The following is a 113681-nucleotide window of genomic DNA, read 5'->3' as shown; positions in this document are numbered from 1 at the left end:
TCGAATCGACTCGGTACTTTTGACAGGGGCAGACTCAGTCCGAAATAGTCTAGGCCAGACCGAACTCAGATTGGTTAAAGCATGCTGGAGTCGATACCGAGTTGAGTCAAGTTCAATTTAGGCCTATTTCAAAATCGAATCGAGTCGGGTCGGCCCTAACTCGGTCCAACTCAACTCAATGCCCAACTCTAATGGTTGGTACCATTTACTTATCCGGTAACCAACATGTGACGTTGCTATATCATCAAAAGCTGGAAAATGCACAGCCCACACCCACCGTGTGTCGACCTTTCACCAATTTTATCTTTTACCGTCCATTTGAAGGCCACCAAAAGGATGTGTAGCATAACCTAACTCAAGTTAATTTTTAAACATGGGCCATCAACGGTGAATCCCACTAGATGGACGGTCCTGATCCACCTTGTCCGCTGCCACATGCACCGTGGAGGTGTGTCTCCCTATAGGGGAAAGATACTATACACAGCCTTTTACTTGGACCGTTCATTCACTGGCTTCACAAATCGATTGACCATTGGCCAAAGCTCTCGGATTTGACGATTCAGATCTTTTTCCATTCAGACAGATGGTTGAAAAGAGAAACAGGACTCTCCATGTCCAATAGGCAAAAGACTTCCAGTCGCCTGGTTTATATAATCAAAAGTACAATTCTCAGCCAAGAGCTTTAATAGGCCCAGACGTCCAACACCGCAGCTCATGTACAGACCACCACTTGTGCCAGCGTGGCAGATCGGTGTAAAATCCAAGCCATCCATCAGGTGGATCCCACCTGTTTAGATGTTTTATCAAAAAATAAGAGGATGGCTAAGAAAACCTCTGCCAGTTTTTTTAGAGCCGTACATTCTTTTTGTAAGTTCAGTCCCACCTGGCTAGTGGACAGAACTGATTCTTGGGCCAGGGCATCTACGTAGTGGTGACACTCTGATGGATGGATTGGATCTGGCACCTAAGTTCCATCGCGGCACGTTTGTGGGCTTATCAAGGCTCTTCAGAGCATATCCGTTTTTCAGGGCCCCCACCAATGAACGGTTGGATCATTTCGTTAGGTATGATCTAGACCGTTCACCCAACAGGTCCTTTGCCACGGGGTGGTTGATAGTCATCGCCAGCTAATAAGTGATCTAGACCGTTCACCCAACAGGTCCTTAGCCACGGGGTTGACGGTCATCGCCATCTAATAAGTGGTGGTCCACATCATGGCATCACCGCAAGATAGAAACGAGTATGTTAATCTAGACTGTCCAAATTATGAGGCCCCTGGATGGTGCTGGAGTACTTGTCACCTTGAAAATCAATATGAACCTTGTCCGTTGATAATACTAATATAACATGATTCCTTACCAACATAAATCATGACTGCCGTGGGTTCTACGTGGGTCACGTGGTCACGCCATGATTAATGCGTTAGAGTCTTAGTCGTTAAAAAAGATGCGTTTAATCTTCACTCCGCTGGGCTCCATTCAACTAGTCGAAGGATGTTCGACTCAAAGTCTAGCAACGAGATATTTGAGACTTCTAGGACGCTTGACCAGTCAAGGGACGGGTCCAAAGTTACATAGATAGTGGGTGGATTCCACGCGGACTACATAAATTTGAAACAGTTTTTAAGGAAGTGTGTAAGTGAGATTTCCCTATTTATAAATAGGAGTTCTTAGGGCCATTCTAATTTATTTTAAGGCTTTTTAAAGATATTCCAAAGGTTTCTAAAAGAGTTCTACCGTTAACAAAGGGTGTAGCAAGGGTGAGATTAAAAGTTGTTCGAATCAGATAAGTCTTCTTTCTTTGTAATTTATATTTTCAAAGTGGATTTTTATCGTTTTGTGCCCTAACATTTTTCTAAAAAGATTTTATGCGTTAAATCTGTGTTCTCTTGTAATTGCTTGGAGCTCTTGAATTGCCATCATAAATCCATATCTGTGTGATTCAGCAACACAAATCCCAACAGTATTTTAAACACATATAAGCATGATTAAAATAGGGGATTCATTCTGTCTTTTGAATTTGAGACCGACATAACATTATTAAATTTTTATATCCAAATTTGTGCAAATGGTATAAACAGCCTTGTCGTGGCGCGTGGCATAAAAAAATTATTCCAAATATGCAACAATGATTCTGGATATAGGCTCATTTTGGGCTATTTTTAGTATTTTAGTTCTCCCAAATAAAAGTAAACAATTGCTCTAGCCACGTCAGCTTTAAAGTGTATTTTCATAGACAAAATCATGATAGATGAAGTGTAATTACTTTTTTGTTTTTCTTTTTTGTTTTTGTTTTTGTTTTTGTTTTTGTTATTTTGTTTTTGTTTTTTTTTGTTTTTTTTTTTTGTTTTTATGTTTTTCAGCGGGTTATATATGATGGAGCTATGTTAATGAATGGTCATTCTTTCATCTTTCTTCCTAAAGTCTATAAATACCACAAACATATATAAAAACGATATTTCCAGAACCTAATAACAAATACAACCATCAATTCAGTACAACGTTGTGTATTTAAGTTTAGTGTCTCCTTGCTCAGTAACAACGGACCTTGGTATAGATTTATATTTAGTTTGTCCATGCGCACACGTTCGACCAACTTAGGTTATAGTTAGTAGTTGTAATTTCCTTCCGTATGTGCCTGTGTATCAGATCTGAAAGAAAACAGTGGCTTAGGAACCCATTTGCCTATACTGGGCTGACTATAGTTGTAATTCTCGACATTGCCTGTGCTTCGCTCATCGGCCCACTCTCTCGGAAGCACTTTGTTGCTCTTAGCTAGGCACATGATCTCTTTATAGTGATAACATATTTACATATTCTCATTACATCTTTCTCTTCTCTTTTTTATTTCGACTATACAATTGTTTCACATTTGCAAGTTCTTAAATTTTATTATTATTTATTTTTTAAAGAGCTCATTTGAGAGAAGAGCCCCAACTTTTTCCGATTCCCCAAGTAACAAGTGTACAACAATTGATTGAATAAATGAACGGTTGAGTTACAAACTAGCGTTGCTCTATCTCGATGCAAGAGATCAATGGTCATGGTATGCCTTTGCCTTTTCTTATATAAGTGGAAATCTGTCGTGATTAATGGCTCTTAGGTGGATCAATTGAGTACTTGAATTAGTGAATCCAGGTTAAGTCTTTACATCAATGGGCTTGTCATGCTTTGATTGTAATCGACTCAAGTATGCAATGAAATCAAATAATCCTTAAGTTGGGAGATATGTAAAGGTTTAAGCTCTTGATTACGTATGCTTTAGCTTATTTTATAAGGTTAGCATGTAGCTAATAAGAGTGAATATAATTGAACAATCTATTAAGGGCTGTTTGATTTTTAATATCCCTACTAAATACACGGAATTACCTGATCATTACTTACTTACACCTATTTGAAAGCCACCACTATTCACGTCAATTACTTACTTACACTTGTTTGGAAGTCGCTGGTATTTACGTTTCGAAAATCGGTACATACAAACATTGTTATTATTGATTTAAATATGTGGGCCCCACCATGATATATATGAGTTATCCACACCATCCATTCTTTTAAAAAATACATTTTAAAGCATAAAACCAAAAACAAGGAAAATCAAAAGCTCAAGTGGACCACACCTTAGGAAACAATGATCATTAAAACATCAATGGTTGAAAGTTGTTTTCTCCCTAGGGCCCACAGTGATGTTTATTTGTCATCCAACCTGTTAATAAAGTCACACAGTCATGGATAAAGTGGAAACAAAAATATCAGTTTGATCCAAAACTTATGGGGTCCTCAAGAAGCTTTCAATGGTAGAAGTTCAATTCCCATTGTTTCCAGTGGTGTGGTCCACTTGATCTTTTGATCTGCCTATTTTTTTAGTTCATGCCCTAAAATGATTTGGCTAAATGGATGGACGGTGTGGATAATACACAAACATCAAGGTGGGCCCCACAATTTAACTTTTTTTTGTTCTCAGGTGACGTGAGGACTGCTATAAATGAAAGGTAGCGGTCAAATCTCCTTGGTAATCCAACCGGAAATAAAGAGGTAATTATTACCCATTTACCTTGAATTATCTCTCTAAATAGAAAATCAAACGGGCCCTCAATGTCCGTTAAGACTTACATAGGTTAACAAGCGATTTATTGGTTTCCTACTCCCTCATGACTTCCACCTAAGAGATTATATGTTTATCAAGTCTTTTTTTTTTTTTACGAGTATAGCATTTTAAAAGATTTTACCATTATTTTTAATAATTAAATTTTTTATTTTAATAACTAAAAATAGTTTAATCCCACTTGATGATAATTTAATAATTTAAATCCAAGAGTCCACCACTTGATCAGATGAACATTGAACAATAAAAGAATTTAATAAAATATAACTAAAAGGAATAGCAATCGGCTTTCCATCCAAAATCGCTGGTCATTTTTCTTAACCGTTCACCTTTGTTTGTACAAGTGTGGCCCACCCGGTGATCGTAGAGGCCTGTCTTTTTATTACGGCGTCTGGTTGGGATGCCCTGAAGAGCGACTCTGATCTCGCACTCGTGCCCCTGTACCACGTGCGAGGCGAGTTCACTTTCAAACTTCAGTCGGAGAGAGTCCCCTAGCATTTTCTGCTATTTCATTGCCACCCTCTCTCCGTTTCCCGGCAGAAACCATCCCGCCCTTAAGAGTCCCAATCCGAAAATCGGAAAGAACATGTCAGAACGGGAGAAGGTATTCCGAGTCTTCTGTATCGGGACGGCCGATACGAAATCGGACGAGCTCCGATACCTGTCCGATTCCGTCCGGTCAGATCTGGACCGTTTTACGAAGACGAGTCCTACTCCGTTAAAGGTATGCTTTCCATGCTCGTGCCTCTCTCTCTCTCTCTCTCTCTCTCTCTCACTAAGAATCTATTCGAGGGCATTTCGTCATTGTGAAAATTCAAACTGAACTTCTCGCTCTCCTTTTGATCTGATCTTTAATGACCGTCCTTTTTATTCCTACCCTTTTTACTCCGCCATTAAAATTAACCCATTACTCGGGATCGGACGAGTTGACTCGGCGGACGTGTCAGCCAGCGACTTTCAATTTTTAGAGATTGGATCCAGTGCACGTCGGGTAGATTATAATATATGGTAGCTCACCTCTAAGGGGTTGTTTGGATGCCCGTAAAATCGTTTAATGGCAGACGCAATACAGATGAGAAAGAGGCTGTTGAAGTGATAGAGTCCCTTGATATACATTGCTTAAGCTTTTGGAGTAAATGGTTGTTTGACATGCTATCAGAGAGGAAGGTCCTATGTTCGAATCTCGAGGGCAGCAAATATGCCTTGCTAATATATTATTCTCCCAAGGGGGGTCAGGAAAATCAGGTCCAGCTCAGGGACCGGGAAATTAAGCCCGGCCTATTTATGGTGTGAGTGTTCCCAGCTCGGACGTTTGGGGGGGGGCGGGCGGGGGTGTTGGTTTGGGATTGGTTGAAGTGATAAAGTCCCTTGATATACATTGATACACCACACTCTGACAGCTTAAGCTTTTAGAGTGAATGGTTATTTGATAGAGGCAGTAAAATGTCTACAACTTGTAAAGTGTTTAAAGCTCTTGCGTTGTGTTTTTTTCTACTACTGTAAAAATGGGGACATTCAGATTAGGTGGTTGTTTGGATGCTTGTAAAACTTTTAAGTTGGAAAAACCTTAGATTTGGTGCTGTTTGATAAACTGAAAAAAAGAAGCTCTGAAAATTAATTTAAGTGCTGAATTATAAATTTGAAATGGTTTTAGGTATGTTTTAGTTGGAAGTGAAAAAAGAAATTTTAATGGGCCACCACCTTCAGCATTAAGCCCAGGAGTGAAGGGAGGGGAGCTGAAAAAGGACAGTGAAAATTAATTTAAGCGCTTAGGGCCTGCTTGGATACCACCAAATAAGTTAAATTTTTTTACTTATAGCAGTAGATAACTAACTTATTTGAGATAAGTAAGTTTGGTTTATGATCAATTATAAGTAGCTTTTTTTTTAAAATTATTTGAAGTTACTTAATCCCTTCAGTTTAATAAGTAGAAATCAAGATAAGCTACTTAAGGCATAAGTAGCTTATCTTAATTAACTTATGATCCAAACGCTCCTTTAATAAGTTGGATTTGCCAAACTATCTGAATTAGTGAAAATCACTGAAAATATCGACTTTCAGTGGCAAGTGTTGAAAATAAGTTTTATCAACTGCCCCCTTAACACTCCGTCATGTTTGGCTTTTAAGTGGGAAAGTGTTAACAGTTTTCTGCTTAAGGCTTGTGAAGTGTTGATGTAAAAAGTGGGTGTGGCAAAATCTTCAAATCAGGCAAGAAGGGCTTGATTTTTTCAGGGCCGTAAGAGAGCATCAATGGACGCACATGATGGATGGATTAGATGTCCTACAGTCATCACAGTGGGCCACACACACAATCTGCAAGGTTTTTAATGGTGGGCACCCTATCCCAACTTTTCCGGTTAGTGTGCCTCACTTGATGAATCAATTTACCTATTCTTTTGGTGCTCTAGGGGAGCATTAAGGGATGCACATGATGGATGGATTGGATGTATTGTACATATCAAGGTGGGCCCCGCAAAAAGTGTGTATATCAACCACCATGTTTTGCTATATATGTCTACTGGTATAGTCCCTCTACCTATAATCTGAAACATGGGGGTTTTGTCAGGAAACAAATAGGGTATTTAACTATCGAAGTGTTTAGAAGAACACTCAATTTTTATTTTTATTTTCATCCAAACACTACTTTATAAACTGTATACAACTTGTAAAGTGTTTGCAACTTGTGCTTTACTTTTTTATTTTTTCCCCTTGAAAAAAAGGAGAAATTCATATTACAGGTAAAGGGTTTACATACTCACCAAAATGTAATGATCAATACACATGCACCCCTGTGTGTAGGGCTCAATGTGATGGGTGCAAAACACAGGCCATCCATCTTGTGTGTCCCCAATATGAACCTTTTCTCAAGCAAATCATGTTGTTTGAAAAATCAGTTGGTCCATATTGTGGGGAACAATTTGGAGTGGGACACCTACCATTAAAACCTTCTGCATAATTTGTGGGGTCCACCATGATGGCTGTTGGACATCAATCTCTCCATCACCTGCATTGAAGTTGGCTCAAGCACTTTTACTGATTTTGACATTTTTGGCGGGATTTACTGCTCCAAGCTGTCTGGTATGCACAACTACTTTTATCCGTAAACACTTTATCTCTTAGAAGCCAAACATGATAGAATATAAAGAGTTTACCTATAAACTCTTTATAGATGAAAAGTGTTTACAATTTAAAATTTTACAAGCATCCAAACAAATCCTAAATTGCAACAACAGTCAATATGTTGATCAATCTGGACCTATTAATTGAAAACCCAAGCAGCAGTGGTTCACATTCTGCTGGTGAAATATCCATTGATTGGAACATTCTGATCATTTTCAGCCATTGTACAGGACAGTTGTTATATGTTGAATGTTGGACCATCCAATTGGCGGTACCTATGAATTTCTGCATTCGTGTTTCATATTCATGTCCCTAATGGGTACTGATAAATGCTGTACTCATAAATGTTTTTATTTTTCCGTTCTTCCGTTCATGAGCATTTGTGGCAATTACAGGTAGAAGTGACCATTGTCGATGTTTCCACTAGTCAGAAGGAAACGGAGAGGTTGGAAGATTTTACATTTGTAACAAGAAAGGAGGTTCTCTCCTCCCATTTGAAGGCAGACAGACTGTCCTCATTCATGTTTCCAGATGACAGAGGTGAAGCAGTTGCAATAATGAGTAAAGCGCTCGAACATTTCCTTCAGAAAGCTTACAGAGATGAAATTCTTTGTGGAGCTATAGGCATTGGTGGCAGTGGAGGAACATCTCTAATTGCTCCTGCTCTAAGATCTCTCCCAATAGAAGTGCCCAAGCTCATTGTGTCCACCATGGCTAGCGGTCAAACTAAGCCTTATGTGGGGACGTCTGATTTGATATTGATTCCATCGGTGGTAGATATTTGTGGGATTAACAGCATAAGCCGGGCCATCTTATCGAATGCTGGGGCTGCTTTCGCTGGGATGGTTGTTGGAAGATTGTTGAGATTACATGATTCTTCTAAGAAGCCTAAGCTGGTTACTGTTGGTATGACCATGTTTGGAGTTACAACTCCATGTGTAAGTGCTGTGAAAGAAAGACTGATGAAAGAAGGTTATGAGACACTTGTTTTCCATGCCACTGGTGTTGGTGGCAGGGCTATGGAAGATCTCGTTAGAGCAGGGTTCATACAGGTATTTACTGTTATCTAATGTTTATGTGCGCTTGGGAGTTGTGGACCCCATGGGGAGATACATCTTTTATCCATGAGAAATGCTATTTCTATATGGTGCTTCATAGAACTTCTATGAAGTACCATTTCCACTGTAAAAGCGAGACACAGGTATAGTAATTGATACCAGGATAACCGATCACCTACAACTGACTGTACAGTGTGAACCTTTTTATTTTTATTTTTATTTTTTACCTTCTAATTTTTTTGTTTCCAATTTTGACCTTGAAAATATCAAATATGCTTGCAAGAGTGGGTTGTACATTAAGTTAGCCTACATCCGGCTGTAGGTGATCAGTTCTCTTGATACCATTGTTTTGGTGGGGCACTACATAGATGGGTTGGGGGCAGAAGATCCTAGTGATTGGAGAACTCCACTCCACCATTGAATTATTGTGAGTTTTTTTTTTTTTTTTTTTTTTTTTTTGTTTTTCCTGCTGGACATAGATCTCTCTCTCTCTCTCTCTCAAAAAAAAAAAAAAAAAAAAAAAACCATAATTTTTTGGGCCATTGATTGGATGGCTACCACTGTCTGATCATCTTGTTTTTTTGAGATTCAAGCTGTTAAGCATATCCTTTTTGTTTGGGTTTGGCTTACTTGATTTTTTCCCCTTGGTTTTGTGTAGGGGGTTTTGGATATCACAACGACAGAAGTTGCTGATCATATAGTTGGAGGTGTCATGGCCTGTGACAGCTCACGCTTTGATGCAATCATAGAAAGGGTCCCATTAGTCCTCAGTGTTGGGGCCTTGGATATGGTGAACTTTGGAGCTAAACAGACGATTCCGTCTGCCCATGACCACAGAAAGATTCATATACATAATGAGCAGGTGCAGAGATCTCCCTCTTCTTGCACTGAGTCCTGTGCTCTTTCTTTGAATCCCATTGTTTGTAACTTTTATTTTTTTATTTTATTTTAAAGGTTGGGTCTCTTTCATTGATTTGGCCATTTCCAGTTAGAAAGTTGTTGTAGAAAGACAAAACGATCAATATCTAAGGACTGTAATGATAGTTATAGAGAGTTTGACTGTGTAACATAGGTTAATCGTTATGGGTATTTACATTAAGAGATGGAAGAAGGGGGATGAAATTAATTGGTGTCCAAAATCTAGTATTAAAAGGAGGGAGTAATGTTGTTCATAAATAAATTGATGGAAGAAGGAAAGCAGAATGCTAAGGGGGAAGTAAATGCTATGGGAATGAGATGGCTGAGGGCATTGGGAAAGCAACAAAAGATGTTTTACGAGTATCTAGAGGGAAAGCCCATCATATAAGGAAATTTGGTGGTGGAATGATGATGTACAAAAAGCTATGATGAGAAATGTGCACGTTTCAAAGCCTGGCAAGGGGACAAAAAACAATGAAAATCTTGAACAATATAGAAATGCTAAAAAGATTGCTAAGAAAGTAGTAAGGTTAATCTTAAGGCTTATGATGATCTTTACAATAAATTAAGGACAAGAGAAGGTGAAAAACATGTCTTCAAACTTGTAAAACTGAGAGCGTAGGGACCTAAATCATGTTAGATGCGTTAAGAGTGACAAAGTGAGGGTAGTAGTCAACGACAATGAGATCAATGAAACTATAAACTCAAATGAGAATCACTTTGAGAGCATAGGGATAGAAGGAACCATAAACTCAAATAAAGTCTAAGTCCATAGATACTTTCATAGGATTAGGATATCTAAAGTGAAAGAAGCTTTGAGAAAGATGAAAATAGGAAAGGCCCTTGGAGCAGATAGTATATCGTATATGAATAGAGGTTTGGAAGTATATGGGAGATACTAGGTTATTTTGGTTGACAAAGTTGTTCGACAAGGTTGTAAGATCGAAGAAAATGCCTGATGAATGGAGGAAAAGTAATGTGTACCTATTTATAAGAATAATGGAGATATAGATCCCATGGTGTATGTTGTTTCCAGATGACAATTTTAATTGACAAGACGAGGGAGGGTGTAAACACAAAGCTAGATTTATGGAGAGGTGCTTTAGGATCTATAGGATTTAAAATTCATCAGACTTAAACAAAGTATATTGAGTGCAATTTTAGTAATAATGGAAGTGGGAACAAGGAATTAGTAAAGATTCTTGGCTAAAAAGTTTCCCAAAATGGACACTTTTGTTATCTTTGGTTGATAATTCGTGAGTAGAGGGATTGAGGAGGATGACGCCCATAGAATTTAAGCATGGTGGAAGAAATGGCGATGTGGTTTTGGAGTTTTGTGTGATCGTTGTGTACCATTTAAACAAAAGGGAAATTTCATAGGATGGCTATAAAAGCAACCATGCTTTATGGGAACAAATGTTGGGTAGTTAAGGAACAACATCTCCATAGGATGTGTAGTTGAAATGAGGATGTTAAGATGGATGAGTGGCAAGCAATGTTGTGAAATGGCATAAGCAATCCTGAGCAATTGCTTATGCGATCTCACAATCGCACAAGTGATCGCACAATTTGTTAGTTAGTTTTTTTTTTTTTTTTTTTTTTTTTTGAAATGAAAAAAATCGGAAAAAAAAATGCGAACTATGCGATTGCATAATCACATATGTGATCGCATAATCATATATGTGCTCGCTTTTGACAACATTGTTGGCAAGACAAGGAAGGATCAAATTAGAAATGAATGCATTCGAGAATTTTAGGTGTAGCACCAATAGGTAACAAGATGTGGGAAAGTAGATTTAGATGGTTTAGTTATGTGCAATGGAGACCAAGGAAGCAAGAATTGCGCTGGTTGGAATGAGTTCGCACAAGTTGACAGCTCTAAAAGGGCAACTGGCAAGTGGAAGGCCCAAAAGGACATCAGTGGAGGTAGTAAGAAAATCCTCAATGACCTATAGTCTAACTGAAGTAATGGCATTGGCCCTTGATCGAGTGGAATGGCATAAAAGGATTCATGTAGTCGACCCCAATTAGTTGGGATAAGGCTTAGATGATAATGAGATGAAAGTTGCATTAGAAATTCCTGTGTAACGTTTACACATTTGTACAGGAATGACATCGCATATTTGTGTCATGTAGTAATGATTCAACTGATTGGATATCTAGCTGTCCCTTGGTGGCTGAAATTTACTGCTCAAAAAATTTTAAACTTTAGAAATCAATTTCATATATGTGGATTTTACAAATCAATCATTTGCAGGTTTCACTCATGCGAACAACTGTAGAGGAGAACAAAAAATTTGCTAGATTTATAGCAGAGAAACTCAACAAATCGTCATCAAGAGTATGTGTTTGCCTTCCGCAAAAGGGCATCTCTGCTTTAGATGCACCAGGGAAGCCTTTTTATGATCCAGAGGCTACGGGTACTCTTATAAATGAATTAGAGAAGCTTATCGAGAAAAATGAACATCGGCAGGTATTCAGTACTGATTGAAGGCTGTTTTTTGCTATCTTTTCCTGTTTATTATATTCATGGACATGCCTTTTTTTTCTTTTTTTCTTTTTCTTTTTTTAAAACCCCAAAATTCCTCAGGAATTCACATTTTACCAAATAATGCCTGGAAAATTAGGAATTTCAGGAAGATGCTTTTCGAGGGAAGAAATTCCTAAATGCTCTTATCTATTTTTTCTTTAAAAATCATCAAAAATTGCTGAGCCCAGGTGGTATGTATATAACTTCCAACCTGTCCAACATATGCACCTCACCATGATGATCGCACGAACCAAAAGTCTGGCTGATTGAATCATTAGATGTGCCACACTTGAATTTGGATGGTTTTGAGTGGTATGTACTATTTTTTATGGTTTGGACCACCTCATGATTGGATCTGCCATATTTTTTGTTCGGGTGGCAATCATGGTGTGGTGCATCATTGGAGGGCATTTGCATAATTTCTCCGCTCAAAAAGCCTGCTTGGGTATAAGGTTCCTCGAGGCACTATTTTGTAAAAATCAAATTCCTGAGCAATTTTGTGGTAAAGATCCCTTTTTTCTTTCCTTTTCTTTTCTTTTTCTCCTGAAAATCTTGGCCTGCATCGCTTATAAATTTTATGCTGCTTGTTTTAATAGGTGAAGACACTTCCCTATCATATCAATGATCCCAAATTTGCAGATGCATTGGTTGATGCATTCCTTGAGATGAATGTCAAGATTACTGAAAATGCAACTCCACATGACAATGCTTTTGTTGAACCCAATCAAGACCTTCAAAAGGAAGATGTGACCCTACATGGGAATGCTACAGACTATAGAACTATTTGGCACAACCCAACTGACTTTCCCAATGCAAGACCAGGTCTTTCTCATCTTTCACATATGGTGAACGCAGTTTTCATTTATAAGATCATTTGTTTTAACAACAATTACAAGCTTTCCAAGAGAATTGATGCTTGAAATCATTACAGTGGTGGTATTGTGTTGAAACTCATTAAGATTATCCTGAATAATGCACTTGTTATGACAGTTGGAATGCCCAACCTGATTCTAAGTTATTTTGGGATCTCTGACAGACTCTTTATGAATTTATGTTTCTGACACTACTATAATGGATGGTCATGACATCTGTTCCGTGAATTATAGGTTTGTAACTTGCAAAGAAACTCATGTAAAACGAGTGTTTTGATTGGCAACGATGTTCTGTATGCATGCATTCAAGCTCCTCTGGTATTTGGGTTTCAAAAGGAGCTTGAATATGTCCTGAATTAATCAGCTTGAAAACTACTCAAAGTAATCAGGTTGCCCACTCTTTTATTTAGATTTGAACGTGATTTTTGGGCTATTTATGTCCTGAAAAGTGGACAATAATAGCCCATTCTTATGACTTAAAAGTATCTAGGTGTTAGAGTCAACATATGTAACATTGTGAATTTAGGCCAAGTTTGGATTGAGGGTAAATGAAGGAAAACTAAGCAAAGCTAACAATTTTCTTTTGATGTGATATTTTCTCTGTTTGAGAAGCATAAAAAGATAAGGAAATCGATTTCCTTTCCTCAAGAAGGGAGTAAAACCCTTTTTCTTTTTTTCAAAAAGTCAATTGGTGGGAAAGATGTTTCCCTATGATGTGATGTTTTAAATAACCAATTGGGGAGAGAGGTTTGCCTTTGAAAATTGCAACTCAAACACTGAAAAATGCAAAGAAAAGGCATTTTCTAGGACTTCTTTTGTAGCAAAACAAATAAGTGCAATGTGTTTGCTACCCATGTCAATTTAGCATTCCATCCGCTTATTGTCTCGCTTTCACTTTCACTTTCCCTTTCCCTTTCCTTCCCCTAGTTTACCCCAATCCAAACAGACCCTTAAAAGAAACATGTCCTTTGCTGACATGTGTCACTTTTGTAGTATTTTTGTCTTTTGTCCTCTCAAGAATATAACATATGATCTTGCTCTACTTTCTCAACAGCGTACACGGTATCGGAGCAACAGGATTCTGAGTTTTTATTCCACATATCTTCTCATTTATTCAGCCACTATCACTACTGTTTCTCTCATTCTTCTTCCTCTTTGCTGACACGTGTAACTTTTGTAGTAATTTTTGTCTTTTGTCCTCTTAAGAATACAACATATGATCTTGCTTTACTCTCTCAACAACTTACATGGTATTGGAGCAATAGGATTCTGAGTTTTTATTCCGCATATCTTCTCATTTCTTCAGCTACTATCATTAATGTTTCTTCTTCCTCTCAGTTCAAATATTCATTCTGTTATTCATATATGATGTTGAGATCATGTCTTGAATAAGACTTGTTTCAGTAGAATATGACTGGAGTGTGTTCCTCTTTTGAAACCCATGTCAGTTCCATCTGCTATATAAATACAAGATGTCAATCTTAAATTTTAAGTGGTGAGCTGCAGATAAATTTTATCTATTTATTATGTACATTGAGATAACAAGGGTATTATTTCATATTCTTTGGATATGGTGTGGCACCTTATTGTGAATCATCCTGTGCAGAAACATTGCAGAGAACTCATGCAATTCTACAGAAATTGAAAGAACAAATAAATAAAGGGATTCCCATAATAGGAGCTGGTGCAGGGACAGGCATATCAGCCAAGTTTGAGGAAGTGGGCGGCGTTGATCTTATAGTCTTGTACAACTCAGGACGTTTTCGGATGGCAGGAAGGGGTTCCTTGGCCGGTTTACTGCCTTTCGCAGATGCAAATGCAGTGGTACTTGAGATGGCTAATGAAGTATTGCCTGTGAGTTTCAACTCCTGACTTGTTATAACAAAGCTCTTTAAAACTAGAACATCGGCCCACCAAGTTATCATTCTTAAATTTTTTGGTGAACTGTTTTCATGATTTTTTTTTTCTGTGAATTTTGGAAGACTATGGATGGAAGCAAGATTTATTGCTTTCTAAAGCAAGGAAACTTTTAACTGTAGTTGCTGTGGATTATGGACATTGTAAACATGTTTGCTTGACCTTTTAAGATATATAGGTGGTGAAGGATGTACCAGTTCTTGCCGGAGTGTGTGCAACCGACCCCTTCCGTAGAATGGATTACTTCCTAAAACAGCTGGAATCAATTGGGTTCTGTGGAGTGCAGAATTTTCCAACAGTTGGGCTCTTTGATGGTAACTTTCGCCAAAATCTAGAAGAGACAGGAATGGGATACAGGTCTGTTTCCAAACATGCTCTATCTTCCATTTGTATTTGTATTATAGTTCCTTACATACTTCTGCATTGGGACTTATGTTCTTGGTTTTTGTCTTTTTGTTTCTTCTTTCTTTTAGCTTGGAGGTGGAGATGATTAGAAAAGCACATGGGTTGGGTCTCTTGACAACTCCATACGCTTTCAACCAAGATGAAGCCATTGCCATGGCAAAAGCTGGCGCTGATATTGTAGTGGCACATATGGGGCTCACAACAGCCGGATCGATTGGTGCAAAGACAGCTATCACTTTGGAGGACAGTGTGGTTTGTGTACAAGCCATTGCAGATGGTGCACTTGGCATCAATCCAAATATTATTGTGCTCTGCCATGGAGGTTTGTCTCATACCCTCTCTAGCTTTTTATTCATTATCTATGATACAACGTCCTCCAAAATGGCTAAAACAAGGGAGGGAGGGAGAGGCATAAAACTATTATAGAGATTGAATGAATTGGACTCAGTTTAGGAGCCTGCTTTAGAATGCTGTTCTTTCTACTTCTTAGGCATTTACACTTCTAACTTCAAGTTTGCTCATGCTTTGAGCTACTAAGGTTTGCGAAGGAGTGAGGTTTTTGAAGTTATAAACAAATCCATGCAAGAAAGTTGCCAAAAAAAAAAGAAGAAAGAAAGAAAGAACCAGGAGTCTGTCTGCTTCAAATTAGATAGGCTCAGTCAAAAGAAATAAGGCGAGAGAGAGGCTGTCTGCTTCCAATTCGAGTGAAACTCTCCAACATGTATAGGAATAGATAACACATTATCCCGAGAAACTTGGTGTTTGTGCAAGCTTGGGAAAAAATTTCACATGCTGATTGCTGATCTCAAGGTTTTAAGTCCAAACTATACAAGAAAAACTCCATATGTATGGAGTTCAGGCAAACTCAATGGCATGTTTATATAATCAAGGTATTCCATAATGGTAATGGTGGCCGTAACGGCCACTGCCATTACCATTACCATATAGGCCATAATGGCCATTACATTTATATATATAAAAAAAAAAACTTAAAACCTATTTTGGCCCCATGATGGACCGTTATGGGGCAGTTATGTCCATTATGGGATGGTTATGGGTCATTTTTTCCGTAACAGCCATTATGGGATGGTTATGGGTCATTTTTTCCGTAACAGCCATTATGGGATGGTTACGGGTCATTTTTTCCATAACAGCCGTTATGACCCTGTAACATGTAATCATTACCACTGTTACCGTCAAGTAATAGCCATTACGTAACTGTTTTGGAATACCTTGGTCTTTGCCATGTAGTTCAGAGTTGCAAGAGAGCCATTAGGCTTCAACTATTATCTTTTTTTTCCTTCGATAGATAAATATGTTGATGTTGAAATAGAAGCCTCCCAAAGATTTAATAGCCTCTTAGATCTGATTGTAGTTCTTGTGAATCTCTGTAGAGATTGCCAATAACCACATAAGCCTCTTGTGCTTGCCCAAGAGGTTCTGCAGTCTGATTTTTCAGTTTGTACTTTGTATAAGTGAGGCCTGTGGTTCAATGATCCAAATTGTTGAGCTGATTTGCCGCCAGTGTGTTAAAATTGTGACACCAAAATCACTATGGGTTTATTCACTTTTATGAGCCCATATGACCCATGTTTCACATGCTAACAAGGCCCAAGTGTTAGTGGACCATTGGAGGGGTATTTTTGACATTTTCTTCTTGAAATGGTGACTTTTAGGGTTAGTTATGTCAGGGTTAAGAGAGAGTTACGATTTTGGTATTTTTTAGAGCCTCCAAAAGGAGAGAGACTAGGTTTTTGCTATAAGTTCTCTCCATCCCTATAATCTTCTTTGAATAATAAATCGATCGTCGCTTTGTGCCGTAGTTTTTTCTTGCAAGGGTTTTCCACGTAAAAAATCTTATGTTCTTTGTGTGGTTGCTTGGATTTTTATTTTCTGTTATTTGTTTCAATCCAGATTAAGGTACTTTCACAGGGCTGGTTCTCTAACAAGTGGTATCAGAGCGAGGTTGGTTTGTTAGTTTGGATTTGAGACATGACGTCAATGAGATCAAATGTGAAGTTCAAGACAGAGAAATTCGTGGGTAAAAATAACTTTGAACTATGAAAATTGAAGATGAAAACCCTCTTAGTTCAGCAAGGACTGCAGTATGCACTCTTTGGGAAAGTGCATCATCTGAAATTTGTGAAGGAAGAAAATTCGGATGAACTAGATCAAAGTGTAATTTGTACAATTCAATTGTGCTTGCCCGATGAAGTCCTTTACGATGTCATAGATGAGACGACTATTGCAGGCTTATGGCGTGATGGGGACATCTCTCGCACATGCACCCCCCCTCACATCGATCTGGATCGATGATGACGTCCAGGGAGGACTCCTTAGTTAGAGGACTGCGTTTTGGTTCCTTGGGGTGGACTCGATCGTCATGTGAATCCCACCATGGGTTCTCATGATCGTGGCCCACTATTCCAAACGATCTTGTACTTGGTTATTATTGTTATTAGGAATATCATGGACGGTTTATATTATTTTGATTAGTTGTTAATTGTGGTTACTTCGTCTCTAAGTAATAGGTTGCGCACATTGCGCGAGTTTTGAGATATAGGATTTTATTATAAATAGGCACCCCTTGTAGTCGTTTTTTCATTTAAGATTGAATGAAATTTTTGAGTTTTCCTGCTCCTCTCTGAGTTGTGAAACCTAATTAGGTGTGAAACCCTCCCTTCTTCGAAAGGCTAACTACTGTGGTACGAAGCCACATCCATCCCAAATCACCCCCATCTCCTACCATCCATATTCCTCATCTCCTACAACCATCCCCGTATTAAATCCACCCACGTTTGCAGCTAATCTTTCCCTTATAGTAAATTTTCAGAATTTGGCCCTGCAGGAGGGCTGAAACTTCGGCGGAGCACCGTGCACAAATCAGACATTCGATTGGCGTGAAACTTGGCGTGAAGGTGGACCTCCCCTGGCTGACCGACACCTAGCTGGCTGATTTCAAATTCGTGGGCCGCACACATGTGCGGGTAGGATTTCACGCCCGTGCGTCAGGCTCAGGTTGCTGTCTACACATGTGGATCATCTTGGGTTCGTTTCTCTCTTTTATTTTACTTCTCTCTCGCCTTATTTCCCTAACCCTAACCTTAGATAATCCTAAATCCCAATTCTTATTCCACTTTTGCAAACCCTAGGTTTTCCCGATTTGAAACATGTGAATCCCTTGGATTGAGAAGTAATCCTTTGCATGTGTGAAGGAATTTACTCTCCTTTGAGCATTGTTTAGTCTATAATTTTTAATTAATCCAGCCCTAACATGTGTAGGCTTGGACTCGTATAGATTCCCCTTGTTGAATGCTTGACTTTTATGTGGGATGTGGAATTTTTTGTGATTGTTTTAAAATTAGTGTGATCTAAAGCCTGAAATCTTGCATATCATATTTAATTTCCATATCCTGTATGATGGTGAAGTTGAAGAGTATTTACATGATGAAATCTTTCACCAATTGTCTATTTTTGAAGAGGCGGTTTTACACATTGAAAATGGCAGAAGGGTCGGATCTATTTGAACATATTAACACGTTCAACAAACTGATTTGCAAGCTGACGAGTGTTGAGATGAAGATCGAGAAGGAGGACTAAGCCCTAATTTTGTTGACATCTCTCCCCAAATCGTTCGAGTATCTGGTTGATACTCTTTGCTATGGTAGGGATACTTTGAACATCGAGACTGTTATCACTACTCTTCAGTTGAAGTAGTTGCGATAGTAGAGCGGCGATGAAGGTACCTCTATGGATGCGTTGTTTGCTTGGGGAAGATTGTTTGAGTGAAAGAATGGAAAACCACGATCTAGATCCAAGTCAAAAGGCAAAGTAAAGTTAGATGGTTGGAATTGTAAGAGGATAGGACACTTAAAAAATGACTGTCAATTTTCCAAAACCTAGAAGGATGAGAAGTCGGATGATTTGCTAAATGAAGCTTGTTTAGATCATGAGCCCCACAATAATGTATTTATTATATCCACACCGTTCATCCATTTGGAGAGATGATTTTAGATCATGAGCCCAAAAATGAGTCATATCCAAAGATCAATTGGACCACACCACAAATAGCAGTGAGGACAATGATTATCACCATTATAACATTCGTAGGGTCTACCATAACGTTTGTTTTCCATCCAATTTGTTCATGAGGTCACAAAGACCTTGATGAAGAGGAAAAACAAATATCATATCGATCCAAAACTTCTGTGACCCTAGAAGGGTTTCAATGGTAGACATTCAATATCCCGTTGCTTTTTTCAGTGTGGTCCACTTGATCTTTGGATTTGTCTTATTTTTCGGCCAAAGCCTTACGACGAGCTCGCCAAATGGACGAACGGTTTGGATATAACAAATACCTCACGATGGGACCCACATAACTTGGTAACGTCAATACACGATCTAAGTCGGTGATGTGCGATACACCAGTCGATCCGCTTCTATAAATAAGGGCTCGGGGCCCTTTTTTTCGAAGCAGAGAGGGTTCCGGAACGCTGGAACCCTAAAATCTCTCTCAAATGCCGATGATTTCGACGGATTTCGCGCCCAAATCTCTCCAAAATAGAGGGTTCGATTCGAATGGCCCATCAAACACAACTTCCGATCAGGGCGATCTTCTTCACAGGTACCGAAATCTACCGTTGAAAGTTTTTTTTTTGGGATAATGATGCTCTCTCGACATCCCGGAGTTGGCTATAGTAGCCCCGCTAGGTGTTGTATAGCAAATTTCTTGAAAAAAGTAATAAAATCCTGATAAAAGTGATAGTATCGTTGATATCGCATGATATTTAGCGAGATCATACGATACTTGACGATATTTCGATTGATACAAAGTATTCTGTAAAAAATTTCAATTTTTTAGTATCTCCCGAAGGGTTTCATATCAGTGCACCGCGATACCGATAATATCGGCCGATAGTATCGATATTGCGAACACTGAGTGCAAGTGGATATTCCAGAAGAAATTGGTAAGGTATAAGGCCAAATTGGTAACGATGGGATATGCTCATAAAGAAGGTGTTAACTTCAGTGAGATTTTCGTGCCAGTGGGAAGCAGGTATCTATTAAATTTTCATTGGCTGTGGTTGTCCGATACAATTTGGAATTGGAACAATTGGATGTTGTTTTTATATAGGGAATTAGAAGAACGAATTTACGTGAAGTAACTAGAAGGGTTCGAGATGCAGGGAAAGAATGATATTGTTTGCAGGTTGAAGAGGTCGTTATATGCCTAAAACAGTTGCTTAGGCAGTGGTATAAGAAGTTTGATTCTTTCATGTTGATCCAGAGTTTTACTAAACGTGAATTTGATTATTGTGTTATTTTAGAGTATTAAGTGGCAAAGAATTCATCATTCTAGTGTTATATGTTGATGATATGCTTATTGCTAACTATAACATGTTTGAAATCAGTGTATCGAAGGTTTGGTTATCCAAGATGTTTGAAATGAAAGATTTGGAGGTTGCAATTAGGATTCTTAGCATTGATATACACAGACTAAGAGAGGAGGAAGCTATGATTGTCGTAGGAGTATCTTGAGAAGGTTCTAGTTAAGTTTGAACTGGAAAAGGCAAAACCGATTAACACCCTCCACGCTTCTCACTTTTGGCTTTCTTCAAAATCGTCTTACATCAGATGAAGAAAAATGGTATGTGTCCTGTGTGCCCTTTTTTAGCACAGTTGGCAATCTTATGTATGCCATGGTCTGTACAAGACCGGATATTTCACATGTAGTTGGTGTTGTGAACAGATACATGTCAAACCCCAGTAAGCAACATTGGGAAGCGGTGAAATGGTTGCTTCAATATATATGAGGAACGGCGGACTATGTCTTGTGTTTCGGAGATTCAGAGGAAAGACTTGTAGGCTTTGTTGATTCAGATTATGTAGGGAATATGGACAATAAAGGTCTACTTCTAGTTACTCGTTTATGCGAGTGGGTGGAGCTATTAGTTGGATGTCTAAGCTTTAGTCTGTGATTGCACTTGGCGCTACCGAAGCTGAAAACATGTTAGTGACGGAGGCATTCAAGGAAGCTATTTGGTTGAGAGGGATGATGAATGAGTTGGGGCTTCAGCAGGAAGTCGTGCCTATGCATTGTTCAACAGAGTTTGGAACAGTAAAGCAACGGTCGCCAGTTGAGTACTTAACCAGCATAGGGAAAGCGGAACGAGAGCGCGATTAATTTGGCGAAGAACTTGGTATATCACTCCTGGACTAAGCACATTGATGTTCATCATCACTTTATCCAGCAGATGCTAGAAGAATAAGATGTTACTCTTGAGAAGATTTACACCAATGAGAATCCTATCGACATGCTTACGAATGTTGTTCCTGCAGAGAAGTTCAAGTTTTGCTCGACTTCTCTAAGCTTGACAAGAAAGAAATAGACACGGAGTGTGCACAAAGCGATGATGGTGATGCTTAGAAGAAAATTGGCAAGGTAAGGAAGTGATTTTGCTTTTAAGGTAGAGATTGTTAAAATTATGACACCAAAATCACTATGAGTTTATTCACTTTTATGAGCCCATATGACCCATGTTTCACATTCTCACAAGGCCCAAGTGTTAGTGGACCCTTGGAGGAGTATTTTTGACATTTACCTCTTGAAATTTAGGGTTAGTTATGTTAGGGTTAAGAGAGTTACGATTTTATTATTATTATTTTTTTTAGAGCCTCCAAGAGGAGAAAGTTAGGGTTTTTGCTGTAAGTTCTCTCCATCCCTGTAATCTTCTCTGAATAGTAGATTGATCATCGCTTTGTGCCGTGGTTTTTTCCCGCAAGGGTTTTCCATGTAAAAAATCGTGTGTTCTCTGTGTAGTTGCTTGGATTTTTCGTTTTATTTTGTTTGTTTCAATCTAGTTAAGGTGCTTCCGCAGGGCCGGTTCTCCAACACGGTGCATCAAAATTCTTGGAGATGGGAAAATTCCAATCTTTCAATGGACGACCAAAAAATAGACTGTTAAGAAATAACACACATCAAAGGTTCGTATTCCACTGAATAAAGGCCCAAGGATTCCACGGTAGGAGACTCTTGTCAAGGGTATTTTCGGAGCATGGGCCATCCACATGGATTGGATGACTCAACCATGGCCCCACTTTTACAAACTGAAAATCCAAGCATACTGTAAGAAGTCTTTGGCCAAGTATGTGTAACACCTCCTTCAAACATTGAAAAATGAAATCCCTTCACCTGGCATGCTTCTCAAGCAGATTTTTTGTTAACAGTAGCTTGCCGTAGCTGGAAATAAAAATAAAAAACCTCTTTGTACAATTTGCAGGTCCTATCTCTGGTCCTGGAGAAGCAGAGTTCATACTGCAGAGGACAAATGGAGTTCATGGGTTCTATGGGGCATCTAGCTTGGAGAGGCTGCCAGTTGAACAAGCAATTACAATCACAGTCAAACAATACAAATCAATTTCCATCAAGTGAGGTGCAATCCATGCATTCACCTTCTGTTCGTGTTTCTTTATTGTTTGTTAGATTTTCTTTACTTCCTATGCATGTCTATCACTCCTTGAGCTTGAGCTTGATGTGATTTGCAGTTATAGTGATGTAGCACAAATGCAGCTGTATAACATGAATTGAAGTAATAAAAATGCTTAGAAGTAAAGAGCACTTTAAAGATTAGTAACATTTCATTCATTTCTAGAAGTAAAGAGCACTTTAAAGATTTAAATGTTTTGGATGGCGGAAGGGATTTCCTTTCCTTGACAGCACTCAAGAGGGTCATGAATGCCTTTTAAGGGGTTTAACTCTGCCTTGGTGACTAAATGGTGGTGAAGGCTACAAAATGGGGATTCTCCAGTGCTGCAGGAAGTCTTATCAGCTAAGGGCCTTTGGGAAGCACCCTGTGAAGGGTGCTTGAGGAATACGCTGTTTCGATCCAAACAGCAGTTGATGTTGTGCATTTGGATGCACACTGTAAAGCCCGTCTCATCTCTCACTGGACAAAATCGGTGCTAGAACGCTGATTGATATTTGCTGAGCCCAATCATTTTATCAAGGTGGATATGCGGAGGTGAATTAGATCTTTTGAGTTGATGGGAGTTTGATTTCATATGAAAGCGTGGATATCCCTCATTCCGTTTAATCTCATATTATAATAGCGATAACTTGCTGAAACATTTCAAACCATTTCTCCGTTATCATCATTAGGTTGCATGGAGAAATCACACATATTGTCATTATCTACAAATCCTTCAAGGCTTTCAAGCAAAGCCTCTTATGCCCAAAAATCCTTCCCGCCTTGTGTAGATTCCCCGGTTTGTATGGGTATCAAGGTAATAGGGCAGCCACTTTTAAGCCTAGGAATATGGGCCTTCTTTTCTAGACTAAGGTCTAGATCATCAACCCTCCACCTACACAAGGAAGAAGAACAATATAAATAAAAGAAAATTTGAGGCCATACGAAGAAAGATGCAATATTAATAGAATTTAGAAATTCAAAAAAACAAAAATCATAATCTAAGATTATAACTCACTTGTAGCCACTAGTCAGTCTATGCAGGAACACCAACATTGTCACCTTTGCCATATTAATCCCTAAGCATGTCCTTGGTCCTGATCCGAAAGGCATGTAACTGTATGGCCTTTGCATTTCCTGTACAAATTCAAGGTTCTTCAGTTGTATTAAAAAAGAAGAAGAAGAAGAAAACCCTCAGTTCTCTTGGATTTCAAATCCGGGCCTTCAATTTTTAGAATTCAAACCTTGGGAATTTTCAGTTGTGTTTTGTAGCTTGGATAATGATTTCGGTGGTTGTTGGAACCATTTTTTGCATACTCACAGGATAATGAATGTAATGAGAAAATTCATCTCAAGTATTGTAACTTGATATACATATCCAACATGTAAGACAATAATTGTACTAAGTTTATTATAAGATGGCTATAGCAAAAAAATGTGGCAGTTCCAAGCATAAGGTGGCCCACTATTATCATAATTGAAACAGAACTCTGGATTTCTTGTTAGGTGGTTATAATTTATTTTTTCTCTATTTTCATCCAAGTTCAATTTGAAATCCAGAATTTTATGGGGTCTCAAACATGATTTGAGTTGATAATCTTCCTAAATGACGAAAATTTATGCTGCCAAATGACCAACTTAAATGTGTTGCAGGTATTATCCCATTCCTCAATAAAATTGTGAAAATGTGAAGAAACAATAAACCATTACACTTACATCAAATCTCGAAGGATTAAATTCCATCGGGTTCTTGTATAAAGATGGGTCATAGTGTACATGCGTTGCGTCGATGTTAACATGCCATCCCTTCTTGATTTCATGACCTGCCAAGATCACACACATAGTTAACCAACCACCTTTTTTTAAATTGCAGAGAACAATTAGAATAGCAAAAATCAAATGAACCCAATAATTTATAATAAAAATCATTTTTAGGTATTTATATTTAGAACTTTCTTGAGGGGAGGGGCATGCGAATTCATTCATTCAAATGGTTTATCAGCATGCATTCTGCAATGTGGGGCCACTTGTGGACATTTACAGATACAGTGCATGTGGGTATGCAAGTGGGAGCTAGAGAGCAAAATTTACCTTCAATAATGCAGTCCTTGAGCACGACACGTGGGAACCATAATAAAACGTTTGACATCCTTAATGTTTCTTTCACAACCTACCAATAAATAAATAAATCAGCATCTCTTTAACTTAGATGTGAGTAATCGTTAGAAAAGAAAGAAGAATGGAGGCCCTGATATCATGGTGGTGTTGGAGACTGATGCTGTATTTCACCACCACAGCAACCCCAATTTGCCATTTCGACAGATGGAAATTCATGGGCATTTTGGCCATTTGGATCAGGCACCGGATAAGTAGCCTCTGCTGGGTGGTTTCACAGCTTAGTTTCTCCCTGAAATGATGTGGATAAAGACTTTAGATTTTCTACCTTTGAGCCATAAGACATGGTGTTAAGATCTTCTAGGGTAAGTGATGCTCCTTCAGGCTTACTCTTAAATATCGACAGTTGCTCTTCCTGTAATTTAAAGAAAGAAAAATGAAAATCATAGATGGGCTGCTTAGGTAGGTGGAAAACCTTGGAAAAATTACAAGAACTCGGTCCTCATGTCTAAGAAAAAAAATATACAGGGCTCGAATTCCTTCTAAAAAATTGTTAAATGTCGATTTCCACAGTTACTAGAAACAGTTCTCATGGGCCACATCCAGCCATTAATAAAGGAGTTAGAACTGCTCACCCTCAACGTCTCTTGGGCAGGTTTGTGCTCATCCAAGAACTTGACACTCCACATCATGGCCGCCGCAGTTGTGGTTTGGCCTGCGATTATCAGCGTCAATAGGTTATCCATGATCTCGGAGTTGTTTAACTTCTCTTCATCTGGCAATGAATCCCTCCGTAGCATTGTTTGGAGGAAATCTTCACAAATGTCCTCACCCATCCGTCGTTGTGAAATAATCTCTTGAAATATTTTCATGAGCTTCTCCCGCCCCTGTGATTTTGATTTTATTTATACTCTGAATTCAGACAAATGACTTCCAAAGGAGAGTAATCAGGTCTGTTTAGGAGTGGCAATGGGTTGAGTCAGCCCGTTGGTCAACTAGCCATACTGCCAAGCTAAATGGGTAGCAGGTCAGGCTCAGGCTATTAAATGTGGCCTATTAAGTAAACAGGTTGGGGTGGGTTGACCTCTACCTGACCATACCCACCCATATAAGTTGTCCACGGCGAGATCATGCTCGGGCTAAAAATGTGGCCCATTAAAGTAAGCAGGCTGGGCTTGGGTTGAACCCTAACTGACTGGACCTGCCCATATAGGTTATCAATATGCAGGCTAGAAAATGGGTTGGCTTCGTTGGACCGTGTCTAACTGCACCCGTCCAATAGTTTATCAATGGGTCAGGCTAGATGAACTGACCGACCCAGCCGAAAACCTGAAACAAACTAATAGATTATTATGCATTATGTAGCCTCTATATCCACTAATAGGCTAGGCTGGACATGCATTTCTCCTCACATTCCCTTGACATGAATTGGGTAACTAATGCTGGAGCATTTTCACACCAGGTTTAAGTAGAGTGGCTTGTGGGATGTATGGGCGCACTCGGGGTAGGCAGGCCCCACCCGTGTGAAGTGGAACCCATATGAAGTAGGGCCCACGAGGAGGGTTCAATCGAGTTCTTAACCCATGTGATGTGGGGCATGGAATATGAGATGAAGGAATTGATCCGGCCCGCTCTAACAGTTTGAACTTGCGTTTTCCCCACCCTGCCGGACCCATTGCCAACCCTAGGCGTGTAGGATATGTGGATTATGCAGACTATGCACTGTCATTTCGTGCATGAATAATGGTACAGTGACGTACATTCTATGAAAGGTATTCATTGCAATTGTGTTCGGTGATCAGGACTGTCCATTTGGTGGGCAACTGCATGGATAGGTCATTAGCAAGCCCCATCCATATATGATGCTCCAGATCAACTTTCCTGATCGCCATTCATCGAACTTCTTCAAAGCTCGTGACATATAGCATTTCCCTTTGATGCGTGTCAGGTTGCAGCTGTCCAATTTGCATTGGAGTGGCTGATTGACATGCTTGCATGTGAGATCGGAGCTTTCCATAAGGTGGACCGCTCTGTTTAGATCCTCTGGCAAAGAAATCAGGCCGTTCAACTCCTGAAGTGAACAACAACGGATGGCTAGCAAAATATATATAATTGTAGCCAGCCATTTTTCTTGTACAAGTGTGAGAGTGGAACCACCTCATCTTTTAACCAGAAGATCTAGAATAGTGTGGCCCACCAAATGAACGGCCTTAAAAAATTACCTTTATGCCCTTGTAGTATCTAGTTCCGGGGATCATGACTGGTAAAGACAACATGGCGTTTGAAATGTCGTTGCAGTGCTTCTGTATCTCTTCTAAGAGGGAGGCGTCCGTCACGCTCATCAGCATATCGCACATGGCATCGAACGCTACCTGCGCAAGCAAGATCTTTCTAGTTCATGGTTGCTAACGTGCGCCGGAATGATATTGTAATCGGGAGCTATACTCCAATCATGTGGGGGCATCAAGGAAGACCGTTGGATACAATGAACTCACCATAGATTGTGCATGACTCAAATTACCGACTGCATCATCATGACCTTCAATTTTGTAGGTCCTTTTTAGTATTTGGATGGCTGTGATCATGCAATCAAGCTGGATTTGAGACTTGTGCAATCCACGGTGGACTTGTATCCAATAATCCACAGCGATGATGTGGGGTCCAACGTGAGCCCTAGTACATTAAAACCATAATAAAGCAGGGGTGAATTCTACTGGATCCTTCATCCAGTGGGGCCCACATGATGATCTCATCATGTTTTGGATCCTTTTGCTTCATCACAGATTCGCCATCCCCCAAAAAGGGCACCAGTTCTGTTGGTAAGGATAATCATGGTCCTCTCTTCTTTATATTGAAACCGTCCATTCATGACCCCTTATTGAATTAATGGTCATTTGGACATCATGTAGGTGGGCTCAATCATGTTGTTTGTGATAGAAAGTTTTTCTTTTTATTGAAAGATTGCCACTCCGATAAAACCGGAAAAGAATCCTGCCCTACATGTTGCATGAGGCGGGTAAAACGCCAAAGCTTTTTTTGGAATCTTGTTGTTAATGGGACATCCAATCCGTCCATCAGGTGCGTCTTCTCATTTCCACCGCAGAAACTAAAAATCATTCAAATCCAAATATCTGGTCGGCCATACTGGCGAATCGATGTAAACTCACGCTTAAAAACACTACATTCCAGCCCTGTGGCCCGCTTAACTTATGGATCAGGATGATTTTTGAAGAGTCTGTTCATCAAATTCCAATGAACGGGTTAGATGGAATGTGCAACCATGATGGGATCCGCTGAACAAATCCATGGTTGGCGTCCCCTCCCAATGATGTCTTTGGTGTGGCCCATATGACTCGCTGATCTAGCTAATTTTTTCCATCAGGAAATGATATTAAGGGGCTCACCTGATGAACGGAGTGGATGTCTACAACACGGTGGCCCTACGGATCTTGGGTATTTTTTCCAGCTGCGTAGAACAGGTACTCTACAGGATTCCAGTCCTATAAAACCTAACCGGAGGTCCCTATCGTCGTCCAGGGATAAAATCCTTCAATTGTATCATCCAACGTCGTATCTGCCGACAGGTTATTCCGTTTTCTATGTCGCGACTCAGGCTCAACCGTTTGTCGTAACCTAGTGGGGCCTACATTTTGAGATGCTAAAATATTGGAATCGTAACTTGTCACTTTACTAAAATAATATATTATTACATAATCTGGTTTCAGTTATGATCCTAGCCTTTGAATTTTAGATTTGAATGTGACCATTGAAAGTCTTCTTTTCATTGTTCTAATTTCTTCTATAGATAGTGGTGGTCAAAATCATCCTTTCGGCGTAGGTTTCTTAGATTCCACACAACGGTTCTAATGACCGGACCAATCAAAATAGAGTGGCACAGCGACGAACCCGGACTCTGAACTGCAAAGAGTAGGGTTGTTCGCCAGTCAAGCTAGCTCCAAAAACTTACTTGACTCGGCCCGAGTTAGCTCGAATTGACTCGGCTTGAATGGCCGATTCGAGCCGAGCCAAGGTAATGATTTAAAGCTCGGGTTGAGTTCAAGCCAAGTTCAACCAATGGGCATTTCAACTCGACTCGAACTCGAGCTCGACTCGACTCGATTAATAAATATTTTATATATATATATATATAAAATATATATATATATATGTATATATATATATATATTATTAATATAAGTTTTAACTTTTAACTTTTAAAAAAAAAACGCTAGAGTCTTTACCTAACTGCACACACCCCATTTCCCTTTCCCTTTCTTTACTTTCTCTACCTGCTGTCAGCCGCACGCCCTCTCGAACCACTACCACCAATTTTCATTTCAGCTCCACAATAGTGTGATTTTAATCTCTTCAAATTTACTTCTTGGGCAAGAAACCCAAGAAATTTGAGATAAGTTCTTCTCAGATTTGTTAAAGCTTCAAGGAAATCCAATGATCTGATTGGCTAGAGTTCTTTACTTGGATTTCTGATTTGTGTTCTGTTCTATTTCTTTTCTAATACTTGGATTTCTGCTAATGGAAGAAATCAGAAACAGATCGGTTCTTACAGGTTTCCTCATTTGATTCAAAGCTTTGTTTGGTTTTTTCATTGGGTTTTGCTTTGATTATCCTAAGATTTTTGAATTTTTCATCAATGGAGAAGGATCAAGAACAGAATCCATTACTCTCTCACCCAGCAAGCTCGAGCTCGACTCGAGGTAAAGTCGACTTAACTTAAACCACTAGCTCGACTCGACAACTTTGGCAAGCAAGTCAAGCTTCAATGTGAAGCTCAAGCTTGAGTACATCATGGACAAGCTGAGCCAAGCATGACTCACCTCGACTCAGCTCGGCTCAATGCCCACCTCTAGCAAAGAGGCATAAGCGCGGATACAGCGAGGCCATGACAGTGGAGCCCATCTTGATGTATGTATGTATATCCACACTGTCCATCCGTTTTTCCAACTCCTTTTAGGGGATTAACATAAAAATTAATTTGATCTAAATCTAAGGTAGACCATGCCATAGGAAACAGTGGTGATTGAATGCTACCATTAAAAAAAAGTTTTGAAGCAAGCTCATACCTGTGCTTTCCTATCATCCAGGTCTGTGTGACCTTATCAACAGGTTGGATGGCAAATAAAAAATACGGTGGGTACAGGGAGTTTTTAACGGTGGGCATCCAATTGCCACTTTTCCGGTGGTGTGCTCACCTTAGATTTGGATCTGGTTCATTTTTGGGCTCATGCCTGAGATGAGTTGGCAAAATGTACGGACGGCGTGGATATACAAAACATACATCGCGGTGGGTCCCAGGGACACGGCTGGGCCATTTCCCAAAACAAATGGACGATTAAAACATCTTCTTGCTGGCCATTACTCTTTTTGTACACTATGGATAATCTTTGACCATTGAAATGGCCTGATTATTGGATCAGAAGATCTATTAAGTGTGGGCCACCTGATGGAAGGTTTGGATCTAGCACACGTGCAATATTAGCAGGTGCGTTTGCATGTGGATGGGTTAAGCTATACGCGCGTGGGGACTATATAATATCGTGTATTATAAAATTCATGATTGTCAATAATCCCTCAAAGGAATCAGTCAATGGAATAAGAGGTATTGTATAATGGTCCACCCAAGAAATCGTTCATATTATTATTTTTTAGTTTGTCCCGGTGATCCTAACCGTTGATAGGATGGGGACTCATGGATGCCTTGTGCACTAAATTCCACGCAGATGTGTAATGGGATTCTGCATATTGCTATTGAACGGTGAGATGTTTGGTGCACAATATAAAGGGTCATTTGGGAGCGTGAATCGATGTGAATAGGTGGTCCTGGTTGGGAGTGTATCAAATATATCAGAAGATTTTATTTATTTATTTATTTTATTTTTTTAATCATAATAAAATCTAATCCATATGGTGAAAGATGGCACAACCATCTCTCTTACTCTCTTTCTTCTTTTAAGTTTTGGCCAAAATGATTGTGGAAAAGAGTAGTAATAGGTCAACCTCAGATGGTTGTAATTAATCATGTAGACCTTAATAGACCTTGAAGTTACTGTCCATCTAATCCATATGGTGAAGATGGCACATCATCACAGTATCCAAACCATTGAAAAGGTTTGTGTTGCAGAAAAACACCCAATTCATTGGACATCCCAAACATCCCAATGGTGTGGCCCACCTGATGAATATAGAATCCATTGTAGACTAAGCATAGGCTGAAAATAAAATGATTCTACAACCTTAACCATCTGATTTCATCCATCAGCTTTAGACAAGTGACTTTTGGGCCATGATCCATCCACGGTAGGTCCCACAACTGGATTGAAATTTAAAGGAGAATCAAAAAAAAGAAAAGCAAGGAAAAGGTTTACCTTCATGCTAAAATCAAGTACCCGAAAACTCTTCCCAGTCTCCTCTGCTTTTCTGAGCCTCTCAAAAACCATTTTGTCGAATTTCCTAACGAACTTAGATAGAGAATTCATGGAAAATGGATCTGATAAGAGACGCCGGATCCGCTTGTGGCTCTCCTGGGGAACACACAGCAAGCTGTTCTTCCCAACGGCATCACCCATTGATTTCACATAACCCTTGTTGAACAACACAAAATCATTGGAAAATATCTTTTTGGCACCCTCTGGGCTTGGAACAAAGATGTGGGTCTTCCCAAAAATCCGCGTCTTAAACCAATTCCCATGCCTAATCACACCATAAACACCAATTGCAAGTATTAATTATGATATAAGAATTAGATTACACACACCATGATCAAAGTAGTGTGAAATCTATTATATCATGTGTTAGACCCGCGGCCATGCCTAACACATGCAAGCACGCCTATCTATAGGTCTTTGTGTAAAATTATTAATTTTATTCTTTTCAATATGAGTCCTACATCTAAGAAGTGCACATAACACAGTTTTATTGAATCATATTAACTATAGAAGATATAGTCTAACGAAATTAAAAAAACACTACTGACAAGATAAAAATACTAACCATAAACGCCGTAGTCTAACAAAATCGTAGCAGCCTTTGGTACTATTGGTGGCCCGGAGAAAAGAGAGGGTCTCGCCGATATAAGGCAACCCGAGCCCGCCTGGGATGTCGTCTCCTGTACGTGTGAAATTCCTCCATGCTTTTGGAATCAAGAAAGAAATTCCAATGGAAAACAAAAGGACAGCCAAAAGATCATAGTAATTGCTAGCAAATGATATCAACTCCTCCATCCATGGATTGTACATCTCAAAAGGCTTGGATAAGAGCTTTCTGTTTAACAAAATAGATAGAGGATTAAGGTTATGAGATAGGTTTGTACTCTGCAGCCTGCATTTTATAACAAGAAAAGGACCCAAATGGTTGAAGGGTGTCTGGAGATTGAAGACTATCCAACGGTTGGATTTTGCTGAAGAATCACTATCATCATCATGAATGTGACAAAAACATTACAAAATGCACATTTTGTATTGTGAAAGGTACGTTTGAAGAATCGAGAGATGCCCACGAGGGAAAGGACAAACCAATGATAAAAAAATAGAAAGGGTGGACATTTGCATGCCTGGGAAATATGAATGTGGGCCTGCATCATGTGCACTCCACAACAACGAAATGTATGTGAAATGACCAAAATGCCCACTTTGCTAATCCACGACTGTGGTGGCAATGCCATTGCAAGTCCTTTTTGTAGTTTCGTACAATGATTGCCTTTATTAGTGTTTTAAAACCCGGGAGTAATCGGATAAGCTCCAAGGTGAGTGGATTTTTTTATTTTTTATTTTTTTTTAAAAAAAAACCAAGGGTTAAATTCATGAATTCAAATGATATGACAAAACTGTGGTAAGTATGTGTGTCCTTTTAATTTAATAAATTATATATTTTCTTTATTAAAGCTTAATTTACTTCTCATTGTTACTGTGTATACTTCTTTGTTAAGGCTTTTATATTTTTAGAAAATGAAATAAAACAAGTTTAATATGAAATATATGGCAATGCTTAATTTGTTCAATTCTCTATAATAATCTCTTGGCCGAATTCTAAAACACCATGTTGATGGTGAAGTGAGGAAAGTGGATTAGGCTTTACCCTTATCAAGAGGCCCACCTTCATGATGTGTTGTATATCCACATTGTCTATTTATTTTTTCAGTCCATTATGAGATGCGGTCCTAAAAATTAAGCAAAGTGAAATCTTAGATAGACCATAGTATAGGAAATAGTGATGATTAAATGCTCATCATTAAAAACTTCCTAAGACCCATTGTAATGCTTATTTATCATCCAACCTATTGACGAGCACACTTGTATGAAATAAAAATATAAAGATCAACTTGATCCAAAACTTTTGTGGCCCATAAACATTTTTTAAGGGTCATTCACCACTAGAGCTAGGCATCGAGTCGAGTCGGACTGAGTTAGGGCTGACTCAACTTGATCCGGTTTTGAAATAGGCTTGACCCAAACTCGATCTGACTCGATACCAAGTCTAGCATGCCTGACTCGATCTAAGTTCGGTCTAGCCTAGACTGATCTGGACCGAGTCTAATCCGGTCAGAAGTACGGAGTTGGGTCAAGTTGGCACCGAGTCAGATTAAGAGATGAGGGAGGGAGGGAGGGAGGGAGAGAGAGGAGGAGGAGGGTGATGGTGGTGGTCGGGCTTGGAAGTGGAAGAGGAGGAGGATGAGAGAGAGAGAGAGAGAGAGAGAGAGAGAGAGAGAGAGGAGGGTGATGGTGGTGGGTGGTTGCTGGGCTTGGAAGAGGAGGAGGATGACGGAGGGAGAGAGAGAAGTTGGGATCGGGTCAGGGTAGGGTTAGAGAGTCGGGTCGAGTCGGGTTTCAGATTGAGTCGACTCTAACCAAATCGAGTTTCGGGTCGAGTTACTAGGTAACTCAAACTGGACTCGGTTTGAATTCAGATTAGGCGAAGCTTACTCGGTTTGGACCGACTCACCTATTCGGCTCAAATCGAGTCGGATTGGACCGAGTCGAATGAGTCCAGTTAGCCAGATCAAATCGTCCGTGCCCACCTCTATTCACCACCAATGTTGTGGTTCACCTGAGAATTGAATCTGCTCAAGTTTTTGGATCAAGTCTTAAAATGAGTTGAAAAATGGATGGACAGTCTCTATATACCACAAATTCATCAAGGTGGGTCTCACACACGGTCAGGCTAACACCTAATCCGCTACCTCCACTAAGAATGGCAGATAAGGATGCACTTACCAGTTTCACATGTGGCATGCATATAACAAAACTAAGCCGTCCAATCATCAGACCCACTTTAGCTGGGCCACAAGCTAAAGTTACACCGCCCAGATGTCCTAACTATCTGATTGGTGGACATCCAATTGACGGTTTAAATAAATAACAGTCTAACAGTCCAATTTGGACAAACAAATGGCCAACGATCAGGGGTCTAAAATAAACGGTCCAAAAACATATTGACCAACTACACCTCACTTATAATATTATTATTAGTTAGTTATATCTGAATGGAACCGAAGTGTGGAATGCACGGGTATTATGGTCATTTAAATCAAACGGTGCGTCAGCAGATAGTGAAGTCTTTACTTTTTAAAAGTTTCTGTCAACCCTCTGTTTTAAGATCATAAATCGACAGCCATAATTACATGAGTGGTGTGTATGGTTTCTACCTTGGTGCATCTGTGATAAGGCCCACCCGATGAACGGTCAATAATAGCTGAACGATTACTGAAGAATCAAAAGTGCCCGCTTCTAGATGATAGAGGCTCAATGGTGTTATTTGACAAAGAGTCCGTTCTTCCTCCATCGCGACTTACGTTACAGCCTGTATTGCTGTCCACTGGGGCCGATATTCTGAGCGCTTACATAATCGTAACCGTCCGATCTATGGATTCTATGCTATAATAACGACTATACGAAAATCAAAGAGAAAATCTCATTGTGACCCTCACTATCTATAGATTACTTTAGAACAATTTAAAAAAATTTCAATGGCTCTATTTCAACTTTAAAAGTCGAAGATTAGGATCTTCTCTGACCCATTATTATTGGCCAGTAGCTCATCTGTAGTGGTAGAAAAAATATGGAGAGTTATGATCATGAACCTTCTGAGCATGTGGGCCCCACTGGGTGGATAAACACGCTGGATTCTGAGTCGTGAGGTAGGCAAAACGAGCCCTAGGGCTGCATATAGTCCAAAAATAGACTGCTTTTGACCAAAATGTGGATATTCTTTGAGCCGGAAAACGAAATTCAGGCGAATCAGAGTTGAGATTCCGACCATGTGAAGACAAAATAGACCCCAACACCCCCAACAGGGCCCACCTGTAGAGAAGTTCAGCAAATCGGAACCGTCCATTTTCTGAGTTTTATTGGGGATGAGCTTATCGAACAATAATCATGCTCAAAGGATGATCTCCTCCATTAATTTCTTGGCATTTAGGGGAACGATACTACCATACACATGGGTTAAAGCTACGTGGGGCTCACCGTGATGTTTGAAAGCAATCAAACCCGTCCGTTAGATGAACCCCTCGATTTTAAGTCTAGATTCCAAAATTTATCTTGATCCATAACTCAGTTGGGCCACACCAGAAAAAGCAACGAGGGACACGAGAGAGGGGTCACCCACCATAGAAACTTCTAGATGGAATTTGGGTTCCACTGTGTTGTGTATATGTCATCCAACCCATTCACCAGGTCTGCCCCACCAGGATGAATTGACACACCGAAAGTTTCAAGCCGTTCCAAATTTCGGGTGGGCCACAACAAGAGAACATGTATATTTAAGACGTGATTGTACATATGTAGCAGAATGATGTCACGTAGCACTCATTTCATTTATTCGGACCGTTAATCCTATGAGGCCCACTGCAGATGTGCAACTAAGATCTTAGCGATCCAATTTCTTGCCTTTTTAAAAAATAAAAATAAATAATGTAACATTGCTGAGCTTTTTTTTCTTGAACTTCTATTGGTAAGCTGCAGAAGGAGAGGTTACAGAAATATTATCTGAGATATTTTTAGCGAGTCCCTCATCCATGATAGGTCCATTCAAATCAACGGTTTAGATCTCCAAATTACTAACCCCATCAGTCCAGATAGTACATCACGATGACATAACATTAGCCCCACTCTCATGCATCAGGACTCTAAAATCCTCCGAAGTTAGCTATAAGCAATATCATATTCACAGATGCGTCGTATTCGCATGATCCACACCGTTCATCTTTTGACCCCTACCTTGAATTGCGAGTACTCAAAAAATCGTACCTCTCACGTGAGTTTAGCTACTCGTTGGACATTTTCTTTTCTGTTATATTAAAAAAAAAAAAACCAAGCCCATGGTCAACCATCAACGGGCAGAAGTTCTTCGATCAGTTGTTAGGATCCTCTGAAAGTTACGTTTTCTGGTGCATGCCCCATCCACACTAGAAATAAACAGATGAACGGTCAGAATCACGTCAGGTGTCCAAACGTAAGGAGACTAAGCTGTTTGCCTCTATAGAAACTCAGGATCCTGTGTCCCTCCACTGGGGCTGCATGTTGAGATCATCCCAATGTTTTTAACCGTCTATATTCTCCTTACTATCATAAATAAGCTAGTATTCCGTAATATCCTTTCACCGATGATCCTAACCTTTGATTTTTATAGTTGAACATGGGCCATTGAAAATTTTCTTTTCATTGTAGACAGTGATGGAAGCAAGCGGCCATGTCAGTTTCTTTCGTACAGCCTTATAACATGAAGTCCTGAGCTTGAATGGTTCCGATCAATGGACCACTTAGAATGTGGGCCCCGGTGGCTGATTACTGGAACCTGTCCCTGAGTCGGTGGGAATGGGCTGAGCCCAGGGTCTGTAACTATATATATACACACACACACACACACACACACACACACACACACACACACACAAGTAAATAGAAGTGGGGAGGGAAATAGAATGATGGAATCCGTCCATGTCAGGTTCCATCATATAAAAATGATTTTGATCATTAAAAAGTGCCTTTACAATATAGGGCGTAGATAGGGTACTGCTCCCACCAGGAACCAGCTTGGTCCTTGCAGGGGATCTTTGGGCCCACCTTGATGTATGTGTTTTATCCACACAGTCCATCTATTTTTAAAGCTCATATTAGGATGTGAGCCCAAAAATGAGGTAGATCGAAGTCTTGAGTGGACCACACCACAGGAAACAGTATTGACAATGATGCCTACCGTTGAAAGCTTCCTAAGGCCCACCGTGATGTTTATTTTCCATCCAACCTGTTCATAACGTCACACAGACCTGGATGAAGGGAAATTATAAATATCATCTTGATCCAAATCTTCTGTGGCTCCCAGGAGGTTTTCAACGGCAAGCGTTTAATCCTCAATGTTTACTGTGTTGTGGTGCACTTGATTCTTCGATCTTCCTAATTTTTGGATTCATGCTCTAAAATGATCTTTTAAAATGGATGGACGGAATGGATAAAATACATATATAAATATGGGTCCCACAGAGATCCTTCCCAGACCGTCCGTGTCAAGGTGTGCGCGCTGATTCGGAATCACTCTCAGAGTCAAGAGTCTTGGAATCATCCATTAACGTTGGTGGCATCCTTGATGATTGGACCGCACTAATGGGATGGGCCGAGAAGCCGATTGCGTGGTGTGCCACACACCACCGACCTCTGCCCTGTGTTGACGTCACCAAGTTCTGTGGGACCCACCATGATGTATGTGTTATATCCACACGGACCATCCATTTGTTGAGATGGTTTTCAGGATTGAGCAAAAAAAAAAAAAAAAAAGAGATGTATACCAATCTCAAATGGACCACACCATAGAAAGCAGGGGGGATTGAACATCTACCATTGAAAATTTCCCGAAGGTTAAAGAAGTTTTGGATCAATCATGATATTTGTTTTTTCCCTTCATCTAGGACTGTGTGACCTTATGAATAGGTTGGATGACAAATAAACATCATGGTGGGGCCTATGAAGTTTTCAACGGTGTGAATCATTGTTCCCCTTTGAGTTTTGGATCTGTCAAATGGATGGATGGTGTGGATATAGCACATACATCATGGTGGGACAACAGAACTTGGTGACGTCAATACACCACCGATGTTGGTGGGGGGTGTGGCACACCACGCAATCTGCTTCCGATGGGGCAGGCCATTCGTCACTAACCAAGACCCACGCAAGGCTTAGATATGAAGCTCGGACCGAGTCGTCTGGTCCATTGCCACCCCTACTGCAAGGGGGGATGTTTTTCTTCTACTTCCATTTTTCTCCACTCCTGCTGCCGATGAATCTAGTCATGTACGGCCGAGATTAAGAGATAAGGAAGAACTATAAAGTGGCCCAACCATGACTAGCCTACAAACTGAAACGAACGGTGATCAGATGCTTGTAATCATGAACCATCCACATGATACGATGCGCCCCGATTTGTGTAGCCTATAAATTGGCTTTCAGTTCATACAGTTTGGGTGCTTGGTTCAGTCATCCAAACCGTTGATAGCTTGGCCCTCATCTATGGGCTGTCAATCAGAAGGGCTCAGGACAGGCAAAATCTAAATTTTGACCCGGGTCCATCAGGCCCGGCCTGAACAGTTCAAAATCCGGGCCATGGTTAACGCCAAGCCCGACCTCGGCCATTGGCCCGTGAACAGATCTACCCAAGTACGCCCCACTTTTGGGCCTTTGGAAATGTTTGGGCCGAGCCTCAAGGCCCATGGATGGAACCAAGGTCTTATCTCTGCACCCAATAAATAATTGGGCTTGATCTGCTCTCGAGACTACCTGAAAGTCTGAAAAGGTCAGCCCATCCAAGCATGCTTCTTTACCGATGGAAATAATCTGAGATCAGGATGGAAATACTCTTTTTCAAGAGTAAAAGTACTGCATGTATCAGGGAATGTATCATTGGCTAAAGGGAAATATAGGGAAAATTATGGAATTTTCCAATAAAGTTTAAGAAATTGTTAAAAGAGATATGATTACACATTTAGAACTCAAAATATTAGAAAAATTAAGACCTTGTAATAACTTTTTATTGTTTATGCATGGTCCTAAATTATGTGTGTGGTCTGACAAAATCTATGTATTTACTATAAGAGAAAAGAGTTTCTATAATTCATAAATCATAAAATACAAGTACATAAATAATATATCCAAAGCCAAAAGAGAAGCAAAACTAAATCGGCAATTTTTAGAAAATGATATTTTAAATATTTTTTGCTATTTTTAAAAAGAATATTCTTTAAAAATAAATAAAAATAAATAAAAATAAAATCAAAAAGCTGTCTCCAACCTGTGTATTAGCCTATGAGTAGTGTCCATTGACTTTTAGAGACCTTATTTGCAATTTAAATGAATAAAAAATGAAAAATTATCAAATTTTCTTTAATTTTTTCAATTTTTTCGAATTATAAAATCGGAGCTTCAAATCCATATTTTTTAATGTAAATCATGCATAATAATGATTTAGTAACTGATTTTAAGCAAACATTTTATGGAATGGGTTCTGAGCCGTTTCCTCTCTTCAATTGTGATTTTTCCATCCAAATCTTCCTTTCTGTCCAAACAACCCAAGAGTTGTCTAAATACTGCCAGAATGGGATTTCAGGAAAACGAAAAAACAAAAGAGGAGAAAATATGAATCTTTAGAGGATATTTTTCATTTTTGTTTTGACAATATCAGGAAATATTTGTAAAGGAACAATGTGATATTCCGCAGTGTATAGATGGATCAATGACATATTGAACAATATACATGCGATATTCTTATTGATATTAAGATTTTCCTGTGTTTGGTATCGGGTCCATGCGATATCAATAGTATCAGTCAATTCTATTAACACGGCAAGCAATGATAAACATTCATTATAGGACGAATGCCAAAAATTTTAATAGATTGAAAACCCAAATAGGTTGTACTATAAGAAAAGAGTGGGATGGAGAACCATTGAAACCTTGAGATGCATAATAATATTCATGTGACATCTGAAGCTATTCATAAGGTGAATCAATGTGTTAGGAAAAAAATCATCCACTACAAATTGGTGTTGGGATTTTACGTGAAGGGTTGATGCCGATGTTTGCCACTATCTATATATGTTATTGTGAACGGTCAGCTAAGGCATTTGCATAATGAGGATGTTATTTCTATATTGCAGAATTGATGGATCATGTATGCATCATTGATAAAGATTCAATACTATAATTTTAAATGTATACCTAATTAGGAAGATATTTTCGACACCGTGTCGTAGCCGGTGGATGCTAAGTCTTCTATACCTTACACTCTTAAAAGAACCTCTCAACGAGATTATGGTTTTCTCATATATATGAATAAGAAGACCAAGATATCTACTTATAAGAAAGAGGGTCAGAGAAGTTTACCTATCACACTTTTCTCATCTAAGGTCTTTACACTGTAAGTTTTTATATCTGACTTAATAACTATGTATGGGAACAATGGTTCAACAATGCCACCCCAAACATATTTGCAATTATCAGACTATAGTTGGATCTACCGAATTGCTTGATCTAATTAATATAACGGTTATATCTAAACCGATTATCATGTGTGGCCCACTTGATAAGAATATTGCAAGGGATAGTATGTTGGAGCTTTTTGCACCTGTTCAACTCATCAGAGAGACGCCAACTATTAGAAGAAAGAGGCCTAGTGCACACTTCGACCCAACAATACTCTCAAAAATCAATTGTGTAATTACTATCTTCCTCATGTATAATTGTAAAGTAACATTTTATTGTTCATTTTCTGCTAGATTATTTCCCATGCTAATTACTTCTACTCAACAACGGCAATTGAGCAAACCCAATTCTTCCCCAACAAACATAGTTCTACAACACAATTGCACTCCGAACTCAACCGAGTCAACTCGACAATGTTTCAAAATGAGTCCCTTGGAAAGTCACTCGCAAGACTAACTAGGTCGAGACTCAATAGGACCAGCCGAGTCAGCTCAAAGACTTGGGCAACTCCAAGTTATTCGCTCCAACGCAACTGAGTCATTCACCCAAGGGTTTTTATTTAGCAAAGAGTTATATGAGAGAGGAGGAACAGGCTCTTCACAACGCATGCAAGACAGAATATATGCGGCCAGGAGCATACTATTTATGGGAAATCCTCTAGTTCTCTCGGAGCACTGTAGGCTACAGTGCTCCTAGTTGCATCTGTCACTTAGTCTAATCCGTCAATCTGAACTGTCTATTTTAAGTCAAAACTGCATTTTGTAGGCTAATATACAATTAAATCACACTGATCGGCTGATCCAAATCATCCGTGATTAATTTATCATTTTTTTGGTAACCACCCTTTTTTTTTTTTTTTTTTTCCATAGATGGGATGGTTTGGATTGTTGGAGAAAAGTGATTCTTTATATTCATAAGCAACCTATGATGAGCTCATAGTGATTCTTTAGAACCATAAGCAACCCATATATGATTGGCAAAAGTACATAGATTAATCAAATTGTTGAGTGGACCTATTTTCGTGTAAATGATTTGGACCCTTCAAAATTAAAGGCTAATGATCAGATGGGTAAGATACTTAGATTACTGAGATATTTGCATGAGTTGCCCATAAAATCTGTTTTGAAATTAATATACTGGGTAGAGTGAGCAATTGGATTGTCTAGGTGGCCCAATGCCACAAAATCAAATTGATTACTGAGTTACTCAATACCCTTTTATCATATGAAGTAAGCTCTTTTGGACCCACGGTGAATGTATGTGATTTGTCCATGTCATTCATTCATTTTTCCAACTCATTTTAGGAGTTGAGCCTAAAATTGAAAAATGTACAAAGCTTAAGTGAACCACACCCATAGTAATGTTTATTTGTCATCCAACAACCTCTCATAAGATTACACATACATGGATGAAAGGAATAAAGCACAAATATCAGCTTTATCCAAAACTTCTATTAACCCAAAGAAATTTTGAATGGTAGACATTGTATTCACATTGATTCTGTAGCATGGTCCACTTGCGCTCTAGAGATGTTATTTGGGGGGGGGGGGGGGGGGGGAATGGATGGACAGAATGCCCAGCATAGGTTGGGTCTCAGAGGGGTCAGCATGAAGTATAGGTTCTATCTACACCGTAATCCATTAATCCAATTTTCCGTATCATTTAGGATAAAGCTCAAAAATGTTATAGATTCAATGTTCAATATTCAAGTGAGCCATGTAAACAACACGGTGGGTATTATCAAGATTTCAACGGTAGATGTCATTGTCACTTTTGTTTCTATAGTGTGGTCCACTTGAGCATTGGATCTGCCTTAATTTTGGGCTTATACCTTAAAATGATATTAAAAAATAGATGAATGGTGTAAAACCCATAGATCACGGTGGACATACAGAGACCAAGCCTGTGCCGATCTCTGAATTTATCCGCAGGTCGAGGTTTTGAGTTCTTGACCTATGAGTAACTTATAAGCCAATGTGAGAATATGCATGGATTAGAGCACGCGTTTGGATGCCCAAATAGAATTTCAAACATCATGGGAGCGATTACGTGCGTCGTAGCAACCATACGTTCGAGCGATGTGGGGACTCAGTACATCGAGTGAGACCGTTGTGTACATTGCATCATTGATCTTATATCTGTCTAAAACTCAAATGAAACACACCACAGGGAGCAACGTACGGTCATACCTACAGCATGTATACTCACTTGTTGTGGCCCATTTAAATTTTGAAACGTTTTGAGTTTTAACATGCCCTTAATCCTGGCGGGGCCAACTTGATGAACGGGTTGGATTTTATATAACTAAAACGGGCCCCACTTTTTATATGGAAGTTTTTGTGGTGCGCGTCCATCCGCTCCCCAATGTCATGGCCCACCTAAATTATGGATCAAAATAGAGTTTGAAATCTCCAGCTAACGGTATGAGGCGCATCTAATGAACGGTTTGGATTATATTTATTAATGACAGTGGCCCCACACGCAATTGACCGTGTCCCTGGGTTTATCATCAAAAGTCCAAAGAAGTTCCCGAGAAGGAAGAGAGAGAGACAATCGACTCCGTTGATTTTTAATTGACTCTTGCAAGCCATCGGTGGCAACCACCAAAAAAAAAATTTGCGTGAATCCCAAGGCTCTTCCCTAGACCGGCTCAAAGCAGCCCAGATGGCGGTGGACGCGGATTGCGTCTTAACCCTGACTGTCTCTAGCCACGAACGGTTAGTTCTGTGGGTGGCACACCGTTATGTATCTTCTTATCCACGCCGTCCATCCCTTCTCTTATATCATTTTAAGTTACACATACAAAAATGAGGTAGATCCAACACTCAAGTGGACCACACTATACAAAAATGACTCTTGGTTGGATCATTGACCGGACACTTTCAACGTACTCGCCCGACTTTCAGTCCTACTAAATAACACATCAGCGACCGACTCTCTTCTATAAAATGCCCCTACCCTCTCTCTCTCTCTCTCTCAACCACCACCACCAACCCAAAACCAACGCCATGCCTTCAGCGAAAGACATGCTAACGACGGCGGCCTCCGTCGCAGCGTCGGCAATGGTCATCCGCACAATCACGAACGACCTGCTGCCGCACCACCTCCAAGACCTCCTCTTCTCAACCATCTCCTCCTACTTCAACCGCTTCTCCTCCCAACTCACCATCACCATCCAAGAATTCAACGGTTTTGCCATCAATGACCTCTACTCTGCTATCGAGATCTACTTAGGCTCCAAAATCTCCCCAACAACAAGGAGGCTGAGAGTATCCAAGAACGACAGCGACAAGGACTTCACAGTCTCCATGGAGAAAGATGAGGAAGTCATCGACATCTTCCAAGGTATAAAGCTCCAATGGTGGTTTGTCTGCCAACAGAGCGAGAAGAACGTCATCCACTCATCCAACGGCCAAAATTCCGTCGTCCGCTCAGAGTCCAGATCGTTCCAGCTCAGCTTCCACAAGAAACACAAAGACAAGGTGTTACACTCTTACTTACCTCATCTTCTAAGTACATCCAAAGCGATGAAGGAACAGAAGAAGGAAGTGAAGCTGTACACGATCGATTCTAACCAGATGTACGGCAACTTTGAGGACGCATGGATTCCGGTCAACCTCAACCACCCAGCGACGTTTTCAACGGTGGCGATGGATTCGGAATTGAAGCAGGCGTTGATGGACGATCTGGAGAGGTTTGTGAAGAGGAAGGAATTTTATAAGAGAGTGGGGAAGGCTTGGAAACGTGGGTATCTGTTGTATGGCCCACCAGGAACTGGCAAATCGAGCTTAATCTCAGCCATGGCGAATTTCCTCAGCTTCGACGTCTACGATTTGGAGCTGACAGACGTGACGCGGAATTCAGATCTCAGGAGATTACTGATCGCGACCGCTAATAAATCAATCCTCGTCATCGAGGACATTGACTGCAGTGTTGAATTCAAAGATCGTGGAGGAGCGGTGGTTGATGAAGGAGGGACGAATCCAAACCATCCACCCCAGAGTGAGGTTAGTGCAAGACCCATAGGGCATTTTGGTCATTTAGTGGAGAAACGTGGCATGTTTCTTCGCTGATAAATCATCTCTTAATTGCAAATGCGAAGATAATGACATATTTGGCCACGGATCGGACTGTCCACCTATCTTAAACAGATGACTTGTCAAAATTCTTACAAAACTGTCATAAATACCCTTCATCTTTGAAACATATTACGGAAATGCCATTCATCTGTTAAAATGTCTGTGATCTCACTCAGAACGTTTTGGTTTTGGTTTTGGTTTTGGTTCTGGTGCAGGTGACCCTTTCAGGGCTGCTCAACTTCATCGACGGCCTGTGGTCGAGCTGTGGCGATGAACGGATCATCATCTTCACTACAAATCATAAGGACAAGCTGGACCCCGCTCTACTGCGGCCCGGGCGCATGGACATGCACATTCACATGTCCTACTGCAACCTCTCCGGATTCAAGACCCTGGCCAAGAACTACCTCATGATGGACGATCATCCACTCTATGGGGAGATCCAACGGCTAATAGCGGTGGTGGAAGTCACACCAGCACAGGTGGCCGAGGAGCTGATGAAGAGTGACTATCCGGACGTGGCCCTTCAAGGACTCATCGAATTCTTCGAGAGGAAGAAGACTGAAGACCTCCAAGCCAAAGCTAAGGTAGAAAGAGAGTCTGAAGGAGAAGGGCAAAATGGGGAGGAAAGTAAAAATGAGGGGCAAAATGGGAAAGGAGGAGATAGTGAAAACGAGGAGTATATCGATGGTAAAGGACGGGAAGCCCAAAGAAGGGGGAACCATTGATTTCATTGTCTGACTAACAACTACGTTTTTAATTCATTCATTCAAATGAAATCAAAAAGATATACCATTACACATTTATTGGACGGTTAAAAATGAAATGTACAATTATCTTATTTCATTGAAGGAAGAAAATAAAGGGCACACAAAATCAGAGGTTAAGATTGTTGAACCAACCTGAATTTCAAATTATAAGTTTTTACGTTGAAGTCGACAATTTGGTCGGTTTAATTTGTGTTGATTTATGTCACATGTAATATTTCTAAGTGCCTGTGTATCAATTATTATGCGCAGCCGAGTATCAAATAACGATCCCCTTGTTAGGAAGCCCAGCAGGGGCAATTTGGTCATGTCGCATGTGAAGAAGAGCTTGACTTCGGTCCACACCACCTACCCGCGGTCAAAACTGGCGTAAGAAAGCGATTTTAAAATTACATTTTGAGGCACGTTCTGGATTCCCGCACATGATCGTATTTTAAAGGGCATGTAATCCCATAATTACGCTAACCTCCTATTAAAATAATAATAATAATAATAAAATAAAAAACGAATTCATACGGCTGCTTTAACTGGCTATGGTTCACCGATCCAACGTTGGGTCTCAGTTTTGGATGGCCCACTCTCTGAAATTCTCAAAAATTAGAAAAAGTCTATCTTTTCAATAGTGGACAAGAAGTAGAGGTTTGAGAAAGAAAACGAATAAAATAGCACTGGCTCATGTACCGTATGTATACCATGGTTCAGCTGGCACTGTTTGGCCCAATCCTGTCCTACTTTCAGCTACTGGCCTCACAGCCAATGAGTGGAACCCAGGCATTATTTCTGCACACAATAATGCTTCAGCCCAAATAAGCCCATTTTATGTTTCATAGGTCATGGGCTTGCTTGGAACACCTGAGATGATTCCAGCTGGGCCCTAATGCAGCAAGAGCCAAGTGGAATGCTACTACTTCCATCCATCAGTTGGATTAGCTCATGTTGTGACATAAGCCCAATGATCAAGCAGATTCAAAACTCGAATAGGCCACATCACAGGAAAAACTAAGAGCTGGGATGCCCATAGTTTAAACTTTTCAAGACCTATTTTAAAGTCTACATGCCACCCAACCTATCTTTATTGTTTTATGTAGTGTGGCTCACTAGAGATTTTTGAGCTTACATCTTAAAATGATCTACCGTAGCTAATGGATGGATTGGATGTTACACATACATCACAGTGGGCCTTAACAATAGTGTATTTTTTTTTTTTTTATTTTTTATTTTAATGCAAAGCAAAATAATTTTATTACTTATTAATAGGCCAACTACTGCATAAAAAATATAACAAAGAGAGTAAACAAGAGAAGTAAAAAGCCCACACACTGAATAGGAAAAATATTATTGGTGCCACTCCACCGGCACCACTCCATTAGAGATAAGAATTATTGTCATAGCCTTTTTGTTGCCAAGTACGTGTCTGCATACATACACTTAAGTAGGGGCATGTAAACGTCCTACCATTAGCAAGCGTGCATGATTGCATCTATCCTTGGCTAGTACATAGAGATGCACGGATGCAGATTCAACCACACCCATCCTTATTCGAATTCTGAAATGAGTGAAAGCCAATATGAGAGTACGAGGATTAGAGGTTGTGTTTGGATGCCCATATAAAATTGCAAACATCATCAGGGGGCAAATTTAACGGGCCTATTCAACGGGAAATGCAACTAATCATAGAAGGGGTACCTTAAAGCTAAGCGGATTAGAATGTCTAAATTTCCTAAGTTGATGAGGCATCAACAGTGAGATGAGCCCTTGGTTGACCCTCAAGCTGACCTACTTAAAGGCAGGACTCACCTCCAAAGTTGACCAAATTGACTCCAACGTGAGAAGTAAAAAATTTGAAAAGAATTTCGCCTCAAGCTAAGAAAAAAAAGATTTGACGAGATTCTAGCCAAAGATTACACCAATCGAGGTAGGCTCGGTGATACTTTTAGAAGTAGATTCCAAGCCAAATAAGGACCCTTCAGCAGATCTAATGTATCTCATCAAGATACACAAGTCCAAAAGCTAGCTAAGAATCTTATAAATAAACCCACTACCATTGGAAAAAGGTAAGCACAAAAAATCCTGACTCAAGTCCCACTTCTACTTTGAGACTACCCACTTGACTTAGGCATTGGAGGGCCCCCAGCACCCCCGTTGTCCTTTACATCTCATGGATACATGTACGCAGGTTTACGTACATCTACAGGTATGACACCCGTCTAGATTCAAGCCATAACAGTTTAACTCTGTCTGTGGGAACTACGACAAAGCCATTAAGTTTTCCGAAGGGCACCGGCCACACCCAAGCATGTGGAGTAGTTGAGAACCCCCCCCCCCCACCAAATCACCAATAAACGCGGAAAAATCTCGAAACTAGGGAAGCCATCTTATCTCCCTAAAAAAATCAAGCAGAAGCATTGATTGGCATGGTGGGCCCCACACAACATGAGCGTATCCCCCCCTCCCCCCAAGGTCTCTGCCACCTTCGCCAATATACACGCAAAGATCTCGAAACTGGGGAAGCTAGCTTGTCTCCTTAGAAAATCAAGTAGAAGCTTTGATTGCCATGGTGGGCCCCACACAGCATGAGCGTATGCTTGTGATTTTTACCTATATGCTCAAAAGTTAAAAGATGCTCGCGAAAGGACAAAAGTTAAAAGCAACTCCTTGAAGGAAGAGGGGTGGGGATTGCTTATGGCCCCTAGCCATTAGGGTTTCAATGGGTTGGGTAAGGATTGGCCAAGCCTTATTCAAGCCCAACCGACATTTTTAACATAGGCCCTTGTAGACACACCACAATCAAAACACGACCACATAGCTTGATAACATTGGTGGGACCTTGATCCTAGCCGGTACACACAGCTAAAATCACCACATAAGGGCAACTAACAATCCCGATTGAACCAGAATTAGGCTGAATTAGGCCCTGAGTGCCGGCTTTGCCGGAGTGCTAACTCTTTACGCAAAACTGGTGTTGCCAGCGCCGACTTTGCAAAAAGCAGGCGTTGCCAACGCCGTCTATGGTATTTTTTTGGCTCGCCGGGCTTCATCTCAGGCTCAATTACTCGTCAAGCTCCATCTTTTTGCGAATCACCAATGCCAATTGCTCTTATCTCTTCAACAGGCCCGCTAAGCTCCATCTAAGACTCAGTATACTCTTATCTCTTCGGCTACACTTCAGCTTGCCCAAGCCTAGCAATGATGCCAAAGCCCAGGGCTCGAGAGAACTGAACCTAATCGATCTTATTCATTCTGCCTTACGTGTCCCTGCCTCAAATGCCTGTAAAAGAGGGTTTCGCCCTTACAACTAGACAAGAGAGAGAGTTAGGAGAAAGATGGCAATCAGACCCAAACAGAGTCTAAAAGGGCAAGGCTTTTTGTTCTTTGATCTCTTCCATTCTTTCAATCTCTCCTATTCTATTTCAACTTAAAAAACCAACGTTGTATTCTCGATCTATCATTTTTTCAGTCTGTATATTCTAACTCCACTCTTTTAAACACCTGAGGTAGTAGGCTCTACCCTGTTATCACGTAAAGTATGCTCTATAGTTGTCTCTCTTAAGGATTTTCTATATTAGAATATGTGACTTAAAGGAGTAATCGAAGACTCTGTATTCTTTTTCTTTTCCATACTTCTATAAGAAAACCATTTTTATAATGTTCTCATTTCATATTAAGTTTATCTTTTATAGTTTAGATATTTAAATCTTATTATTCTAATGAAAGTTTCTTTGATCCTCTAAAAGCGTATAACCTGTTAATGTGGAGATTGTATTTCACATAGGCAGTAAAAGGGTGTCCAATCTCTTTCTTTTCTATAACCGAGGTCCTCACCCGGAATCAATGGCACAGATCAAAGTATGAGTCACTCGAGTCGAGAATTCTTCAATTTTCTCAATCTTAACGCAATTACACACATTCTAGCCTGCAATAGTTTACAGAGCCTTTATTTTGGCTAGTGAGGACGCCAAAATAACGCTCAATCTAGCCATTCTATTAGTCTTGTGAAACGGTAGTGTACAATGTAGAACCATATCGAATTATTACAAACCAAGTATATACCTCCCGGGCTTAACGTCCGAGAATAAGAGCATGTTGCATGAGGGATTACAAACAATATAAGTATAATTATTGGCTTTTCTTTTCAACCCCTCTACAAGATTCAAGTACGAAGATATTAGTTATGATTTCTGTTGGACCTAGATAGACTTCGGATTTGAGCCTTCATAAGCTACTGCCCATATAAACAAAGTACCTAAATTCATTTACCTCTCTTCATCTGCTACCCTAACTCGAACTCGGCTCGGCTTAGTCCTCAAGCTTGATCAGCAAGCTCAGCTCAGCTCAGTCAGCAACTCGGGCTACATCGAGTTGAGCTTAAGCTCAATCTTTCGAGCCAAGTTTGAGTTTGAGCCTTTGAGCTTAGTTGGAGTTTAAGTTTTAGGATTTTTAATATATTTAATTTATTTAAATACGTAAATATTTACAAAAATTTTGTATTAAGCGAATCTAATCCAAGTCAAATTGATTCAAACCGAGTCAAGTTCATGTCAAGTTTTGAGCCTAGTTGAGTCAAGCTTGTTTTAGCCTCGACTAGGCTCAAAAGTTTTTTGAGCTCAAAAAATCAACTCGACTTGGCTCTAACATAATTTTGAGCCGAGTAGAGTTAAGCTTCTCCGAGTCAAGTCCAGAGAGTTAACCGAGCTAACTCAGTTCATGTGCACCTCTTGAGTGCTAAGCAATGAATAAGGGCCGGCTTTTTGCTCACGTAAGGACATAGTTCCAAAAGATGAGGCATATCAAAACCTTCCACCATGATATATATATGTCATGGAAACAGTTTATTAAGGTAATTTCCAATGGGATTAACCAAAAACTAGGAATATCAGCCTAATGGCCCTGGTTCAAAACTCGTGTCACCCCACGGATTTCTCACAAAACATTCGGTAGGCCCCAACTCACTTCCCTCGTGAGAAACTTCCTCCTGCGGTAGTCGTTGCAGGCAGGAAATCCGTGTCCAAGAAAGAGATTGGCAATCGACTTTTTTATCTTTCATTGACTTTTGAATGAGAGCAATCGACTCTTTTATTTTTCATTTACTTTTAAATGAGTAATCTGTGGCAGCGAGTTCTAAAGCGAAACACAAAAGCGTGGCCCCCAAGCTTCTCTCTCTATCCGACTTTCTCTTCATGTGATCATCCTATAAAATAATTATTTAAATAAGGCCTTCCATTTTCCTATAAAACCCCATCCTTTCCGTTGGCCAGAAACAACCAATACATTTTTTCTTGATCCCTCCCTCTCTCAATCTCAACCGACCAAAATCAAACAAGAATCAACGACTCTCTCTCTCTCTCTCTCTCTCTCTCTCTCTCTCTCTCTCTCTCCACAAACCAACGACATGCCTTCAGCTAAAACCATGCTATCGACCGCAGGCTCCCTTGCAGCGTCGGCGGTGGTAATCCGCACAATCTCCAACGAACTGCTACCCCACAACCTCTAAGATTTCCTCTTCTCAACCCTCTCCTCTTTCTTCAACCGCTTCTCCTCCCAACTCACCATCACCATCCATGAATTCAATAGTTTTTCCATCGATGAATTATATTCTGCCGTCAAGATCTACTTAGGCTTCAAAATCTCCCCGTCTACAAGGAGGCTGAGAGTATCCAAAAATGACAACGAAAAGGACTTCAGAGTCTCCATGGAGAGAGACCAGGAAGTCATCGACATCTTCCAAGGGATGAAACTCCAATGGCAATTAATCTGTCGAGAGAACAAGAATAACGACTTCCACTCATTCAACGGCCCAAATTCCATCATCCAGACCGAGGCCAGATTTTTCCAGCTCAGCTTCCACAAGAAACACAAAGACAAGGTCTTGCACTCTTACTTACCTCATGTTATCAGTACATCCAAGGCAATGAGAGAACAGAAAAAGACAGTGAAGCTGTACATGATCGAGTACCAGCGGATGCACCGGAACTTTGCCGACACCTGGGTTTCGGTAAACCTCAACCATCCAGCGACGTTTTCAATGGTGGCGATGGATTCGGAGGTGAAGCAGGCGTTGATGGACGATCTAGAGAGGTTTCTGAAGAGGAAGGAGTTTTATAAGAGAGTGGAGAAGGCTTGGAAACGTGGGTATCTGTTGTATGGACCGCCGAGGATCGGCAAGTCGAGCTTAATCACTACCATGACGAATTTCCTGAATTTCAACATCTACGATTTGGAGCTGACAGATGTGAGGTGGAATTCTGATCTCAGGCGATTGCGGATTGGGACCGCTAATCAATCGATCCTCGTTACCGAGGACATTGATTGCACAGTTGATTTTAAAGATCGTGAAGCACTAGTAGTAGGAAGAGCGTGGATTCCAAATCATCCATCGGAGAATCAGGTGAGTGCATTTAACAAGGGGCATGTTGGTCATTTAGTGTCATGGCATGGTTCTTCGCTGATAAATAATCTTTTAATTGCAATGCGGAAATATGGACAGCCAATAAATCGATCTGAACCATCCATTTGGTTCAGAGAACACTTCATTGCATAGTTCCAAAACTCGCTGACTCAACTCGAAACTCGGCCAAGTCAACTTGGTTAGATTTCGAGCCGAGTCAATTCAAAACTCACTCTTCGGACGGAGATGATCTCTAATCGGAGAAACCATTGGACTTGACTCGACTCACGTTGACTCAGTCCAGTAATACCTGGAACCTCGTTTCACCCAACTGATAACTTCTAACCTGTCAAGTGCAATTGAAATCCAACCCTTCCAATAGGACAGTCCCACCATGAAGATCACCTAACTACTTAGCAAGTGGGCCACACCAAGAAAACAAGATGTAGCCGTTGATAAATAACAAAATACAAATGTGGTCTATTTGATATGTTAGATTTTGCAGATTTTGGAGAAGGTTATAGTCATGTGGGGCCAACCTATTCAATTGGTTGGATGTCAGACTCATATGAAAGGTTCCAAGTTATTTATGGGTGGTCCATAGCTTATACTCCAACTAGTTATACTCGAGAGTTGAGACATACTCTTTATTTTTATTTTTTTTATTTTTTACACACGCACACACACCCCACACACTCACGCTGGTAGAATTTCACCACCTATGGGTACTCGAACCCTTGACCGGGAGTTGAAACTCCTGAGAGTCTACCACCCGGACAAGAGTAATGACCCAAGACATACTCTTTATATATAACCATATCCTGAGTCGAATCTAACCGAGTTTACTCGGTCGAGTCTTCGAGTCAACCCAACCTAGTTTATGGACTATGCTATATGGGTCATGGAGTAAAACAACCTGAAGATCGGATAATTTTAACCGTCCAATCTATTTTACATATTAAATGAACCTCAAAAGGAGAACAGGTAGGCTCATGAATTATTGGCCCATTCATTTAGGATCGGCTCGATTTTGGTGCACCAATGCACGGCTGGGATCGATTAATCAGCTATCCACGTAACTTAAACAGATGACTTGCCAAATTCTTACAAAACTGCCTTAAATACCCTTCATCTTTTGAACATATGACCGAAATACCATCCATCGGTTAAAACGTATGTGATCTCTCTCATGACGTTTTGGTTTTGATTTTGGGGAAGGTGACCCTTTCAGGACTTCTCAACTTCATCAACGGCCTTTGGTCGAGCTATAGCGCTGAGAGGATCATCATCTTCACCACAAATCATAAGGAGAAGCTGGACCCCGCACTACTGCGGCCCGGACGCATGGACATGCACGTCCACATGTCTTATTGCAGCTTCTGCGGATTCAAGACCCTGGCCAAGAACTACCTCATGATCGACGACCATCCGATCTTCGAGGAGATCCAACGGCTGATAGCGAAGGTGGAAGTCACGCCAGCACAGGTGGCGGAGGAGCTGATGAAGAGCGACTATCCGGATGTGGCCCTTCAAGGATTCATCGAATTCCTCCAGTGGAAGAGGACCGAAGACCTCCATGCTAAAGCTAATGAAGAAAGAGAGTCTGAAGAGGAAGGGAAAAATGGAAAGGAAAGCTAAAGGTTAGGGACAAAATGGGAAGGAAATAATAGGATGAGGGGCAAAATGGGAAAGGAGATAGAGATGACATGAAATTGAGGGATGGAAAACGACGGGAAGCGAAAAGAAGAGATATGGTGATTTCATTGACTGGACGACTTACAACTACTTTCAAAATGCCACCAGATTTAATTATAATTACTGAGGTTGCCATTACAGCACCGCTTCGAACTCGAAGAGTGATTTTGCTTTTTTTTTTTCGAATTCTTTGATGCTCTGAGAGAGTTTAGTGGATGATCCACCGGCAGTTGGAAATTACAGAGAAAATGCATAGATGCATACAAGTAATCAAACTAAACCGTCCAAAACATGGGTACCGGTTTAATGCATTTGAACAAAAAATTACATTTTTTTTTTATGATTAGACTATTAGATATATATTATATACATTTATTGAACGGTTAAAAATGAAATATCCAATTGTCTTATTTCATAAAAGGAAGAAAAAAAACAAAAACAAAAACAAAAAAATGCCAGTAGCAATACTACTGTGCTGAATACAGTGTTGTATGCATGACCCAACTAATTCTTCTACCCTCATAGTATCCATATCACGAAGTTCCTGTATCGTAGTTACCTTAGAATTAAACCGTTCAGGAAGTAAGCGTAATATTTTTGCACACACTTTACTTTCTAGGATTTTATCTTCAAGACCCCACATAGAGTTCATAATGTCATTGAATCTAGTGTAGAAGTCCATAAACATTTCATTTTCTTCCATATATATTTCCTCAAATTTGGTTGTGAGGATTTGGACTTTAGATTTCTTGACAATTGATGTACCCTCGTGTGTCATTTCTAAAATATCCCAAACTTGCTTTGCAGAATCACAAGATATAATTCTTTTGAATTCATCCGGTGATAGTGCGCAAGTGATTGCATTTAGTGCTTTTGCAATTGCACTACTCTCACTTTTCTGAAGTGTGGTCCATGAGAAATAAGGTATTATTCTCATTGATTTTGAACCATCGATCCCAGTTACTTCAGTGGTATGAGGGGTCCATTCATTCACTATGGCTAGCCACATACTTTCATCCATGGATTTAAGGAAGATCCTCATCCTGGCTTTCCAATAGGCATAATTGGTGCCATCAAAAGGTGGAGGCCTAGTGACTGAAAGGCCATCAAAATTTGACATCTTATATATAGTTTAGATCGGTTAGCTCAGGAAATAAATCCAAATAATAAGAATTAAAACGAGCTATTAGGCTCTGATACTACTTGAAATGACCAAGTTATATGTCCTAGAGGGGGGTGAATAGGACAATGCCAAATTTAAACAACAACAGCGGAATATATATAAATGAATAAAAGATAGTACTATTAATAAATCACTATATTGGAATGTAAAGCAACCTCAAAAAGAGAGGTTGATATCAATGTTGTTCTAAGGACAACCTTACACCATAAAAATCAAAGGTTTATAGCAGGACAACCTTATTTCTAGAACAAATTGAATATCAAAAACTCAAACAGAAAGGAAACAAATGAAATAGCAAGAAATGAATTCTAAACTATTACAACATTCCCCACAATGCTTGAAATGTAAATATTACAACATTCACATTCACATAAACATCCCACAATCTAAATGATCAAAGATAAAAAATATAAATCACACATCCACAAAACACAAAGAGTTATAGTGGTTCGCCTGTGTATACACCAACTGTTAAAAAACAACCACACAGATTGCTATTCCACTCTCAATATCCCTACACAGAGGATATTAGCGTTCACTATCAAAATAGGTTTTCACAGGTTCACCCAAAACCTTCACAATTGCGTCTTTTTAGAAAAGGGCTTACACAATTCAAAAACCCTCATTTCTGAGTTTTCTGGCTCTCCTCAGATAACCAACACAATGAGATTTTTCTAGCTTAATCTCAAATAAAACAAAAATGAAAATTTACATAAATGTAAAATACCTGAATTTCTCTTTTTGTTGCAGCCCGGAAGAACCAATCGGAGTAGAAGATCGAATGTAGAAGTTCAAAGTCCAATACTCACTTTAAAATGGTTCTAGGTTCTAATTAATTTTAAATTAAACCAATTGGGCTAGCTATATTTGATTTTGATTTCAAGAAGAAGGAATATCACAATTCTTATTTTCAATTAAGATTGGAATGTAAAAACAAAATCAAATTAATAGAGCTAACAAAAGAGAATATAAATTATGCATAAAGTAGCTTAAAATGAACACAAACTTATCTCAGAGTGATCCCTTGATTTTACTTGAATTGAGTTATGAAACTCTGAAATTCGTGCTTTATTTATAGTTGCAGAAACTCGACTATAACTGGTCCTAAGGACACTACGACTGGTCGTAAGAGAAACGAATTTTTAAAATTTTGAGCGCGATCGGATAAAACTATTCTACGACTGGTCGTAGCATACCCACAACTGGTCGTAGGACTCAAAGATTGGTTGTTGTAGTTTGAGTCGTAGAACCAAGACTGGTCGTAGGACGAGCCGAAATTGTTCACACGATCGGTCGAACAGAGTTCAGGACTAGTTGTGGACGAATAGAAAATTTCAAAAAAATGCAACCAACTTAGAACTAGTCTTGGAATTTCTTGGACTGGTCGAGGCAGTGCTAGGATTAGTCGAACAAGGTTCAGGACTAGTCTTAGAACAGTCCAATTCCATGCAAAATAATTCAATTGAATTATGTATTCAAAATGACCTACCCTAAGGACAATCTAAGGTCAATCATACCTTTAAAGTGAGGTATGAACATCGAGACTTCATATCTTCAGATGATAGATGACCTTTGAAGATTGTGAAGCTTGAGATCTTTGAACTTGATGTAGCACTGAACATGAGATCTTCTATAGCTTGAATAACAATTCATCTTGTGTTGTACACTGACTTGAGTCTTGAACAAGATCACTTCTACTGTTGTAGCTTGTACTTGTATTCTACTGTATTAGCTTGTACTTGCATTTCTTGAAGTATTTTGAAGTAGTTCTTCGTTCTTGACTTGAAGTAAAGTGCTTAGAGCGGTGATGCAATGTCTTGAATATTTATAACAATGAACTACGCAAGACATAGATTGAGATTTTGGCACCACAAAATTTGACAACCAAAGGAGCATAAAACCATAGCACTTACACTATCTTCGTTGTTTTATGTGATGTGGCCCACTTGAGATTTTTTTTAGTTTGCATCCTAAAATGATCCATGAGAACTAATGGATGGAGTGGATGTTACATAGACATCACAGTGGGTCCTTACAAAATTACTTTTATTAAAGGCTGGAAAAATAATTTTATTATCCCCCTTGATAACGGTCGAAAAAATAAAAGTGGAATAATAAAGAGAAGGAACAATCCACACCCATAGCCACGAAAAGACCACCCACACACTTGGCTCAGAATTACAAATATAACGTTTTTTTCTGCAAGTACGTGTGTGCATTTAAACGTGCAACCATTTGTCAGCGTGCGTGACCGTACCTTTTCCAAGTGAGAAAACATGGGTGACTGTATGCACATGAAACCATAGCCATTCAAATACACACCGGAACATGCAAAGCTCAATAGGTAGACTGAGTGAAAGATACCTCGTTTCAACGGTGAGGTTTTGGTATTGATTCCTAGCGGGGGTGACTAACCGTGAAGTGTGAACTGACAGTGGGGTGTACCAACGAGCTAACAAAAAGGCAAAAAAGTGAGAATGCAAGGATTTAATTTAGATGCCCAAATGAAAAGAATTGAAAACATCCGGTTTATCTTGGAATGACAACACACGTTTGAGCGGTAAAGGTCCCACCTGTGATGTGCATGTACAATCCAAACTGTACATCCAGTGAGACTACTAATTTTCACTGTACATGCCAGGAATCATCCCTATCAAAATCTCATATGGGACACACCACAGGGAGCAATATACATTCATGCCTAGTGCCTATATGTTGTCCACCTAGATTCTGGATTTTTTTTTTTTTTAATTGTCCCTCAATCCTCGTGGGACGCAGCTGGTGAATGGAATGGATATCAAATAAACAACAGGGAGGAGCCCACATTTTATATGGAAGTTTCTGTGGTGTGTATCTCCTCCCCGAACATCCCTCATTGTTACCTTTGGTGTGGCCCACCATATGTTCATGATCAGAACAGAGCTTTAGATGTACGTCTAAAGTTGTGGGGCGCAACTAATGGACGGTTTGGATGGTACTTGCACATCTCGGCAGGCCCATGCAGCTTGATCGCATGGAAATCCACATGCGTTCTAACGCATATGATCATTTCCCCCCGTTTATCACTGACGTGCAATGGACGGCTAACGTGTTCATGAGTCAAAATTATCTTCCGACAGGAGATTGAAGAAATCTACTCCTTTGATTTTTCATTCACTTAGACGTGCTCCCCAAGCTTCTTCTCTGGACCGACCCTTCGTAGTAGACTAGTAGTTGAAGATAACAGACCCGATTAAAGGCTTGTAGGATCCTCGAGCCGAGACTTTGCAGTGGACTCAGTTTTTTCACTTATAAATCCAATCCACTGATCTGGACTGTTCATTAGGCCCAATACATAAATCCACACCGTCCATCAGGTACGCACTCCTTCTTTTCTCTTGGTCTCAAAATCAAGCTGATTCGACATTCAGATGGGCCAAGTCTTAGAAATTATACCTAAAATCACTAAATTCTTAAGTTATGGCCCAAATGAGTGTTGGAATAGCATGGTTTTTTGGTAAATACCTTCATCCTAATGCGATAAGTCAGAAGAATGGATTGTATGAAATATATGCACTATGGTGGGCCCTGAAGAAACTAATGGTGGGTATTGCATCCCAGTGGTTTCCTATGGTGTGTCGTATTTTAATTTTTAAAGGTCAATGTTTCCCGGGAGAGGCGGCAGGCTGTAGTTGGAATGACTCAAGGAGTATGGACTCAATTTTTGATTCACGATCCATTGATGAAGGGATGAACTAGAACAACGGTCTGGATTATCAAACCATTGGGCAAGGGACCTTTTTTTCCTCATCTCAACCTACCACAAAGACTTCTTGGTCGCGGTTGACTGACCAAGCAGCGGTCCGTCAGAGTAACTGCTATCGTGAGTTATTTGATACTCCGGCTGTGTATAAGGCTTGATACGCAGGCACTCAGAAATTGCAAACCATGCCATACATAGATCAAACTGAACCGATTAAATTGTGTAACTTAATGTCTGTAGTTCACAGTCCCAAAAGAACAGTGGTGGAACAATAATAACAGCTGATTTGAATACACTTGTTTGTTGAAACTGAACCATTGGATTTTTTTTTTCATTTTTATGTTCAAAAAATGTTCACCAATCTTTGTCTTGTACTACATATTAAGTGAGCCCCATAGTTTGAACGGTTTAATTGTTTTACTTGTATTTCATGTATGCAGCATCTGATCTCTCCGTGCCTCAGTATCATCCATCGCTCTCTGCCCGAGTATCAAAGATTTTCTGGCTCAGCTGAAAATCCTATTGACCAATGTGTCCACTTCTTCATTAACTAGGAGAAAAAGAAAAGAAAATCACTCGGTCCTGAGGAGTTATTTTGGGATAAGAATCCCATCTAATTGGATTAGAGGATTCCCCCGTACCTCCTGATATGGCCTAGTGAAAATCGTGTTGAACAGCCCGTAAGGATGAGATTTGGATGTGCTTTCCTTTTGGGGCTTGTTGCTACTGGTTTGGCTTGGCTGTCCGAGTGTGGGCGTGATAGAATTGAAATTGTGGCTTAATTCAAACCAAGCAATTACGACCTCAAATGTTAAGATAGGCAAATGATCGAGACCTAATGAGATCGGTCGCCGATTCAATCACTTGTTTAATGTGTAAATAAGATCAAGTGATATTTAGAGAGTAGAGTTTATCATCTGATGATATGTTACACATTTGCCTTTTGTATCAAAGAATTTTTTGATACATATAAAAATTATCACATACTTAATTAACACTACAGATTACATTATAAAATCTAAACAATGGACTGAAAATAAACAATTATACTAAGAAATGCGATTTACTTAATAAGGAAAATAAAAGAATTATACTACGGAATGTAAAATACTAATAATTTGGAAGGATAATTGAAAGTTAATGTTTGATTTGATTTGGTTGTTATGAGACCTATTTGCTTGTAAATTCATTTGCTATTTAATAACATTAATCTAATCATTTAGATTTTTTTACATTCTAACAGTTGATATAACCATTACTACTACTTACCTCCTTTATTTCTTCTTCTGCCATATGTTATGCAACCGCTCCAAGGTTGTTCTTCTATTGATTGCTTAAACAATTATATATTTTTATTTGATATCTTCCAATTGTACTATCAAGAAATCTTATGAAAATCTTCACATACACTATGTGGATCTATACATAGCACACATAATCTATTCGAATTGATTCTCATGAGAAATAGCGATAATAGGGATGAACATGGCCATGACTAAAATGAGAGGGCAAAAGGGATGGATAGCATAGATGTATAACACATACATCAAGGTGGGCCACGGTCACGGCCTCACCGAGGTATTATCTGGACCTAACCGAATTAGTTCTCCTTTTTAATAGACTTTAAAAGCATGTGAGTAGGGCTATACACGAACTGAACTAGCCCGATTAACTCGCTCGACTCGGCCTGAAAAAGCTCAACTCAGCCCAATTCGGAACTGAGGTTGGGCCAAGTTCGAATAGGTTCCAACTCGGCCCAACTCAGCCCAAAACCCGACTCGACCTGGCCCGACTTAGCCTCTATATATATATATATATATATATATATATATATATATATATATATATATATATATTCCTAAATTCTTACCCAGTTACCCTAACCATTTACAGCAATCCAGGCCGTCCAAATCGTGGGTCCCTTTATAGATGGAGCAAAGTCCCAAAAATCTATGATAAAAGTCCTTTCCAAAAATTAAGGCCGTTCAAGTTACCTGCCAAAGCTTTTCCCATGGAGTAGATGGATTAGAGTCAAGAAATCAAGGCCGTCCAAATCGTGGGTCCGAAACTGGCCCGAACTCGCCCGATTGCTGACCGTGCCGGGTTCGGGTTGGACATGTTGGCCCGGTGACCAGGCCAGGCCGGGTTGAGCCAGTTCGACTTGGTTCGGCCCGATGTACACCCCCTACATGTGAGGGTTTTTTATTTTTTTATTTTTTTTTAACCAACATTTGTGGAAGATCCAGTCCCTCGTAGAAATAACCTTGAAAATAAAGTAAATGACACAGTCCATTGACCTGAAAATCAACTCGCGGGAAACAATGCCATTTCTTTTATTTCTATAAAACCCCAACCCATAACATTGCCCCAGAACATCCAAGACTCTCTCTCTCTCTCTCTCTCTCTCTCACACACACACACACACACACACACCAACGCCATGTCTTCAGCAAAAGCCATGCTATCAACAGCGGCCTCCGTCGCAGCATCGGCGATGGTCATCCGCACGATCGCCAATGAGCTGCTACCCCGCCACTTCCAAGACCTCCTCTTCTCAACCCTCTACACCTTCCTCAACCGCTTCTCCTCCCAACTCACCATCGTCATCGAAGAATTTGATGGCTTCTCCGCAAATGAACTCTACGATGCTGCTCAGATCTACCTCGGATCCAAGAACGCCTGGCCGATGAAAAGGCTCAAAGTCTTCAAACACGACAACGAGAAGGACTTTTCAATGTCCATGGAGAGAGGCGAGGAGATCGTCGATATCTTCCAAGGTATGAAGCTCCAATGGCGGTTGGTCTACATAGAGAACCAAAAGAACGTCTTCTACTCCTCCAACCACCTCAATTCCGTCGTGCAATCTGAGGCCCGGTCGTTCCAGCTCAGCTTCCACAAGAAACACAAGGACAAGGTCTTGCACTCCTACTTGCCATTCCTTCTCAGCAGATCCAAGGCGTTGAAGGAAGAGAAGAAGACACTGAAGCTGCACACGCTCGATAATGAACAAATGTTTAGGCACATGGGAGGTGTATGGACTTCGGTCAAACTCAACCATCCAGCGACGTTTTCAACGGTGGCGATGGATTCGGAGGTGAAGCAGGCATTGATGGACGATCTGGATAGGTTTGTGAAGAGGAAGGAGTTTTATAAGAGAGTGGGGAAAGCTTGGAAGCGTGGTTATCTGTTGTATGGCCCACCTGGTACCGGCAAATCGAGTTTGATCGCTGCAATGGCGAATTTCCTGAATTTCGACGTCTATGACTTGGAGCTGACTGACGTGAAGCGGAATTCCGATCTCAGGCGATTGCTGATCAGGACCGCTAATCAATCGATCCTCGTCATCGAGGACATAGATTGCACGGTTGATTTTAAAGATCGTGAAACACCGGTGACTGTGGATGCAGAGGGGAGACCAAACTTTCGAGAGGAGAATCAGGTGAGCGCATGGACCAAGGGGCATTTTTGGCATTTAGTGAGGAAACCCTGGTTGGTAATTTGCTGTTATTGCAAGGGTTAATGTGGACAGCCCAGTGAATTAATCTGGACTGTCAATTAGGCCCTGAACACACACCTCACGGCATAGTTACAAAACTGGCTGACTCGACTCGCGTTAGATAGGGGCCTGTGGGGCCCACGACCACTAGTGAGTAGTGAGTCAGTCTCACCACTGCCGTGTCTAGAAGAATATCTAAGAGAGAGAAAATTAATATCCTTGTCTAACAAGCCCAACTTTAGATTATCTAAACGTTAATCAAAACCTGAAAGTCATCTTAACCATAAAATCAAAAGGGTTATCAAATCCTCCACTCCGTAGTAGCTAGGTAGACCGTGGATCTTCATCTTTGTGGAGAGGTCCTCAAAATCGCACGTAGATACCTTCAGATCCTGTGGTCTACGCACCAGGCTAGTCAACAACTCCAAAGTCTACTAGTCAACTCAGTTAGATTCCAAGCCCACTCAGTTTGGGGGCTTTTGGATCATAAGTTACTTAAGATAAGTTACGCAATAAATAGCTTATCTCATCTTTTAGATATTAAAAGGATAAGTATATTTAGCAAACAACATACTTATTAGCTTCTTATCTCTTTGTCTCTCCAATGCCTTTCTTCAAACACTTAAGAAAAGTAAAAAAGTTTTAAAAAATTAACTGAAATGATTAATTACTTTTAAATTTAAAAAAAGTTAGGTATAACTAATCATAAACCAAACTTACTTATCTTTGGTCTCATAGCACTCATAGGGCTCCTAGTTGCGTATGGTCGCTTGCACATTCCAATCAATCCATCGGAATTCTCTATGAAGTATAGAGCATATTTTAATGGCTTCCGTGTAAAAATCGCATTGATTGGATGATCCAATCCATCACTAGTTTGTCCTTAGTTTTCTAACTATCCTTTTCTTCTAAGCCATGGATGACTGGTTATGATAACCTATCAAAAGTGACGATCTATGTTGGACCCAACGATTAGATTGATCAAATTGTTGATTGCACTTGTTTTTATGTAAATGATCTTGACCATCCATATTGAATGGAACTGATCATAGGGTTAATATTGTCAGATTGATGTAATGTTTACATGGTAGAGCATGAGAACCGCGTTAGAGCTAGTGGATGGTGTAGATCAATCAATTGAATTATCAAAGTGTCAAACTAATTTTATGATGCCCTGAAGCACAGTAACTTATGATGCCCTGAAGCATCTGTATAATATTTGTTAAAAAATGAACTAATTTTATATTAATTTTTCTATTATAAATGTTTTTAGTTTAATTATTTTAACATAGAGTCGACCCAAGTCTACAAGGTCGAGACTTCGAGTCAAGTCGTCAGGTTTTGAAGACTGCTCCATGTGTCGTGGAGAAAACATACCACAGATCGGATGATTCTAACCGTCCATTCTCTGAACCCCTGTTATGGATTGCTTGTGGTCCCGAAGAATCAAAGAAATCTTAACCATCCCAACCATTGTTCGGAAAACAGACGCCTAAATAAGGAAGGGTAAATTTCGGATTGTTAGGATCATCCAATCTCCTTCATATTTGCATCCCAGCCCATGACTTAATAGGCTTGACCCAATGCACGGCCAAGATCGGTCGATTGGACCGTCCACATTCGCTATCAAACTAGGATCACCCTAAATAAAAAGCTGACTTGTAAAAGTTCTCAGAAACTGCGCAAAATGCCCTTAATCTTTTACCATAACCTTGAAATAATGCATTCCTCTCTTTTAAAACGTTTATCATCTCTCTCATAACGTTTTGGTTTTGATTCTGGCGCAGATGACCCTTTCAGGGCTTCTCAACTTCATAGACGGCCTGTGGTCGAGCTGCGGCGATGAGAGGATCATCATCTTCACCACAAATCACAAGGACAAGCTGGACCCCGCACTAATGCGGCCGGGACGCATGGACATGCACATCCACATGTCCTACTGCAGCTTCTGCGGATTCAAGACCCTGGCAAAGAACTACCTCATGATCGACGACCATCCGCTCTTCGGTGATATCCAACGGCTGATAGCGGAGGTGGAAGTCACACCGGCGCAGGTGGCCGAGGAGCTGATGAAGAGCGACTGTCCGGACGTGACCCTTCAAGGACTCATCGGATTCATCCAGAGGAAGAAGATTGAAGATCTCGAAGCCAAAGCTAAGGAAGAAAGCGAGTCTCAAAACGTGCGGGAAACCAAAGACAAGGGACAAAATGGAAAGGAAGGGAAGGACGAAGTGCAGAGTGGGAAGGAAACTAAGGCAGAGGAGCAAAACGGGCAGGGAATGGAAAATAACAAGTGATCTATTCTTGTACTATATAATAACTGCTTTTAAACAAATACCCACCAGCTTTATGCACCGAATAGAAACCTATGTAAAACCACTAGAATGGGGGAGGGGTTTCACTGTAATAGATGCTTTCTTACTTTGTGAGGAAGCCCAGCAGGGGCAATTTCGTCACCTAGCAGGGGCATTTTCGGTGGTATCGGTATTTCTTACCACAGATAATCATTTGATGCAGGAGGTGGAACTTATCATTTTCACCAATCGACAGAATCATATGACATCAGAGCCGTAGAAAAGGTGGAACTCATCATTTTCACGTAGATACACTCATCAGGTGGGCACCCTTGATAAGCAACGGTCTGATTTCCTTTCCAACTGGTGTTTTTGGTGGGTCCCAACTTTTTCCTCACTGATTGGATAACCCACGGAAGTGACACGTTGGCAGGAAACGCGGGATCAAATGCTGCCTGAGTAAAACTCTGTTTTAAGTTATCAATTCACCTTTTATTGACTAGGAAAAAAAAGAAAAAAACAAAAAAAACAAAAGAAGTCTCGTGTAACCTTTGCACTTACGAAAGCAGCATGCCTACCGTTTTTGCAATGTGATGGACTTTAAGAGTATTGAATCTACCCCGTACATCTGCACGTACAACACTCATTTTTTGCCATTGATCCCATAATTCGAGCTGACACAAGATTCAAACGGGACACTTTTGATAAATTATACAAAAACCTTTAAATTAACATGTTATGGCCCAAATGAGGTTTTGTTTAATACTTACATCCTGATATTTTACGTATATGAATAGACTCGATGAAATATAGAAACCAAGGTGGGCACTAAACAAAACTAACGGTGAGTATTGCATCCCAATGATTTCCTAGTGTGCCCTAGTTAAAATTGAAATAGCCATGATTTCTGGCATATAGCGTGACCAAGAGACCGGGTAACCGATGAATGGGTTAGATCTCATAAAATTCCAAATGATGTGGTGCTAGTAGAGTTGGGTAGAATCTAACTCGATCTAGTGAATCTGGCCCGATCCAAACCAAACTGAAGGCCTTTATTAGTGTGGATTGAGTAGGATCACTCAAATCCGATCGTATATCGAATTGAGTTCGAATCGTGGTCAATTTAAACTGATCCGATCTGAAATCCAAATGAACTCTAACCCCTCTTTCTCTACCTGAATGAGGCCCCACACCCAGCCATCTCTCCTCCTTTCTCTCTCGATTTTCCTCTTTTCCTTCTTTTTCTCCGCCTTTTTCTCCTTCTTTCTCTTCCAATTTCTCACATCTCCTTCTTTCTCTCATCATTTCTGTCCCTCTCTCTCCCTAAACTCAATCTGACTTGATTCAGTTTCTCAAACCAAATTGGACTCGGATCGAATTAGGCCAGCAAGGATTCGGATTAGATTAAGTCAGCCTTATTGAACTTGGTTCGGATTAAATCGAGTTTTGGTCACGTTCTCGAAAAATTGAATTGAGTCGAGTTGGACTCAATCAACTCGGTACGACTTGACTGATGCCCAACTCTAGGCACTAGCTAGGCTCTCCACGTAGTAGCCACGCTCTCCACGTACCTACCACAAGTCTCGTGAATAGGGTTCTATTGTTTTCCAACCGACGATTGGGAGCAGATTAAGTGTCACCCGGTGACACCTTAGTGGGTGTTATCCTCATCGTCGGGCCCACATTAATGATTTTTTTTTATATATCCATGCTGTCCATCCATTTTTACATCCCATTTTAGGACGTTTTTCCAAATATTAAACCGATTCAAATTTCTGCTGGACCGCACCAAAGGAAACAGTAGTGACTTAAATGTTCACCATTAAAAACTTACTAGCACCCAAAGAAATTCCTTTCTCAATGTTTCCTTTTCATTAATCCCATTTATAAGGATAAGAAGAACTGGATGAACGTAAAAAATAAATATAAGCTTGATTCATAACTTTTGTGGCCCACACAAATCTTTTAATTATCATCGCCACTTTTTCCAGTGGCGTAGTCTACTTGATATTTGAATCTACTTAATCTTTGGCATGACGTTATAAAATGATAAGTGAAAACGGATGGACAGATTAGATATACAAAAGAAAAACAAGGTGGGCTCCACACAGTAAGGGCAACACCCACCAATATGTTACCCGAGTAACACTTAATCCGCTCCCAGAACGATTAGCACGAGAAATTTGGGACTGTGGACCCCACCTTTTATCCGAAACAATACAAACTTTGCTTGAGAACCTAGACCTGCTCGTACGGACAGCGAATTTGAGGACGAAAATACCCTTCCTTTCACGGAAACGGATTGGGTACTCCCTCAGCCACCGGCCAATGGCTGATGGTCGGTGGTCTGTGGGCCCCACCATGATGTATGCTTTTCATCCATGCCGTCCATATACTTTTCCACATCATTTTATGATATGAGACAAAAAATGAGGTATATCCAAATCTCAAGTGTAACACATTATAGGAAACAGTGTTGAATGCGCGTTAACCATTAGAAACCTTTAGGGGGCCCTCTGTGATGTTTGTGAGAAATCCTCCCCCATCTAAGTTCATTCATAGGGTCACAAAGCCCTGGATGAAAAGGAAAAACAAATTTCATAATGATCCAAAACTTCTGTAACCCCTAAAAGGGTTTCAATGGTAGATGTTGGTTTCAATGGTAGATGTTCAATTCCCCACTGGCCTTTACAGTGTGGTCCACTTGATAGTTAGATCTATCTTATTTTTCGTCTCAAGCCTTAATATGAGCTCGCCAAATAGATGGACAGTTTGGATATAACACAGACCTCATGATGGGACCCACAAAAGCAACACAGAAAAAAAAAAAAAAAAAAAAAAGACGGTCGCAGCACTACCGCCCGCGCAGTCTGGGTACGGCTGTAGCTACGGTTACAATCCGTAACCATAGATAACCGCAATTCGGCGATCAATCGCGGCTCCTGATATTCCTCCGCAAGTCGCTGTCTCGATTGGCGATCAATCGTGGATTTCGCGATTCCACCCCCGATCTATGGCTACGGATTATAACTGTATCTATAACTGTATCCTTATGCACTTTTCTTTTCTTTTCTTTTTTTACATGGAGAATTTTATTCTACCTACATTTTTCTCTAACACATATTTATATAAATATGTATATATAAGCATATAAAGAATTTTATTCTACCTACATTTTTCTCTAACACATTTATATGAAATGCATGGAAATGAACGTGAAATGAAATGAAATCACTGGAATTGACCGTGAAATGCATGGTTATGACCGTGAAGTAAAGCGAATTGACCATGAAATGCATGGAATTGACCATGAAGTGAAGGGAATTGACCGTTAAATGCATGGAAATGACCATGAAGTGAAGGGGAATCGTCGTAATTGGCCATGAAATGCATGGAATTGACCCCAAAGTGAAGGGAATTGACCATGAAGTGATAGGGAATCGTCAGAATTGACCATGAAGTGCATGAAATTGATCATGAAGTAAAGGGAATTGATCATGAAATGCATGAAATTCATCGTGAAGTGAAGGAAATTGACTGTGAAATGAATTGAGTTAACCGCAAACTGATTGAAATTGACCGTGAAGTGAATGAAATGGATTTTCGACCATCGACTTGATGGAAAACAGTGGAAAATAACCAGGTTGGTTGGCTAAAGTAGCTTCTCCTACCCTAAAATCATATGTGGTGAATCAACATGGAATCGCCGGGAATGACCGTGAAATGCATGGAAATGGCCGTAAGTGAAGTGAATTGACCGTGAAATGCGTGGAAATGACTGTGAAGTGAAGGGAATTGACCATGAAATGCGTGGAAATGACTATGAATCAACACGAAATCGTCGCAAATGACCGTGAAATGCATGGAAATGACCGTGCGCATATATAGTATAATATATAGTGGGGTCCACAAAAAGTGAGGTATTTGAATATACCTGCCGTTCGAAGCTTCTTAGATGGGGGGACCATTTTCGTCTTTTCTTGGGTTCACAAAAGTCAAAAATGACGTGCGTGGGGTCTATATTCTTGGCCGGACAATGAGAAAATATAAAATGAAGAAAAGGGAGGGTTTTACTGGAAGGTGGACAGTCATCGAGGGGAAAAGTAATCAGAGAATCAGATTCGGTCGGCTAGGATGAAGGAGCAGGGAGAGGAAAGAAGAAAAATTCAGCGGGAGAAACATAAAATTGAGCGGGGCAAACTAGAAATTCAGCGGAGGAAATATGAAATTGAGCAGAGCAAACTAGGAATTCAGCGATGAAACATGAAATTGAGTGGGGCAAAATAGAAATTCAGCGGAGGAAACATGAAATTGAGCGAGGCAAACTAGGAAATCAGCGATGAAACATGAAATTGAGCGGGGCAAAATAGAAATTCAGCGGAGGAAACATGAAATTGAGCGAGGCAAACTAGAAAATCAACGAGGGAAACATGAAATTGAGCGGGGCAAACTAGGAATTCAGCGGGGGAAACATGAAATTGAGTGAGGCAAAGTAGAAATTCAGTGGGCAAACATGAAATTCAGCTGGGGAAACTTGAATTTGAGTGGGAGTGGGGCAAACTAAAAATTCAGCGGGGCAAAATAGTAATTCAGCAGGGGAAACATGAAATTGAGCGGGGCAAACTAGAAATTCAGCGGGGCAAACATGAAATTCAGCGGGGGGAAACTTGAATTTAAGCGGGGCAAACTAAAAATTCAGTGAGGCAAAATAGAAATTCAACGGGGGAAACATGAAATTGAGGAGGGCAAACTAGAAATTCAGTGAGGCAAACATGAAATTCAACGGGAGAAACTTGAATTTAAGTGGGGCAAACTAGAAATTCAGTAGGGCAAACTTGAATTTCAGCGAGGGAAACTTGAATTTGAGCAGGGCAAACTAGAAATTCAGCAGGGCAAACTTGAATTTCTGCGGGGCAAGCTAGAAATTCAGCGGGTCAAACAAGAAATTCAGCGGGGAAAACTTGAATTTGAGTGAGGCAAACTACAAAAGCGAGGTAAACTAGGAAATCGGCAAAGCAAACATGAAATTGAGCGGAGGAAACATAAAATTTAGCGGGGCAAACTAGAAAATCGGCGGTGCAAACTTAATAGATAATTTCATGTCGACCCGATCAATCAAAGCGTTTCGACCGGTTGACTCGATGGATAAATAGGTTACACAGTTTTGAGTGTTTTTATGCAATTTGTTTCTATTTCTAGTTTTGATTATATATACTGGTGTAATCGATATTAGAGTTACTGCTAGATATGCTTAAGGGTTTGAAAGGATTACACCATGAACCATATCTCAAGTGGTAGACTAAGTGAAGATACCTCATTTCAACATTGAGGTCTTGGTATTGATTCCCTAGTGGGGGTGGTTAATAGTGGAGTGTGCACTGACAGGGTTTGAAAGGATTTTTGAAGAAAGAAAAAGGATAGGGTTTTTCTCATGGGTCTTCGAATCGATAATGCAGTGCAAATGAGCATACACTAAGGTTCTTTTAAAGAAAGATGATCTGTAATTGTCAAATATTGTTTGTGAGACTGCTATATAAAATGTCGATGTATTTCATGTTTGCCCCGCTCAATTTTATGTTTGCCCTGCTCAATTTCTAGTTTACCCGCTCAATTTCATGTTTGCCCCGCTTAGTTTCATGTTTGCTCCGCTGAAATTCACGTTTGCCCCACTGAATTTCAAGTTTGCCCAACTCAATTTCATGTTTACCCTACTCAATTTCTAGTTTGCCCCACTCAATTTCATGATTGCCCCACTGAAATTCATGTCACGCTCAATTTCTAGTTTACCCCGCTCAATTTCATGTTTGCCCAGCTAAAATTTATGTTTGCCCCGCTCAATTCCTAGTTTGTCTAGCTCAATTTCATTTTTGCCCCACTCAATTTCCAGTTTAACCGCGAAGTGATTGAAATTGACCATGAAGTGAATTTTCGACCATTGACCGGATGGAATTTTGGAAAATAACTAGGTTTGTTGGCTAAATTAGCTTCTCCTACCTCAAAATCATATATGGTACGTTAAGTAAATCATTCTAGTTTAGGAGATATGCTTGTTGATATATTGAAAGACCTTCAATATGTATTGAAAAAGCAGGGGCTGTGGCTATGGCTACGGTTACAATCCGTAGCTTAATTTCCTTTTTTTATTTTATTTTTACTTTTTTGCCATTGTAATCCGCACCACCTTTTGTGGGTCTCATCATGTGGTCTGTGTTATATCCAAACCGTCCATCTATTTGGCGAGCTCATATTAAGCTTGAGTCATAAAATAAGACAGATCTAACTATCAAGTGGACTACATTGTAAAAGGCAGTGGGGAATTGAACGTCTACCATTGAAACCCTTTCAAGGGTTACAGAAGTTTTGGATCATTATGAATTATTTTTCTTCCTCTTCATCCAGGGCTTTGAGACCTTATGAATAGATTGGATGGAAAATAAATGTTACCGTGAGTCCTACAAAATCTTTAACGGTGAAAATCAGTTTTCCTGCTGCTCTTTGTGGTGTGGTCCAGCTGATCTTTGGATATGATTTTTTTTTTTGGATAATGCTCCGAAATGATCTCGAAATATGGATGAACGTTGTGGATATAATAGATACATAGCTGTGGGGCCATGTAACTTTGATCTCTTATGTGCCGTTCGTACATCTCTCGGATGGAGGAGCGTCAGCGCCCGTCTTTGAAAGGAAGCGAGGGGTATTTTCGTCCTCAAATTCGCTGTCCGTACGAGCAGGTCTAAGTTCAGAAACAAAGTTTGTATTGTTTCATAAAAACAGCTGGATAAAAGGTGGAGTCCCAAATTTCTCGATTAGCACAGGTGGAAGTCGGAAACACTCAGGAGTAAGGACTTTGGACATGCTTTTCATGCTCCTCGACCCAGTAGTATACACCGGTTTTCGTTCGAGACAAGCAGGCCATATGGTTCAATCATCCAGACCATTGGCATGTTTCATCATAGAGTAGATGGAATGTGTCCCAAAATTTAACTTGTTATTCGATCGTAATCTTTCAAATCGTGACATAAAACTAAACGATTGAGAAAAGAAATACACCAACATACAGCATTCGAATGAAAACAGTCTCAAATTTGGCGGCTAGGATCTTTCAATCTGCATAAATATTAGGTCACGGTCCATTCATGACGGGATGAACCTGAACAACGGTCTGGATTATCAAACCATGGGTCACGGATCCGACAGCTCCTAATCTCACCCGACCACAAAGACTTCTTTTGTTTGGGGTTGACTGACCGACCGCGTTCCCACGGAACAACTACCATGGTTGGAGTAAGTGAGTTTTTTTTTTACTCAGGCTGTCAATGACATTTGATATGCAGGCAGTCAGAAATTGTAAAGACGGCATACATAACTCAAATTCCCCAAAAGGACAATGGTTGAACAACACTAATATCTGATTAGTACACACTTATTTGTTGAAATAGAACCATTGGATATTTTTCATTCAAAAAATGTTCACCAATCTATTAGTTAGATAATCAAATGACTCTTTTAAGTTATAGTTCGTTCACATATGAAGCGGGTTCCATAGTTTAAACGGTTTAAATATCTTGCTGGTATGCTGAGTGATTTCTTTGTCTCCGGATCATCCATCCCTCTCTGCCGGAACATTAAAAAAATTTTCTCTTTTAGCTCAAATCCATGTCGGTGGTGGGAAATCTTTATGGTACCGAGTAAACTCTGCTGGGCACATAGTTCATGCATATAGTTCATCCACGGCGTCCGTCCGATTTTTTTCAGCTCATTTTAGGGGTTGTGCCCTAAAATTAATACATATCCAAAGCTTAAGTGGACCAGGTTAGGTTACAGGAAACAGTGGGAATAATAATTTGCAGGGTCGAAACTTACCAGGGTAGGAAGTGATGTTTACTTATCATCTAACCTATTCATGGCATCACACAGTTATAAATTAAGTATAAATATAAATATCAGCTTGATTTAGAACTTTTATGACTCTAAGAATTTTCCATATTCGACATAGTTTCATGTGGTTGGTTCACTTGAGCAGTTGATATGTTTTATTTATGGGCATTCGGTGAATTAAATGAACTAATAAGCTAATACTTGTATCTTCCTTTCATCCATGTTTAGGTGATCTTATTGTAATTCAAATTAACATCATTGTAGGCCATAGGAAGCTTTCACCCGTGGACATCATTATTCCCACCTTTAATGATGGTGTGGTACACTTGAGTTTTGAATATGCTTCAATTTTTAACTCATAGAGTAATAGGATCTGAAAAGGCAGATGGACAGCGAGAATAGAGAACATACATCTACGGTAGTCCTACAAAGTTCATTCAGCTTGCAATTTACTTACTAATTAAAACATGGGATTGGATCCTTACTCTTGCTCCGGTGGTAGGCTCAAGGGAGTGTTAGCATCTGGGAAGGGTTGCAGTACCCACAGGTGGTGAAATCCAACGCGGATTAGATACTGACGGGATAAGTGGCGAGATCCGCTACTGTAGAAACGTCACCAACTTCTATAGGGCCCACCATGATGTATGTTTTATACTCACACCGTCCATCCATTTGGAGATATCATATTAGGCAAAATCCAAAGAATGAGTCATATCCAAAGCTTGAGTGGACCCACCAAAAAAAATAGCAAGGAGAGTGACTCTCACCATTAAAAAGTTCTAAGGGCCACAAAAGTTTTCGATGAAGCTGATATTTGTGTTTTCCCTTCTTTCGTGTATGCTTTAACACATGAACCGGTTGGATCTGAAATGAATATCATGGTGGACCTTTGGAAGGTTTCAACGGTGGGCGTCACTCTCTCCACTGTTTTCTATGGTGGGGTCCACTCCAGCCTTGGATCTCCCTCATTCTTCGTATAATGCCTTAAATTGATATATGAAAATGTATAGACGGTGTGGATGCAAAACATACATCATGGTGAGGCCCACATAACTTGGTGACGTCGCTTCAGCAGGGAGCCTTGCCCTCAACTCGTCAGTAGCTGTTCCGTCGTCCGGTGAAATCCCACTACAGCGTGAGTGTGTAGGGGCGTGTGCGCGTATGTTATAAATAAATTAATTTAAAAAAATAATAATAATAAATAATAAATTTTTATTTTTTTAAAAAAAAAAAAGAAGAAGAAGAAGAGAACATGGGAATAAGTGGGAAACGGATTGGCTACTCCCCCTGCAACCAGCCATGGCTGGTGGTCGGTGCTCCGTGGGCCCACCATGATGTATGTGGTTCATCCATGACGTACATCTATTTTTATAGATCATTTTATGGTATGAGACCAAAAATGAGATATATCCCATCTCAAGTGGATCACATTAAAGAAAACAGTGTTAAATGAACGTCGACGGCTAAAAACATTTTGGGGGCCATAAAAGTTTTGGATCAAGCTGATCTTTGTTTTTCCCCTTTATCTGGGTCTGTATGACCTAATAAATAGATTGGATGTCAAATAAACAGTAAAGTGATCCTTAGGATGATTTTAATGGTGGATCTCCAATCACTATTGTTTTCCTGTGGTGTGGTCCACTTATATTTATATCCCTCTAATTTTTGGAGTTAAGCCCTAAAATGATCTTTACAAATGGATGAAAGGAATGGATGAAACACATACATCATGGTGAGGCCCACAGAGAACCGAACACCAGCCACGGAGATGGTGGCAGGAGGAGTGGCCAATCCGCTTCTGATTAAGTGGTATTAGGTGTTATGAATTTTTTATTTTTATTTTGTTCCTTTTCTTACTGCCCACGTTTGCGGACGGTCAGGTCTCTAATACAAGATAAATAACCTTTAAGTATAAAGTGCATTACACGTCCATTCACGTCAAAATCAACTCGCTGTACGGAACCATGCCCTTTCATTTTTTTTCCATAACAGTCCCATAGCGAGAGCGAATTAGGTGAGACCCGGGCCTCACCTAAGACGGCAAGGCGCTTACCGTAGGGTTACCGTGGGGCCCACCTTGATATATGTATTATGTATTCACACTGTTCGTCCGTTTTCCAAATCATTTTAGGGCTTTCTTCAAAAAAATGAAGCAGATCTAATTACCAGGTGGACCATAGCATAAGAAACAGTGCTGATTGACCATTAATGGGCCACGAAAGCTTTGGATGAAGCTGATATTTGTTGTGTCCCTTCATCCAGGCTCATGTGACCTTATCAACGGATTGGATGGTAAATAAACACTACAGAAACATTTAAGGTGCGCCCTAAGAAGTTTTTAATGGTAGGACGGTCAATCACCCCTGTTTCGTACGGATGGACGGTGCGGATACATAATACATATATCAACGTGGGGCCCACGTTAAAGGCCGCATTATCTTGGGTGAGTACAGGGTCTCACCCAATTCTCACTCCCCCAAGACAGCGTAGAGTCTCCTAACCTCTCTCTCTCTCTCTACTCCCCCAAGACAGCGTAGAGTCTCCTAACCTCTCTCTCTCTCTCTCTCTCATAATCGAACGAGGGTGAGTCTCCTAATTCTCACTCCCCCAAGACATCGAAGACTCACTCGACTCTTAACCTCCTCTCTCTCTCTCTCATCAACGCCATCGATGCCTTCAGCAAAACAGATTATATCGATGCCTTCAGCAAAACAGATTATATCGATGCCTTCAGCAAAAACGATTATATCGACAGCGGCCTCCCTCGCAGCAACGGCGATGGTTGTCCGCAAGTTTGCCAACAGCGTGTTGCCCCGCCACCTCCAAGACCAACTCTTCTCATCCCTTTACACCTTCCTCAACCGCTTCTCCACCCAACTCACCCTCGTTCTCGAAGAATTCAACGGGTTCGCCGCTAACGAACTCTATGCCGCTGCCGAGATCTACCTAGGTTCCAAGATCTCCCCGTCGACAACGCGTCTCAAAGTCTTCAAACACGACGGTGACAAGGACTTGTCAATCTCCATGGAAAAAGGCGAGGAGATCATCGATGTCTTCCAAGGAATGAAGCTCCAATGGCAATTAGTCTGTCTAGACAACCAAAAGAACACCTTCCGCTCTACCGATGGCCTCAGTTCCGTTGTTCGATCTGAGACCCGCTCGTTCCAGCTCACCTTCCACAAGAAACACAAGGACAAGGTCTTCAACTCCTACTTCCCCTTCCTTCTCAGCAGATCCAAGGCATTGAATGAAGAGAAGAAGACACTGAAGCTGCACACGATCGAGAACGAACGCATATCTCGGCACATGGGGGAAGCATGGACTTCGGTTAACCTCAAACACCCGGCCACGTTTTCAACGGTGGCGATGGATTCGGAGGTGAAGCAGGCGTTGATGGACGATCTGGAGATGTTTGTGAAGAGGAAGGAGTTTTATAAGAGAGTGGGAAAGGCTTGGAAGCGTGGTTATCTGTTGTATGGCCCGCCAGGGACCGGCAAGTCGAGCTTGATTGCTGCCATGGCGAATTTCCTGAATTTCGACGTCTACGACTTGGAGCTGACTGATGTGAGGCGGAATTCCGATCTCAGACGGTTGCTGATCGGGACAGCTAATCAATCGATCCTTGTCATCGAGGACATAGATTGCACGGTTGATTTTAAAGATCGCGAAGCACCGGTGATTGTGGAAGCAGGTGGAAGACCAAAATTTCGGCCGGAGAATCAGGTGAGGGCATTGGCCAAGGGGCATTTTTGTCATTTAGTTAGGAAACTTGGACTGGTATTTTGCTTAGAAACGATCTCCTAATTGCAATTGTTAATATGGATAGACTAATGAATATATCAGAACTGTTCATTTGGTCTGGAGCACGTACACCTCACGGCATGGTGCCAAATCTGGCTTACTCGACTGTTGTTGGGCATGGGCCCGTGGGTACCACCCGTGAGTAACCACCACCGGATGCGTCCAAACATTTTTTCCACCCTAGTCTATCTTTCAAAAGAGAAAAAGAAAATTAATTTTTTCCATGAGGTTTGCCTTCCAAAGTGTTAATTATATTTTAGGAGCAATCCTAACCATAGAATAAGAAAGGGTTATCATATTCTCTCCGCTCTAACAGTGATTAGGTGAACCACCGGACGTTGACCACCCATCCTCATCTTGGCTTGAAGGTCTCCAAAATATGTAGATACCGTCAGTTCATGCGAGTCCACCCATTTCAGTTCATCAACAGCACGAAAGTTGCCGATTCAACTCAGTTAGATATCGAGCACAATCACTTTTTTAGAAACTGACTCAGCCCGGGAAAGACTCGTGGTCACGTGCTCTGAATGTATCTCAGACCACTTTGGGAGTTATAGTCTTCCTAGTTGCATTTGGTCGCTTCAACATTCCAATCAATCGATCTGAACACTCTATTAAGTCTGGAACACATTTTCAACGGCTTCCTCGGGAAAATCACACTGATTGGATGATCCAATCCATCCCTAGTTTGTCCTTCTTTTTTTTTCCTGAGTCACGGATGACTAGTTAGGATAGGCTAAAAAAAGTGACTCTTTAGATCATAAGGGATCTATGTTGTGCCCCCAACAAATTGATTGATCAAATGGTTGATTGCACCTTTTTGTATGTAAATGATCTTGACCATCCATATTGAAGGGAACTGACCATCTATTTGCATGATAGCACATGAGAACCATGTTGGACCTAATGGATGGTCTAGATCAATCAATTGAATTATCTAAGTGTCACAATGCAACTAGGAGCACTATAACCCGTAATGCTCTGTGATACATTCACTGGGGCATCTCTGTAATAATCTGTACAAAAGTGAACTATTTTATATTTAGTTTTTTTTTTTTTAATTATTTTAAGATGGAGTCAACACTAGTCTACAAGGTGGAGCCCCAACCAAGGTGGAATTGACTCAAGTCTACTCCATGTGTCGGGGAGAAAACATTCCGACAGATCGGATGATTCTAACCGTCCATTCCGTGAAACCCCGTTATGGATTGCTTGTGATTCTTCGATCCGAAGAAGCACTTTGATGGTAAGATCTCAACCATCCCGACCGTTGAAAACAGACGCCTATATAGGGAAGATGAAATTCCAGATGATTAGGATAATTCAATCTCCCTGATCTTTGCATGGCGGCCCATGACTAATAGGCTTGACCAAAATGCACGGCCAAGATCGGTTGATTGGACCGTCTACATTGGCTATGCAACTAGGATCACCGTATCTTAAAAAGTCGACTTGTCAAAAAATTTAGAAACTGCCCTAAATGCCCTTCATCTTTTACGCATATGCCCGAACTGCCACTCATCTGTTAAAACGTGGATCATCTCGTTTTGGTTTTGGTTTTGGCGAAGGTGACCCTTTCAGGGCTGCTCAACTTCATTGACGGCCTGTGGTCGAGCTGCGGCGATGAGAGGATCATCATCTTCACCACAAATCACAAGGACAAGCTGGACCCCGCACTACTGCGGCCGGGACGCATGGACAAGCACATCCACATGTCCTACTGCAGCTTCTGCGGATTCAAGACCCTGGCAAAGAACTACCTCATGATCGACGACCATCCGCTCTTCGGTGATATCCAACGGCTGATAGCGGAGGTGGAAGTCACACCGGCGCAGGTGGCAGAGGAGCTAATGATGAGTGACAGTCCAGACGTGGCCCTTCAAGGACTCATCGAATTCATCCAGAGGAAGAAGATTGAAGATCTCGAAGCCAAAGCCAAGGAAGAAAGAGAGTCTCAAAACGGGCAGGAAACCAAAGACAATGGACAAAATATGAAAGGAGGCAAGGATGAGGGACAGAATGGGAAGGAAACTAAAGGAGGAGAGGCAAAAACAAAAAGGCCAGGGAATGGAAAACAACATTCCTCTGACTAGCAATGGTTTTAATACAAATACCCAGCAGTTTTATGTTCTATTACCCAAGTTGGCACCGAAAAGAAACCTCGGTAAAACCATGGAAGGAGGAGTTTTATTAGTTAATTATGAAAAACCGCCGGCCTTTTACTCCAAACACCCCTTGCTTTTAAAATATTATAAGTGATCGCATACTTTTTGCTCAATTATGATATAATCACTTTCCGAGATATGCGGTGAGGTTTTCATCCTATTTTAAAATCATATCTTTTAAAAGGCAAAAATTCCATTTATTTAAAATCAAACCATGGGAGAGGAAGGGCTTTCGCTTCCAATCCTCCCAAGCTAGCTGGGGCCATAGTGTTTGTGAGAACTCCACGCGGTCTAAATGTTTTGCCGGCTCATTTTACGTCTTGGCTCCAATATAGAGACAGCTCTAGAGCTGGGCTGCAGGGAAAGTAGCTGAGATTGTAGTGCCACCATTGAAACATTCGCGGGGCCACAAAAGCTTTGGATCATACTAATAACTTTGCTCTTTCCGTTCACCCCAGTGGTAATGACCTTACCAACTGTTGGGCTGCTCTATGAATGGCTTGGATTGCATATAACATCATAGTGAATGCCAGAAATGTTTGAACGGTTGGAAGCCTCTAACCTCTGTTTCCAATCGTGTGTCCCAGTTGAGCTTCGGATCCACCTAATTTTTTTTATTCGTGATGACGGTCCTTCCTTGAACGGACAACTGAAATTTTCAAAAATTCAAAACCTGGTCGGGACATGAATCCAATAAGCTTTATTTTGTTTTGCATGGTTAATACTTACGAAAATATTAAGAGGTGGGCGGTCGACAGCAAGAGATGTCTCTCATTATTGTTGAAATTAGTGTTTTTTTTCCCCCTAAGATTCACTCATTTTTAGGAATAAAGTGTAACAGAGAGCCAATTTCCACAGTTACTACTTACACTTTTCCTTCTAAATATGTGGGGTGCAAAGATGCGCTTCAGGAGAAGCACAGTTGTAGTTTAATTGCCATTTTGGAGCTTTGAACATTTTAAAATTGAGATTTCGAAAATGAACCGTTAGGACATCATGGGCAAGATTTGCTAATTTATCTAATTCAACAATGAAGAACGAATGGCTTTCTCCATCGACCAGCACCTTCCTAACGAAGCATCAGGGCTGTAAATGACCATGCTATTGCTGCCCCATCAGGCTTTCAAGGCCAGGCCCACTTCCTGTCATGCTTGTGCCTAAATATTAGATCCATGGTCCATAAGAATGGTACACGGCCCAAGCCATGGCCTGGGGAAGACTCTGCTTAGGCCGTTGCCAGACCAGGCTCGGGTCTAGATTCTACTTTGCAGGCCAGCATGGACCAACCTCCGTCCTGCCCAAGCCCAGCCATTGATAGCTCCAGGGAGCATGCTCCTGAGAAATGCTCTATATGCTAGCAATTCGATTGTCCTTGAAATTACATAGCTCGTGAAATTCAAATTAAATCGCCCTAATTATGAGAATTCAGCTCTCAAGGTACTCAAAATATCCAGTAACTAGCGTTGATATTACCATCATCCAAGCTCTCTAAAGTAATATCCAAAAGACCAAAATGCCCAAGATGAGATTAGAAAGTGTAAAGGCAATTAGGTGGGCCAAGACAGTTCCAGTGGCAAGGATCAACGACCAGTGGTCGATCCTTCACTGATCTGTCAACTAGAGACCCATATTAGAGATCATGGTAGACCTCAACAGTGACGGTAGGCAATCCATGGTTGGATCTAGAAATAGAGATGATCAACAGTCTAATCTAACAAAGGAGATTAATGATTAGTGATATTGGAGAATAGATGATAAGATCCAAAAGACAAAACGGTTAGGAAACTGTTGGTTAACAAAGCAAATCGATCGATCCTCATCATTAAGAAATCGGTTGCTCGCAACATTTTAAAGTGTACTGGCCTCATTGCCTATGATGTAAGGGCATTTTGGCCATCTTGTTCAAGCTTGGATGATTTTTATTGTACTAGCTTGATAACTTACTGAGTATCTTCATTATTTTAAGGAAATCATACCGCACAAATCCCAACTCAGGGTCAAAGGCTGATTCACGGCTCAAGCAGAAAACTTTACCAGTCAGGAATTTTTTAACGGTCCAACATACCCCCTTTATTTTTTTTATTCATCACCAATTGTGCCATTCATTTGTTAAGCATTCATCTCGTAATGTTTTGGGTGGATTGCCTACAAGATCGACCCCATGTTGTTAATGCCCAGTTGCTTGGGCATGGGTGTCCATGTCCTACTGCAGTCCTTGTGGGCTCAAGGTCCTAGCCTCTAAACTACCCCAGCATCACCAACCACTGGCTCTTTGGGGAAACCAAAGAGCTGTAAGCATGGTTCTAAAACTAGCTAGCTCGATTAATAACTTAGCTGAGTCAACTCAACTCGGTAAGATTTCAAGCCACATCTCGTGGAAACTCGGCGCTAGGTTTGACTCAATTCCTAGTTGGGAAGACCAGTCCAGTCGACTCAACCATTCACTCAACTTTAAGCGACTCAGTGACTCAGACCGAGTCACCTGGTGAGCCACAGCAATGCCCCTTAGAATATCATCCTCTAACTAACAGAGGCTTGCCAAACTATATTTTATAGTGTTGCCACTGAATCTTTGAAAGCTTGGAAAAATAAACCCCACTAAGAGATGAAAACAGCCATTTTGGTCAGTAAAAAAACAAATACAAAAATGGACAGTCTGCAGGTTTCATCTTTTGTTATAGAAGTGTATATGGCCTTGTAAGTAGCTCCCAAGTAAGAATTAAAACAAAAACAGAAACTCAGCTATTGATGGAAACGGACTGCTTTTCTATCACGTGAAAGAAATACATGACAGAAAAGTTCAGAGAAGGAAAACCCCTAATCACCTTAGAACCATCAGTCTTGGAACTAAAGGATTCTGAATTTCTTTTGTATATGGGAGTGAAACAAAACGCACCAGTATTTTATTCGCACAGACTCTTCCACAAACATGCCTGTAGCCGTACCTGAAATGTCATCCAAAGCCAATGAAGTTAGCCAACGAAAATCTCCTTCTTTGATAAACAATTTCACCAAGATAAGTAGAGCTGTCAATGGGTCTGGTCCAGGCTGGGCCAACCGCATTCCGCAAAGTAAAATCTAGGCCGAAGCCCAGCCTAGAACCATGATGCGCCCAAAAAGGCTAGAGCCCAGTCCGTAACACTAATGCATGACATGGGCCCAGCCCAAACCCAGCCACCCTCTTTTGTGCAAGATCTGGGATGTCCATTAGGTGTGCCTAATAATGATGATATTGACAAGAATGCCCTTGCAACCTTTATGGGTGGGGTTCAGTCCAGGAATGACCGGCACAAGCCCAGCCCAATTAGAAAGTGGGCTTAAAATGTAGGCCCATACCCAACCCTCAAGCCTAGTACTCATTCCAAGCCAAGGACTAGTTGAGCCCAAAAGCCCGTGGGCCACGCCTGCTGTGAAGCAACTGAAAATGACAGTCAGAGTGCAAACACTCCAGCTAGCGTCTTAGAAAACACAGGGCAAGATTGATTTCAGGGAAACTAAATGGTGCTTGATCAAGAGAGTGCTTTGATTTGATAAGAGAATGTATCAGATGGAACCACCATTTGGTAGCCCATGAGGCGCCCCATTATCAAATCAACCTAAGATCACCCTTATCAGATTGATCCTAGCCATTTGATGAAATTGGACAATGCAACTGATGGTTCTAATTTAACAGGGACTGAGTTGGATGGTTAGGATGGTGTGATAAGGGGAGATTATGGGAGTGTCTCCCATCCACAATGGGGCCCATCATATAGCTGACTTGGGCTCAGTTTGCTGGGAAAAGCTCGATTGACCATTATATAGTTTACTTGATGATTTCCACAGTCATTTATTTAGTTATTCAAGAAAACATAAGCAGCATGCATGACTAAAATTAACCTTTACTTGTTTATGTGAAATTTAAAAGAGAAACAGAAAGGGCTGGCTTTGATTATGTGAAAATTGAAATATTTTTGTTTATGTGAAATACTTGCACATGTAAATATGTAATGGCCTGTCAAGCTATTGGAAAATTCTTTTTTCCCTTCACTTGTTTTTGTTTTCCTTTTTTTTTTAATTAGGTAATAAGGCCTATTATAAAAGAAAGATAACCCCTTGAGAAATATATGCTGAACTAAGCACTTCACCTCAAAATCTAGGGATCGGAGGTGAAAGGAGAAGTGGATCTCTGAATTTTTTGCCCTTTCTTGTCTCTATACTGCCATCTTCATTTCTATTTTCTGGTGAGGATCATAACCAATGAGCTTAAAATCGGACGCCACAAACGAATCTATATCCTTCTTCTGAGTATTTATCTTCAGAATCTGTGTATTTTAGGACACAATGGATAATAAGATAAAAAGTAAAAACCACTTGATTAAAATTCAATTCAAAGTATCTCCATTTACTTACTGGGAAAGGTTTAGGGAGTTTCTGAAGCTGCTCCTGCAGAGGCCTGACATGATTTCTATAGACATGAGCATCCCCAAGGACATGGATGAAATCACCGGGAATAAGATCTGAACATGAAGAAAAGAAATAGAATTAATAAACCTACAAATAACTATGGAGTAGACATGAATTGGGGGGAGGGGGTAACGCAGGGGCATTTTCACACCTGGCTCGAGTGGGGTGGCCTGTGGGATGCAGGGGTACACTCGGGGTGGGCGGCCCGTGTAAAGCGGGTGGCTCATGTGAAGCGTAACCCATGTGAAGTGGGGCCCACGAGGAGGGTTCGGCTAAAGTGTTAACCCATGGGATGTGGGGCCTGGGTTATGAGATAAAGGGATTGATTCACCATGTTCTATTAGTTCGAGCTTTTAGAGCAAGTGATTAATTGTCCTACATCAAAGTGGTATCAGGGCGGGAAGTCTCGTGTTCGAGACTCCTCACCAGGGGTGATTAATGCAGGGACATTTTCACACTGGGCTCAAGTGGGGTGGCCCGTGGGATGTGGGGGTACTTAACACCTATATTACAAGATGAGAAGTGTTTCCAGTACAAGAGCAGTTACTTTCCAAGACCGGAACTGAGATCAATTTATAATTGGCAGTGTTTGAAGAGAACAGTAAGAGTTTGATGGTGTAGCACATGCAAAAAAAAATTTAAAAAAAAATCAATTAGAAGGAGAAGAAGAAAACCTGGGGTTTTAGCTTGTTAATAAAAAGATGAATTACAAGGATATGTTCTAAGACATAACATTGGTTCTAAATAATTGAAATGTGGGAAAATACCTTTAAATAGAATTTCTCAAAAGAAAGGGCATATTTTAGTCAAAAAGAAACATTTTATCAGAAGAAGTTGCTACTATTTTTAAAAGGGCAGTAAACCTTATGAAAGATACATGCCAGAATATCCTACATGGATATCAGGACAGAACTCACAACTTTATATTGTTTTTTCTTTCTTTCTTTCTTTCTTTTTTTTTTATTTTATTTTATTTTACTTTTTCTCCTCAGCCATCACACTAAACGAGTTACATCAGTCAGAGCTAGCTTGGTGTTTCAACATTTTGCACACATGTGGACATAGAGAGAAGAAAAACACATGGATTTGGTTGTAAGCTTGTCAGATTAGAATACCGCAAACGTGAGCAATGATGCTTGTTAAAAGGGCATATGATGCAATGTTGAATGGCACCCCCAAACCCATGTCTGCAGACCGCTGGTACATTTGACAGGACAGCTCCCCATTGGCTACATAGAACTGCAGGAGTAAATTCAGCGTTAAATGGGTTAAGGAATATATGAATACATGAATACGGATCAGGCAATGTGCTAGAGACCTCTTTCAACAGAATTTTAAAAAAGGAAAAAAACAAAAAAACAAAAAAAAAAACAAGCAACTTGCACAAATTAAGAATGGGAATTTTGTGAATAATTATATGGTCAAACCAGTCTGATTGGGGAGGGAAAACAATGGAGATTTCAGTAAGGCCTACCTGCATGATATTGCCTGTTTCCCTGTGGCCACCCCCCCCCCCCCCCCCCCCCCCCCAAAAAAACCAATCTTTGATTGAGCATTTCCAATGTTTAATCATCATATCCACATATATAATTTTCGGATGACAATTAGGGCTGCATGCTATACAAAGAAAATTATCTTATGCTGTCCATCATCACGAAGCTACTACTTGCACAACCAGAAAGGAAGTAATAGCAGCATGAAACAGACAGATGTATGCATGTTTCATACATGTGTACACACTCTGCTACCAATCTAGAAAGAATACCTCTCCTATTATAATAAGGTCCGCGATATTTCCTTGAAGCACTAACTGATGTACATTTCTAACCTGAGCAAACATGTGACAAGGTGGAAGCGCCATCAGTTTGAGGTCTGAAGGATTCCAAGCTGAGAGAACAATGCGGCGGTCATCTGGGCTATTTTTTATTTTGTGAATCACATCGAGCAACTGATCAAATCCTTTCCCGGTGTAATCAGCATGCATATCAATATACCTATAAACTTCAAAATCTCACATAAGGAACTATCCAAGGAGGAAGATTAAAATTTTAAATATTTTTCCAGAACTTTTGACTCACTTGGCACCAAAGTGTCTCCACTGGAACCCATATATGGGTCCCAAATCACCCTCTTCCCTGTCTGCCAAACCAATGCTGAGAGAGAAAATGCAGAACAGAAATTAGGTTTGAATGAATGAAATAACTTCACACCAAAAACAAACAGGATGAATATCCAGATAAGTACCTGTCAAGGAAGTCTCTGGATGCATTGCCGTCCCATATACGTATGCCTTTTTCCTGAAGAACCTGTGAACAGAAACCACTTTCCAGATCAAAACAAATACAACATAGGAGATCGGTATAGCAAATTGATTCTGATTATAACATTAAGCATGACCACTTCAACATCTCCTGCAGATACAGGAAACCATGGCAGATTTTGCAATGCACATCAACATAAAAAAGAAGAAGAAGTGCAAAAAAGGCAGTTCTTCTATTTGTCACACATCTTCTCTGGGTAAGTGTTCATCTAGCTCTGATAAAGATGAGCTAAGAATGTAGCAGAAGAAATTCAGCAATAATATTTATGATGACAATGACACAAAATGTTTGCAGATAGAAAAGAAGCACATACTTTTGTGAGAAAATGACAATATTATTAAGCAAACAGAAAAACGCAAAACAGCTAGAGATTATCCCAATTCCCAATAGATCCCCCACAGCTAGAAAATATGTGAATATGATGGCTCTGACAATAGTGATAAAATACGGAATTTAAAGTGTGTATTTATTTGCTACATCCAGAAACTATTTGACTTAGAGATGCTTTTTTATAGGAAATTTGAATGTCTAGATACAGAAATTCCAGCTAGGATAAGATTGATTGAGGCAAAGAAGGTCATGGAAGTGATAGTACGCAGTTAGAAGCACGGCAATACTCAGAATTGTGAGCAGTTAAAGTTTCAAAAGTGAGTAGGGCACCTCATGTTCCCACAGTCAAGGTTAAATCATGGGATTCAGGGTATGGTACCATGAATTCTAGGTTTAACATATGCTCCTTTCCATGTGATGATGATATCAGGTTGCTACTTTGTATGTCTTATCATATCTCATAGACATAGTCATTTAGATGTAGTTGCAATGATTTACAGATGGTGTACTATGTAGAAAGTGCTTACATGAAAACATGACGTAAATTAATTTCTTATTTATCCTATGTCCTAATTTTGCATGTAACTGTAATAAAATATTGAAACATGACTGCAACTTAGTTTTATAAAATAGATACATACATAGAGATTGCTAAAGGTTAAAACTCTATACATATCTTTTCCTCTAAATCTACCCGTTTCCAAGCTCTGTGATTCTGATTGGCCTCCTACCCATGCCGTGTTACTAAATTTGGAAGGCCCCCCTATTCCTCCAAGGATTTGAGCATTAATGTGGATTGCCATCACCGCAAAATCCTCACAGTGGACAAACTTATGAAAAGAAAAAATATGTTGGTCAACATGTGTGTTTTGTGAAGAGGAGATGAGGAATTAGTGGACCAATCGTGCCCGCATTGCAAGACCGCCAGTGCCATTTGGAAGCTAGATGGATGCTGGAGAGATCCCATTTTCATGTCATTGCAGGATGGATAGCCGATCAGTGTCCCAGAGAGTGATAGACAATTTGGGAAATCATCCCATATGCCATTTCTTTTGGGGAATCTGCGTGGAAAGGATTGGGAGAATTTTGCAAAAAGGTCTGTGCCGACAGCATTCCTTATTTACTCTGTCGTTTCATTGGTGCTGAGATGGGTTTATGTGCCCCCCAAATTCTTAGGGATAATTGTCTCTTTGAGTAAGGAGTGGGATACAGTTGTATTTTGGCAGCTAGTACTTATGCCAGCAATTTTGTGGGCATAGTATGCTTTTCTTGTTTCTTTATTGGCTTGTGAGGAATGACGATGGGGTCATCTTCCTATGTTGCCTGCTTTGTTCTAATGAATTGTCATCTTCTAAAAATAAAAGTAATAAATGCATAACAAGTTATATTTAATATATGTACGAAAATAATTTCCTTTTACCATTTAGAAAACATTAGACAGCAATATAACAGTTTAACACAGCTGTAAACTTTCAAATTGTCAGTCACTAAAACAAGTGTCTGGCAAATGCCATGCACGGAAATACAAAAACATGAAAGTAGGTTTCAAGTACTGAAGTCAAAGGCTCAAAGACATAACTTGTAGGCAAATAAAATGGTCTGAAAACATAGTCTCACAAGTTTCATTCTAATCAAATAAATTATCAAACTTAAAGATAACATGAACAGAATGAAGCATAGAAATCTTTGAATATTTACATGTCCATACCTTCGCATTTGTCGAGCCGCTAATGAACCAAAGAAGTTCTTCAACAACACCTCGCCAAAATACTTTCTATTGAAAGCAAACATTAGCTTACATTAAACTGACACCTAGAAATTATGGAGGGATATGGAATTCATAGTCATATCCAACCATAAAAAGGTTAAAACATCAAAAACAAGCATTACTGTATGAAAAGGCTAGACAGTCACAAGGAGAGGACAAAAAAACTGAAGTGTTCAACTCAAATGGCCCACAAAGTCAAACACATACACACACATAAATACATGCATACACACATGTACACACTCATCATGGAACCGTATACCATGAGATGCGGACGCAAGAAGGTGAACTTTGAATAGGACAAGTGGTACCTTAGTTGTAAGAAGTGGAAAAGATTTGCGCAGATTAAACCGCATCTGTGGAGGAAGTTACAAAAAAAGGAATGGTGTATGAACCTACTGATCATTTAATATTTGTGACTAAGCTTGACAGAAATATCTAAAAGCAAAATGGAAAACAACTGACCAATCAATCTGAAATTGCAATACCTGACAACCAAATTTAGATAATGTGCCAGTCCCTGTCCTGTCATCTTTTTGAGCACCGCTAGAGATGATATCTTGAACCAGTCTCAGATAGAGGTACTCCTCATGTCTTTCAAAAATCTTCTTAGGAAGAAAAGAGAACTTCTCAACTTCGAACTTAACAGTGTCTGAATTACTATCAGTTAAGACCCCATTGTGCATCGGAAGAGGTTCAGTCACAGAACTTCTGACACGAACATAGGTCACAAAAGAATATCGAATGCCGTTTTCTACCAGCGGGAAGGATGAACACCATGGCTGAAAGACTGACAAATCAATGGAAGGGATGAATGTATCACATTCAATGCTTGTCTCTATTTCGGTAATGTGAATGGCATCGCATCCAGGCGCATTTAGAGACTCCCTGCAGACAAGATCATCAATATCCACCTTAACAGCAAAGAACTTATAGATCCCAAATTAGGCCAGTCACCATCAAAGCACTCACCTTAATACCTGGCCACCTCCTATGACAAACACTTTCTCTATGGACAGACAATAAGGAGATGCTGCTAACAACTCCAAAGCTGAACTCATGCTTCCGCACATGACAACGTTCTCTGCTGTTGCAATATCGAAACTCCCAGAACGTGTCAGCACTACATTCAGACGGCCAGGTAAAGGTCTGTGCTCAAGTGGAATACTTTCCCATGTTTTTCTACCCATTACCACTGCATTTTTCTTCACGGGATCAGCTGTGGCCATGGTGACCTCCTTGAAAAATTTCATGTCCGATGGCAACTTCCAAGGCAATTTCCCATCCTTTCCAATGCCCATGTCTCGAGTTGCAGCAACAACGACTTGAAAGGTCCTTTGGGGATCATGTTGTGTATTTGCATTGCCATTTGACAAGGCCATGGGAACATCACCAGCCATAACTGAAAACCTTAGACAAGGTTTTATGTACTCTACGATCTTGTTCAAAACTCGAAATAGCCGTAAAGGTGCAGGTCTGAAGAATCGCCTTTTGTAAGAAGGCAATGGAACCTGATCTTGGTAAAGTGAATGAACATATTACTGATAGTGGAAGAAGGTTGAGAAAAACAACATGACAACCTTGAAATCACACCACAATATGAAAACAAAATTTCTGCAACCATCATGGCAAACAATCAATAAATGTAAAAATATATGCTCAAAACATGGTGCTGAGTGTGTTAGAAAAACCTTGCGAAAATGTATGCTTGCTGAGCACGGTATCCCGAATTTGAACATGCGGACATCTGCCAAGGACTGACCAGATTCACTTGGCAATGCTTGAAGCAAAGATAACTGCTTCCTCATGAATCAGAATTTACCAAGAGGTGAAACTACTGAATGATAGCAAAAGCAGAGAATGCTGAGAAGCTCTAAATCTTCCAAATGGAACGACATGCCTTAGAAATGGCCACATTGACTATCTGTAACCTCAGTGTTATACAATTGGGGTCGTTGCCACTAGGAGAGAGGTTCAACTTCCGAGCTTAGGATGTTCACCCAGATAAGAGGAATATTTGACAATATGAAGACTGTACTGACACATCATCACAACTACATATTTTCAAGGCAAGTATCACATGTTTCTAAAGAATGGAGAAAACAAGAAACACTTTTATCAGCAGAAAATTCAGTGAGAACCTACTTCCAAACATTTTATTAAGATACCCGAACTTCAAAGAAAAAACAGTTATAGCCCAAAAGCAGACCCATTTGGGAGAATATTTGATCAAGAACTTATATAAAACATCACACCAATTAAATAATTGGACAATCATAGCCTGACACAATGGCATTGAATTCCAACACAAGACTCAAAAACATTATTAGAAAAAAAAAAAAAAAGACTCACAAAGAGATCCAATGAAAATATCCTTTGAAGCCCTCAGCTCAACTCCCTGAAACACCTGAAGAGGACCGAAATATCAATCATAAACCACAAAATGCACTTGGAACACTGATTTAACTGTTTAGTAAATCAAATGCAACGGGCCTAGATTTCCACCCCGATAAATGGGTAAGATGTATAGCATAAGCAAGTTAACTGAAGAAATCCCGCATTTGTTACGATCTCCTAAAGATTCCTTGGATGAAATTTCAAAGAGCAAATCCAGGAAGTGCCAAAAGAAACTTAATTACCTAAGATTCTTCACGTGTGTTAAAAAGAAAATCACTGGAAAGTGATCTCAAAATGAAAGAAAAGGCGACTTGTCGACTCTGATTTTTTCTATTTTCAATGTTCATCAAAACTTTAACGAGAAAGGCCGTAAAATCCCCAATTCCTTGATATTGCCCACATACACATCGGAACTTCCACTCAAGAAAAGCAAAATGCGACAAAAGACCTCAATTTCATACATTCATCAAAATTTCCACTGAAACTCAAGAGAGAGGGACAAGAGTTTCAACTTCAAATCCGAGCAAACAATCAGAATCCCCTTTCTCTTTTTTTCTGTACTAGGCATTCGGAACTTCAGCTCGAACAAGCAAAACGATATATTTTCTGATCTTAAACCAAAGAAAAACAACAACAACAACAACAAATGTAAAAAATAATAATCAGCCCTTCGATATTACACAAAACGAGATATTTTCAGGACAGATACTCAACTTATAAAATCATCAGATATTGTTTCCAGAACAAGTAATGTGTTCCACTACTAAAATTTTCCTACAACCGACTAAAAAGAGGCAAGAAAAGGAGATCTAATTCCACAAATCGAAGCAATAATTCAATGAAATAAAATAAAAACGAATTCTCTCAGATTCTCCTACATTCAACAAAAGAAAAAAGAGAAGGAATCATCGACTACTGATATTTTTCAGACATTCAACAAAAAGGTATAAAACTTCCACTGAAAAAGGCGAAAATCCTCTATTCGTTCAGATTCTTCATACATTCATGAAAAAAAATCCAATAAAATTATGAAAACTACGAAATATGAGATTCCGAACCTAAAATCAAAGCGACAAAGGAAGCAAAAATCCTCAAACCTTCGATCGTAGAACTCCACCTCTTCTGCAAGCGCTGCTTTCATCCGAGCTACGATCGATTTCCTCTCATCGCCATTTCTTCTTGAACGAACACCGCTTCTCTCTCTCAGTGTTTTCTGAAGAAAGAAAAAGGGTTTTGAGAAAGAGAAGAAAGAGCGAAGAAAAACCGAAAATACGAAAGCGCGTTTGACGATGAGTGCCGCCAGTGTATTTGCTATTTACAAGAGAGGTTTGCTCGAATACATCAGGGTATGATACGTCGACGCTATATCCGTTGGATCTGGGATGCGTTCAGTAATCCAAACCGTTTATTAGATGGGCCTCGCTGATGGAATATATCTTATAACGAAACTTCCGGATTGGAATATCTAGGTACTCTTTTTATCTTAACCATTTCTGTTGAATATGGACCGTCTCCTTGAACTTGTGGGAAATTGATTTAAACGACCATGATTTTCCATTTATAACATTTTTAAAACAGATTCCTTCTATTTCGTAATATCAACCGTCTGGATCACTGAAAACGACCCTACGTTCAACGGATATAGTCCGGACGTATCATATTTTAACTCGTCGCGATGTGTTCGTGAAAACTAGTGCGGAGAATTACATGCTGCGAATTTACTAAAACACCCCTGATTGTCCGAATATTACGGATGGATAAAATCTTCCCCTATCAACGACAGTCTTAAGTGTAGAGTACGACAGTCTTAAGTGCACCTACGCGCGGGTAAAAGCGCTGCCCACCCACGCGCAAGGAAAACGTGCCAATATCTCATACATGTAAAAGATCCAAGCTTTCCATCATGTGATCCGTGCTTAATAGATCTTATGGCTCAAAATTTTTGGCTGTTTCACTCTTCGATTGGCTAAAATATATAAAAACAAATGAACGGTAGAAATAGCTTTTGCTGATATTGATATGTTTTGTACAACGTGGCCCACCTGAGGTGTGCAGCTGCCTGGTTTTTGGATCAAACGATGTAGACATTATCTCCTGACTATGGAAAGCTCAGATCTTACACTCGTGCAATAAGGGTACGTGTGTTTGTGTGAGGATGGGCAGGGCATGATAAAGTGTGAACTATCTAATGAGTGGTTCTGATCTCACACACGTGTGCATGGTTGTTTGAGGGGAGAGCACGATAAAACACAAATATAAACAAAATGGCGTCATGTGTTACGGTCAGAGCGAGGATTTGAGTGCATTGGAAGCAATTGAAATACAGTTTTCCCTTGTTTTGAAATCCCTTCTTTCTCCGTAATTTGTAATTAAGATACTTTCTAGTTCTTTTTAAAAGTTAGAGAGCTGCACAAGAATGTTATTAGGCAACTAATCTACTGTACCCGTAACACAAGATGATATACTGTAACAATCAAATTATCAATTGTATAACTAAAATTGCATTAATAGAATTATTCGGCCAACATGCACACTAAAATTAGTGTGCTCTAGAATCCCTATAAATATAATATAAAATTTTGATGCATTAAGTTCTCTTTTTATGGTAAGACTGTTAAGCTTCCCTGCCATACATTGATACACTATTATATAATTGTCTGAGCTTTTAAATAAAATAGTTATTTAACATGATGTCAAAACAAAAGATTAAGTATTGGAATTATGGAAACAATAAATATATACGTCACCAGAATATATTCTTTCAAGGGATCATTACCCTTGCCTAGTATGTTTCTTGAAACAGGCCTTAATACATGTAACAAGGATGCATGGTGGGTTACTCTAGTTTGCCAGGGTTAAGTAAATGGTGAAAACTCCTAAGCCATCTAAGTTGTGGAGGCATTGTGTAAGTATCATGTATCTATAATTAAATTGATCAAGCAATCCTAGCCATTTAATAGATGGCTGTTGAATGGATGGGTGAGAGTGAAACAGTGAGAGGTCCAATTTCAAATGGTAGAATGAGAAGGTTGCTTTCATTTTGTTATTGTAATTTTTGAGTCATATACGACTGACAATTGGGTGAGCAATTTTGATGGTTGTGCTGCTATGCGGTAATTTCTTATGTAAGCTTGAAGAATCAACCTGGCTTAAAATAACAATGGATGAAATATAATCAAATGGTTAGATATAAATTACCATTAATTACCAGTGAGCCTTGAACTAAGAATAAAATGACTAGATATAAATCACTCTTACTAACCAGTCGGCCATGAACTAATTACTGCATTCGCAAATAGAATCACAATTCAAGTATCCATGCCATGTAGGTAACATAAAATAAAGCTATGAAAAGCTGTTGCCATTCTATATATATTAGTGCAGACGATTAATCAACTAATTAACTTACTTTATTCAAATAATGCAAGATGAGTAAAAGAACATGAAAGATACTGCTCATGAGTCTTGTGATTAGTAGTACCTGTATCAATAATCTATATGTAAAGGAAAGTATGAGATGATGAGATGGCATGAAAGCAATGTTGTTATAAGAGGTTGAAGCGTTTAGAGCCATCTCCAAAGCTTCAGTCTATGTAGAGAATAGGAGCTTATATCTAAGTGGTACAATCACCTCTGATCTCTATGGCTCATCGTAGCACAACCATCAATGTCATCTTTTCCTTCCTCTCTAACACAAGCTCTATTAATAAGATTATTATTTGGTTCTTTATCAGGACCTTAACATATTTCTATGGTGTTATCCCTTGATGTTCCTACATTTTTTTTTCCCCTTCCACCCAGATGTCTTTTACTCATGATAAGCTTGATTTTGTGTTAGCATATAGAATACATATGGGTAGCATGTGCAGTTCTATATATGGATAGATGTAAAATATCTATTAACATCTACTATAAATTTCTAAAAATTTCACATCTTTTTAATATGCTCTTGTCATTCTTAATGAAATAAACATAACCTACTATTTATGTACGGAACGTAGTTTCTCATGGAATAACACTATCATTTAAAAATAAGAGTATAATGTTTTGGAGGCTGGTCTTCTTGGAAAAGATGCAAATTAGTATACAATGGATGAAAGAAGAATTTGATGACGAAATTATTAGATCTAATGAGTTCAAGGCTCAACTTGAATAGACAATATTTCAAGATAATTTTGTTACTCTTTTTTGGGGATACCAACAAGTGTAAAAGGTTTTTTTAAAAAAATGGTAAATCATTTTCAAGATACGATGAACTCAAATATTTGAATTTAAACACAAAATTTTAAGCCTTTAAGCATTGAATATATCTCTAATTTTGACACTAATATACCTTTAATATGTTATGATCAAGAAAACACAGCAAGATAGTAGATTTAAGAGCATTGGACAATTGATTGCTTAATATGAAAAAATGGAATCTCTCTTCTGGACCATAATGGCCAGGATACATAATAATTTATGGGTCACAGAGTCCTTTTTAAAGAAACACTCATTCGACTTTTCAAGACATATATATCCATTCATATGGATAAACATCCTACCATGAAAGGACATAAATATTTTTCTTGTGGTAATTGTTTCTGTCTTCATTATATAGAAATAGTTATGTAATAGTATAAAATTGCCGTCACATGTGATCCAAATCTTAGTCAGTACAATTGCCACCACATGTGCATCATGTTGGACCAATGCCATATGTATGTTAATGTCTCAGTCACTCTCTTAATTAGCATTTTGGTTAAACCTTAGGTGTCAATGGGTGTTACACCATAACCAGCTCAAATCGGTTCAAACTAAGTACCAACAAAATTAAGCTCATTAGACTTAATAAAACACCTAAGTAGCTACACATCTCATGCTGTAATTAGCCTTATAGCTCAAGCCGTGCGCACATAAAGATTCGAACCATAGTTCCATTAGCAAAAAACCCCTCCTCTTACTAGCTAATCATACAATTTTTTTATGAAATGTTTTTATAATAAATATATTTATATACTTGTTAAAAATAAATTTTTTTATTCTTTATTTTATTATAAAACACAACAGGCCTATCATATTCCTCTATTGATCCTCTTCATCTAACAGTAACAACATTGGTGAAGCCACCACTGATGTTGTCCTTTCCTAAGATATAAACATTAACTAGTGTTGCATTTCTAAGTGGTGGTAAACACGTATGAAACATGGATAAAATTGGAAATAAAAAGTATATATATAAATAAATAAATAAATAAATAACATGGATTGTAGCGTACAACCGTTGGATTGATCATCTTTAATTTAAAATGCCATATTGGTAATTTTATGGAATATGGCGTCGGTTGATGAAGACCCTTGCTTTTGAAATCTAAGGCAAAATACATGCTTTTCTCTGAATCACGTCATTGCAGGGTATGTACTCTGGTTTTATGCTCTGGCAAGTGGGAGCCATGGTTGGTTAATCTAGACCATTGGTCTGGTGGGTCCTATCATGGATATCACAGTTTGCCCATTCCTTCAAGTATCCTGACCAGAAAATCTCAGCAACGCATCGTAGGCCACAAATCGAAAGATCTCCATCACCCATCTATCATGCACCGTATCAGACCAATGATCTGGATTTTTCGTTGAATAGTTGAGTGAAATGCAGTCCGAGATGCAGTGTTGAAGGTTAACAAAAATGCCGTAGATGGTCTCGACAATTACCGCATTACCCTTGTAAATCTAGTCCATAGCCGGGTTTTATACCTATCCTACTCTTGAGGTGGCATTGGATAGCTGGGCTGGACTTGTTCGATGTAGAGCGTCGGATAGGTGGGCCCCACATTGTATAAAGCTTATCAGAGTGGATGTTCTGACCATCTGGTAGATCGACTTTTAGGTGCAGAGCATAGATCATTTCCTATATTTTCTTTTGACTGGGTGCAGACCATCCATTTTGTCTAACGGTCGTACACTTTATATCGTCTGGTAGATATGAGTTTGGGCCACTGGTAATTTAAGGTGGCCCACCAACCATTCAAGGCTTGCTTACAGCCAGGTGCCTTATGTGGCCTAGTATTCTGCAGGTACTCTATGTGGGCCCACTGGATTGTGTTTATGGCATCCAATCCGTTCCACGCGACCTCTATATGAATTTTGAGAATTTTAGATGGATGTCCATTTTATTTTATTTTTTGTTACCGTAGAAAATCACAAATGTTTTGGGAAAAATACTCTGACCTACCGCCAACAAGCCGGGTCAAGCACTTTAACAACAACAGCATGTGCGACCAGGCGGTCCAACACTCAACTCTCGACTGACCAGGAAGAAAGCTCTATCTCAACTTTAGGTTGAGCTTGACCCCAGTGAATAGGTTTTGCGTGACCTCGGCGGATAGGCCGCACCCGACTAAGGAGCTCAACTCTTCAACATCAAGTCGAGCTCGACCCCAACATTAGGCTGAGCTGACCATGGCTGTTCCCGCGTTAGTCTACGATTCGTGCCGAAGATCACGGGAACCATCTCTAACACGAATCTCGTCACTGAAGATCTAGAAGGATCTCCACTGTGCGTATGAACTCAAAATCCTACTAGGATTCTGTCCTCCCCAAAACAAGGGTGATCACCTTTTACGCCACCGCCTCTTCTCACTTATAAATAAGAAGATCCCTAGAAGAGAGAGGTAGGCACAATCTCTAACTCTAAGCCGTCTACACTCAACTAAATTGGATCCCTGACTTTGGCATCGGAGGATGAGTCCCTGGCACCCGCTAGAGTTTTCTTTGTTTGTTCTTTGTGCAGGTTCACCAAAGAAGGCCGGCTACTCAGATTTCTGCATCGACAATGGACCGTGATCCAAAAACCCCACAGGCTAGTGGCTCAGAGGATGGTTGGATGCGCCTGGATCTTTTGGCATCAAAATTTCGTCGCTGGCCCTCTCCTTGACAGGGTGAATGTCATACAAAAGGTCAGAGGACCTCACGCGCAACACTTAAACTGTCGAACTGACAAGTCACTGGAAAAAATTGGTTGAAAGCCGTTTGGTGCAAAACAGGTGCAGCTACCATTCACCTAACCACAGTGTACCTCTCTTTATCAGCTACGTCCCTGGCTCACCCATCACAGCTGCAAGACCCACCTTGGTTCGTCGAAGGCCCAAACAATGGTTTTGATTGAATGATCTTAACCGTCCAGCTAAAAACTTAAGAAAGGTACGGAAAAGAAACGCAGGCAACGGACAGAGGTTCATGGCCAAGATTCATACATATGGTTGGCATGGTCCCATCATAGTTGGATCAGGTACCCTGACCTTGCACACATGACACACAAACTAAGCCGTCCAAATAGTCTTGGCCCACTTATCATCTCAAATCAGATCGATTTAATGATTCTAAATTCCGATCAATGGACATGTATTCGTTTGATTCTGACCATTGACCTGTTTTCAATTTCAAGTGTCCATTAAAAATTGAATTAGCGTACGTTATTATTTATAATCCATCCACTTTGGACCATACGCAGAATTTCTTGATGCGTGTGAATGAAACATCATGCGCTCCGTTTTAAGATGCCGTATCTGGTCGACGTTGTAACTTCGACACTACTCTCATCAATCTCAGCCGACCAATTGGTAGGCCACCTCTTGATGGCCCGTTGCAAAACTCTAGTGATTGATTTTCTTAACCATTCCATCTATACTTTTTTCCTGATCCGGTGCTCAAAACTTTTTAGAACGGGCAAAAAATCCAATATGATCGAACTTTTTTAGTTATGGCCCATCGGAGAGGTAACCTATTGAATGAATGGTTCGGATGAGTAGTTAGTTAACAATTCAATGACTTGTGGGGTAGTACCGTTAATTATAAATGGGTCATCGACGTGTAGCGACTCCTAAACATACGATAAGGTTGTTTTAGTAAATCTGGAAGAACTGAGGGGCATTTACGACCACAAAAAGGGTCAAAAATCCATAAAAGTGAGGAAGGTTTTTTTCTTTTTTTAACTTGGCTGATAAGCCCCAAGTTCGCGCTACGTCAAAAAAAAAGGCGGGAAACCCGCATCAAGCCGTTCTGCCCTCGCCACGTGCAAAGGTATTGGCTATTGTCCTTCTCCAACAACCGAAGCGCGCCAGGGACACTTTCCCAGAATTAGAAATGCTGTTTGCAGCCGCGCACAAAACAAGCGCTCACAGACGTCCCCACGGAGAATACGTGTGCATATCCAAGCTGTCCATGAGGAGGGCCCTTGTTGATTGTTCATAGCTCGAAACAACGTCAGCTCCACTGTTGTGGTTCGATTTTCTGTTCGGGTCATGTTACAAGTACAGGCATGCTAATTCAAACGAACAACTATCACCCAAGCCTTAAGATAGCCTTAAGGGCCTGGTTGGCCGGACCGATCCCACGGTATTAGGTGGGATGATTAAAAAAACATCATTATTAACCATGGCAGGGACTGTTCCCGGTTACCATGGGATCAGCTTAATTTCCTTTTTTGTTTGTAATACGGTGGTACATTGAAAGGATATACCTAATATCATTTGAAACTATTGACAATAACACACATGTGATATATCTAAACCGTTCATTTGTTTTGTAACCTCATTTTATGGCATGGGCCTAAAAATGACGCAGATCCAAAACTTATGTGGTCCTAAAGAATTTTTCAACGGTAAGTATTCAATCCTCATTGCTTTCTATGGTGGGGTCCACTTGAGCTTTAGATCTACCTGGATTTTTGGCCCATGATCTAAAATGATCTCAAAAAATGGGTGGACGGTGTGGATATAGCCCACACATCATGGTGGGACCTACACAACTTGCTAAAATTGAGTGATATTAGCACGGACCCGATACGGTTCCATCTAACCTACTTCCAATCTTTTCCGCTCTTTCCAAACATGGAGTGGAATTGGCACAGGACCACATGCAATTCCATCCCACCTAAGCCCATCTAATCCAGCTGGCCAAACAGGCCCCAAGATAAATTCGGCAGCTTTCACATTATATTAAAATGATTAAGCACTACTAATAGAGTAGCACCTTTGCCTTCCTTAGGATGTGATTTTTTTTAAGAAAAACCAAAAAAGTATTCAGATGAAGAACTCCGTCTCATGCTTAAAATAAATTAATATATAAATTTAAATTTAAATTATAATTAAAGGTAACAATTAATTACTTATTATTATAGATTATACTAAGAAATATAAATAACAATCGAAAGTAAAGGATTATACGATAGAATATAATTCAATGGCAGAAAAAGTAAAGGATGTTCGCCTAAATGATTCTAACGTTATAATGGTTGTTATAACTTTTTGGCATTGTTGATGCAATTTTTGGCTGACCCCTCCAGCTACTCGAACACCTGTATAAGAAGGGAACAAAAGAGACCCTGGTTAATTCAAGGGACCCTCCAATCCCAAAGTTAGCCTGGAATCTAGATCTAATAGTTTAATGGAGGTTTATGGGTGAGTATAAGAGTTCGTGTACCTTTCACTGTTAGGCATTTTCTATTTATAGAGGAGATGTGATCCCGCGGTTGCGGGATCCTTCCCGAGAGGGGATTCATCGTTATCCAAGATGATTCTGAGATCTTCAATCTCCTAGATTTTCGGGATCGGAGAAGTCCTTGGCTCGGCTCGACTCGACTCCGGGTTGAGCGTGACAGCGAGTATCCGAGTGGGAACAACCGACGGGGCTTGGTTTGTCGTCCCAAAATTCACTTCTTACTTGTCGACTGACCTTGTAGAGTTGATATATCTGAGTGACTCATGCTAGCCGATTCATGCGCTGACCATGTTATGGGGGACTAAGGATGGCCGACCCTTAATCGGCTATTAAGTAAGGCATGATTGATTCGTGATCGACCTATTGCTGATTGAGGTCAACCAATAGGGTAGGTTGAACTTGGGTCAGACCAAGGCCTAGTCAGCCCGTACCTAATCAGTAGCTGACCTAGAGATTGAGACAGTATTAAATGACCTCTGAAGAGTCCTTTGAGTGTCCTTAAAGGTGCATCGGTTTCCTTGAAGGTCTCGCCTTTTGGCTCGGGACATGTGGGTCTCGGTCAGGCTCGATATTTAGAAAGTCTGGGATATATCAATAGAGTTGGTCCATTTCATAACCCGACTTATCGAATTGTTTGATTTTTTCCCTAAAAAGCATTACTATTTAGTGGATGATATGGCACTTTAAGGTTTTTTTTTTAGCTTGTTAGTACACCCTATTATCAGTTCACACTTCACTGTTAGCCACCCCCACTAGGACCGATACCAAGACCTCAATGTTGAAATGAGGTATCTTTCACCCTGTCTACCACTTGAGCTATGGACCAAGGTGTAGCACCTTAGGTTGTAGTAATGCAAAATATTCCTTGTACACTCTAAATAACTTCAAATACACCGAGCAATTTTATCCAAATAACAATAACTTTCTCTGATTGGCTTTTGCGTGGATTGACGATAATGGGATGAATACACTCATCAAATGGACCACATTTTCATAAAAAATTTGATGAATCGAGAGCGGCCTACTTAATGAATATATGGAACAGGAACCACGTGTGCTACGTCGTCACTTTTGCAGCGCTTGGATTTTCCGTGCGGATACGCGGCTCGAAAAAGAACTCTTCACACTGAGAGTTATCATTTGAACTCCTCTCTCTGTCCTCTCCTCTGCGATCAGCGGCTCCGTGTAGCCGCGATCTTGACCGTCGGATTAATTTAGACATCCATTCCTTGACTTGAAGATCCAACGCAACTTCTTCTCGGGATTTTTTCGCAGCATATTTTCTCGTTGCCAAAGTTACAGTCTCAGCTTCATCTGGCTTTCCGGCTCAAGCGTGCAGTTTCCTGACCTGCATACATTTGGCAGAACAGTTAGATAATCCAAACCGTTGATCTGACGGACTTCGCTGTCTATGCGTGGATGAACCTGAAATTTCGTACACTAGAAGATCTTAACCATTGGTTTTTGGAATGCTTTTAATTGAAGAGTGATCCGTTGCTGTATTTTTACTTACCTGTCTAGTTGTAGGCTGTTGACGCGTGTGTAAGAATTTCCAATGTATGCGATGTCAAGGAGTGATGCCTCTACTTTATATTGCACAAGGCTACCCTGATCTGGACCAATCCACCGTCTAATTAGCCCCGCAACAGATGGATGAAGGCCCAAAATCACCTCTGTGGTTGAAGGACTCTGTGATGTGTGTATTATATCCACGCCGTCCATCTGTTTTTCCAGATCATTTTAGTTTATGACCTCAAAATTGAAGCATATCCAACGATCGGGTGGACCACACCACAAGAATCAGTGGGAATAATTACATATTCACCGTTCAAACCTTCCTACGGCCTGCAGTGATGTTTCTTTGTCATCCAACCCATTCACAAGGTCATAAAAATCTAAATGAAGGGGAAAATAAATATAAGCTCGATCCAAAACTTTTTCAGGCTCTAGGAAGTTTTCAACAGTAGAGGTTCAATCTCCACTGTTTCCCATGTTGTGGTAGTTGAGCTTTTCAAAATCTCCAATTTTGAGTTCGTGGCTTAAAATGATCTAGGAAAACAGATGGACGGCATGGATTAAAAAATAAATAAAATCATGGTAGCCCACGGAGTCATGCTGGGACGGAGGTCAGGGGTGGCATGGTCTCCAAGCAATCCGCGTCCCTGTTCCATCTACCAACGTGTACGATAATAGATTGATTGGTTAGTTTTAGCTTAATTTTTATACGTTTCTTTTAGCTCATCTCAAACCCCAAACAGAAGCATCTAAATGGATTTTTAAAAGCTGTGATAGGGACACGTTTCTCTTCAAAGGGCTCACCTCACATTTTTAAATGCAACCTTTCAATTAGGTGGGGAACGTGAAGGGCTGATAGGGACCTGAGCTTCCCTTCCACGCCCACGCATGGTCTCCGCACCATTATCACATAACGCGCCTGTCACGGAAGCGGATTCGCTTAGCTATATAGCTGTTGTAGGTACGTGTCGTGCGAAGACGAGCACTGACGCTCCTCGAGCTCCGAATTGTACGAACGGTTCAAACGATATCAAATTTACATGGCCCCACATTAATATATTTATTATATTTACAACCTTCGTCTATTTTTTGAAATCATTTTAAGGCAGTATCTAAGAAGTGAATGATATCCAAAGAGCATCTGGACCCATCAAAAATAGCAGCCGAGATGATGATTTTCACCCTTAAACGGTTCGTAGGGCCTACCATGACGTTTTGTTTCCATCTAACCTATTCATAAGGTTACAAAAACCTGAATGAAGAAGAAAAACAAATTTCACATTAATCCAAAACTCCTGTGACCCCAACAAGGATTTCAATGATAAAAGTTCAAGCCCCCACTGCTTTTTAGAGTGTGGTGCAAATGATAGTTAGATCTATCTTATTTTTAGTCTTAAGACCTAAGATGAGCTCGCCAAATGGACGGACGGTTTTAATATAATACATACCTCATAATCAGACTCACGGTAATTACTGACGTCGATATAGCAGCTATACAGTGTAAAGTGCCCCAGCCAATCCGCTTCCTCCTTTCACCCACTAGATGACCTGTAGAGATGGGCCCCACCTAGGTCCATTGTCCTCTCGAACTTAAACTGTTCTTAATGACAAGGGACTATATGATACGTGGCCCACATCTTTGCTTGGTATACACATGTTTTCGATTCCGATGAGTTGGTTGCATGTTCAATGATCAGGACCCTTGAATATCTCATCTGTCCCACGGACTATCTCTAAAAAAATTCCTCTGAGCAATGTCGGCTTTTCGTATCCTACAATTTGGACCGTTCGCATCCTACAAATTGGACTATATGATACCCAACTAACCAATGGTCTGGATTACCGAACTGCAGCCCCGTTTGTCAGGATTGAGAATGCGTGTACACTTGGAAAGTTGTGGGCCACGTATCATATAATTCCACCTCGTTGACACCCTTCTTACGAATTCAACTATTCTAGTGTAACTGGGCCCACGCGGATTAGGTAGGGTTGGTTAGGGCCCTTTATTATCCGATCCCACATAAGAACCTGCTTTATTTTTTTTAATTGCTTATTCTAAGTAATCTTCAATGGATCCAAATCCGAGTATATAAAATTGCTTATTTTTAAAAATTGCCCCACGACGTACCCGAACCAATCTTCAATGATACAATTCACATGCAACTAGTTGTACAGTAAGTTCAGCCACCGCATAGGTTATAAAGTATCAAGCACGTGCGACATCCAACCCATCCAAAAGGTAGGCCCCAGCATGATCATGGCCTGATGAAATCATGCCGCTCCAATCATCGCCCGGGCTGGGCTATACCATAGAAAAAAACATTAGATAACCAGCGATCAAATCCGAACTTTACACATGGCCCACCCAATGAACGGATTTTGGCCTCGCATGAGATGATCTTCACGACGGCGGCAATCTTCTGGACGGATTGGATCTCGTACGTACACGACGCGTTGGCTCTTAAGTCTATCTCTAGGGTATAACTCAGCTGTCCAACCTAGTTGCATTTCAATCTCTTCAGTTAAAGACAAATACAACCATTCTTTTGCTGTCCGCGGTTTGCAATTTTGTTCAACAGCGTAATCAGAGTGTTTGGTTGGCCTAATGAAATTGTGCCTTTTTTATAACCGGACGATAAGCTGGCAGATTGTGATGGACGATAAGCAGGCTTTTAGATATTGCTTTGCATATGTCATGCAAGTAATTTAATTTAAACAGTGCAAACTGTGGTCTTGCCCGGATGTATGGTGAAATAAAATTTATAATTATTTTATGATTGGTTATTGGAGGGGTGGACGCTTATAGGTTGGTTAAACATTAAAAAAGAAAGGAAAAAATAATTCAATAGTGCTATGTCAATAAACAAGTCTCTATGAATCAAAGGTCCGGATTGTTCAACTAATTTGATTTGACTTATTGAATGGTGGTCCAGTAAGTCTTCAGAGTCCTTACCTAGTGCCGGAGTATCAATGGTAACACATGAAACGTGGGTAGTGGAGGAGAGGGATTGAGAAAGGACATGTTGTGAAAGACTAACGATCTTTACTCTATAAGACCATGTGGATACCACTAAATAAGTTACTTTTATACTTAGAACGGGGTATAAGTCTAGTATGGATACAATCAAATAAGTTAGTAGTAGATAAGTAACTTATTTTAGATAAATAAGTTTAGCTTATGATTAGTTCTAAGTAAATTTTTTTAACTTAAAAGTACTAAATCACTTGGTAGAATTTTGTATCTTTTCTACTTTTCCTAAGTTTCTAAAGATAAGGACAAGAGAGACGCAATTGAGGAGAAGCTGAAAAATATGTTTTTTTTATAAATGTACTTATCTTCTTAATAAGTTAAAAACTAAGATAAATTACTTGTAGCATAAGTAATGTATCCCAGGCAACTTATGATCCAAATGAGGCCCAAGTAACTTATCTCAACCAACTTATAATCCAAATGGGCCTTAAGTAACTTATTTATGATAAATAAGTTTATTATTTCACTTATTATAAATAAATTTTTTTTACTTAAAAGTTACTTAATCACTTAAACTTAATAAATACAAACCAATATAAATTGCTTAAGGCATAAGTAACTTACGATCCAAATGCAAAGGTTCAAAAGTTATAATTTCTACAATCCTTGTAGAATAAACTTTTACAAATATTAGCATGTGGGGTCTACTAAATTGTGCGTGTGTCATCTAAGTAGGATGACACAACCATCATATGGGCCACCACATGATTTTAGCTCCCCTACTTGGGAGACCTGGACTGATTTACCGCAACCTAGGTGAATCTAGACTGGACTGGTAGTGGAACCAGTCAAGATGAGTCATAGAGTTACTACAACATGGCAGTGCGTGATCATTTCTCGTTTCGTTGCAACCAATAGATGTGCCCGAAAGTATGACCTTGACATGCTGAATCATATATGAAGGGCATAGGGCTTGCAATACTGCCAGTTACTGGGTCTCCCACCTAAACAAAACCTAATTCATTGTCATGATTTATACATAATAATGTTTTAAAACCTAGACCGAACTGACCAATCGACCAATTTAGACCTGAACTAGTGGAATTCCTGTGCCAGTTGACTACGCTACCTATTTTGCAGTGGGCCACAAGGTCACATGAGCCTTTTGGTTTAACTTTCTAACTGCTTGACCCAAATGGTTCGAACGAGAGCCATCGAAGCTTCAATTATTACTGTTTGTTTATTTTTGTTTTTGATTTAGATTTAGATTTAGATTTAGATTTTAGATTTTTTTAATTTTTTTTAAATTATTTTTTTTTTTTGTAAATTTAAGATTATTTGATTTTTCAATTTCCTATGAAATGCAAAGTAAATAGCTAGCCATTAATATCATTTGGAGGTGCCTTCTTAAATTAGAGTTATAGCTTACAAACGAAAAGTCAAATACACTTATAAATAAAAGAAGTAAAATACATTGCAATTACTATATTTGCATATTAAAATCATCATTACAATCAAATATAAATGATGTATCCCCATAATTATTGGAGTAAATAATTATTATTCATTTACGATCATTTACCCTTACAATTGGAAAATCGAACAGACCTTTAACATTAGATGATGGGCCGGTCAGATCGATCTGGATTTGATGGCTGATAAAAATGAACCGGTATCTGGTGTGGGTTTCAAAGCATTACATGGCAACATGGCTCAATCAATGAGCTGAGAACTGAGAAGTCATCTCAATGAAAGAGTTGTTGGGGTTATTATTAGGTAAAACCCAGCTTCCAATGAAATAAAAAAAAGGTCTTAGTGGATGAGATATGCTCCAGTGCTCTCAGAGCACTCTACCTTCTGATACTCCTAGTCAGCGTCTGGCTACCTGGACGGTCCAATTGCTCGATCTGAACCGTTTGTGAAGTCCAGAACAGATTTTATGGGCTACTCTATAAAAGATCACACTTATCAAATTACCAATCCACCCCTGAAGTTTCCTAAATTTTGTAGCCATCCCTTTTTCGAGCCATGTATCTGATGGTCACAATTGCCTAACAAAAGCAACTATTTAGACTCACAAGCAATCTATGAGTCTCTCCCACAACTAGATTGATCGAATTGTTGATTGGACCCATTTTTGTGTAGATGATCTTGACCGTTCATATTAAAGGCTAGTGATTAGACTGTTAAAATAGTTAGATTGGTGTATATGTGCATGGTATCCTGCGTTGGCTTCGTAACGAATACGAACCCATGAATCCTGCGTTGGACCCAATGGACAATCTTAGATTGATCTATTGAATTGTCAAAATGTCCCAATGCAACTAGGAGTACTGTAGCTTATAGTGCTTTCAGAGCACTGGAGCATTTATCTTCGTAGATAAGGTCTAAAAATCTATAGAATATAAGTTTCAAAGCATAGAATTTCATCATCTCATTAATAATTCCTCAAATCAGCCTATCAGGCCCACCTTGCTCAGATTTTCTCAATCTTAAACAGTGAACACATTGCACCCAAGGAACGGTCACAATTCGTTCAAGCTGCGTGGGGCCCACCGTGGTGTGTGGGTACCGTCCCACCCATCCATTACATGCGCTTCCCATGTTAGGCCTAGATCCCAAAATACAGCCTGACCCATATCTCAGATGGGCCACACCAAAGGGAACAAATGGGGAGTCGGGAAGGGGTGACGCATAGAGACTTGTAGATGGAATGTGGGTTCTGCGGTGGTGCGTATATGCCATCCAATCCATTCATCAGGTGTACCCCACCAGGATGAAGAGAAACACCAAAATACAGGCCATTCCAAAGCTCAGATGGGGCACACCACGTGATTATAAAGGTTTTAGGCGTGATTGTACATTGTTCCTTGTGGGGGTGTCCCACCTGAATCTTGGATAGGGATTATTCTTGTTGATATGGTCATGAGTAGGCGCACAAGATGCATGGCTTAGATTCCACGTAAAAATCACAGGTAGGTCCCACAAAGCTCGAACGATCGTATGCGAACGTTCACCTTGTCATCCACGGTGTTGGTGAGGGTGAGCTTGATTTTGTCAGCCTTATCCAGTACTTCATGATGATGTGGCCCACCACTACATCCAATACATAATTTCTTAGCATTTTCTTAGCTTCTTGCTATAGTATCTTGTGGTTTGAGAAGACCCAAAAGGGGTATTGGCCCATCAACATGTCGAAAGGGTAGCCTGCAATGTGCTTTTGCAACAAGCCGTCCAAATCATGGGCCTCATTTGTACAGCTGCATGGGGTTGAAATCACAACTTATTTTGAAATTTTAGATTTTCAGTTTTTTTTTTTTCATTTCCTGTTAATATTTGATTAGATTTGATCAGATTCAAATTAATTATATTTTGGCTATTTACATGCAATTGAAATCTTATTCTCTAATATGAAATCTTAGATTTTTGAAAAATACTAAAAAAAAGTTTATATATATATATATATATATATATATATATATATATATATATATATATATATATATATATATATATATATATATATATATTATATTTCTGAAAATCTAAAATTTCGGCGGTGATCGATTGTACGGTTAGGATCATCTACAATGGGGTGCATGTTTTAGAAGGTCCAGAATTGCAGGCATGCATGATTTGGGAACCGCAGACAGATGGGCCCAGTTTGGCTGAGTCAGTCTCTCCCTCCAATCTAGAGATATTGGTTTGGATGATAATAGAAACGGCTCTTATCTAATCTTCGACTTTATAATATCGTGTGTGACATACTAATCAATCCCTATTGATAGGGAATGCAGGGCTCACCTGGATAGGTGGAAGAAGGTGAAATCATCATGTACTAGCTTCTTGGGCACGATGGAGATGGGCCCACAAAAAAATTTCAGATAGGCACCCTTGTGATGACTCAAAATCACAATATGCATTTCAAAATCGACATCAATGTATGTAGATGTTTATTAAAATACATGTCGTGATGATGACATAGGTGGGCCTCACCTAATATTGAAAATCTTCGACCCTTCAATTATTCAAAAGTTAAGTAGGCCGTCAAATTCCAAGGAAAAAAATCAACTGATGAAAGGGTTAAATATTCCAATCTATGATGTTTTATTATTATTATTATTATTATTTTTTGCCATATCTCGTTTTGCCGTATCACATCCAATGGGAGCCCATCACATGAACAGTATGGATTGACAGGTGATTCCAGATCCAACGGCTTGAGTCCCTATGTATCTACAGACCCTTAGGAGGTGTGAGTAGATTAGGTGCAGCCTTCACGGTGGGGCCCACTTTGATGTATGTAATCTATATCCATGCTGTCTATCTCTTTTGGCAGATCATTTTAGAAATGACAACAAAAATGAAGTAGATACAAATCTCAAGTGGACCACAAATAGTGATATTGAACATCCGACCATCAAAAACTTCCTTGTCACATAAGCGTGGATGAAGGGAAAAAAAAACAAATATTAGTTGTTGCTCAGTATAAGCTGTTAATGGTAAATCATCATTTTGTTCCTATGCAAAGGCCTACCTGAGATTTGAATCTTCTTTATTTTGGGCTCAGCCTTACCGTGGGGCCCACCTTGATTATTTGTCCCATGTCAACGCTGTCAATCTATTTTCCAACCCATTTTAGAATGTGGTCCCAAAAATTAGGTAGAAAAAAACATCTCAGGTGGACGAAACCACAAGAAAGTTATGATTGAACGCCAACCATTAAAAGCTTCCTAGGACCCACGATAATGTTTTTTTGCCATCCAACCCATTGATAAGGTCAACCATACCTAAGTATAAAGATAGGCTTCATCCAAAACTTGTGGCTTACAAAAGTTTTTTATAGTCATTCTTTCTAGTAGTGTGGTCCACCTGAGATTGGAATCTACTTAATTTTTGGGGTCACGTCCTAAAATAATTTGGAAAAACAGATGAACAGCATGGAAATACAACACATTCATCAAGGTAGGCCCCACATGGTAAAAGGTAACACCCACTAAAGTGTTATCCGGGTAACACCTAATCCCTCTCAATCTTTTGCATGAAGATTCTCATCAAAGGACCAATTACTAAATCGGCTAAGAATTCTAATCCTGAGCCATCACCCTCTGACCTGACCCGACCCACTTAAAATTCATCAACAGCCCAAACCCCGGTGGTCTTATTTGGTTGCCACTGAGCCCAACCCAACTCAAGTTTAAGGGAATATGGCGCAAAAATGTACCATGCTCATCCAGACCCAATTAACGGATACATACACTGCATACGGAGCGAGAGGCAGGAGAAGCACTTGCTGATGAGTATCCTTGAACTAGGTAACAACACACAGGCAGCCGAGCTGGCGCTGAGGCACGCGTGAGTGACTCCATCAGGCCAATAATGGAACATTTGTTTTGGGTTGGGCCGGATAGGGATGGGAATTCACACCAAGCCCATTGATAACTTGTGTGGGCAGATTGGGACTGAGTAGATTTGAACCCAAGCACGACTCATTTACTTAAACGAGCCATATTTTGTAACCCGAGCCTAACCTGCTAGGAATTTATCCTGGCATGAACCAACCTCAGAAGCTGGTCAAGCCCCTTGATCCAACGGGGCCAACCCAACGATTTGCTAACAAAATTACCTAGTAATTAAAAAAGAATTTCTAATACAGTGCATCCATCCTAATATTACAGCAGCATATTAACATACTTTCCTTTTATTTTCTTCTTCTTTTTTAATTTTTTTAATTTTCTTATTTATTTATTTGCTGTTTTACTGGCACATATGGGCCATGGACCATGTCTAGGCCTACTAGAGAATATTGCAACAGAGGAGGTTTATTTTAAATTTTTACACACGCCCTCTCACCCATGCATGCCACATGAGTATTTGGGTCTACCACTGAGTCATGAGTAGGGACTCACAGAGGAGTTAATCATAGGATTTGCTAAAATCATGGTGGAAAGTTGGCGGGACAGCGGGTGGAGGCTGAGAGTGTTGAGGGCCTTGCATAAAATCTTAGGATTTAGCCTCTCGAATCAAATTAGAATTATGGAATAATAGAGCAATGAAATAAATCAAAGCATAAACCACACCACATAAGAGATTTTTACGTAAAAAACCCTCAAAGAGGTAAAAAATATGGGACCTCATCCAAATCAACAATCCACTATGAAGTGGAACGTTACAACCTTCTTCACTCATGCAGGAGTGGATAAACAATGAGAGAATAAAAGAAAAACGGAGAGATCTTACCGATTACGAGAACGTAGAAGCGCTGAGATAGAAGTTGCATAGTAGATAACCTCCACGAGCATAATCTCTCTTCTATAAGTTTCTTCTCTCTTTCTCTCTTTTTCTTACACCTTTAATAGCCTTCTTGTGTTTTTCATCATACCTAGATAACTTTAGTGACCCCTATTTATAGTTTTAGGAAACTCCCTTCCGTAACCTTGTTGCAGAAGGACTCAAAATCCGCAATCCGCACAAAATTGCAGAATGAATTTACGTAACCACGGCTAGTCGAGTGCCACCTACAACTGGTCGAGTGTCACTCACAACCGGTCGAGCACCACCCACGACCAGTTGAGCACCCCGAAGAAAAATAACCCAAAGTTGTTGGACTTTGAGTCGAGTTAGGGCTCAACTCCACGACTGGTCGTGCACCAGCCCTCAACCGATCATGTAAGGCTCACGATTGGTTGAGCACGAGAAAAAACCCCATCAGAGAAAGTTGCCCTTAGCTTCAAGGGTATTGTCAGGGAGCGACCAAACAGTGGTGGCAATTATGGGGTTTGGAGGGAAATTTTGGGTTTCCAAGATGGATGACCAGAAGTTACCATGGTTAGCAAAAATTTGTATTTTTTAAAATACTTTTATAATTAATTGATTTGTTAGAACTTTGTATATTCCAGAAGATAAGCTATTTTTATTTTTTTTTCCTTCTTCTTTTGGACAAACTGAATTTAACACGTGTTTTTTTTTTTTTTTTCAATTATAACATTTTATTTAAAATTGGTACAATTTTAAAAAATAAAGGCTAATGGTTGTCGCACATTGAAATATTGAGTAGAAGGTAAAAAAAATTGTAGAGAGATTTATTTAGATGAGGATTAATTTTTGTTTTTTCACACACGCACTCACGATATGGTAGGATTTCGCTACAATGAGTGCTTAAACTCATGACCTTGCATTAAATTTCTTGAGAGTTCACCACTGAGTCATGAGTAAGGACTCATTATGAAAGGCAAAGGACACCATTTGACTATCTATATACATCATTGTTTATGCATATAGAAATTTTAGTGATTTTAATTAAGTTTTTGTTACCTTATTTATATATAATATACCTGCACATATATGCACAACACGAATATAGTTGCTTTATTTGCTTTTTTTTTATAAAAAAAATAAAATCCAAACCAATATTAAATTGATCTTTCATTCACCAAATTTTTTGTGTTTCCTTTTTTTGACTAATTTTTTTAATGTGTTTTCATAATTGAATTCAAGATGAGAAAAGAGATGTTGAGGAGAAGATTGAATAATCTTTTTGTGCAATGCAAATTTTAAAATTAGGTGTAGATGAATGATGTATAAATTTGGAGCTTTCAATTCATATGACATTAAGAGAAACTATTGAGTGCATAAGGTGTTACCCTGGAAGATATTACTTATTTTATAGTTAGAGGTAAAGATACCATTACCCTTTAATGTATTAGAAGAATTTCATATTTGCACGATGACTTGTGAATCAAAGCTACCAAATTATATTTGGTAATGAAAGATGTGAAGTATGATAGTAATATTATTGCTTGTGAAAGAAGAGTGGGTTGATTATTTACTCATATAATAGAACTGTCTTTTAACAGACCTTTGTTTGAAGTTGTCAATTTACTTATTAGAATACCTATTATGAAGTACAATAAATAACCTGTGTAAGGCATGTAAATTTACAAAAGCTGTATATCATTCTTTTACATGATCCATGGCCCCAAATAGTAAGGAAATGTAAAAATTGGTGGCTATGATCATCTGGTGAGTCTAGTTTTTTTGGACAAAGTGCCATCCATGATTAGGATACACCAATTGCCCGTTTGGACACAACCTCTATGGAGTGATTTTTCTATAAAAACAAGTGCTTATTGCTATTAAAATAAACCTGACTTAGACATGAAGGCAGGGTTTGGACGGTAAGTTACCACTCATGCCCCAAGTAGCCTATCTTAGTTTCTAAGTAGTTTCAAAGAAAAATGCCACTTATAATTGATCATAAATTAAACTTATTTTAAATAAGTTACTTATTTACCGCTATAAGTAAAAAAAAAAAAAAAAAAAACCTATTTGGATGTATCCAAACGGGCCCTAAACAAGATACAACATCAATACCAATGGACGGCCCATTGTACGACTTGATGTGATCATCCGGCCCACCTTTTGTCGGCAGAGAAAACATGGCCTTATCATAACTTGTGATGCAACTGTTGCACCTGATCATTTCTCTCTTTGAACACTGTCCAATGGCCATCTCCAACGCCGTAGTTGCATCCAAACAGTGGAAAACCCGAACATTTTCGTATCCAAACGACCCTTCATGTATCACGTGCGCCAGGTATCTTAAAAGAGAAAATTGTGGGGCCACCTAACTTGGCATGCTTGCGATCTTAGCCATTGATCAGGACTGGCTGATAAAAAAAAATGTGCTCAGCTCAAAATCAGGCTACTCCTGCATAGCTCAGTGCAAGTACCATGTGGGATAACTTTCTCTGACGTTGGGAAACGATATAACATGTATGAAATCCATACCGTCCATCATGTAGACCACACATTGTTTGGCCTTGATCTAGATTTGTCAGGCTGATTCATCACTTATCTGGTTTAAAATTACACAAAAACTTTCAAATAACTCTCAGACGAATGTATGGGATGTAATGATTTAACGTGCACGAAATCCACCCGTCCATCAGGTAGACCATCCCTTGTTTGGCCCTGATCAACACTGGCTTAGTTTAAAATTACACAAAAAAAAAACCCAAAATCTAGTGGTATGGCCCATCTGAGTTTTGAAATACTGTGAGTTTTTGAGCAATCCTTTCATCCTACGGTAAACTAACGGTAGACGTCCCATCCTGACTATTTCATATGGTGCGGATTCTAGATGATCATGATTTTTATTTTCTAGGGTCAACATGAGGCAGGGTATCTGATGGACGGTGGGGATTCCGTGAAGGTTCCAGCCACAGTGCACATGGTACCAGCCCTATTAGGTAAAGGGCGTTTTGACAGGCCCAATCTCATGCACGTTCTCCAGGTTTGTCACGTACGACTGGAATAGCTTATCCAACCCATCGCGCAAAACATCCATTGGGGGACCCACGAGAGGAAACGGTTGATATCTGGCCCACGTCCCCGGAGGAGGAGAGACGTTGGATGTTATGAAGAGGTGGAGATGGGAATAGCTGTGGAAATGGGCCGATCCTTAGCACACAAGGCCCAACCGGCCCAATCCCAGCAAGCCCAAACCTGACCCAGACATGGTTGGGCCCATCCCTCACACGATAACCTTGCCAACTGGGTGGAACTTCATGAGATCTACCCCGTCCATCAGGCACGGTGCCTCATATTCACCATCAATAACCCGAAAATCATGATGATCAAAATCTCAGGTAGACCACACCATGTGGAATGGTTGGGATGGAACGTCCACCATTAGTTTACTCAAAGACCCACTATGGCTTTTGTATGCCATCCAATCCATTCATGAAAATGTGCCTCAGTAAGTATGAAAGGATTACCCATAACTTACTGTATTCATAACTTCAAATGGGCCGTACCATGATAACTTATTTATTTTTGTATAATTTTAAAATGGGTGAATGTTGAATCAGTCTGATTTTTGTGATTTAAGGCCAAAAAAGGGTGGTCTACCTGAATGACGGTCTAGATTTTATGCACGTTGAATCGTTTCCCCACTGTGGAGAAAGTTAACTCTGCTGATGATCAGGTTGCATCTGACGCTTGATACGCATGCACTCAGAAATTGTACACGTAGCATGTATTAACTCAAATAAACCTGGCTAGATTGTGTAAACGTTGTCTCTAAGTAAGATTGGTTGAACAATCCTAACCTCTGATTTTTGGACATTTGTTTGTGAAAACAAGACCGTTGGATACTTTTCATTTTTAACCGTCCAATAAATGTCCACCAATCCGATCGTCAAGTAATCAAATGATCTTAATTTCTGGTCTATGATACATCTAAATTTTGTAGTATAATTTGGACGGTTTAATTTATCTATAAGTGCCTTCCTATCATCAATCACAGGCTGCCGGACTATAAAAAGTTTTTTCTTTGAGAAAATACATTTCACACTCAGCGGTAGTGTAATGGACAATAATAAGCAGGCAATTAGAAATTACTTCCGTTTGGTGATTCTATTATTAGACTGAGAAATATTTATTGGACGGTTAAAAATGAAAATTTTCCGATTGGAATATTTAACAAAAATAAGTTGGGCGGGCTTTGATGGATCCCTGACTGTGGGCCCACCGTGATGTATTTGTCTTACATTCACGCCATCCATCCGTTCGGCATGATTCAAACAAATGAAGCAGATACAGATCTCATTTGGAACACACCACGGGAAACAGTGGTGATTGAATACCCACCATTAAAAAAAATTCTTAGAGCCACGGGAATGTCTATTTACCATCTAAGCTGTTGATAATGTCACAGAAACCTGGATGAAAGGACCACACAGATACCAGCTTGATTCAAAACTTTTGTGGTTTATAAGAAGTTTTTAATGGTCAATCACCACTCTTTCCTGTGGTGTGGTCTACATGATATTTTTATCTTCTTTATTTTTTGGATCATACACTAAAATGATCTTTCATGACGTATGGACGGAGTGGATGTAATTAAAATAGATCAAGGTGGGCCCTACATTTGGGGATTCACCTAAGCCGCGCCAAAAAAGGTTCCACGAATCAGAGATTAGAT

General features: G+C 39.9%; 7 protein-coding genes across 21 annotated transcripts; 5 read left to right on the top strand and 2 right to left on the bottom strand.

The window, feature by feature from the left end:
* Window positions 1-4426: 4426 nt before the first annotated feature.
* Window positions 4427-22489, top strand: LOC131237935 (toMV susceptible protein tm-1(GCR26)). The gene is made up of 9 exons (XM_058236024.1): window positions 4427-4828; window positions 7620-8276; window positions 8941-9144; window positions 11458-11673; window positions 12327-12552; window positions 14209-14456; window positions 14698-14876; window positions 14993-15246; window positions 22205-22489. Exons 1-9 carry the CDS (start codon window positions 4691-4693, stop codon window positions 22354-22356), a joined length of 2274 nt encoding a protein of 757 aa, XP_058092007.1. The 5' UTR covers window positions 4427-4690; the 3' UTR covers window positions 22357-22489.
* Window positions 22490-22941: 452 nt separating this feature from the next.
* On the bottom strand, window positions 22942-31842 carry LOC131237934 (abscisic acid 8'-hydroxylase 1-like). Its single transcript, XM_058236023.1, has 9 exons — window positions 31514-31842; window positions 30889-31213; window positions 26728-26877; window positions 25141-25392; window positions 24834-24920; window positions 24482-24560; window positions 24107-24213; window positions 23409-23527; window positions 22942-23285 (listed from the first exon to the last, which is right to left on the bottom strand). Exons 1-9 carry the CDS (start codon window positions 31756-31758, stop codon window positions 23150-23152), a joined length of 1500 nt encoding a protein of 499 aa, XP_058092006.1. The 5' UTR covers window positions 31759-31842; the 3' UTR covers window positions 22942-23149.
* Window positions 31843-42950: 11108 nt separating this feature from the next.
* Window positions 42951-44992, top strand: LOC131237933 (AAA-ATPase At3g50940-like). Its single transcript, XM_058236022.1, has 2 exons — window positions 42951-43994; window positions 44282-44992. Exons 1-2 carry the CDS (start codon window positions 42996-42998, stop codon window positions 44792-44794), a joined length of 1512 nt encoding a protein of 503 aa, XP_058092005.1. The 5' UTR covers window positions 42951-42995; the 3' UTR covers window positions 44795-44992.
* Window positions 44993-50240: 5248 nt separating this feature from the next.
* Window positions 50241-53376, top strand: LOC131230740 (protein HYPER-SENSITIVITY-RELATED 4-like). The gene is made up of 2 exons (XM_058226699.1): window positions 50241-51218; window positions 52437-53376. The coding sequence occupies exons 1-2, from the start codon at window positions 50523-50525 to the stop codon at window positions 52854-52856; spliced, it is 1116 nt and encodes a 371-aa protein (XP_058082682.1). The 5' UTR covers window positions 50241-50522; the 3' UTR covers window positions 52857-53376.
* Window positions 53377-60219: 6843 nt separating this feature from the next.
* On the top strand, window positions 60220-63790 carry LOC131237932 (AAA-ATPase At3g50940-like). Its single transcript, XM_058236021.1, has 2 exons — window positions 60220-61277; window positions 63122-63790. The coding sequence occupies exons 1-2, from the start codon at window positions 60279-60281 to the stop codon at window positions 63629-63631; spliced, it is 1509 nt and encodes a 502-aa protein (XP_058092004.1). The 5' UTR covers window positions 60220-60278; the 3' UTR covers window positions 63632-63790.
* A 10413-nt stretch (window positions 63791-74203) lies between these two features.
* Window positions 74204-77532, top strand: LOC131237931 (AAA-ATPase At3g50940-like). Its single transcript, XM_058236020.1, has 2 exons — window positions 74204-75229; window positions 76876-77532. The coding sequence occupies exons 1-2, from the start codon at window positions 74204-74206 to the stop codon at window positions 77398-77400; spliced, it is 1551 nt and encodes a 516-aa protein (XP_058092003.1). The 3' UTR covers window positions 77401-77532.
* Window positions 77533-80112: 2580 nt separating this feature from the next.
* Window positions 80113-90021, bottom strand: LOC131237929 (bifunctional dihydrofolate reductase-thymidylate synthase-like). Of its 15 annotated transcripts, none has more exons than XM_058236004.1 (14): window positions 89852-90021; window positions 88690-88744; window positions 88029-88084; window positions 87310-87848; window positions 86826-87225; window positions 86649-86693; window positions 86278-86343; window positions 84163-84224; window positions 83997-84071; window positions 83747-83912; window positions 83034-83157; window positions 81865-81971; window positions 81600-81776; window positions 80113-80417 (listed from the first exon to the last, which is right to left on the bottom strand). In XM_058236004.1, the coding sequence occupies exons 1-13, from the start codon at window positions 89873-89875 to the stop codon at window positions 81666-81668; spliced, it is 1830 nt and encodes a 609-aa protein (XP_058091987.1). In that variant the 5' UTR covers window positions 89876-90021; the 3' UTR covers window positions 80113-80417; window positions 81600-81665. The 15 variants fall into 15 exon arrangements, with proteins under 15 accessions (XP_058091987.1, XP_058091988.1, XP_058091989.1 ...); XM_058236005.1 differs by having other exon boundaries at window positions 80113-80405; XM_058236006.1 differs by having other exon boundaries at window positions 88690-88735.
* Window positions 90022-113681: the final 23660 nt, after the last annotated feature.

Source organism: Magnolia sinica, chromosome 2, assembly GCF_029962835.1.
Source record: "Magnolia sinica isolate HGM2019 chromosome 2, MsV1, whole genome shotgun sequence".
Classification (NCBI taxonomy): domain Eukaryota; kingdom Viridiplantae; phylum Streptophyta; class Magnoliopsida; order Magnoliales; family Magnoliaceae; genus Magnolia; species Magnolia sinica.
This window is presented reverse-complemented; position numbering and strand designations above follow the sequence as displayed.

What these genes read in the sequence shown, in the direction of transcription:
- LOC131237935 (XM_058236024.1), top strand. Translation starts at nt 4,691, where the DNA reads ATGTCAGAACGGGAGAAGGTATTCCGAGTCTTCTGTATCGGGACGGCC. An exon ending in CGAGTCCTACTCCGTTAAAG is followed by an intron (nt 4,829 to 7,619) that starts GTATGCTTTCCA and finishes TGGCAATTACAG; the next exon opens with GTAGAAGTGACCATTGTCGA. An exon ending in TTCATATACATAATGAGCAG is followed by an intron (nt 9,145 to 11,457) that starts GTGCAGAGATCT and finishes AATCATTTGCAG; the next exon opens with GTTTCACTCATGCGAACAAC.
- LOC131237934 (XM_058236023.1), bottom strand. Translation starts at nt 31,758, where the DNA reads ATGTACAATCCATGGATGGAGGAGTTGATATCATTTGCTAGCAATTAC. An exon ending in TACTTGATTTTAGCATGAAG is followed by an intron (nt 26,878 to 30,888) that starts GTAAACCTTTTC and finishes TTGCTTGCGCAG; the next exon opens with GTAGCGTTCGATGCCATGTG. An exon ending in GATACTACAAGGGCATAAAG is followed by an intron (nt 25,393 to 26,727) that starts GTAATTTTTTAA and finishes TCAAAATCACAG; the next exon opens with GGGCGGGAGAAGCTCATGAA.
- LOC131237933 (XM_058236022.1), top strand. Translation starts at nt 42,996, where the DNA reads ATGCCTTCAGCGAAAGACATGCTAACGACGGCGGCCTCCGTCGCAGCG. An exon ending in ACCATCCACCCCAGAGTGAG is followed by an intron (nt 43,995 to 44,281) that starts GTTAGTGCAAGA and finishes GTTCTGGTGCAG; the next exon opens with GTGACCCTTTCAGGGCTGCT.
- LOC131230740 (XM_058226699.1), top strand. Translation starts at nt 50,523, where the DNA reads ATGGAGAGAGACCAGGAAGTCATCGACATCTTCCAAGGGATGAAACTC. An exon ending in ATCATCCATCGGAGAATCAG is followed by an intron (nt 51,219 to 52,436) that starts GTGAGTGCATTT and finishes ATTTTGGGGAAG; the next exon opens with GTGACCCTTTCAGGACTTCT.
- LOC131237932 (XM_058236021.1), top strand. Translation starts at nt 60,279, where the DNA reads ATGTCTTCAGCAAAAGCCATGCTATCAACAGCGGCCTCCGTCGCAGCA. An exon ending in ACTTTCGAGAGGAGAATCAG is followed by an intron (nt 61,278 to 63,121) that starts GTGAGCGCATGG and finishes ATTCTGGCGCAG; the next exon opens with ATGACCCTTTCAGGGCTTCT.
- LOC131237931 (XM_058236020.1), top strand. Translation starts at nt 74,204, where the DNA reads ATGCCTTCAGCAAAACAGATTATATCGATGCCTTCAGCAAAAACGATT. An exon ending in AATTTCGGCCGGAGAATCAG is followed by an intron (nt 75,230 to 76,875) that starts GTGAGGGCATTG and finishes GTTTTGGCGAAG; the next exon opens with GTGACCCTTTCAGGGCTGCT.
- LOC131237929 (XM_058236004.1), bottom strand. Translation starts at nt 89,875, where the DNA reads ATGAAAGCAGCGCTTGCAGAAGAG. An exon ending in TATCTAAATTTGGTTGTCAG is followed by an intron (nt 86,694 to 86,825) that starts GTATTGCAATTT and finishes CTTCCTCCACAG; the next exon opens with ATGCGGTTTAATCTGCGCAA. An exon ending in TTCCACTTCTTACAACTAAG is followed by an intron (nt 86,344 to 86,648) that starts GTACCACTTGTC and finishes TGCTTTCAATAG; the next exon opens with AAAGTATTTTGGCGAGGTGT.